At 62.7% G+C, this 121896-nt stretch overlaps 7 protein-coding genes across 13 annotated transcripts; 5 read left to right on the forward strand and 2 right to left on the reverse strand.

The window, feature by feature from the left end:
* Positions 1-17906: 17906 nt before the first annotated feature.
* LOC309617693 (uncharacterized protein) lies at positions 17907-30062 on the forward strand (the record flags this gene model as incomplete). The annotated part of the gene is made up of 4 exons (XM_082370209.1): positions 17907-17911; positions 18803-19079; positions 19381-20130; positions 29514-30062. The coding sequence occupies 3 exons, from the start codon at positions 17907-17909 to the stop codon at positions 19993-19995; spliced, it is 897 nt and encodes a 298-aa protein (XP_082226335.1). The 3' UTR covers positions 19996-20130; positions 29514-30062.
* Positions 30063-52958: 22896 nt separating this feature from the next.
* Positions 52959-72568, forward strand: CBFA2T3 (CBFA2/RUNX1 partner transcriptional co-repressor 3). Its single transcript, XM_082366562.1, is given in 12 exon segments — positions 52959-53105; positions 56148-56225; positions 60443-60684; positions 60792-60881; positions 65101-65282; positions 65958-66181; positions 68796-68881; positions 69471-69669; positions 70114-70182; positions 70455-70538; positions 70541-70650; positions 71925-72568. Coding segments are annotated over 12 exon segments (1785 nt in total). The 5' UTR covers positions 52959-52984; the 3' UTR covers positions 72225-72568.
* Positions 72569-73902: 1334 nt separating this feature from the next.
* Positions 73903-83130, forward strand: PABPN1L (PABPN1 like, cytoplasmic). Its single transcript, XM_082370210.1, has 7 exons — positions 73903-80110; positions 80183-80681; positions 80834-81026; positions 81350-81402; positions 81903-82009; positions 82106-82193; positions 82685-83130. The coding sequence occupies exons 2-7, from the start codon at positions 80226-80228 to the stop codon at positions 82994-82996; spliced, it is 1209 nt and encodes a 402-aa protein (XP_082226336.1). The 5' UTR covers positions 73903-80110; positions 80183-80225; the 3' UTR covers positions 82997-83130.
* Positions 83131-86038: 2908 nt separating this feature from the next.
* On the reverse strand, positions 86039-91728 carry TRAPPC2L (trafficking protein particle complex subunit 2L). 3 transcript variants are annotated; one of them, XM_082366570.1, is made up of 6 exons: positions 91611-91728; positions 89609-89842; positions 88807-88891; positions 88434-88529; positions 88220-88299; positions 86039-87396 (listed from the first exon to the last, which is right to left on the reverse strand). In XM_082366570.1, the coding sequence occupies exons 1-5, from the start codon at positions 91641-91643 to the stop codon at positions 88244-88246; spliced, it is 504 nt and encodes a 167-aa protein (XP_082222696.1). In that variant the 5' UTR covers positions 91644-91728; the 3' UTR covers positions 86039-87396; positions 88220-88243. The 3 variants fall into 3 exon arrangements, with proteins under 3 accessions (XP_082222696.1, XP_082222695.1, XP_082222697.1); XM_082366569.1 differs by having other exon boundaries at positions 89609-89900; positions 91611-91648; XM_082366571.1 differs by lacking the exon at positions 88807-88891 and having other exon boundaries at positions 88434-88521; positions 89670-89842; positions 91611-91727.
* Positions 91729-91824: 96 nt separating this feature from the next.
* Positions 91825-113637, forward strand: GALNS (galactosamine (N-acetyl)-6-sulfatase). Of its 4 annotated transcripts, none has more exons than XR_014237385.1 (15): positions 91843-92069; positions 98441-98564; positions 99291-99365; positions 99883-99985; positions 102456-102599; positions 103377-103443; positions 103524-103651; positions 103927-104066; positions 105773-105876; positions 106152-106288; positions 106842-106944; positions 109941-110062; positions 110583-110700; positions 112682-113101; positions 113135-113637. XR_014237385.1 is itself a non-coding variant. In XM_082366566.1 (15 exons), exons 3-15 carry the CDS (start codon positions 98441-98443, stop codon positions 110986-110988), a joined length of 1539 nt encoding a protein of 512 aa, XP_082222692.1. In that variant the 5' UTR covers positions 95112-95727; positions 97069-98258; the 3' UTR covers positions 110989-112190. The 4 variants fall into 4 exon arrangements, 3 of the variants coding, with proteins under 3 accessions (XP_082222690.1, XP_082222691.1, XP_082222692.1); XM_082366566.1 differs by lacking the exons at positions 91843-92069; positions 112682-113101; positions 113135-113637 and adding exons at positions 95112-95727; positions 97069-98258; positions 110815-112190; XM_082366564.1 differs by lacking the exons at positions 112682-113101; positions 113135-113637 and adding an exon at positions 110815-112188 and having other exon boundaries at positions 91825-92069.
* A 754-nt stretch (positions 113638-114391) lies between these two features.
* Positions 114392-116828, forward strand: APRT (adenine phosphoribosyltransferase). Of its 2 annotated transcripts, none has more exons than XM_082366568.1 (5): positions 114392-114547; positions 114683-114789; positions 115854-115987; positions 116249-116327; positions 116443-116828. In XM_082366568.1, exons 1-5 carry the CDS (start codon positions 114468-114470, stop codon positions 116583-116585), a joined length of 543 nt encoding a protein of 180 aa, XP_082222694.1. In that variant the 5' UTR covers positions 114392-114467; the 3' UTR covers positions 116586-116828. The 2 variants fall into 2 exon arrangements, with proteins under 2 accessions (XP_082222694.1, XP_082222693.1); XM_082366567.1 differs by having other exon boundaries at positions 116577-116828.
* Positions 116829-117000: 172 nt separating this feature from the next.
* Positions 117001-121686, reverse strand: CDT1 (chromatin licensing and DNA replication factor 1). Its single transcript, XM_082366563.1, has 10 exons — positions 121346-121686; positions 120749-120874; positions 120518-120669; positions 119800-119997; positions 119556-119701; positions 119298-119398; positions 118700-118888; positions 118274-118414; positions 117995-118196; positions 117001-117629 (listed from the first exon to the last, which is right to left on the reverse strand). The coding sequence occupies exons 1-10, from the start codon at positions 121574-121576 to the stop codon at positions 117466-117468; spliced, it is 1650 nt and encodes a 549-aa protein (XP_082222689.1). The 5' UTR covers positions 121577-121686; the 3' UTR covers positions 117001-117465.
* Between the last annotated feature and the right edge of the window lie 210 nt (positions 121687-121896).

A 121896-nucleotide genomic window follows, 5' to 3' on the forward strand; every position in this document is an offset into this window, starting at 1 on the left:
GAGAGGCTCTGCTTGGCCCTGGCCCCTCAACCGGGGCTTCCTAGTCGGCAGCGCGGGGGGCTGTCCCCACCTGGGGGGCTCTCCGGGCGGGGGCTGCCACCCGGAGCTGCAGGGCAGAGAGCACAGCTGGCTCGAGGGGAGACGGGAGCAGGCGGCTTCCTGTGGAAACCGAAACTGCCAGGTGCTTCCCTCCCTCCCGCGGGGACCCAGAGACAGCTGGACCCGGTCCTGCAGCCCTGCCCCGCCGAGCTGCCTCTCCTTCAGGCAAATGCCCCACGTCCAGACTGCGCTTCTCACCCGTCACCACGACGACGACTGCTTCCCTGGGCCTCAGGTCACCACCTGCCCCTCACCCTCAGTGCGCAGACGAGGCCCAGCGGCCCCAAGGCTCTGCCACCCCCTGGGGCTGCCCGTCCAGCCTGAGCCACCCTGGTGCAGGATTTCAAAGTCTTTGGGCAAAAGCAGGTGCGAAATACCTGAGTAATGTTTAACTTGAATACATGTGAAAATGATGTCGTTCCAGATAGATCAGATTTACCAGAACACAGCATTAAAGCCAATTGCCCTGGCTGCCAGAATATGAAACACTTAGCCTGCGGCTTATGTCCACTTCCTACTGGTCGGGCTGCTGAGCCCACAGGAAGCAGGAGACAGAAGAGACAGGTCTGGTCATTGCCCGCAGCTGGGCCTCGGACGCACCGCCTGCATCCCATTGTCTCCTGGCCCACCTTTCATTTAAATTGTGGAAGAATTCGCCCCGGCCAGGAAAGCCCCATCCCAAGCCAGGCGAGCAAGCTTCGCTTTGCTCCAGAGTCTGCTCCCCCATCACCACTTCTTCTTAAACAGGAATTGTTATAGATCCAGTGCCCCCCACCCCTGGAGGCTGCACCCCTGCCCGTGCTGCAGCGGCAAGACGGGATCGGAAGTCACTGAAAGCCAGGCTGCTGGGCCTGGACCCAGCTCAGGGTGCCCTGCGAGGTCCCCAAACTCGGACCCATGTCATCATCTGTAAAATGCGGACGGTGTCACACGTCAGCACTGGGAGCCGCCCACCTGTGGAACCGTCCAAAGGACTGTGTTTATCTGTGTGTGTCTTTCCCAGATACATTGCGATTTTCTGTTTTAAATTGTTACATAGGAGTATCACGTTCTGTGCATCTTTTGCAACTTTGTGTTCTCTCCACGATGATAGATAACACTGGATCCGTGCAGGTGCTGCCTGCGTTGCCCTGCGGCCCCATGAGTCCCCACGAGCCCAGGCAGTGGGAGGGTAGGGCTGCAAGGAGACCCCACCTGGCTCCCATTGAGAATGGCCTTTCGTACAGCCACGTGTCCAGCGTGATGTGGGGTGTTTCTGGAGGTCATGAAACCTCCCTATGGCTCCTGGGGAGGCCCAGTTCACCGAAACTAGTGTGGGCGGGGTCGAGGCACTGGCACCTGGGCACCAAGCATGTGCAGGCCTCAGCTCGACCTAGTCCGACCCTTTCTGAACGTGGGCTCAGCGTCATCCCGGGTGAGGCTGTGGTGGGGAGTCCAGCTGTGACGAGCAGGGGGAGAGGCCGGTCGGTGTGTGGCCCCCTCGCTGTGCACCATCCCCTCCCTGACTCTAGCCCCACTCCAGACCTTTGACGTGAGGCCTGGGTGGTGGAAAGTCCTGGCGTGTGTGGGCCAGCGGGCCGGAGGCCTCCAAGCTGGGAAACCCCGCTCCTCTCCAGAAAGCCAGAAACGGGGCTCTCAGCAGCCCCTCCACGACGCTAGAAGGAAGAGGCGGCCGAGGGGACTTTTGTGCCTGCCTGTTGGCTGCCTGAGCCTCCACCCCTGCCCCTGGTACCCCCCCCCCCCCGCACAGCACTGCACAGAGGGGGCCTCGGCCTGTCTTGGAGGGGTCGGGAGACTGAGCTGCTGAGCACACACCCCCTTCCACCCCTCAGCGAGGCCAGGAACGTGTGACAGGCGGCGCTGGCTGCAGAGGGCGGGCAGCTGGGCTGGTGCGGGCAGGACGGGGTCAGAGCAGCCGGATTGGGGCCCAGGGGGCAGTGGGGGCCTGGCAGGGGGTGCTGTAATAACAGTGGCGTGTCACCAAGCTCTCCCTGTTCCCTGGAGGGAGAGCTCCTGCAGCCCCGACACCGTGGCTGGTGGGAAGCGGGCCTGCCATGTGCTGGATGCCAGGTCCTACCCTCCAAGCCAGTGGCTCAGGGGATTTTTATTACTTTTGGCTGGCATGTCCCCTAAAATTTTTTTGAAAAATCGAACCTCCTTTAAGATGATATTTCTTACAAAGCGGCCTTACTGGGCTCAGTCACACCCGACCCTGGGCTGCTGTTTTTTGGTGGATAACAGAGGCCTGGGGCCACTAGAGAAGTTTTGGAAGGTGACAGTTAGCTGGCCACAAGAAGGGCTGACCTTAACACTCCCATGAGACATTTGGAGTGAGCAGTGCACAGAGGCACACGCCAGTTTCACAGACTCCCCACCCTGCAGGCACCCTGCCTGCTCGGTAGGAAACAGGCCTTGAGCCCCTGGTGGGCATCACACTGAGCCCCTGGTGGGCATCGCACTGCAAATGTTACTGAACTGAACTTGGGTCTGCTTGCCCATGCTCAGCAGAGCTGATCTCCTGATGCTGTGCTGTGATGAAGGAAAGTACAGCGTTTATTACAGGTGCCAAGCAAGGAGAATGGGAAGCTCATGTTCAAAAGACCCAAACTCCCCGATGGCTTTCAGGGAAGGAGTTTTAAAGGTCGTGTGAGGAAGGGGGATGCAGGGTGTCTGAGCAGCTCATGCACAATTCTTGTATTGGTTGGCATCAAGGTGAAATTTCGAGCATCACCAGCCTTCTGGTTTCAACCGGTCTGGGGTCTATGTGCTTGTGGTCATCAGTTTTCACCTCGTGGGGGTCGGCTTCCTGTAAAAACAACTTAGGAATGTGCATCAGGCCTTTATCCAAATCTCTTTATAAATTTATTTATTTATTTATTTTTATTTATGGCTGTGTTGGGTCTTCGTTTCTGTGCGAGGGCTTTCTCTAGTTGCGGCAAGCGGGGGCCACTCTTCATCGCGATGCGCGGGCCTCTCACTATCGCGGCCTCTCTTGTTGCGGAGCACAGGCTCCAGACGCGCAGGCTCAGTAGTTTTGGCTCACGGGCCCAGTTGCTCTGCGGCATGTGGGATCTTCCCAGACCAGGGCTCGAACCCGTGTCCCCTGCATTGGCAGGCAGATTCTCAACCACTGCGCCACCAGGGAAGCCCCCTATCCAAATCTTTCAGGGGACTGGGAGTTCAGTGATTCTGCTCTGTGGCTGGTTTAGAGTCTAAACTGTAACCAATTTCCTGGCCCAACAAGTATTCTTTGTTTCTACATCTTCACATTTTGTAATCATTCACTCTTTTTTAAAATTTATTTATTTATTTATTTAGTTAGTTAGTTAGTTAGTTAGTTTTGGCTGGTTGGGTCTTCGTTGCTGCACACGGGCTTTCTCTAGTTGCGGCGAGCGTGCGCTACTCTTTGTTGTGGTGCACGGGCTTCTCATTGCGGTGGTTTCTCTTGTTGTGGAGCACAGGCTCTAGGTGCGTGGGCTTCAGTAGTTGTGGCACGTGGACTTCAGTAGTTGTGGCTCTTGAGGTCCAGAGCGCAGGCTCAGCAGCCGTGGTGCACGGGCTTAGTTGCTCCGCGGCACATGGGATCCTCCCAGACCAGGGATCGAACCCGTGTCCCCTGCATTGGCAGCCGATTCTTAACCACTGCACCACCAGGGAAGTCCCTGTAATCATTCACTCTTGAGCCAGGTTTTTGAGGCTTGGGCAGGCCTGGAAAACTAAAGCAAAAGCCTTTTACTTTAATGAACAGGGACACAGGGGCCTGTATATGGGTTCACAAATATCCTTCTAAACCAATGGGGGACGTAGGACTGTGGGTGATGGTGCTGATGGGCCAGTTCAAAACATCTAAACATTGTGGTTTAAACAGTCAAAGTTCAAGTGGTCCAGCGGATCATATATTTCATGCTGCACACGTGCTTGGGACCTATTTTCATGACAACCCTGAGGCTGCAGGTTTAGCACCTTGACTAGTGGAAATGTTGCCACAAAACCAAATTGTCAGGGCCCAGACTGACATTGTCAGCTTTAATTCAAATAAGCATGTTATTAATGACTCAACTGTCTCACTTTGGAATTCCACTTCTGGTATAAATGGATGGATGGCAGATGGATGGGTGTGGGTGGGTGATGAATAGATGGACAGGGAGAAAAAAAAGAAAGCAGGAAGGCAGGAAGGTAAGTTAAAGCAAACCTCTCAAAAAGCTATAAACGTGATTCTTCTATGAAAGTGTAGTAAGCACATGTCAGAGACGTGTCTCCCTCATTGCTGAGGTAGCCAGCCAGGTGGCAAAGGCGACTCAAGGGAGGACACAGCAATTTTCCAACCCAAAAACAGAGAATGCCGCCCTGAGACCCCTAAACACAGTCATGAAGCACAGTCTTCTCTACTGAGCAGAAACGGTCTGCAACTTGTCTGTTTCCTGCAAGTTAACACCTAACTTACAGCGTCTGGGACCCAATCAGCATCAATAGAAAGACATCCAGGCATGTTCCGAAAGGCCCACTGACCTTGGCAGCCTGGCTGGACATGAGGGCATGGGTGGCCCTCTGCCTTGTCACTCATTTGGGACAGGTGTTTCCATCAGACGAAGGCAGGGGAGGCCCGGAGACTCGCTGGGTCTTTATACGCTGAGGCAAAGCACTGGGATGGGTTCAGCCTGCAGGAGAGAAGGAGGATCAGGAAAGGAGAGGAGAGAAGAACGGGCAGACCACAGGCCTCGTTTCCTGCTGGAACAATCTGGAAGTTGAGGACCCCAGGATTCCTTCAAGCTCTCTTGCCCAGGTAGCTGCAGAGTCTTGGGCACATGCCCGTTGGGAAGACCCGGCCACAGACCAGAGCAGCCTGCCCGCCGCACCGGCCAGGGCTTGGGGGGCCGGAAGGCTCTTTGTTCTCTTCCGTTGGAAGACAGAACCCCTCTTCTTTCTGCAGATACTGCTGCAAGCCAACTGCCCCCCTCACGGTGAGAGACGGGGACCTCTCCAACCTCTGTGCGGGGGCCGGGCCTCGACCCCAGTCCTGCTGCCGCCCCCGCCTCACCTCCCGCCGGCTCCCTGCCCATGGGGCCCGAGCTCTACCTTCTGGGTCATCAGGAGGCTCTTCTCTCCAGGGTCTGTGGTTCGCCTGGTCGTTCCCCCCCAGAACAGAGCACGGCACATCAGGTGCTGGAGAAACATCGCTGAGAGAGAGAATCTGGAGAACGGCTGAGTGGCTAGAAGCCTGGACGAACCCTGAAAACATACTCAGTGAAAGAAGCCGGACACAAAAGGCCATGTATTACACGACGCCACTCATACAAAAGGTCCACAAGAGGCCACTCCACAGGGATGGACAGCAGATTCGGGGTTGCCAGGGGCTGGGGCAGGGGCCGTGCTTCCTGTTGTAACACCAGGCTCTGCGGACGCCTGCACTGGGGGGTGCCAAGTGCCCCCAGGACCAAAGGAGATGCTGAGAGTAACGACGCTCCTCGGGGCCCAGTGAATGTCACCCCTGAAACGTGGGTCCTGGGAACCTGGACATGTTGCCGTCCTTTCACGTGGACCTTTGGGTGGCTGGCCCACTGGCTGGCCTAGCTGCAGGGCACCCAGGAGCCTGCGCCCCTCGCAGCTGTGGCAGGCGTGGCCAATCAATCGCTGCACCTCTCTGCCGAGCGCAGCGGGGGCCTCAGCACCCTTCACAGCACCGTGCTCCTGGGGCCAGTCCTGGCCGGTGGTCGCACGCTCTCCATGGGGAGCTGCTGTCCCCCATCCCCGGCTGGTACTTTTGTCAAATGGAATTAAAATGTCACGACGGCATCCAACTGGGGCAGAAGCTTCCACCACCGACCGTCGCTTTCTGCACGACTCTCGTCTTTGGACCACTCTTAGCTCAGATCGCTTTGTCCTGGGCAGTGTGAGTCACACGGCTTTTCTGAGTCTCCTTTGTGCATCATTACGGCAGGCTTTAGGAAGCCCTAGAGGCCCCAGAGCAGGAGGACACAGCCTGTGCTCCACCGCTTGCTCAGGACGAGACCTCGGACAAGATGTGTAACCTCTCTGGGTTCTGTTACTTCATCCGTGAAAGTTCAAATTTCAGATAAACAATATTTTAGTACATGTCCCAAATACTGCCTGGGACACACTCGTGCTGAAAATTATTCACTGCTTATCTGAAATTGAAATTTAACTGAGCATCTATATTTTTATTTCCTAAATCTGGCAACCCCATCCATGAAGGATTCGAACCCTGTCTCCAAAAGGATTGTGTTCAGCTGCAAATAGCAGAAAACCTAACAGCAGTAGAACAGGATTTGTTTGTCTTTGTCCATGTAACAAAAACTCAGAGGCAGGTCGTGGAGGCTGGTGCAGCCGTCCGGGACACAGGCTATTTTACTCTTTCTATTCTACCTCCTCTTACTTGTGGCTTCCTAGCTGCAAAGTGGCTGTGTCACTTCCAGGCATCACATCTGCCTCCCAAGCAGGAAGAAAGGGGAAAAGAGAAGGTGCAGAGGACAAAAACTGGACCAGACCCTTCTTATAAAGAAAGCAAGGCTTCTGTAGAAACCCCAGTCGGCAGACTTCTGGTTACGCCCAGGATGGGGGGTCCAGTCCCCACCTCTGAAGCTCCTTCCCAAACCAGGACTTTCTGGCTTCTAATTTCTCAACTTCTCTGCTGTTTTCAAAAAACCTCTGTGCCCAAGGTCAATCCACCCGGCCACGGCCCCATGGGGCCATTTCACAAGTGGTCATCCTCGCTGAACTTGGAGGAAGAGGGGGAGACCGCACTGTCCGAAACCCGGGCTGGGAAATCACTGCTCTCCCACCTTGTCTGCAGGGCCTCCTGAGGTCAGGCAGTGGGAGCTGGGACGGGGCCCCGAAGGGTCTGCTCTTGCATCTGCAGTCATCTATCCCTCCGAGGGGCCAATGGACTCATCTTCGCGGGAACTTGACTGGTCTTTTTATTTTATTTTATTTTATTTTTTTAAAGTCTTTATTGAATTTGTTACAATATTGCTTCTGTTTTATGATTTTTGGTTTTTTGGCCACAAAACATGTGGGATCCTAGCTCCCTGACCAGGGATCAAACCTGTACCCCCCGCAGTGGAAGGCGAAGTCTTAACCACTGAACCACCAGGGAAGTCCCTTGACTGGTCTTTTTAAACAAAGATCCAGCCTTTCCCCACCAGGGTCCTGGACACCAGCGTTTCCCTCTCCCCATTTTCTCTCCATCACTTTTCCAAGTAGCTGGAGGAAAGAGGAGACCCCGAACATCCCTGGGACCCTTCTCCCCTACTCCCCTCTCCTGCTCTGTTTCCCTCCATCTCGCTCCCCATCCAGGCCTCTGCCGGGCACGGCGTCGTGTCCACCGACTTCCGGAGCACCTCTCCTGCGCCTGAGCTAGACAGAGGTATCATGTCCACGCCCCTCCTACCTCTGTCCTCACCTTCCCTTCGAGACCTCCGGGCCCCTGGAGCTGGGTGCCGCCGTCCCATGACGACTCCCCCCCAGGGGACTGCCCCAGCCCACGAGCCTCCTCTCAGGCCCCTCCCCACAAACCCACGTCAACTGCCAGGGCGGCTCTGAGCCCGCTCCCTGAAGGGGAGGCGGCCGCACCCCTCAGAGCCCGTCAGTGGTCACAGCACCTGCTCTGTGCCCTTGACGCCCTGCACAGAGCCTCTCCCCAACCCCTTTATCAATGCGGAAGGGTGGGCCCCCCTCGTGCTCCGGTCCTCCAGGGCCTGCTGGAACTCAGGCGCTTGGAGGGCCCCGTGTCCCCAGCCCCAGCTGGTGCCGGGAGCAGCTCTCAGCTCACAAATGAGCACCTGGCGGGGCCAGGGGTGGCGGGGCTCAGAGAGGAGCCTGGTGGGCCCGGGGGTCTGCAGGGCCCCTCCAAGGGCAGCAGCGGGCGGTGGGAGACCCCCGCGCTGGGCTCTCCACCTGCCCCAGGCCTTGGTCTCTGATCTGGGGACGGAACTTCTCCCTCTGCTCTCTCGGGGTCCTTCCACAAAAGTGCGTGGCGCCTAAGGGCGTTGGAAACATGAGTGTTTCCACGTGAGAATCCTTTCTTCGCCACCTCCGCCGCCGTCCCCTGCCGCCTCACCCTGACGTCCCCCAAATAAAACTTCTCCTTTCCCTCCGCGAGCAGTTCAGTTCCCCATTCGCCGTGACCACACCACCCTCAACTTCTGCCCGGAGTTTCAGGTTCTGAGAGTTATTTTAGGTCTTCCTCCTACGTGCCTGCCTCTCCGGACAGCCCGGCCGCACTGACCTGCCTTTCCCGCACCTCCAGACCCACGGCGGCCTGCCCGAGGGGCCTCGGCCCCCGCCCTCCGCCCTCCGCCCTCCGCCCTCCGCCCTCCGCCCTCCGCCGGCCCCTGTCCCTAGGAGCCGGGGCGGTGCGTGCCGTTCGGAAGGCGCCTCAGTTCTGGGTCTGCTTTGATTTTAAAACAGCTTTCTTGAGATAACTCACAGAGCATACAATTCACTCATGTAACATGTCCAATTTCAGTGGTTTTTAGTCTGTTCACAGAGCTGTGCAACCGTCCTCACTGCCTAATTTAGAACACGTTCCTCTCCCCTAAAAGAAACCCTGTACCCCTTAGCAGTCACACCCCACCCTGCCCCGGTCTCTTCCTGTCGCCTGGATCTGCCACTTCTGGCTGGTTCACATAAATGGGATCGTATGAAACGCAGCCTTTGTGTCTGGCTTCTTACTCAGCATGATGTTTTCAAGGCTCATCCACGTTGTAGCACGAATTAAGACCTCATTTCTCTTTCTGGCGAATCCTATTCCACCGTTTGGACTGGGAGGCAGCCTGGGGGAAACCCAGCCCCGCCACGTACACGCTGTGGGTCTCAGCGAGTGACCGCCCCTCTCTGGGCCTCGGCTTGGATGAGGACAGCCACCTGGGCCGGGCGTGAGGATTCCATGGGGGATCTGGGTGAAGTGCCCTGCGCGGGCGGGAGGTGACTGTCCCCTTCTCCACCGTCCTCCCCACCGCAAGCGTCCGTGTTCCACGCACAGCACCGCGTTCAGACCCTGCCCAGATGCTCAGCACCCTCCCTGTCACCCTACCATGTCCAGACACGAGGGTGTGGGCGGGAGGGCGGCCGTTTCTGGAGCTCTGCCAACCCTGAACAGGGGTGTCAAGAGCGGGCAGTGGGTGGTGCGTCTGGGAAGGACTGGGGGGCACTGGTCAGCGCCCCACATGCTTGCTTGGGCGGCTCATCAATCCCCAGCTGGCATGGGTTTGTCTTCCGCGCAAGCCGGGGTTGCATCTCTTACACAAGAGGACGGGGTGGGGCTGACTTTGGGGGACCAGGCGTGGCCACCTTTGTCTTACGGCTGCCCAGGCAGGGCAGGGAGGAGGGGACGATGTCCCCTAGTGTGTGTCAAGAAAGCACAGCTCTCCCGTGGCACCAGGGCAGACCTGGCTCTTTCTCCATCCAGCCTCAGAGCTGCTCCCGGACCAGCCCCGAGCGGTCACACCTCTGCTGGGCGGGCTCCCTGCCCCCGAGCAAGCCGGGCCTCTTGGCAGGAAAAGGTCCCTGGGGGTCACGTCCCTCTTCGGACCCCCACAGTCCCAGAACTGAGAAGGGCCTCTTCTCTGAGGCTCCGTCCATTTCGCTGTCTGTGAAATTATTGGGCAGCCTGGTGAGCTCCGAGGTCTGTTCACCTGTATGACCCGCCTCCCACCCTCCCCTCCCAGGCAGCGAGGGCCTTCTCTGTGCCCTCTGTTGAGGGTCATGGGCTGGTGCCCCGCCTGGTGCCTCATCCTCTTTTAGTGCCCCTCGGCGCGGGGTGGGGGTGGGGAGGACGGTGTTCGAGGAATATTTGAGGCACAAATGGGGAGCAGGTGGGGGTTTCTTTGGGGGTGAGGATGGCCCTCCATCAGCCACTCATTCCAGAGCAGACACGGTAAAGCCGTCTCTGCAGAGCCTGTGTGTGGGTCCTGGACACTTGTACCCCAGGACAGGTGGGGGCAGGAAGCCATGGCCATGCATCAAGGGGCCCCCTACCTCCTGGGGCATGTGAGCAGCTGTGATGGGGCCATCATGGGGGTGCAGGAGGGCATCTCCCCCAGATTCGGGGAGGACAGTATGAGAAGGCCTCTTGACAGATTCCTGAGGCGGAGAGGAGCTTAGGGCAGGAGTTTCCAGGTAGGAGGAGCTGCATGTACCTGAGGGGCAGACTTTTTCTCAGGCGGGAGTGACAGCACCAGATCTGTCTTGCCGGGTGATCTGCAGGTCCCCTGCAGGAGAAGGCCTGGGGGCGCCCCTGCTCCAGGGATAATAAAGGGCCCGTCAGAGTGGGAGATGCATGTGGGCTTGGGCTGGTCCATCTGGGCCTGCCCTGGCTGTGGCGCCGCAGCAGGCAGGCTCTTCTCATCATTCTCACGCACAGAGCTCGGCTGCCCACAGCTGCTCCAGGCTGAGTTCCCCGTGTGCACGGTGCGGTTGCTGGGGCATGCAGTCAGGGTACTGTGCTTGCAGGTGATAGAAACCCTGCCCTGGAGCTCAGGAAGGACCCTGATGTGTTGGCTCAAGTAACAGGCTCCAGGAAGGACAGGGTGGGACTGGCTTCAGGGACCCTGGTCCAGCCAGCACATGCTCAGGGCAGGCCCTCTCTACCTCTCAGAGCAGACGGCCCCAGGCAGCTCTGGGGGTGCCTCCTGAGCAGAGCAAAAAGAAAGCTCCCCTTCTCTGGTCCAGTTCAAAAAATTCCAGGGAAGGATTGTGATTGGCCCAGCCGTGTCACATGCCCTCCTTGTGGCCCAATCAGTGCTGCCCACGGGCTTCCAAGCCGGGTGCCACCCTGGTGCCGGGGAGCAGCCTGTGACCAGAGCCGGGGCTGAGAAGCCACAGGCCTGGCACCAGAGCAGCCACCCTGATCGTGCACTGCAAGTGCACTTTATAAACTAACTGCTATCTTCCCTTACTTAAGAAAGCAAAAATAAAATGATAAATCCAAATATGCAGATAAGAGAAAGGAAGGTGAAGATAAAATAAAATGAGAATAATGACACCTCTCAGAGAGTTGCATGAAGCTTAAATGAGGTCACGCAGCCACTCAACAAATACTCATTGAGGGTGTAGGCCACGCGAGGCCCTGGGGACTCAGTGGTGAACAGACAGACATGCCCTGCCCCGGGGGAGGGAGACTAGGGAACAGGTAAACCACAGGTAAACACGCTGTATGTGCAATGACGGAAAGACAGGTGCCTCGTGAGCTCACAGGAGGACCGGGGTGTTCCCGACGGAGGGTGGGCCTGGGTACAGGCGCTGAGACGGGGCAGCAGGTGGGCTGTGACACCGGCGGCGCCCCAGTGCAGGGCGGGTGCCCCACTACAGTGACCGCCACTATCGTTTTATCATCACCAGACCCTGGGAAATGGATCTAGCGCTCAGGGGAAGTTTTGCAGGAAAACCCTGAAAGTGTAGGCAATTATTACGTGCACATATCCTTTGCCCACTTTTGTTCTGTACGTTTGTATTCTCTACTCCTTTGTGGCAATTTTCGCATATGGTGCTACAGTCCTTTGTTACACCCCCTGCTCCCACCTCCGCACCCCCGTTCTCTACTCTCCACCTGCCAACAGAGCATGAGGTACCGCACGGTCCCTTCCTTAGGTATTTAGTGTTCACCCAGCTACGGCTTTCGGGTGGGCTTTGTACCACTTCTGACGTTCACTGTCGCACTGTGATGTTTAAGAAAGAAACATGTAAGGGTGTAAGAAACATCCTCTGGTAGATAAATCTGAGTGTAGGAATTGCTGGATCTGTTCGCAGCTCTTGGCGACTATTGCTGAAACGCCCTGTGGGGAAATGTCACTCGGCCTGTGTACCAGCACCCTCACCCACACTGGACATCTTCATTTTTAAGTGTGGCCATTTCTCCAGGTGGGGAGCATATCTGGCTTTTTAGCCCACGGTCCTGTGATCACCAGTGAGGGTCCGTGTTTCCCACAGCCTTGGAGTCTAAGGCACTTGGGTGAGTGAAAGTCTGTGAAAACCTTCCTTTTCTGACTTCACCGAGAATCCCTCAGAGAACTGGGTGCAGGGAACAAACTGCTGCTGTGACCATGTCCGGTCCCCACAGGCACTGTGCGCCCACTGCCGCAGCTCTGCCACCCCGGGCCCTGAGCCACATCTGAGTCTTCCTGGGCCTCCCAGCAGCGCCCGGCCCTCGAGAGCCGCCTCCTTGGTTCCTCCCTGCAATCTGGAAGGCAGATGGGCCGCCCTTCCGCGGCCTCCTTTCCTGTGACCGTCACCCATGGCGTGGACAGGCCGCTGGATGGGTGGGCCAGGAGGTGGCAGGGTGTGACCGGCCCGATGACAGGGCAGAAGCGAGCAGCGTAGGGCTGGCAGCACAGTGCAGCCAAGAGGGGCCCGGGCTGGGGTGCTGGGAGAACCTCTGGGACCCCCGGCGCCACCACCCTCTGCGGGTTCTCGGTCTCCCTGGGCCTGGGTTTCCTTATCTGCAGGAAGGTGGATCATTACCTGCCCCGGGGTTGTTCCGGGGTTTGGATGAAAGCGTGTGTGAAGCACCTAGCACCGCCCCTGCGCAGGTGGGACGCCAGGTGTCTGCTCCCCCGCCACAGGAGAGCTCCTCTGAGAACACCTGGCCGGGGCTGCATTTGGCCCAGCCTGGAACTGGGATTTTAGCTGCCTGGCTTTGCACACAGGATATTTAATGGCTTTGCCCAGAGAACTTGACTTCACAGTTCTCACAACGTGACTGTCATCCCGATTCCTGACAAAGCTTCGGTGTAGGTAAAAACAATGACCTGGAGTCAAGGCTTGGGAGCCCCCAGAGGCATCTTGCAGGACTCCAGGATTCTGAGGAGCCCTGGGCCAGGTGGAGGGAGCCCCACGGAGGGACAGGGAGTCCAGCCTGCCGGGGTCTGTCCAGGCTCTGCCTAGCTGGCCGCTGTCCTGGCGCTCCGCCCAGATCCTCAGTCCCTACTCGGGCCGCGCCCACACCCACACCCCGTCCACTCCCAGCCCCGCCCATATTCTTAATCCCCACCCACGCCCCCAGTCCCCTCCCACTCCCATGCCGCGCCCGCATGCCGTTGCCCTCACTTCCGCGCGCACCTGCTGGCTCGCGACCACCAGCCCCCGCCACTCTCACCTGTGTTCCCCCTGCGCCACCGCCACCGCAGGGGAGGACGCAGGCGGGGAGCGAGGGTCCCTGAGGCAGCCCCCCCGGAAGGGACAGGAGCTGCTGCATAAATCCGTGTCCTCCCGCCTCTCCAGCCCTGGGTGGACGGTGGCTTTTGCTGGTTCCCTCCCTCCGGGTCTCACTCCCACTCCCCTGCCCCGCCTTCTGGCCTTGACCGAACTCTGGGGGGACCAAATAAGACAGTGCCGGCCACTTGTTCCCATCCTGCCCCAGAACAAAGCATTTCCCAGAGGCTGTTTCCCATTCCCAGAATCCAGGTAGGAAGTTCAGCCTGCCCACCTGCCGGGCTGACTCCCCCTGAAGGGCTGGCCTGAGCACCAGGGGGAGGAGCCTGCCTGTGAGTGACCTGAGTCATGCTTCGGGGTCCTGTTTCCCTCCAGGCGGTCTTACCCTCCCCAGAATCACGTGGAGGACAGGGCAGAGCGATGCTTGTGTGAGGCAGGTTCCTGGGCCTCCCAGCCCTCCTAATCCCATCTCAGGGGAAGGACCCAGGCAGTGCCCGGCTGTGCGGCCTGACCCAAGAGGAGAGATCAGTAATGGCAATCCCGCCTTTATTGAAAGTTTTGATACTTTGCTCATATGGATTTCTGTCATTTATTCTACTATTTTAAAATATTGGGTTAAAATGTGATTTATCTTGTGTACTGAAGGTTTTTTTGGTGCCCGTTAAATTCTGTACCTCAGTACTTGCCAGGTCCCCATCCCAGGAGCCTTCATTTTCACAATCGCTTCAGGTGATTCTGATGTATATTAAATTTGAGACCCTCTGCATCAAGAGTGATAATTAATAACCTGCAGCAGCCCTCAGATGGCTGAGATCAAGACCCTCTGGAAAGGAAGGCATATAGTTAGAATGCTTTTGCTTGCAAGAAACAGACTCAGCTAAAACCAGCTCGAACAAGAGGAAATGTATTATTGAACCAGCAGTTCCATAAGCATGGTGGGTTTCAGGAAGCACGGTGGGATTCAGCAGCTCAACAGTGCTCTGAGGGGCCCCCATCCCATCCTTTCCGTCCATCTCCCCCCGCCCCGCCCTGCATCAGCATCACCCTCAGGGTGCTGGCCATGGGGCAGCACCAGGAGCAAGGACACAGAAGCTTCCTCTAGGCACGTGGGAGCCAGAAAATTCTCCAGAACCCCCTCTCCGCACATCCCACTGGCTGGAGTGGGATCACATGCCCGCTTCTGAGCCAAGAACGAGCCACTTTCTGAACCTGCGGATGGACTGTGGCTGGCTGGGCAGGGCCCAGGGCTGAGCGGTACCTGGAGCAGCTCTCGTGGGGGTGGTTCAGCATGGAGACCTACACCAAGTGGGGGCTGGGCCTGTGAGGAGGAAGAGGGGTGAGTGAGGGGTGGGTGGGGGGCCAGAGGCCCAGGCAGGCAGGGTTCCCCGTGGACACACCAAGAAGGCATTTCAGAGGTGGTTGACGGGGCCCCCTTGGTGACAGGCAGAGCTGCCTCTGTGAGGACGAAGGAAGGCACTTCTGCCCCCAATGCAGCCGCACCTGCCTTCCCTGCCTGTCCGCTGGGGCAGTGTACTCCCTGCACAATCTTACTCTGCAGCCCTGAAGCCAGGTGGACGGGGTGACCTCACGGATCTCCCGCTCAGCCCTGCTGGTGCGTCTCTGCCTGGGGCTCTGGGTGGGCCTCCCCTGCTGCAGGAGGAGCCATCCCTGGATCCGGGTGGGACCAGTCTTGTGTGAGCGGCCGGGGGGAACCAAGAGATGCCCCCAGGGCTGGGGGGGCTTCACACTGGAGCCCAGGACTCTCTCTGCTCAGGCTTCTTTCCCTGCCTTCGTGGTCGACTTAAAGCCCCAGAATCTGATGCCCACACCAGCCTCAGCTGATGGCCAGGGCAGGATGCCGCCCACCTGGGCCCGGGTGCAGCCCCTTTCCCCAGCGTCCTTTGCATAGTCACCCCTCTCTCACTTACCACAAAAAGGCTGGTGTCTCCCTGCTGGGCCCCCCACGATGCCTCCTCTCCGTCTCCCCACTTGCAGCAAACACAGCTTCTTGCAGTTCGGGCCATTTCCAGTCTTTGCCACAAAACTGAAGGAGGCCTATGGACTTGTCAACTGACAGTCCTTAAAAATCGCTCTTGTGACTGGTCACCTTGGGGTTCGGGGCAGAAAACTGATGGAAGGAGGCCGCGGTGGTATCACTAGGCCATGTCAGCCTCTGATGCTGATCTATTTACTTGTGTGATTGGGGTTTCTCACACTTTCACATTAAAAACCCATGATAGGAATGGGATTAATGTGGAACTTTGTCTTTTCCTAGCAAGAAGTAATATGTACGGAAGGATACACAAACTACTCTGCAAAAATCTGCCCATCCCTCTTTTTCGGAGAGATATTTCTAATAAAAATTTACCTTTTATGTTTAATAATTCTCAAAATGTGTAATAAATTCACCTGGTTTGTATCAGCTGCATACTACCAATAATTATAATGATAACCCAATCCAGAAGACAAACTGGAACATGAGAGAATGTTTAAAATCTTGATATTCCAATGTTTTTACATAGTTCTGTGTGATAGGGGAATCTAAATACTTTCAAACCGAAAATATGTTAGGACAAAATTCTATTGGGTGGAATGGAAATACACGGTGAGGGGGGGAAGGAGCTGTGTGAAAATTCAGGTGTCAGAGAGGAGGCTTTATATACATATATATTTTTAAAGATTTATTATTTATTTATTTACTTTTGGCTGTGTTGGGTCTTAGTTGCAGCACGCGGGATCTTTGTTGAGGCATGTGGGCTCTTTCGTTGCGGTGCGTGGGCTTCTCCACGTGGGCTCTAGTTGAGGCACGCGGCCTCAGTAGTTGTGGTGCGCAGGCGCAGTTGCTCCAGGGCATGTGGGATCTTCTCTGACCAGGGATCGAACCCGCGCCCCCTGCATTGGAAGGCAGATTCTTTACCACTAGACCACCAGGGAAGTCCCTATATATTTTAGATAACAGTTCCTTATCAGGTATGTGTCTTGCAAACATCTTCTCCCATTCTGTGGCTTGTCTTTTCATTCTCTTAATAGTGTCTTTCACAGAGCAGAAGTTTTAAAATTATAATGAAGTCCACTTATCCAATTTTTCTTTCATGGGTCAGGCTTTTGGTGTTGTATCTAAAAGCTCATTGTGTCAGCTAGGGAGCTGGTGAAAATTCAGATGTTAAGAGTTCATTCGCGTATTTTTAAATGGACAATGATGCCTATCAAAACGCTCTCACTTCTAGCCCATCAGCCACCCTTTTATTTCGAAATATTCATATTTAACAATATGTCAGATTTTATACTCTTGGCAGCTAATTTAAACTTCTGCCAAAGATTTTTACATATAACAGATACATGTTTGAGGAAGTCCACCATCATTCAGAATTATTATTTTTTAATATTTATTTAGGCTGCGCCAGCTCTTAATTGCGGCATGCGGACTCTTAGTTGCAATATACGTACAGGATCTAGTTCCCTGATCAGGGATCGAACCCAGGCCCCCTGCATTGGGAGTGCAGGGTCTTACCCACTGGACCACCAGGGAAGTCCCTCAGAATTATTTTTAAAGACAAGTGGTCTGCAGTGGCTGGTGGTCTGGATGCCCAGGCCAAGTTGGCCTGGTGGGACTCCAGCTCGGCCAAAGAGCCAGGGGTTGTTCCTGGGCCATTTCCAGAGTGAGAAACCAGCCCATGGGAGGCAAAAGGGAGCCCAAAGTGTAGCGGCAGCGTGAGCATTCAGCCTCCACCCGTGTGGGTCTGTGTGGCCATGCAGCCGGTCGGAGCCTCAGTCCCTCCACCTGTAAAATGGGGGTTCCAGTAGCATGTGCCTGGCAGACGGGTGAGAACTAAGTGGGAAAATGCAGAGCTTGTGCTCAGCTCAGTGCCTGCCCCCGGCAAACCCTCCTCAATGTGACAGCTCCTGCAGTGACTCACCATGACTGTGATGTGGCCAGACTGGCCTGGCCGTCCGTCTGACCCAGTCAGCACAGGCCTCAGTCCTCCCAGGTGGGGACACGGGAGCCTTTGGGCTGGCTCAGGGCCTGAGCGTGGTCTCTAATGATTGCAGTTTTATTCTTGGTGTTTTGGGATCTGTCATGTCTCCAGTGGTGTTCAGCACCCTGCTTAAATCAGTGACAATGCAACTGAAAAATTTTTAAATATTTATCTATTTATTTATTTATTTGGCTGCGCTGGGTCTTAGTTGTGGCATGCGGAGTCTTAGTTGCAGCATGCGTGCGGGATCCAGTTCCCCGACCAGGGATCGAACCCTGGTCCCCTGCGTTGGGAGCATGGAGTCTTACCCACTGGACCACCAGGGAAGTTCCTGCAATTGCTAATTTAACACAAAGAACTGACGACGATGTGCTGTTTGTGGCGGTCAAGGTGCAGCGGACCCCAGGCTGGACCCAGCTTCTGCTAATGCTCTGTGAGAATCTGGTGCTTGTCCTTTGGTCCACCTCCCTGCCTGGCCGAAAGCCCCTGAGGCTGGCTTCAGACTGTCTGTTTGATGCTCAATGCTCCACCTAGCCCGCTGGTGGCATGTTAACATATCTGAAATCTAGAGGCATCTTAGGATTATAACGGGGAGAGTGTTCTCTTTTCTTAGTGGCACTTAAAATGATGGTGCATCTTAAAATCTGTGGTGCCTCAGCGTCCATGAAGTAGGGGAGCTGGTATGAATAAACACTGATGTATGAAGTCTGGAACACTTGCTTTTAGATCCACGTTCTTCTGTGACACGGGTTCAGGACCCTTTGCTCTTCTCCCAGGACAGGAGGGGTCCACACCTGATCACATTCTGAAAGCCAGGGGATGGGAGATGCCAGACATTTGTGTTCCAAGTAATCCTTCACCACACCCCTCATTTCCACAAGGACAGAGGCCCAGGAGGTCAAGGGACTGGTGGGGGCCACACGGCTAGTTGGTGACCCAGCTGACAGATCCCGGAGCAGTGCCCCTGGGGGTGGCCACCAGGATGGGGCAGGGGTGCCCCCCCCCAGAGCCTTGCATTGTGTTCCCACCAGCTTCCTCTGCCTAGCTCGCCCCAGTGGGCAGGGCTCAGTCAAGAAGAAGGATATTTTTTGGCACATCGCTGTATTTTTGTACTTGGGAATTGGGGACCTTGGACCTTCGCATGCAGATTTATGCCAAATGAGATGCAAATCAGGGCTGTACTGTTCTTGAAGTTCTGGCCCCTCTGTCTCCTAAGACCGTGACCTTGGGACCCCAGCTTGTCTCTAAGAAATAGTCTGTGTCTGTTGGAGGAAGAAGGAAGGGAAAAGGCACCGATTTTGCTAAAATGTACCAACCGGGCAAATGCACCAGATATGCCGCAAAGCACTTTAAGGAAAGAGGCAAAGTGGGTGCGGGTAGGGAGGTAGGGCGAGGGTTGCAGGCAGGGAGAAGCGAGGCGCACAGAGGCCAGGGCAGCGGCTTGGGCGTTCCTGCAGGGTGACATTAAACGAATGGGACGCAGATAAATGCCGAGCACACGCAAACGCCCCAGGCCAGAAGCTGTGAGCCGGGATCCTGCGCCCCCGCACTCCGCTCAGTAACTCGGTCAGCGTGGGGCAGAGGCCACCAGGGCGCGCGGTGCGGGGCGCGGCGAGAGGGCGCCCCCTGCCGGCCGAGCGTGGAGGCGGCCCCAGCCCGGCCCGGCCCACGCGGCAGGCGGCAGGCGGCGGGCGGCGGGCGGCAGGCGGCAGGCGGCAGGCGGCGGGCGGGGGGGCGCGGCGGCTGGAGGAGGGACGCCTGCCGCTCGCCTCCCGCCGGGACGCCAGACGCCGCGGCTGTAAAACTGCGAGGCGGGCGCCCGCCGACTGCTCCGAGGTGGGTGTGCGCGGCGGCGCGCTCAGCTCCAGGCCCCCACTCGCCCGCCCAGGGCGCGGCCTGCGGAGGCGGCGGCGGCGGGGGTGGGCGCGGGCGAGGGCCCCGCCGAGCGCGCCACTCGAGCTCCCTGCACGGCACCCTCACGGCTCTCCCCACGGCAGCCCGCGCTCCCGGCCCACAGCACCCACACTGCCACCCCCGCGGCACCCGCGACCCCCCCACCACGACATCCCGCGCTCCCGCACTCTCCGCGCTCCGCGGCACCCTGCGCTGCCCTCACGGGCTGCCTCTCTCTCCACAGCAGCCGCTCTCCCACCCCGGCACCCCGCGCACCCGCACTCGCCCCGCTCACACCCGCCCGCGCAGCCTCCACACTCGCACCCGCGCTCCCGGCCGCCGGCTGCGCCCTAGAGCCTCCGGTCCCCAAGGCTGGCCCGCGCCCTCGGCCGACTTCCCAGGACGCGCCCCGGGGACCGCGGCCGCCCGAGTGACTGGGACGGCGGGGGCGGCCCTCGGCGTTGGGCGGCGGCGGGCGGAGCCACTCTCCCGCGCCGGCCCCGCACGGAGCCTGGCGCCCCGGGGCGGAGCTGAGCGCGATGGGCGCCGAGCAGGAGGCAGGTGGCGCAGCGGCGGCGGCGGCGACGAGGGGCAGGAGGCGGAGGCGGGGCGCGCGGGGCGGGGGCCGCGGGGCCCCGTGAGACGCTCGGGCGAGCGCGCGGCAGCCGTAGCCGGCGCCCGCGAGCCAAAGGCGCGGCGGCTGGACCGGGCGCGGGCCGCGGAGGCCGGAGACCGCCCGGGGCGGCGTGCGCGCTTTGTTCCCGCGCGGGCGGCCGGCGGGCGGAGTGAGCGGCCCGGAGCCCGACTGGGCATGGCCCGGGCAGCCGCCCCGCGCGCCCGGGCCCCGTCTCGCGCCTGAGCGCGGCCGGCGCGAGAAGACAGCGCGCGGATTGCCCCCAAGTTACGGAGGCAGGGACCGAGTTCGAAGGAAAAGCCACTTCAGGAGCCGGGTCGCGAGAGTGCAATCGCCTCCCGTCCGCCGGACCCCCGGACCGTAAGTGTCCCGTCTGTCCGCGCGCTGCCGCGCTGTCACCCGACCCCGCCCGCGGCTGCTGTCCTAGGGCCTCCCTGCAGCCATGCACAGTGCGTGGGCCTCCCGAGGCACCCCCTCCCCACTTTGCAAAGTTGGAGCCCACAGCGGGGTGGGGCCAGCCCACTCAGCGCCCGCCCACTGACCACCCCCAAGGTGAGCGGGAGCTTGACCTGCTGGGGGTGTGGTCAGACCTAAGGTGGGACCTGCGTGCGGAAGGTGGGGAGTCCTGCGGGTTCCCCTGCGGTGCCCGCGCTTCCTGACAAAGAGGCCTCGGGCCATGTGACAGGGGACTGTTTGGGGGGCAGAGAGGGTGACCCTAGGACAGATGGAGGTGCCTGTGGCCAGGCTGGGGAGGAGGGCCAGAGCTCCCTCTAGCCCCTCCCCCTCTTGTTTTGGTTCCTGGACATGCCTCCCAGCGCAGGAGCCGTTAAACATTTTGAGGGGTGAAGTCCTGGGGGGGTGGGCCCTGCCCCCACTCCCCGTGGGTGGGGAGAAGGTCTTAAACAACAGCCGCTGGATCCTGACAGCTCCGGGGCCTCGGGCGCAGCCCCGTGGCAGCGATTCTGCTCACACGCTTTGGGAACCGTCCATCTGCATGTTGGGCAGGCTGGGAGCCAGGCTGTGGGAACGGCGGGGAGGGAGGTGTGAGCCGACGTGGAGGGACAGATGGCTGGAAATTCAGCCCTAGACGGGCTTACGTGGAGCAGGAGGCGGCGGGGCTGGTGGCAAGCCACGCTCTGAGCCACCGGGCTCTGAACACACAGCCCCAGGCTGTTCCTCCTTCCGGCCCCTGGGAGCTGCGTGTGTGCTCAGACCCCTGTAGGAGTGGAGACCCCTGCCACTCCCCCCGCCCAAAATCCCCAAAATAACTGTATTCCCCACCGTTTGGGCTGAGGCTGGCCGACCTCTGGCCTGTTCCAGAGACCAGGGAGAAACATATTTCCTTTGAGAATAGAGATCCTGTGCTCCTGTGGGGGGTGATCTGAGCAACCATCAGGCCCTGACTTTGACTGGCGGCCAGGACACCAAATCATTATGTCTAACTGGGCGTGTGTTTCCTCCCCTGGACCCAGAAACAGGAGGTTCCCAGGGCGGCCGCCCTCAGAGGACAGGGGCTGGCCGGGGACAGAGGGAGGGCAGCTATTCTGTGTCCCTCGTCGCTCTCCCAAGTTGCCGCAAGGTTTGAGAAACTTCTTGAGGTTGGGCCCCTGGGGGGGTTAGCTCTTGCCTGCCCTGGGTGCCAGGCAACCCCCGGCATCTTTTCAGGGGCAGGGACAGGGCGCACTCAGAGAGGCTGGCACTGGGACGGGCACTGGGGTCTCGCTGTGTCACCCCACCTCCCACCTTCTGTCCTCTGCATGGGGGGGGGGGGTCCCAGGGAGGCAGGGGGTTCTGTTCTCTGTTCTGTGCGGCTGACAGCCTGGTCCCTAAAGAGCCCGGCTGCGCTGCGTGGGGCTCTGTTGCCGGGCCACCCTCATACGATGCGAGGGAAGAGGAGGGTAGGGGCGCTGAGCACAGGAACAGATGTGGCGCCTGGGGCTCCCGAGAGCTAGGCGGACTCTGGGTGGGAGGGGATATCACATTAGGACCAATTTTCTGTCGGAATCCGGCGCTCTCTGGAGTTGCCTTGATCTGTGTGTGATGGGGGGAAGGGACGTGGTACCCGGTTGCTCGCAAGCCCACCCAGGGTCCCCAGGCTGGCGAGCTGGACGATGTGGGGCAGACATCTTCCTCCAGGACCCTCTGGGGCTGCTCCGGGCCACCCACCAGCCCTTCCTCTGTCACCAGGTGATCCGCATAATGAGTTACCACCTGCAGGAAATCTCTCTGATTTGGGTCCACATATTTTCATTTCTGCATAACTGGAAGAAATTAATTTTCCTTCGTACGTAAGGATCTGGAGACGCCGGCAGGCTGGGTCACTAATCCACAAGATCCAAGCCCACGAGGCTGCTGTAGGGGGGTGGCTTTGCGCGCTGGTCGCCGGGCAGCAGTGCAGGGTGGTGTTGGGGGAGGCATCTCCCTGCCACCTGGAAGTGCCCTGGCGCTCTCGGCACCCTCCCCCTTCCAGCCACTTGTCTGCCTCCTCCAGGACCTGCAGGGTGGTGGTTGAATTCAGTTCTTCTGAATTCCCTTGCCAGTCAGTGTGTGCATGTGTGTGCACACATGTGTGCTCAGAATCCAGAACGTGGGCGAGGTGAAGAGCTAGCACACAGTAGGTGCTTAATGAGTGGTGCTCTGGGGGCGGGAACTGGCGTTTCCGTGGGGCAGCTCTGTCCTGCCCATGGCCCAGCTCTCACCGCGTGTGGTCTGTCCTGCCGCCAGCACGAGTCAGCCTGGGGACCAGGCACGCGTTGCCCAGCCAGGTTCAGCGCTCACACTCACCGCCTGAGTCTGCAGGACAGCCTGTGGGGCGGTGGGACTTCGCCCGTTTCACAGACGCCCGGGGAGGTGTGGGCTGTCGATTCCATGAGGGGAGCCCGGGTGCCCCACCCCCACCCAGACAGCAGCTGCCTTGGCCTCCCTGTGTCTGTGGCCCTCGTCCCCGGCCCGCCTGTCAGGGTTCCTCCCACACCTGGGGGTGCTGGTGGTGACTGCTGGGTGCTAAGGAGGGGTTAACGCCCCAGATGTCGGAACCCTCACCTGGACACGGTCTCAGGCTCGTGGGGCACAGTTGTAACTGACACCCAGGGCACCACCTGGGGCTGGGGGCCACCTGGGATCAGGGCCGGGGACGGTGAGCACCTCTGCCCTGTCTGGGTCACAGAGGCCCAAGGCCAGCCCCCTCCCCCGTGCCACCACCCTGGGCAGGGGAGGGGTAGGAGGTGGGGGGCGTGGTCATTGTCACTCAAGGCCCTCTAGAAGCCACTGGACATTGTCTGTTAGAACACTGGCATTGCTGTTGGGCAGCTGGTGTCACCTCCCAGACCCGGGTGGGGGGGCCTGAACTCTGTAATTTGTAAATGCGGGAATGTGGCCACTGTTGCATTTACTGGACCAGACTGGCTCTGGAAGGTGCTCGTCACCCATCGCTGCATTGCTGGACAGGTGGTCATCCAGGCAGGGGGTAGAGTGATCATGACGCAGCACCAACAGCAGCTCACACCCTGATGGCAGGCTGTTTCCTCTCATTTGACCTCAGGACAACCCTGAAGGTGGGCACCCTTGCTGTCACATTCTCCAGATGGGGACACTGAGGCCGGGAGAGGTCCACCAGAGGGTGGACAGGCACCTTGAGCTTTCCGCCAAGTTCCGACTCCGGAGGGCCAGTGTGGGGCCTGCAGGCATGCTTCCTTAGAGCCCCCGACAGATTCCCATGTCCCCCCACCTGGAGCCTCTGCGTCCGAGGGAGGGGCAGGAGGAGGCTGGTAGCTCGTGATTGGTGGGTGTCTGTCTGGGGTGTGGCCTTTGAGGGCCCAGGCTCACGGGGAGCGGGGAGCTCAGAGGGGTTGGTTGGTGGAGGCTCCTTTTTTGCACGAGGTCACAGCTCCTAGAGGCGTGGGTCTCCGGGTCCAGGCCAGGCTGGGCGGGCACCACGCTGTTTATCCTGAGGGTCAGGCTCCAAGACTGTTGGACACACCTCCAAATCCTTTCTGGGCATCATGCCCCCAGACTTCTGGGCAAAAAAGGAGCAGGCGTGCTTCTGCTGCCACGGTTCTGAGGCCGGAACCCTGTTCCATGGGGGCCCAGATGAGGCAGTGCGGAGGGCAGGGCCCCTAAGCCAAGCACACAAATGCCAGCAAGGGCTTGGCATCTGTAAACAGACTCCTGGGCAGGATGTCACCCTCGTAACCTCCGTGGAAAGAGCCAGGCAGAGGCCTGGCGCTAGGGATGGAAACTCAGGATAAGGAAAGCGAGGAATAGTGGGTTCCCGGTTCCCGCGTCTGAGTTCACGGCGTACCCGGGGCACTTGGTGCATGGCTGAGTGGAGCCTCCGATGAACGCACCGTGTGCAGCAGTTTCCTGCAGCAACAAAACAGGAGTCAGGACTTCTGCTCTTTGTAATCCGGGGACTGCACCGGCAGCCAAATGTCGGTGGGAAGGAAAGCAAAGATGCTTTTGGCTGCAATGAGGAAACCTTCTCTTGGGGCCAGGGCGCCCGCAGCCCCGCCCGGCGGATCACCCACACGCTCTCGGCTTCCGGTGTCCTGCTCACCGTCCACACCCGCTTCCAGCCTCCCGGAGCCTGGGTGCTTGGACCTCCCACTGCCGCTGAGGCCAGAGCGTCGTGGATGTGGCAGGAGGAGGTTTGGGAGGACGTCCGGCGCTGGGCGCCTTCTGTTTACTTGGGCAGAGAAAAGTCCACCGCGGGGGCAGGGCAGGAGCCGCAGCTGCCGGGGCAGGTCTGGAGGGCTCCTTGTGTACCTGACCGCCCTGGGCCACGTGTGGGACCCACAAGGAGGTACTCACCCTGTGGTCCCGACCCGGGAGCACCCGAGAAAGCCAGGGTGAAGCCACGGCAGGAAAGGAAAGCCTTCCGGCTGCTGTGGCCCCTCTTACAGGCAGGCGGGGGACGTGTTGAGAGGCTGGAGAGGTGGGGGTCTTTAGGACCAGAGGAGGCCACAGCCCCCCCCCCAGCTTGGGGAGCCTCTGTCTTGTTCACCCAGGCTGTGTGGAGGGGGGGAGGCACCACCCTGGCCTCTCTGAGCCCCACTGCTGAGATGGGAATCCTGATTCCCCTCCTGGTGGCTGTGTGACCGGCAGCACATCACTCACCCTCTCTGAGTCTATTTCAATGCAAAATACAGTCGCACTGGCTCCTCTCTCTTTGGGTTGTAATGAGGGGTGAAAGGTCGGGTGTATCTGGCTGATTGGTGGCTCTAGACGTGGCTGTCACAGCCCCTCTCTGGGGGACACTCAGTGCCAGTGCCGTCACAGCTCTGCAGTCACGCCCTGTTTCTCTGATTCCCAGCTTGCGCCTGTGTCCTCCTGCCCGAACCGGGGTGATCCAGAGAGACAGGCTGCGTCCTCCAGCATAGCCCAGGCCCCCACGCCTGCTGACCCTCCTCCCCACGCTGGGGACGCAGCTAGCTCAGAGCCAGGGACCAGGGCTGCGTGCCCTGCACCCCCATGCTCCGCTCCCCTCCCAGCTCACAGAGGGAAACTGGGGCTGGCATCATGACATCCAGTAGCATCATCACATCCCACCTCGGTGGCAGAGGTGGGATTCCAACTCAGGAGCCCAGGTCATCTGAGTCCAGAGCCTCTGTGTTTCCGCCACACCTGGTTCCCCCAACAGCTGGTGCAACTTCTCCCTGGGCCTTGGGCTTCCCGAGCCCACCCAGCCCAGCCTGGACTCGTGAGCGCAGTAAACACAGGGGCCCTTTCCTCCGACCTCCCTGCCCCTGAGAAGTCAGAGTGGGGCACCGGCCACCCCTGCCCCGGGCAGAGCACAGACGGCAGCATTCCGTGTCTGAGCTGGCTGTGCACAGGGCGGAGGGAAGGGCAGGTGTTTGTGTGCTGACACTTGCACACCAGGCTGTGCTGGCAGCACGGACGTGGACGGCGGGGGTGGCCATGCTCCTGGCAGAGAGGTCCTTCTGCTGACGTAGAGAACATCTGGGCAGGAGAGTACAGGGCACGCGGTCCTATCCACTCCCTTGACGAGCAGCCGTGCTCGCCCCACCAGGTGCCTGTCTACAGGCAGGGGACAGGACGACACCGCCTTGCTGTGACCCCATCTGCCACACACCTTGGAGTACGCACTGGACAGCACTACAGGCGTCGCTTTTACCTGGGAAAGATCCCCGCTTGTGAAGGCTCAGGGTCGGGGGTCTGGCTGAGACCCTCTCCACGTGGCCCGCCAACCGTTGATCTTGTCCACTCACGTGCTCTTTGCCCAGATGACTCCCCGGGGTCCGATCGTGTGTGGACGGAGAGTCCCTGAGCCCTGAGATGGCCTCTCTACGTGCCGGTGTCTCTTTGGACTATTCGGAGCCCTCACGGAAGTTTGGAGTTTGCTCGGTTTGTGATCCGAGTAGCTGTTAGAGGGTGGGACATGCCATGTGCCCTCTGGGACCCCTGAGGCCGTGTCCCACAGGAGATGCTCTGAATGACGCTTCTCCCAGGACATGTCGGCCCCCACGGCCTGGTGAGCCCAGCCTGCGCCCAGCACCCACAAGCAGAGCAGACTGTGTCAGTTACGATTGTGGCCGCAATGAGAAAAGGGAAAAAGGAAAAGGAAACCCACATAATTTTACTGATGTATGTTATTTAACCCAATATATCCAAAATGTTGTCATTTCAACAGGCAATTGTTTTTTTTCAATTATTGAGATCTTTCTTAAAAAAGACTTTGAGAGATTTCCCTGGTGATGCAGTGGATAAAAATCCGCCTGCCAACGCAGGGGACACGGGTTCTATCCCTGGTCCGGGAAGATCCCACATGCCGCGGAGCAACTAAGCCTGTGCGCCACAACTACTGAGCCTGCGCTCTAGAGCCCGCGAGCCACGACTACTGAAGCCCATGTCTCACGACTACTGAAGCCCGCGCACCTAGAGCCTATGCTCCACAACAAGAGAGGCCACCACAATGAGAAGCCCACGCACCGCAACGAAGTGTAGCCCCCGCTCGCCACAAGTAGAGAAAGCCCGCGCGCAGCAACGAAGACCTGACACAGCCAAAGATAAATAAAATTTAAAAAAAAGAAAAAAGACTTTGAAATTCCACGTGTGTCTTACACTACTCTGAGTCTGAGTTCTGAGCAACCACGTTGGCTGGCTGGTGGCCGCCACGTCGGACAGAGCAGGGTGCGGGCACAGGGAATTCTCAAGTGGCCACAGCACTGAGGGCTGCTGTGATGGCGCTGGGGGTGCAGGTGTGTGGCATTGTGAGGCATGTGTTGGGGACGACCCTGCGGAGGTGACAGACCACACGGAGGCCAGGGGGCTGGGGCCAGGCGGGAGGACTGTGGGGCATGATGGACCCAGAGGGGACTCTGGTCTTTGTCCCTGGAGTCTCAGAGGCCCAGGAAAGCCCCCTGAGCTGAGCTGGGTGGGGTGGGGTGCTGGTTAGATTTGCATTTTGAGAAGATGGTCCTGGAGGACAGATGTGGGCAGACACAGGGCCTGGAGGACGCAGTATCCAGACACGGGCACCGAAGAGGGTGGAGCTCATCCAGGAGAACCGTGCCCCCCTCTGCGCATCGAGCCCAAGCCCCCAGCACGGGCTGGAGAGGCCCCTTCTGTCCCACAGTCAGCATGTGGGTAGAACGGTCTGAAGCCAGGGCACTTATGCCTGAAAAGGTGTGCTTCCCAGCTCACTGCCCTTCCGTCGACTTGGTGAGGAGGGGGCCGGGCTTCAGGGAGGTCCCTGGTGGAGGGGGAGCAGCTCCCTCCGGGGCCCACGGTGGACCTCACCCTGCCTCGGGAGCCCTGTGTGTGAGTGGGCACGTGGGGGGTGCACACGGGGCACGTAAGTGTGTGTGCAAGGCTGTGAAAACCAGGCAGAAGAAGGATGTGTGACCTCCCTCGACTGTCCTGAGGGCAGCAGCCCGGGGGGCACTCACAGGGGAGCTGTGCAGCCAGCCTAGACTGTCCCAGGACGCCTGTCACCACCATCTGCATGGACTGTCCCAGGACGCCTGTCACCACCATCTGCATGGACGCCTGTCACCACCATCTGCATGGACTGTCCCAGGACGCCTGTCACCACCATCTGCATGGACTGTCCCAGGACGCCTGTCACCACCATCTGCATGGACTGTCCCAGGACTCCTGTCGCTACACATAGACAAGGACTGTCCCAGGACTCCTGTCACCACCATTTTCAAGGACTGTCACAGGACGCCTGTCACCACCATCTACATGGACCACCCCAGAATGCCTGTCACTACACCTAGACAAGGACTGTCCCAGGATGCTTGTCACTACCATCTACAGGGACTGTCCCAGGACGCCTGTCACTTCACATGTGCCTGGCTTTGTTGTGGGAGAGCCTCGTTCAGGGTGTCAGGCGCCCAGTTGGAATCTCGGCCCACAGGCTCGCCCTTGGCTCCAACATGTTATGCGGTTTCTTGGAGCCTCGGTTTCCTCTCTGTTCGTGTGAAACCTTTTCAGAATCTCTGCAATCGTGATCGTTAAATCCCTGGTTAGGGACCAGCACAGTTCCTGGCCCGGGCGGAGGGGTGGAGGTGTCGGGGCTTGTACGGCCCTGGGGGCTTCGGGGTGGAGGGGAGGACAGGTCAGGGTGGTCACGCGGTCCTGGGCTTGACCTGTGCCAACGCCTCGCGTTCCGAAGGCTTTTATCTGATTCTCAAAGCGGCTGAGGTTCCTTCAGTTGCCACCCGAACCCCTTTCCGGCTGGTAATCCTCACGTCACAGGGGCCTTTAGTACAGTTAGGCCTCCTGGTTCATGAGGTTATTTAGGCAGACTGTCCTCAGGGTCCCTGCTGACTCCCGAAGGGCGTGCCTCCGGATGCGGGGCGTGTGTTGGAAGGTAGCGGGTCACTAGCCAGTGGGGCCCGGCCTCACCATCTTCCTTCCTGGGACCACCAGCCCCAGGGGAGCCTGGGTTGGGGTCAGCAAGGTAGCCACCCTCCTGCCCACTTGTAGGGCTGGGACCCCCAGGTCACCAAGAGCCTTGCGCCTGGGAAGAGGGCCATGACCCTCCCAGTTTGCGCTGCTGCGGGCCGGCCCTGGCCGCCAAGCGGGGAGGGCAGCGTGTCCCCATCACACGTGGACTCCCCATCCTGGGCTGTTAGCAACGCAGACGGGCCACGGGGGGAGGACAAGGTCGCGTCCTGCCTGCCTCCGTCTCCCCACTGGGTTTCTTTTTTATTGTAAAGTACACAGAACATAACATTTACCGCCGTAACCACTTTTAAGTGTGCGGTTCGGTGGCATTTAACACATTCACAATGTTGTACAACCATCACCACCATGAAATTCCAAACATTCTCATCACCCCAAAAAGAGGAGACCCATACCCACCAGTATTCACTCCCACCCCACCCACCGGTATTCACTCCCACCCCACCCCCGCCCCAGCCCCTGGCAACCACTGCTCGGCTTTCCGTCGCCGTGGACCTGCCCGTTCTGGGCGTTTCAGGTACACGACTGGCTCCTGCCCCTCAGCGAGGTTCGTCCGTGTTGTCACACGTGTCAGTGCTTCACTCCTTTTTAACAATGAGATTGGACTGCGCGGATCTGCACGTTTTGTGTGTGTCCATCGTCAGTTGAGGGACAGCTGGTCTGCCTCCACCTTCGGCGAGTGTGGCTAATCCGCTGTGAACCTTCGTGTGCACACTTTTGGGTGGGGGTGTGTTGTCAGCTCTCTTGGGCTCACTCCTGGGGCAGGAACCGCTGTGCCGAGTGGTCACTCGGTTTAACTCACTGTCCCCCAGGTTTCGAGGGACAAATTCACAAGAAGAGCCTCCCGCCCTGGTCGCCCGGCTTCCCAGAGTCGCCTAACCGGGTCGGCCCACTCCTTCCACAGGTGACACACCCTGGCCCGGGGCGGGGCGGGGTGGTGTTTACTGGCAGTCGGGGATGCCCTGCCAGGAGCCTGGAGGGTGGTTGGGCCGGCAGGGCTCGTCTGCCCGCAAGCTGTCCTTGTATTTGGTTCCGCAAACAGTTACCGCGTCTCCTTGGCACCTGCGTCCCGCGTCCGTGGCATGAGCAAGATTCTGCACCTGGTCTCCGGCTTCACCCTTGCCCTCCCCCCACTCACAGGGCAGGCGGTTTGGGGCCTCCACGTGGCAGCCGGAGAGGCCCCCGGAAAACTAGTCAGATGTGGCTCCTCCGGGGACAGAGCCAGATTGCCCAGATGGCTGCGGTGGCTTCAAGGCCACATAGCCCTGCCCTGCAAAACGTTCCCCTGACCCGCCTGCCTTGCTGTTTCCCCGGCACACCAGGGACTGGCGGGTCCCTCTGCCCACGTGCTCCCCCCACCCTCACACGCGGCTCCCAGTGCCCCCCTCCGTCCCGCCCAGCAGTCCTCTCTGCATGAGTGCCCACGGCCGCCCCTCCCCCTCCCCCTCCCCGCTGGGCCTCTTTGCACGGCACCACATCTCCCTCCTGGAAGGTCAGCTCTGTGAGGGCAGGACTTCCGTCTGTCTGTTCCCCGCTGCCCCAGAGCCCAGGCGGGAGCCTGACACACAGGAGGCCCAGGGGATCAGGAACGTGTGTCACCTGTGAGCGCCCCCATCTCACGGGCGGCGATGCCAGGGTCGCGGCTGTGGGGATGCCCTCGCCGGGTGCTGGGAGAGGGCTGTTTGAACAGCAGGGCCCGCCTGCCTGCAAGCTGTCGCTGTATTTGGTTCCACAAACAGTTATCTCATCTGCTCTCCAGCCCTGGAGTCGGGCCGTGAGTCCTGCCTGCGTGGGGGCCGCGGGGGGAGGCGGCCAGGGTCATGCCGTCCACCTCAACCTGACCCCGCTGGCTCCCAAACGGCGGCGTCTCGAGGGCTCACTCCAGGGGCAGCTGAGAGGCAGGAGAGGGCACGCCCCAGAAACAACTCGCTGGGACGGGCGAGCTCGCAGAGAAGTTATCCAGCTCCGCCTGCTGTGGCCAGAACACCCCTCACTCCGTGGCGTAGAACCACCAGGTGCCGGCTCTCGGATTCCTGGGTTGGGAGTTTGGATGGGGCCCGGCGGGGACACTGAGTCTCCACCTCGTGATGTCCTCAGATCCTCCCTCTGGCCACCCAGGACGGGGGACTCCTCGTGTATAAGGAGCCTGTGTGGCGTGGCCAGGAGCCCCCCTCCAGCAGGAAGAATTACGGAAGGTTTCAGGGTGGGGGGTCAGGACAGGCCCCTGGGGGTTGGGACCCTGCAGAACCTGGGCCTGGGGCGGAGGAGGGGAGGGCGGTGGAGCTCACTCCAGGTCACCTCTGCTTCAGTCTCCCCAGCCAAGACGGCCCGTCCCGGGAGCCACTGAGAGGTTAGGCATTTTCCTTCCCAGGTGCCAGGGAGCCCGGGCCCCCGGGGCCACTGCAGAGCCAGGAGCAGGCTGGCGCCTCGTGGTGTGCCTGTCCGCCATCAGCTGACACAGCTTGTCCCCCTGGGCACCCCGGCTCCCACCCCACGTGGGGGGGTCCCTGGAGAAGGACAGATGGACCCTCCCCTACCAGAGGCGCCGGCCCCTCCCCTAGCCTGTCTGGACACAGGGCAGAATCCGAATACCCAGGGCCTGGCCAGGGTGCATGAGATGATGATTTTTCATTTCTCTCCAAACTGGAAGACAGCGTAGCTCTCGAGCTGCAGCAGAGCTTGAGTTCCTCGCTCCTCTGAGCTCCCTGCATGCTGGGGGTGGGTGGGCCTGGCCAAAGCCACCGTGGCCCCAGCTTCGGGGGGGCCGGGGGTTTGCGTTCTGACTGCAGACGGTGCTTTCCCGCCCCCCGCCTCCGCTCACATCTGCTCACAGGGCTCCCCCTGCAGCGTGACCCCGCTTTCCAGCCGTTGTTTCCTTCCTGGACGAAGCCCGGGAGGCTGACCCCAGGGTGGGGGTCACTGCTACCCGGCACAGAGCTGGGTGGCATTTAGCTGAGACGAGCCGTCGATTAGAACGTAGTTGGTTCGGTGCTGCTTGCTCGTTCCTTCCACAAATAGCGCCTGAGGGCCTGCCGTGCGTCGGGCGCTGTTCCAGAATCGAGCGGACGGACCGCTGCCCTTGTGGGGCTGCTACTCTGTTTGGGGAGAGACAGACAATAAACGAAGGGGACGAGGAACATTTTCTCCACCAGGGCCCGCGGGGAGGGCCTATGGCTGGGGGGAAGTTGCTGTCCTTGCCAGGTCCAGCTTCTCTGATGAGGTGACATTGAGCTGAAGCCTGGAAGGGAGGGAGCCAGGAGGCCACCAGGGCACAGCCCCTCTGGCATAGGGAACAGCCTGTGTGAAGGCCCTGGGGCAGGAGTGTGCCTGGCACATTGGAGGACCAGCGAGGTGGCCTTGTGGCTGGAGAGACACGAGGGAGGCGGGCAGAGGACGGCCTGGGAGCCGCCGGTGGGCACTGAGGACTTTGGCTGGTGGAGGTGGTGGCATACATACTAAGGCATGGGGACTTCCCTGGCGGGGAAGTCTAGTGGCTAAGACTCCGTGCTTCCTCGGCAGGGCGTGTGGATTCGATCCCTGGTCAGGGAACTAAGATCCCACGTGCCACGTGGCCTGGCGAAAAACAGAAAAAAAAAACAAAACTAAGGCATGAAAAAGTCACGAGCTTCCTGTGCGCCAGGCTTTGCAGTGAAGCACTCGCAGGGCTGATCCGACGGGAGCCCTGGCATCGCCCGGGGTCTGCCTGCCCCCCACCCCCATGACCGCACGGCAGCGGCCAGTTTGTCCCTGAGGGAGATCCCCGCGTGGAGCTGCGCCTTCCCAGGCTTGCGGACCTCCTGGGCTGCGTTGCCCGCAGCCGAAGCCTCCGTGCGGGAGCCCAGGGTGAGGCCGCACGGGACACCTGGAACCGGTCCCGCCGGTCAGGCTGTGACCCCGTGGCTGGCAGCTTTGGCACTCACCCCGTCCTCCTGATCAAGCTGACCGCCGGCGCTCCTTCTCCGTCCACCCCGAGGCCTGCCAAGAGGGAGGAGGGGGAAGCTCGCTTGTGCCCTGAACCCTGCGCTGCTGGGAGAGGGTCGGAAGATGGGCATTTCAGAGACCAGGAGGGCCCGCGGGCATCCTCAGGGCATTGGCAGCTGAGGGGAAGGTTTGTGGAGCCGGAATAGGCCGGAACTGAGCCCAGGTTGCCCCTCGGGTCAGTGCCGCTCACTCCCCGGAAGCTTGCTGTGCTGGACGGTTGTGGGTCTGAACCACAATGAGCTCAGAGCGCCCGCACTGCCGCGGGACGTCCCCAGGTCCCAGGAAGGGCAAGCGAGCGAGTCCCGCACACCCGCACGGAGCACCGTCTGCACAGGGGCCGCCCTGCAGGCCGCGGGGGGCCGTCAGGGTGAGGCCTACGGACACAGGTTTTCCCTCCAAGGCGCCGGGGCCTCCTTAGCTGCTCTCTTGTTAAAAAAGTCACCTGGAAAGAGTCACACTACCGGGGCGGGAGGGTGTCACGTGACTGGGAGCACCCCGCGGCCTTGGCCACAATCAGGGCCCCCCACCTCTCGGCCTCGGGAAGCCCACCCTGAGGGGAGCACGGGAGATGAGGGCGCAGCCCCGGATGAAGTGCCGCCCGATTCCACACGTGCCCTGCGCTCACGACAGGCCTGGCCTAGCCTCCCAGGGTCAGAGGGGAGACCCCGGGGCCAGTGGTGGCCTCGGCTTTCCCTGCTGTCAGGTGGGGGGATGGCCTCAGAGCCCCGGCAGAGCAGGAGAACGCTCCTTCCTCCGCAGAAAACCCCTCGGCTGTTTTGACTCAGAAGGGCCCCACCCCCAGATCTCCTTGAGGTTCTGTGCGACCATTTGGTGGAATGAGTCAAAACATCCAGAAGGTTCCGCTCAGGAGGGAGGTGTGGAGCCGGCTCCCTGCTCGCCTCTCCCAGAGCAGCTGCCACTGCGGCTGCAGCAGCGCCGGCCCATCTGCCCGCCTGGTGCCGTCCAAGGCGGGAGGCGGGGCTGGAAACAGATCCTCTGCCCTCTGTGGACACCGCCTGTTCTCCGGATCAGGGGACTGAGGGCCAGCGGGTGAGGCTGCCGCTCTGTGACCCCGGGCTGGCTCCTGCCCTCCCTGTGCCCCTCGGAAGCGGCACAGTGATTCCACCTTGGGGCTGATGTAGCAGGTGGACACTCTGAACCTTGGACTTGACCAGTGAGCGCCCGCTAGCCGGCGGCTTCTCATTTCTGCAGGACCGTCCCTCTGTTATAACTGCCCACCCACGGCCTGTGTCACCTCTGAGGGGGTGGTTTCATCTAGCCACACACAGAGGAGGTCACTGGGGTTTAAACCCCGACGTATGGCCCTCCCGTGGCAGACGTGGCCTCTGGGATGCGGGGTCCCTGCTCTGACTCGGGTCATCATGAGCCCTTGCCTCAGGCCCGGGGCGTGGGGGACATGAGGGTCCCTGTGGTCCTTTCCCTGTGGCCACTGCCCATCTGAAGTCCTGACCAGCAAGTCTGGGTTCCTCCCCGCAAGCAGGCGGGCCCTCTGGACCACGTGGGGCTGCGGGCTGCCAGCAAGATATCTCTTGGCCTGAAGGACGAGCCTTGGGGACGGCTTTGCTTCCTGGCTGCTCCTCAGAGAGCCCCCCGGGCATGGAGATGTGCTCAGGGTGAGCCAGCACGGGGCTCCCCACGTCAGGCCCAGCTGCCCCAGCGCTCTGTGGGGAGCTGCTGTTAGACGCATCTTATGGCTCAAATTGGCCAAAAGGCCCCAGAGAAAGGCCCAGACCCGTGTGAGGCTGTTGGCCGGCGGGTGTTGAAGTGACAGCACGCTGCAGAAGGTCTGCAGGAGGCCCCCACCCGGCGAGGCTGAGGTGCGGGCACGCCAACAACATGCAGGCGGGCCCTGGCCCACGCTGGCCTTGGCCTCCAGCAGCTCAGGAAACTGCCCGGCCACGTGCAGGAGTTCAGCCTGGTGGCCTGCCTGGAAGAGGAGGCACGCAGGGAGGCTGGCAGGAAAGCCCCAGAATCCTCGCGCCCATGTCGCGAGGCAGGGTGAGGGTCCCCCCACTTCCCGGGGAAAATGCTGAGGCCGAGCCAAGCGAAGGGACCCACTCACAGCCTGCGGCCAGAAAGTGGACAGCCGCCCAACTCAAGCCCGAAGGCTGTGGCTCGCCGCAGCAGCCCGCTGCTTGTCTGGCAGAGGAGCAGGTTGGGTCCAGGCAGCTGTGTGCGCTCAGGCTGGGTGCGTGCGGAGCTGCATCGTTGGGTGTAGCCCCACCCCTGCGCTTCCCAGCCGTGTGCTCGGCGGTTACTGAACCTTTGTGTGTGAGTTGCACCTGTAAAATGGGGGCAGTAACATGTCTTATGTTTTGACGTTATTGTTAAAGAGCAGAAAAACCTCACGGGGCTGTTGGAAGGATTAATTAGCTAATATGTTGTTGGTCACTTAGCACTGGCTGTACACCTCCCCCTCTCCCAGGGTGGGACAGGATTCCAGGTGGGGCCTGTGAGCTGGGACCCGGTCTTGGAAGGGGTTGGCCCCTGGCCTCTGGCCTGTCCATTTGTGGACTGTTCACCACCTCTCAGAGAAGGCCTGGTGCAGGCAGCCTCCTGAGCAGGTGCCGACCGGCAGTAGGAGAGGCAGACTGTTCTAGAACACTGTGGGTGAAAGGTGGACTGAATCCTGGGTACCTCTCCATCCACTTCCTATGATGCCCATGGCAGACGTGGCTTATCATTCTCTGCCCACTCCGATGCCCACGGCAGACATCACCAATCAGTCGGACACATCTTTCCCTTTTCCCTTTTCCTCAGCAGCAGCAGTCTCGCTGAGTGGCTCTGGTGCCCACCTGCCTGATGGGCCTGGAGTGGGAGTGGAAGCCCACCGACCACTCTGGCTGGGTGGGCTCTGGGGGCCAGCCAGCTCTGACCATTTCCGCTTCTGTAAGCCCTGGGAACCTGGGAGAGATGTGGGGAGAGTGTCTGTGGGAGGCCGGGATGTGCCCCCCACCCTGGAAGGAGAGACCCGGGCGTGGAAGGAGGGGGCACCCCAGGGGCCCATCAGACGTGAGACTCGAGATCCCGCCGGCCCCAGCCCCCAGGGACAGCGTCGGCTCCCGAGCTTGGCCTCTGTGATGTACTCGGTGCTGTCAGTACACCCTGGAATCAGGGCTCCCCCGGGTTCAAATCCAGCCCTTCAGGAGGGGTGATGTGACCATGTGACACCTTGGAGGGGTTGCCGCCCTCCCGAGCCTCCTGAGTGGGAATAATGACATCTCCTGGGCGAGCCTCCCTGGATGAGGTTCACTCAGAGAGCGTGTACCGGGCGCCTCCTGCCCTGGGCCGGGCTTCGGGGAAGCAGGCAGAAGAGGGTGAGAAATTACAAACCATGGTGAAGGCTGCGGAGGAGGGGCGCAGGCGGGGGGCGGGTGAGGGGCACTCCTGAGGCGGCTCTAACCGGCCTGGGGACAGGCCGGTGCTCAGGGTGCAGCCACGATGCGATGCAGTGTCTGACCGAGCTGCATTCCCCTCCCTCCCTCCCAGGCAGGTCTTCCTGGACCAGGCACAGGCCTCCATTCCCTGGCCGCCTCCTTCCCCCAGCAAAATATGGCCAAGATGTGAGTGGGGCGCCCGCCCTTAAGGTCCCTCCTTCCTCTCCAGTGACGAGGGGGGTGGCTGGAGATGAGGGGGGGAGGGCAGAAGGGGATGCAGAAGGGGGCTCCACCCCATCCAGAGGCCCCTGGAGGAGGTGCCCACCCGGCAGCCCCAGATCAGGGAATCCCGGCTGGCACCGCGCCACCACCTCCCTGCCATCCTCATCCACCAGGAGCCAGACACAGCCCAGATCCTTGCCAAGCTGGGGGCGGGGCGCGCGCTCGGCTTCGCCTAGTCCTAGCCATCCTTTCTGCTGCCTGCGTGTAATTAACAGACTAATTAAAAGCAGGATGAGTTAATTGGTATTCATTTATGTGGCAGATGTTTTTAATTGAGGCAGGAAACAATTTACCTGTTTACATAAACAATGGCAAAGGCAGGCTTGTAAAACACATTTTTTAAACTATTTTCCTCCCCTTCCTAAAAAGAATGGAAATCACTTGGTCTCCCCGGCGCCTCTGTGAGAGCACAGGCCCCGCCCGGGAAGTTCGTGCCAAGAGGAAACATCTGTTTAAAAGGTTTGCTTCCAGAGGACTCTGTTTTCCTTAAATCCAGTGAAAGGAGGTTGTTCCCAGGTTGTGTGGACGCTGGCTCACGGGGTTGCCTCCCCAGAAGGCTTTCGTGTCCCCTTAGTGTCATCCCCAGGGCCCGCTGGGGGCTCTGGCCTCCAGGCTGGGTGGGCCAGGCTGGGGGGGGAGACCACCCAGCAGGGTGGGGGGCAGGGCTGGGAAGTGGCAGGGGACGCCGTCCTGCCAAGTTTGGGGCTCCTCTGGGTGCGGAGGGGGAGGCTTCCTTTCCACCTGCCTTTGTGGTGGCGTGGCGTCCCCCCGTCTCGCGGCAGGGCTCAGAGGAGCACCTTTGAGAAAGCAAGCGCTCAGGGTGTCTCCTGTTGTAGGTTGGCACTAATTTGGCCCTTGCTGTATGCCTGGCTGCTGCCTGTACTAGTTTTTACTCTGCGTCTTTTTCTTTTTTTTTAATTTATTTTATTTATTTATTTTTGTCTGCGTTGGGTCTTCATTGCTGCACATGGGCTTTTCTCTAGTTGCGACGAGCAGGGGCCACTCCTCGCTGCGGTGCATGGGCTTCTTATTGCGGTGGCTTCTCTTGTGGAGCACGGGCTCTAGGCATGTGGGCTTCAGTAGTTGTGGCACACGGGCTTAGTTGCTCCGCGGCATGTGGGATCTTCCCGGACCAGGGCTCGAACCCGTGTCCCCTGCATTGGCAGGCGGACTGTTAACCACTGCGCCACCAGGGAAGCCCTCTGCGTCTCCTCATGACCCTCGGGGGCGGGGCCAATCCTCCCCATCGCACAGGTGAGGAGACTGCAGCGGGACCGAGCACAGCCTCCAGGTCTCGTACACACGCACAGAGTTGTGTTTACGTAGAAGTGTCCGGAAGGATCCTGGAGACCCGTCAGCGGTGGTTACTGTGGGTGGGGGCTGGGAGGGGTGGGAGCGGGTTATAGTCACGGGTTTCCTGTGTGACTATGACCCCCACCTGGGGCCGGCTGCCACGCTCACCACGGGCACGTTGCTGACTCTCTGAAAGTAGGGAAATAGTGGGGTTCCGGGGACTGCGTGAGGTGACAGCGGGAGTGGGGGGGAGACGCATGGCCCATGGCATGCAGCAAACGTACAAGAAGCTCTCTGCACTGGAAACGGGCTGTGTGTGGCCCCTGAGGCTCCTGGCCCCACTGCGGGGGAGGGTCTGGGCCGTGACTTTTGGGTGACATGTGATTGGAATTTCTGGAACGTTTCGGCAGTTCCTAGGGAAGAAGATGGACTGTTTGGAATCCATCAGGGAGAAGGGCCCTGGGAAGATGGCGCCCAGGATGCAAAGAGGCTGGGGCCCGGTCCCTCCCTCCAAGAGGTGGTGTGAGGCCACACTGCCCCCAGGCCTCTCCCGCGTTGCTGGTGTTAAATTGTAAAATTAACCACAGGTATCTGAGGAGGTGAGCAGTAGACAGAGCTGCTGGGGCCAGAGGTGCCTGTTGTGTCCTTGGGAGCGCCCAGCCTGCACCAGTGCTGTGTGACCTCAGGTGCAGACCTGGACCTCTCTGAGCATATCGGAAGGGAGGCAGTAATGGCCACCCCGGTGCTATGAGCTTTGACCGCGATAGAATGCTGTAGCTGTAAGGCCCCCAGGGTACCTCGCCTCCTGTCTTTACTGAGTTCTCTGCCAGAGGAAGTGTGAGCTTTTCCAGTGGCCCCCAGCCTCCCCCGTGAAGGCAGAGGCAGGAGGACGGGAGGGCCTCGGGCCCAGGGCTGCTGCCCCCGCAGTGGTGGGGTCTCTCGTGGGCCCGGCTTCGTCCCTGGGTGTGCGGGTCAGGGAGGGGCCTGGGCAGGGCCTTCCACGTCCAGGAAGCGAGAGGGCACAGAGAGGGGTTGGTTGTCTCTGGGTGGGGCGAGAGACCACAGGCCTGCCCCCGCCCCAGTCCCGGTCCACAGGGGCTCCCGCAGCAGGCACGGGGGCAGCGCCATGTCGGGCTGACACCCGCCGCAGCTCAGCCAAACCAGCTCTCGGGTCATCCTTAACGAAAGTGGGGCGTGAGAGCTGGAGACGCCCCGGCCCTTGGAGCAAAGCCAGCCCAGACCACCTCCTCAGCCCCCGCCTCTGCGGGCGGTGACTTCTAAACCTGCTTGAGCGGGTGCACGTCACCACCTGGGATCCCTCAGCCCTCGCGGGCAGCATCCTGGGGGCCACACCCCCTCGTCCGCATCGGTGGCTCCCGTCACGGGTGACCGGGGTCCTCACGGGCCACGTGTGCCAAGGGCGGCCGTTCTGTGTCCTGGGGCTGGCGGGAGAATCATGTGGCACTCTGGAGAGACGCCCTCGACGGGCCATGCGTGCAGGGTAAACCGCCAGCCCCTAATTATTATTTAGCATTCACGGGAGCAGCATTATTATTTTATATTTTGGCAACATTCCTCTGGGGAGTTCAAGGTGCTGTGCAGCCAATCTGCATGTTTTTTAAGCAACAAAAATGCCTTGGGAATCGGCTAAGCCTTCGGTGGTGCCCCGTTGCTGGCAGGGGAGCATCCCAACCGCGTGGCCTAGGTTTCCAGACCCTCCGGCCCCCCCGCCCTGCTGCCCACCTTCGTGCACAGGCGGTACTAGATTGTTCCTGGAGTTCCGACTGCACTGCTTTTGCCAAGCTGCGCCCTCCACCGGGACGCCCTCCCGGCTTCAGCTGTGCAAGTCGCACAGCTGCAGCTGCACCTCTTCAAGGCTACCCTGCCTCTTCCAGCGACGCACTCAGCCCAGGTGCGCCTGCGCAGATGCAGGACTTCCCACTTCACCGAAACCTGAGCACGGACCATCCTCAGAGGGTGTCGTGGCCAATGAGTTGCTTGCGTTTTGTCAATTCCTTTTTTAAAATAAGGAATCTGGACTAAGGCATCTGTTTATTCGCTAAGTGGCACTTTGTAATTGTCTCTCCGTTGCTCACGTTACTGTCACTTTCCTTCAGAGCTGGGGAGGGGCACAATGCTGGTGCGCGGCAGGCAGTTTAAAAATAAATCAGGAGGTGGTTTAAAAGCGGGGCTGGTCCAGGAGGGAGGCAGAGAGGAGGGGGCCTTGCTGCCTTTGCCCAGGGGCAGCTTTTGTTTCCTTCTAGAGGTTCTCCGTGTACATATCAGATCCTCTTTTATTCCAGGGTGTCCTGCAGTCTTCCCTGGGGTCACAGCCCTTCCCCCCAGGAAACGCACACACGTGCACACTCTGCCCGGCTGCTTCTACCAGGTGCTGCCGCAGCCCTCGGGGGACACATCTTTTGTTCAGGCCTCAGTGTAGATGTCCTGGGCTCCAGGAGGACTTCCCCCACCAGGCGAGGCAGCTCCTGGGGTGCCAGGGTCCCCCGCCCCATCACATCCCCGCCAGGTGCGTGTGTGAGCAAAGCAGGGTGTTGGGCTTAATAGGCGCGCACCTAATCCTCGCAGGGACATCGGCCCGAGTGTGCAGTTGAGGAAACCAAGGCTCAGAGGAGGAGGCCCAGCCAAGGCCACCCCGGTGACGAGGCCATGGCTGGACTCCGGCCTGCCCGCCCCCAAGGCTGGGCTTTTCCCCCCTACCGCGCAACCTCGTGTGGTGGCCTGTGTGTCCGTTGCCTCCCCCACCGTGAGCTGCAGGAGGGGACTCTCTCCATCGTGCTTGGGTCACAGCGCCATCCCCCCGCCTCCTGCGCACCCACTCACGTCTCTCTATCCACGTGCCCACACCCCTCGTGCCTGCCCAGGCACCACCACGTTTATCATCACAGCCTGTTCACACTAACTAGGTGTGCCAGCCTGCAGCTGAGCCACTCCCCCTTGGGGGGCAGGTGTGCATGGGTGGACGGGAGGGGACTCCCAGAGTGCCAGGACCGGTGCTGGGAGAGGAGGGCGCCCTTCCTCCCACTGCTCCCCCCAACACACACACACACACACACACACACGCACACACACACGGCGGGCGGCCCAGATGGCGGGCGCCTCCCCCTCAGCTCTCAGGAGCTGCTCTTGGCTGCGCGGCCCGGGCAGCTGGGCGAGGAATGTGCTTGCTCTGTGCGCCAGCCGCGGGGCGAGCAGGGGGACATCTGGGTCACGTTTGCGGCCGGCGGAGAGCGGGGAGGCTTTCCATTCCAGCTGCTGTGAGCTCTCCGCCCTCCCCGCCTCACAACCCTGCTCAGCGCTGGGGCGCCGTGGGCTTGGCTCTGTGACCACCCAGGCTTGGTCCAAGAAGGAAGTCTCGCCCCCCTCCTTGTTTGGGGCATCTGCGCTCGGCTGAAGCTCTGGGCTCCTTGGTCCAACCAAACCCCCAGACCCCTCTTGAAAACACAGACACGGGCATAATGGCTCTGACCAGCCTTCTACCAGGAACCACGGTCACCTTTTGTTTCTCGTCATTTTTCTGCACGTATGTTTATTTACAAGATGGAGTTTCATGTGTTTCCACCTCTTTTGATTTTCCTTATTATTAGGTGATATTCCGGGGCACCATTTTTGCTAGTAATTGGCTATTCGAAGTACAGCACACACATAGAAAAGTGTACGTGGGAGTGTTCACAGGGTGTGCAGATACCAGGCAACGTTCCCTGACCTGCCCCAGGCCCCGAGCCCTTCCCCGTCACTGCCTGTCACAGGACTACCACCCTGACCCTAATGCCAGCTTCTGAACTCCATGTAAAGTAGAATCACGTGGCCCGTCCTCTTTGGGGTCTGGTGTCATTTACTCAGCCCTATGTTGGTGACATTTGTCCGTGTTGGTGCATGGAGTTATGTGTGTCCTTTTTCCTTGCTGCATAGTATTCTGCCGTGTGGATCTGCCCCTTGACCTATTGATGGGCCTCTGTGACAGTGGCCAGTGAGTATTCTTGTCCTTTGCTGCCGATGCCCGGCTGTTTGCACTTCCGTTGATTCCCTGCCTCAGAGCAAACCGCTGTGCCTTGGGTGTGCAGTGCTTCAGGCTTGTGGGCACGGAAAAGCGGTTTCCAAAGTGAAAGTACCCACCGCGTGATTTCAGGCTCCGTAGGATCCCCCTGGCCGGAGGATGTATTTGACCTGTCCTCTGTGGGCTCATCCCCCTCACGAGCAATGCCGGGCGAGCTTCCTTGCAGGTCACTGTCTGGGCCGGATGATGTCCTCAGACATGGTCCCTTGGGTGGCCTGCTCATCTGAGCCCAGACGTCTCCACGAGAACAGGGAGCAGAGTGGCAGGAGCCCTGGTTCAGCTGGAACCTGCCCCTGTAACATCTGATCCTTGGGTCTCTAAGGGCCCTCCCAGCTCCAAAATGTTGTGGTTCTAAGTACCAGCGTGTACCTGTTAGTTACTGCTGGGTAACAAACTGCCCAAAACTTAGTGACTTAAAACAACCACCTTCATCTTGCTTACAGTCTTCGGGCGGCTCACGTGTGAGATCCCGGTCCTGGCTGGCCTTGCTCCTGGCTCTGCTGAGGGTGGCTGGGCCCCTCATGTGCCTGGACCCCCAACTGGGGCAACTGGGCTGACCCTGCCCCATGTGAGCCTTCCCCTCCAGCAGGCTCAACAGGACAGCAAGTGGAGCTGACCGCCTGGTGTCCGGCTCAGAGCTGGCTGACATCACTTCTGCCGCATCCTAGTGGCTAGAGCGAGTCCCAGGGACAGCACGGATCCAAGGGCAGGGAAATCGACTCCATCTCTGGGTGGAAAGAGCTGCAGTCACATTGCAAGGGGTGTGCGTGGGCGGGGGGGGGCGCGAGAACTGAGGCCGTTTTGCAATCCGTCCACCCCCCCAGGTGGCGGGTGTCTGAGGCAGCCATGACCGAGCTTTACCGCTGTGGGGCAGGCTCAGAACAGCTCCGCGGTCCCCACCCGCACACACAGGGGCACTCCCTGCTGGGGCCGTTGGGCAGGGGCAGGTCCCAAGCCAAGCTCCGCCCAGGCTCTCCTGCCACAGCCACCAAGCTCTCCAGCGTGACCGTGAACGGGCTGGGCCGGGGGCCGAGGCAGCACAAGGGCAGGCGGGGCCGCTCTGGGTTTCTCACAGGTCAGTCGGCACACCTTTGTGGAACATCTGACTGACCACCAGGCGTCGGTGCTGGTCTGGGGTTAGCAGCGCACAGAAAGACGAGGCCCGTGTCCTTGGGGCGAGGGGTGGTGAACGCGAGGACCTGCCCGGGCCACCATCGCGGGTGCTGACAAGCGCTCCACAGGAGATAAAGTGGGTGATGCAGCAGGAAGGGCAGGGGTGGGGGCTAGGAGGGCTCCTTTAAGGGGGAACATTGGGACCGAATCCTGAGTGAGGAGGAGGAGACAGCCTTGTGTGGACGTGGGGGGCATCCCAGCAGGTGCGGAGGCCCTGCGGCCGCACAGGAGTATCTGGGACGGGGTCTCCCAGCCTGGGGGCGTGCAGCCAGAACAAAGGGGAGAGTGGACTGCTCCAGAGGCGACCCCTGGGCTGGAGCACAGTGGTGAGAGTGTGTCTGGCCCCGTTTCACAGCATCTCGGTGGCATCTCGGTGGTAGAAGGGAACTTCCCGTCCAGGCAGACGGCTTCCTCTCAGCACCCGCGGGATTCGTGAGCCCCTGCTGATGCGGGGGGCTGCCTGGCCACCGCAGCGCCCCCTCTGAGGCTGTGAGGGGCTGCCCTGAGCAGCAGGACATTCCCCGGGGACCCCCCCACCCCACCCCCAGACAGAGGCTCACCGCCACCCCTCTGGGCAGGCTCTGAGGGTCCAGAGTGAGGGACCCTTCCTGCGACCAGCAGGGTCGTCAGCCAGAGGGCTGCTCATGTGTGGGATCTGCCGCATTATGGCCGTGTGACCCCGGGCACGCGCCCTGTGCCTCGGTTTCCCCATCTGTAACTCGGGTCTTACACGTCCGGGCTTTGTCAGGATGAGGCGGTCTCGACACCCAGGCGCATACGCAGCTCCCAGCAAAAGGGAGCCTGTTTAAAATCAGAGCTGTGCCCCCACCTGGTGCCCAGGCCTGTGGGCCTTTAGAAGGAGCCTCTGGCTGAGCATGTCCCGTCCCTCCGCGCCTCTACGGGGCGGCTCTGCTCTCATCCCCATCTCACAGGTGAGAAAACCGAGGCCTCAGGTAGAAAAGCCACTGACACACCGGCCGAGAGGCTGAGACGGGTGGAGGGAGGCCAGCTGGAACCTCCCCGACACAGGAGCCACAGTGGCCTTGCTCCTTACGGTTCCTTTTCTGAGACCACCCCCGACCCGAGAAGAGGGAGTTACGGGCCCATTTTACCGATGGGTATACCGAGGCTCAGAGCCATGCTGGGGTGATTTTATGGATTCACAGTTAGTCGGTCACAGAGCAGGATGGGGGACCCAGGTTTCCTGGCTCCTGGCCCAGTGTTGTTGCCATGGCAACGGGTGACCTTGTTGTCACCCACAGGCCTGGCGGTCACAGGGTCCTTGGAGGCAGGCTGGCCGGGGTGGCTAAGCGCTCTGCAGCGGGAAGGGCGGCAGCGGCAGTGGGAAGGGCGGCGGCGGCGGCGGCAGCGGCAATGGACAGAGGAACAGCCCTCCCGGTCAGACCCCAGGACCGGGAAGGGCCACGCGGGACGATCCAAGGGACGTGGCTGGAGCGCCAGCGGGGGCGGGAGGGCCGCCCAGACCAAGGGAGGGAAGATACTAATCCTTGTGTATATTATTACTGATTCGTCGGTCGGCGGAGACCTTGATTGAAACCAGATGTGGGAAGCGGCCCAAGTTCCAGCTCCTGGGACTCATTAGGGCTGCCCGCCCCCCAGAATTCTCGTTGCTTTGCAGAGCATTGGGGATCAAAGACAAGCCGTCCCCTGACCTTGGCCTTGGAGGGGGTGGGGAGGGGTCAGCCTCCTGGTCAAACCCTCCCATCTCGATGTGAGGGGTCACCCCATGTCCTTGGAGCCCCCCGAGTCCCTCCGCCTCTGCCTGAGAGCCCCGTCCGGCGGGGTCACAGGCCCCTCTGAGACGCGGCTGCTTCCTGGGGTGCATGCCTAGTTTTTCCCTTGTTTGTCCCACACGCACCCACTGGGAGGCTCTGGGAGGGTCCATATGCCCCTCTTCCTGCTCCAGGAAGTTGGCCCTCAGGCGATTGCCCGGCTTGCTCGAGACCCCCAGGGTCCAGGAGCTGTGAGTGGATCACAGGGTCCAGGAGAGAAACCTCCCACCCACCCTCCGGGAAGCCTTGAGGGGAGGGGAGGGCATTCTGGGGGCAGGAGCTACCTAAGCAGAGGTGTCTGCCCCCGCGGTCCCGCCGCCCCCTCTGCGAGCTGGCAGTGGGTCTGTCCCACCTTGCCCAGGCCCCACGGCAGCCAGTGTGCAGTGGTCAGTGGCCTCGAAGGAGGTGAATCTGTCCCCAGGGGGTGCTCGGGGCTGACCGGGTGATGGGGGCGGGGCCAGCCCTCAGGAAGGACTTGCCTGCACCGCCAGCATCGCCTGCATCTCTCACGGCTTCCGAGGTCCTGCCTGACGGTCATAAGGCCAGAAGCCTGCCTGGGACCGTGTGAGCAGAACAACGTCCACCCCTCGTGTGGACGCAGAGGGACCCCGTGGGCGCCCGGCACGCAGGAGGGCCGCTCGTGGGCCGAGGCACCTTGCTCTCACCTCCACGAGCTGTCACTGCTGGGGGACGGTGCCCGTGCTCGGCCACGCTGCACTGGGGTCCGAGGGCCCCCACGGTGTCCATGTCTGACACACGGGCACGTCTTTGAGCGGGTGCTGCCCACGAGGGATGCCCTGAAGCCGTGGACGTCACCGTGCGCTGCCTGAGTTCCCCACAGACATACCCGCTTCTGTCTCCTCTACGCTTGTGGGGGGTCGGGGGCTGTTTGTAGTTAGAAGGGGCTTTGGGGCTCAGAGCGGTGTTGTAATAGGGGGTGTAAGAAGAAAGGAAGGGAAGGAGGGAGGAAGGGAAGGAGGGAGGAAGGGAAGGAGGGAGGGAAGTCCTGGCCGGGACCCAGTGGTGCCAGAGTCAGGACTCTGCAGCCTCGCTGGGCTGTGGTCTTGCGTGAACCCCGACCTCCAACCCCTCAATTTCCTCATCGCTTCAGCGGGCAGCGACGTCCACCTGGACGAGGGCTCTGCCACGCGGAGGAGGAGCCTGAGAGAGCGTTGGCACTCGGCAGCCGTCGGGGCCTTGGAGGACACGGAGATGAAGCCGTGCGGGGCCCCGAATGTCACAGGCAGAGTTTGGACCTGATGGGAAAGGAAATAGGGGGCCTGGACCCTGGAGGCACCTCGCTTACTGTGACTCTGGGCCCCGCTGTCCCCATCCATAAGCGGGGTGATAGCGGCGTCTTCCTCGAGGGCTGGTGTGGGATGAAGGGTCCCGGGAGCCCAGGCTGGGCCCGGATGGATGGGGTGCCCCGCCCTGGGCAGGATGTCTGTGGGGATGGGACACTGCGATCCTCCCGGGAGAGTCTGGCCTGAGCAGGACAGAGTGTGCCGGGAGGCGCCGGGGACGGGTGGCTGTGTGCCCTCGCTTGGGACACCTCGGGCTCTTCCCGGGACACCTGACACCAGCCAGCTGCTGCCCTGCCCGCAGGCCTTCCGAGGACGGAGGACGGGGCTCCAGAGGACACCTGACTGGGGAGGTTCCCCTCCAGTCTCTGGCCGAGGCTCTGGGCTGGGGGTCAGGACTGGCGTCTGCCGAAAGGGGGCCTGGGGAGGCTATGACCGCCCCGCTGTCCGTGGACCATCTCCCCGCTCTCTCGGTCCCGACTCCGCAGCGTTTGTGGAGCACCTTCTGTGTGCTTGGCCCTACTTTGGGCACTTGGCTTCACTGAGAAAGATGTTCGCATTCGGGCAAAGACGTGGAGGAGAGTGTGGGAGGTGCGGGCAGAGAGGGGACGGCCAGTCACAAAGGGTCCTGCGGGCACTCTCAGGATGCCGGCCGAGGGGCAGGGGGCTGGTAATGCTCTTAGGAAACGTGTCTCAGGGACCAGCTCGCCCCTCTGCCTCCAAGAAAGCCCAGCGTCCGGTCCACCTTGGCAGGAGCTTCAGAACCTCGGCCGGCTGCCCGGCCCAGGGCGGAGGCCAGCACTTCAGAGCCGGGCCCAGTGGGGCTCCCTCCTCGCCCCCTACCTACAGCTGCAGAGGCTGAGGCCGGGCAGTGTGCCCAGGGGCCACCCGCTCGCAGGGGAGGGGCCGAGGCACAGGGCTCCTCCTCCGGGTGCAGGCCTCCTGCCGAGCCTCCCACGGGCCTGGGGGACCCTGCCTGCCTGCGGGTCAGTGCCAGGAACTGGGTGTGGGTGCGCCACAGGTCACATCCCGAGACCCCACAGAGAGAGTGGCCTCTGGGCCCTGGGCCTCGGTCTCCTCATCTGCCACCTCCCAGGCCGGGGGACCCGTGTGGCCTGCTCGGCTCAGGCCTGGCTCGCAGTCCGGACTCTGTCACCGTAGCTGTGTTACCTGTCGGTACCGGCCCACCTTCCCACTTCCTGAGGCTTCTGTGAGGGTCAGATGAGGTCACGGCAGAATCAGACCGCAAAAGATCAAAGCGGGGCCCGCTGTTTCTGCGGCAGCACGGGTGGGGAGTGGGCTGTGCTGATGCTAATGGCCCCCCTCCCGTGGAGGGCTCTAGAACCCCAGGGCTGGGAGCGCTGGGCTGTGGCCAGTTCCCAGACGGGCAGGGCGGGCTGGGAACACAGGAGGGCAAGGACAGTGATGGATGGGGTGGCTTGTTCCGCACGTTCCATATTCTTTCCCACCGGCTCCGCCCGGCCTCAGAGAGCAGCTTCCTCTGTCAACGGATTAGTGACGTGTAGTGGGAACTGGAGCCGCGGTCTGGGAAAGACGCAGGGTCTCCCAGGGGCCCTGGGGAGCGCCGCAGGGGTCTGGGAATGTTCTCGAGGGCTGGGAGTGCAGGGCAGTGGGTGGGGCTGCGACAGAGGCCAGAGGAGGAAGTCCAGCTCCGAGGGGGGCCGCTCACATCTCACCCTCTAGCTCACTGGGTATCACCAGCGGGGACCACCCCCAGCCCTACAGGATCGGAATGGGACGGTGGGGAGGGGGGGACGGACAGTTAGAAGAAGAATGGATGGGGGGCACCTCCAGCGGCAGCCCTTGGGGCAGGTGGTAAGACGCTGGGGCCACCTCCAGCCCTTTCTCAGCTGTGTGAACCGAGCAGGTCGCCTAGCCTCTCTGTGCCTCGGTTCCCTGTCCGTAGGATGGAGCGGAGCACCGTCTGCCTCCGAGGGCTGTGAGAGGGTCACGAGTCACTGGCTGGGCCCCTCGCCCCTGTCTGCCTACCTCTGAGCCAGGACCGTGGGTGAGGGGTCTGGCACCCCTAGAGATGTCTCCCGCCCGCCAGCACAAGGGCCGCCGTTCCGGCTAAGGCACTGTGCGGGACTCCAGGAGAGCTGGCAGGGAGCCCCGGTTGGGGATAAGCCCAGACGTGTCTTCAGATTCCGCCCCATTTCCTGCTTCATGTCTGTGCGGGGTTCTGGGGCTGCTGACGGGGCTGGGGAAGGGACAGGGATGCTGTGGCCGGCCCGCTTCCTCCTCCCTGGAGCTCTAACGTCTGGAAAGAGCCCGAGGAGCTGGGAAGGTGGTCCTTGTGCTCCCCTGCCCCAGAGTCAGGTCGCCCGGGGCGTCACCCACCGACTCAGAGCAATGAACCCGGCCTGACCTCAAACCCCAGGCAGCTGCCCTTTCCGTGTTCTGGTCGGCCCATGCAGGGAGCCCTGGCTTGGCTTCAGAACTTTCTAATCTCCCAAGCGATTGCAGGGCCTGGGGGCTTGAGGCTCCGACGGAGAGTCCCCAGGCTCGGGCCCTGCTGCCCTCAGGCTCTGAGACCCTGAGCAAGTCACTTGTCCTCCCCGAGCCTCAGTTTCCCCATCTATAAAATGGGCGCGATGGCAGGACCTGCCTCCTGGGGCTGCTATTGAGGTGCAGTGCGTCCTCGAGCAGGGGTATGGAATTCTTAGTCAAAGTCGGTCCCTGGGGTCCTGAGGGGCGGGCAGGCTGATGCATGAGGGGCACGTGCTAAGCCCTCATGGGGGAAGCTGTTATTTATATATTAATCTCATAAGAAAAAAGGAACTTAAAACTTGACATACATTCAGCTGCCTGGGCCCCATAACCGACCTGCTAAATCAGAGCTCCCTAAAAGGGGGCTTGTGTAGGAGGACCCCTGATGTTGGGTGGAGGATCTCTGGGGCTGAGGGCCCCCAATGACCCTAGAATCAGGAGTGGGGGAAACGCAGACCTGGAGTGGGTGCAGGGGGACCGTTCGAGCCTGGGGTCCCACGGATGGGGTCAGTGCCTCTCATAGGCGGGGCACAGGATGCCACGGTACAGGGGCCCTGACAGCGCCTTCCGGGGAGGCCACGAGGATCCAACAAGATGCTGTGTGGATGTGCAGCACATGGGGCCTGGCTCCGCCCAGGGCTGAGGTCCCCTGGGAGTGGACGCTGGGGACAGAGGTACCTGCGAATGGGGGAGGGGGGAAGAACTGCCCCACAACGCCGGCCCAGGTTTTCTGGGCGGAGTCTGGACCTTGCCGGGACGTGCCCCCTGCCAGCTGAGCTGACCACGCTGGCACCCTCGGCAGCCTTGGCGGGAGTGGGAGCTGCCCCCTCACCGGCCCCCAGCACTCAGCACCCGACAGCGGGCCGCTCCCCAGGCCCCCACGCCCTGGTCATCCCCTGCTCGTGCTGGCTTGTGGGTGCAGGGTCCTGCCTACGTGGCCCCACGCAGGCTGCCAGATGGGCAGTAAGGTTGTGCCATAGCCCTCGGGGGTCCGGGCCTCGCAGTGGGTCTTAGGGGGTGAGGGAGCAGCCTTTGGCTGGCGCGGGCCCTTGAAAGGGGCTGGGCAGGAAGCCGGCTCCTGGGAGAGTGAGGCTGCCTGTCTGGCAGCTCGTTAGCCGTGTGCCCTCAGGCCACGCAGGCCAGCAGGCGGGCAGGCTTGGCTCCAGCACAGGCTGGTCAGGGCTCCGCACGCAGCTCGGGGGTGCACAGGTGGCGAGAGGGCGGTGTAACAGCTGCCACCACGCGTGGCGTGACCACGGTGGGTGCCCGGCCCCCCACTGAGAGCGCTTCTCCTCCTCCTTTGATCCGCGCTGCACCCCAGGGAGGCGAGGAGCCCGGCTCAGACGCAGCCACTCGCCAGGAGGCTGGGACTCAGCTCCCTCTCGCCCTGCTGTCCTCGCGCGGCCAGCCCCGAGGAAGGCAAGCGTGCAGGGCGAGCTGTGGGTGCGTCCACAGCCCCTCAGCAGCCCCCGTGTCGGCCCGCCTTGGAGCCAGGGCAGCCAGGACCCCCCGACCTGCCCCCTCCAGCCCCTGAGCAGGGAGACCCCTCCTCTAGGAGGGCTGCCGGTGGTGACCTCATTCTCGTGTCCTGCCCTGGTGTCCAGCACATGCGTGGCCGGCCTTCCAGAAGTGCCAGCCCAGCCAGAAACCCTGCGACAGGTGAGCCAGGAAACAAGGTCATCTCAGGGGATCACGTTCCAGGCGAGCTAGAGAGCCTCATGTCTCACGTGGGGGCACCTCTCCTGAGGACATGAGGTCGGAGCTGAACCCCCAGGAGGGAAGGGGGAGTGGCCCGGGGGGTGTGCGAGGGCTCGGAGCTGGGGCTCTGGGTGTCGTGGGAGCGGGCCGGGGGGTAGGACCCTGGGAAGCCCCACGTGCGGTGGAAGCTGCTGGAGGGTTTCAGGCGGGAGAGGCGGCGTCTCTGGATGCCGTGCAGGACGTTCACGGGCTCCCTGCCGCCCGCCAGCCCGGCCCAGCCAACCTCCTCTCGGTCCCCTGCACAGCTAGAGGCCCTGCACGCCCCCTCCCGCCTTTGCGCTCTCTGTTCCTTGACCACAAATGCCTTGCTCACCGTCTCCGCACCACCTCTGCTCTTCCCCGAGGTGCTCTGTCACTTTCCGCTTTCTGGGTTGGGGTGTGTGCCGAGGGCAGCCGCAAGAGCGGGGTCCTGGCACGCAAGTTGCTCCATAAACCATGACCGAATTTCACTGAGAGCTTGCCGTCGGCCATTACAGAGTCACCTCAGAGAGGTGAGGTGACTTGCCCGAGGTCACACAGCCAGGAGGCAATAGAGCCAGACTCAAACAAGATTCAAGACTTGTGGGGTTTCTGGCACCTGTGGCCCTACTGTGCACATACGTTGGGGACCCAGGACCCAGGGCTGGAGGTGGGACCTGGGAGAGCCGCAGGGGTGCCCCCACCCACCCACCCAGCCCAGAACCTCCATCCACCTGGGTTGGATTCCCGGAACTGCTGCCTCTCCTGCAAGGGGGAGAGTTCGCGTTGATGACAACCAGGCCTTGGAACCCTGCAGACCCACCCAAACCATACGTGCTGTGTGCCCTTGGTGGATTGCTGCACCTCTCTGCGCCTGTAAAACAGGGCTGGCAGCAGCGTCCCCCTCACAGGGTTTCCTGGGAATAACAGGAGCCATGACTGTCATGTGCCAGGAGCGCGTGTGTGTCTCCTTTGTGAGTGGACGGCCTCGGGCCTGCTTGCCGGGCACCAGCAGGGCAGTGCCCGCTCCGTCCACGGGCCCGGCAGACACCGTGGGGTGGGCGCGAGACTCCTTGCGATGCGGCACCCTCGTCATCGCGGGCACACTCGGTCCACCCTCCCGCCTGGAGCGGCTTCTCTCCATCCGCTTCTCTGGCCTGCTCCGCCCGTGATGTTCCAGCGACGCCCCAGCGTGGAAGGGCTTTGGAAGGTCCGACCAGGCCCCACATCCCCAGCGTCCCAGCCTGGCATCCTAAGCGCCCTCCCTGGCCTGATGGCGGGACTGCCTGCCCCAGGGTGGCCTGGTCAGATGAAGGGCTGGCCAGGATGGGGCTGCACCCCACAGAGGTGGCCTGGAGCCCACGGCGCTGGCCACGTTTTCCTTCTTTGGTTGTCACTGGGGACTGGCCGCCAGCCCTGTAGCCAGGCGTGGCGTTGACGGGTCCCCACAGCTGTGGCGCACGTGTGCCAGGCCATCAGCCTCCTGACAGGCGGGCTGGTGGGGGGCAGGGCGCCCGGCGAGAGGGAGGCCAGCTGAGTGGACAGCAGGTGCCGCGAGGCCGGGTGGCTGCTGGTGACCGGCTGCTTCCCCCTTCCGTGGGGCCCAGTGGGGAGGGGGCTTCTCCGCTCTCACCCCCTGGGCCCTGGAGTGCCGAGGGCATCTCCTCTGTGTGAAGGAGGACGTGGGAGCGACGCGGGGAGGTCTGCACGGTCTGGGGCACAGGTGGCGGTAAATGCCGTTCGTTAGCATCCTGGCTGTCCACGGAGGTGGCTGCCCGGGTCTGTGTGTGTCTCCAGCTCCGCCCAGGTCGTGCGGGACCCCGGGAGGGGAGGGTGGGGAGAGGCAGAGGGACAGAGTGGCAGTCCTGGTGACGGCTGGCAGGTGTCAAGCCTGGCCCCATCGTCCCCCTGGCCCCCCGGGAGACTCCGTCAGTGTCAGCAGGACGAGCAGTGGCTGGGGCACTGTGGGCTGCGCCTGTCTGTTACAGGCGGGGACGCCCACCCACAATCCCAGCCGCTGCTCGCAGGTCTCTGCGGCCGGCCCCGGTGCTGGCTGACCCTGAGCTAAGATGGAGGGGGAGGCCCAGAGGCTCACCCCCCTCCACCTGCAAAGAACACCTGGGCAGCTGCCGCCCCGGGGGCCTCCCTGGCAGCCTGTTACAAGTGCAGAGTCTCAGGCCCACTCCGGACCTGCTGAGTTCAGAAATGCGGGTGGCGAGGCTGTCTGCGCATGCCCTCTAGGAGGGGCTGATGCAAGCGGAGTGGGGTACCGCAGGCTTGGGGGATGCCGCCCGACTCCCCGGTCTTCAGGAGAGGCAATCCAGGCTCCCCCAGGGCCACTCCCACAGTGAGAACTCCAGCCCGGTTCTGGCTGGCCAGAGTTCTGAAAGCTACACCCTCCAGCCCACATGAAATGGGCTGACCCAAGCCTGCTCTCTGGTCCTAGGTGGGTGGGATGTCAGCCACCTGTGAGCACACCTGGGGCTTATCTGGGGCAGGCTGGGGCCTGGGACGGGCTCTGTAGGCAGAGCCAGAAGCCACCTGGGGGCCACCTGGGACTCGCCCACCTGGGCCCCCAGCAACATAGGCCCACGTCCAGCTGCTGGGGGCCTTAGCCGGGAACCAGGTGGGGCTGGGCGGCGCCGACCCCTGTGCCCCTCGGCCTGCTTCACCCGTGCTCTGTCTCTCTGTCTCTCTCTCCTTTCCCCCACCCCGGTGGCCATGGCGCCCACAGCGGACAGGAAGGAGAAGGCCTCCGCGATGCCTGGCTCTCCAGCCGAGGTGAAGACGCAGCCCCGGGCCACGCCCCCCAGCATGCCGCCCCCGCCGCCTGCCGCGTCCCAGGGGGCCACACGACACCCCTCCTTCACGCCCCACACAAGTGAGTAACCCCAGGGCCGGGCCCCGAGGGGCGCAGCGGGGAGAGGCAACTCTGGGGGTCCCTTGAGCCCGTGAAGGTCCAAGCTTACACCCTGGACCTGTAAACGCCCCTGTTGGGCCTTTAAGAGGGAGGATCTCATCATGGGTCAGGGCCCAAGCTTTGAGGTTTGGATCCCAGCTCTTCTGCTTGGTAGCTGTGTGGCTTTGGGCAAACTTCTTAACCTCTCTGGGCCTGGTGTTCCTCATCTGTAAAGCCAGGCTGGTCATGGCCCCTGCCTCACGGAGCTGCTGTGAGGGCGAGTGAGTTAATAGAAGTTCATAGCATGGTGGGCACACGGTGAGCATTCCATCAAGGTTAGCTGTTATACTGGAGCTCAGAGAGGGATGGGGGGCTTCCCCATGGTCACACAGCAGGTCACTTGCATGTGGGTGAATCCTATTGGGCCTGCACGCCCTGGAGGGCCCATCGGAGGCAGCTCTGGCCTTGAAGGAGCTCTGCGGCCAGGCCTGAGCCGGGTGTGTGGGTGGGCCAGGAGTTGGGGTCAGGGGGCCCTCTGACAACGTGGTGGGCAGACCTGACCCCCAGGTGGTATCTCGCTGGCCCTGGGCCTTGGGTTGAGCATCTCGGCACACACAGAGGGTCTGGGTGGGCTTCGGAATTCACAGCCACCACCTGAGCCCCAGTCCTTTGAGTCAGAGCAGTTGGGAAGGAGACCCCCGGCTTGGGCTGGTGTGGGGGACAGTGTTCCCTGTTCCCTCGACCAGGGGCTCAGCCGTGTGTCCTAGGTGTTTCTGGCGGGCAATCCACGTGCCTCCCCCACCCACATGTTCAGAAGCCAGAAAGCCCCACACCAGGGGACCCTTCCCCAGGCTTTGAAACCCAAATGAAGCCCGTTTCTGGGGCAGGAGCCTCAAATGCCTTGGCCTGGTGGCCCCTGGTTCCCAGCGGGTTCATCGGGCTCCACTCCGCCCACCCAGGGTCCTTGGCTCTGCCCAGAGCCCAGGGTGGGCCACAGGGCCTGGCCTGCTCCTTTTATTCCTGGGTGTGAAGGGTACTGGTTCTGCCCTCCCGAGGCCAGGCAGCGGCCCCCACCTGGAGAAGGAGGTCGGGCTGGGCCCCTTGTTGTAGGATGTTGGCTGTGAGCTGGTCTCTGTTGGTAGATAGGGCAACACCACCTGCTCCCGGGCGCAGCCGCTGGAAAGCAGGGCGACCCCTGCACAGCAGGAGCTTAATGGCCAAGTACCCCTCCCCACACATCGCTTGGCACAGAATGTTCCAGCTTCTGTCCCCCCGGGGTCGGCCTGAGTGAGGGTCCCCACGTGTGACGGAGACTGGGGTGGGCCCGGCCCTGCCTCCTGCCCCGGGATGGGACCCAGAGCAGCGGGGCCCTGCCCTCCGCCATCCTGGGCGCGCAGCCTGCGCTGGCCGCACGGGAGTGGCCAGAGGTGGCCGCGCTTTGTCTCATTCACTCTTCTCGCCCGGGGACTGTGGCCGGCCAGTCACCCCTCCCTCTTTTCCAGAAGAGTCAGTCCTCACCTCGGGCTGAGCCGCAGACCGGTCTGTCTCCGTCCACCGACCGTTGCCGCCCCGTGCGGCCTCGTGGGTGGGGAGGGGAGGCTCCAGCCGCGTACGCTCAGCCCAGGCGGGAAAGGGAATTCTTCCTGACGGGGCGACAGCAGCTCCCCCTGGGAAGAGGACCCGCCCCGCAACTGTTGTCCGGTTCCAAGCAGGAGAGACCAGCCGACCATCTGAGGGTCTGGTCGAGGGCTCTGACCCGGGGACCCCGACCCTCGTGGGCGCGACTCCCTGGCCTGCTTTTCTTCCCGGTCCAGGAGCCCGTGTTCCAGAAAGTGCTGGTCTGGGAACCAGATGTTCCAGGCTGCGGACTGGGCCGGGGTCAGCTGACACCACCAGCTCGCCTTCACGAGGCATGCGAACAGACGTGCGGGTGGCAGCCTGCGTGTGGCTCAGGGTCCGTCCCCTCTCGTTGGGGTCCCGGCTCCGTTTAGAGCATGGAGGTTATGAGAGACAAGAGGGTCTTTCTTTGCTAAGCTGACGCCTAGTGCTATCTGGCTGCTGGGGGCTTTTGTCTTAAGTGTCAGGCTGCCTCCAAGGTGGCCTCAGATTTGCTCCCTAACCCACGAATTCCCTGAAAGCAGGGTGCTTAACTGCATCTGTGCACCTGGCTGATAACAGCCAGAGTAGACGGAGCCTCTGTGTTCCCTGTGGATTCCTGCCAAGAACCTCCCCAGATTCCCCAGGACCGGCCTGCGAGCCAAGCTGACCAGAGACTGACCTTGAGCCATGGCTTGAGGGCTGTGGTTCTTCTTGCCTGGTGACTGCCCTGGGCACGAATTCATTTTAGAGTTGGAGCTGTGGTGTGGCTCGGGAGGGGGGCAGAGGGCTGAGAGAACTCTGGGGAGGGATGTAAGGAGCTACTCGGCATCTGGGAGGACCCTTAAGGGGCTAAGCACTCCATCCTGCCCTTGATTACCCCCTGTGACGGGGGCTCAGTCTCTGTTTACAGTGGTACAGCTTGTCTCCTTGTGGCTTTTGCCCACTAACTCCAGCTCAGACGAATCAAATCTCTCTTCCTCTTTGGTGCTTCTGCCCTTCACGGCAGCTCAGACCTGGGCTTCGTTTCGGAACCACCATTGGTTTGTCTGTCAACCTCAAGCCCATCACCTGGGCTCCGGGTCCCTGAGGATGGTGCCGAGTGGGGTCACCAGGCGCCTTCCAGAAACACAGCTGTTTAAGAGCCAGGGTGTCCCACCCATATCCAGGGAGGTGCCAAAATTCTTGTGGAGCCCCAGAAGTTCCCACCAGAAATGGCCCTAAGAGATCCCCTGATCCAGCCCATTTTACAGAGAAGGAAGCCGAGGCCCAGAGAAGGTTGTGGACTGGCCCAAGGTGGTGACAGAGTCCCAATCCCCAAAACGCTGTCGAGAGGCAGGGGAGGGGCCGACTGTAGACACCCCCCCAGGGCAGAGTCCGGTGCCCGGCCTCCTTCCTCACAGCGTGTTTTTCTTATTTTGCTTACAGATCGAGAGGACGGGCCTGCGATGTCTCTGCCCCACGGCCGTTTTCATGGCTGCTTAAAATGGTCTATGGTCTGTCTTTGTAAGTAAAATAACAAAAACCACGGCCTCCGGGGGGTCCTCACCCGGTGCCCACTGCTCTGCCTGCACCTCTGCATCTGCCGGGCTAAGCCTCTCTTAGGGGACGGGGCCCAGGGGACAGACCCAGGAGAGCAGAGCAGCCGGGATCCCCAAGTCACAGACTGAGTTCACACCCAGCCCTGCCGCTCACACGCTCTGTGACCTCGGGCAGGAGGATGGCCTCGCTCAGCTTCCTTTTCCTCAACGCAAAACTGGGCGAATCGGGCAGGTCCCAGAGTTGCAAGAAGGTCAAGTGTCAGTGGCCAGTCCGCAGCCCTTCTCAAGGGCGGACCCCAGCCTGGGGCAGACCCCATTCTTACCCTTCCAGGCACAATGTCCAACAGGCAGGGACCACCACCTGTAGAAAGAAAGTTATGGAGCCAGTGCCAAGGGTGATCACACGGAGCCCTGGGTCACGTCAGCGTGAAGTCTGGCCCACGCGGGGTGCTCAGCGGATGTTGGTCACTAGTGGTCATTCCCGTCCAAGTGCCCAAGCCGCAGCTGATGCCCTCAGGCGAGGCTCTCATCGGGCGATGCTGGCAGTGTGTGTCAGCCAGCAAGTGCAGCGGGCTCGCCCATCTGGACCGGCCCGATGTAAGCCCAGGTGTGGCATCATCTAGGGCCTGGCGTGTCCACGGGGCTGCGGTGCTGTGAGGCCTGTGAGCTTTGTGTGGACAGGAGGATGGTGATTCCCGGCACCAAGGCCGGGAGGGGGGCTGGCGGGAGGGGCTGTTTTCGGTGCCTCGTCCTAGCCCCCCCGGCCCAGGCCCCGGGACTGGGGGAGCCGTGGGGTGCTGCGCTGTGCCCCCAAACCTCGGCCGGGACACGTGTGGTCTATCTTAGTAACACACCTGTTGTGGGAACGAAAGCACTTGTGGCCGAGGGTTATTTTCGGCGTCTCTTTAGCAAGCTGCTGAGACCGCCCGGCAGCCCGGGAGGGAGTGCAGCGAGCGAGGGCAGGCCGGCCGCCGGGAGGACCGGGCGCCGAGGGCAAGCGGGTAAGGGCGCCACAGGGAGGCCAGGCCAGGGGCTGGCGGGCGGGGTCCCAGGAGGCATGGATAGCCGCCCGTCTTCGAAGCCCCTGAAGATCCAGACCCCGAGCGACGGCCCAGCTCTGCCGTGAGTGACCAGAAGCCCCCGCTGCGGTGAGGTCCCCATGCAGCAGGCCACCTCCCGGCCTGGCTGGGGTGACCGCCAGCGGCTGTCATCAGTCTCGACCAGGGTGTGTGTGTGTGTGTGTGTGTGTGTGTGTGTCGGCATCCACCGAGGGGTCAGCTGGAGCTCCACAATGACAGAGAAAATTAGCACAACAGCAGGGTCTTCTGGTCCAAGGGTCCCCTGAACACACCTCGGAGAGGGTGAGGGACAGGGCCCTTCGTGTTCTGTGTCTGGAGCTCCTTCCATCCCAGAGCGAGAGGAAGTCCCCGGAGCGACTGTCCTGCAGGATTACCCCCGAGCCGGAGTGTCACCTATGGGTCCTGGAAGGAGCTCCTAAGGTCGCCCAGACCAGGGGGGCAAACAGGTTTCAACCTGCACTGTGTCTCCAGGGAGGGAGAAGCGGCACCAAGGGCCGAGTGAAGGGCACGGGCCCCGGGAGCGGAGCAGGGCGCCACGCCTGCAGCCCGCCCCCTCTCGGGACACAGAGGCAGCACGTCTGTTTTGGCGCCAACGCTGGCTTTCAACCAGTGCTTTCCAAACTTCTGTTACGTGGGGCCGGTTATTGATGAGCCATCACCCAACACGTAAAAGCAATCAGGTCAGGCGTTTCCGGCGCCTTCCGGTGGGAGAAGGATGCGCTGGGTCCTGCAAGGGGAGCAGCCGGCCCTCCGGGCCCAGAAGCCCCGCCTCTGGTCTGGCCCGAGGGCGGCTTGCTGATGAGGAAGCGGAGGCCAGGCCCGCGTCTCACCTGCACGGCACGTGTGAGCTGGTCCAGGACGTCCACTCCCAACCAGGGTGCTTGTCTTGCGCCCGCAAGGCCTGGGCCACGTTAGTCTGCCTCTGAGGGTCTGCGGAGTGCCGGGGCAACGGGGGACGGGAGGCGACCTTGAGCACCGTGTGCGCTGTTCGGGGTCTGCGAGGCCCGTCGCCTGCGGCTTAGGTGGCCGTCCCTGGCCCACAGCTCGGGGCGGGGGGGGGAGCGTTCGCAGGTGTCGCCGGCAGGCGGGTCATGGAAGCTGAAGGTGCAAGCAGAGCCGACCAGATAGCAGGCTCGGGGTTAACGGGGGTGGGCCAGTTCCAGCTCCCAGGGTTATGGCGCAGGCCTAGGGCTGGAGCAGGAGCTGCATCCCCCAGGCCTGCAGGGGCGGGTGGAGCCGGCAGCCGGGACCTGGAGAACCAAGCCCTGGGAGAGCCGAGGCCCAGGGAGGAGGGACGGGCATGCGGCCACCTCACGTGCTCCCGCCCTTGCAGGCTGGGCGAGGCCAAGGCGGCAGAGGTCACCCCCCAGAGCCAGGTCAGGATAGCCGGGCTGGCGTGGTCTGGAGGGGCAGAGCGACACGCCTGCCGTCCGTGCTGTGGCTGTTCAGAAGGGGCCGCTTCCCAGAGCCGAGCCCAGCAGCATCCCCACCCCGGAGAAAGGGGCTCCTGCTCCCCCGTCTCCACACACGCGGGCCCCGGCAGATGCTGGAGCCCTGGAGAAACCCGGCCCTGAGGAAGCAGCAGCTCTGAGCTGTCCTGCATCCCCAGATCCCTAGCCCGGCGAGGCGTGAGCGCACAGCCTCTGCACAGACCCAGCCAGACAAGGCGGGAGGGCCAGGGCACGGGCCTCGGGGACCACAGTTGAGTGAGTGAGAAGTGTGCCTGCACGTGTGTGTGTGCTAGTGTGCACGTCTATGTGTGCTGTGTGGGTGTGCACATGGGTGCGCAGTGGGGCTACACTGCATCGTGCCCGTGTGTGCATGTGGGGTGTGCTTGTGGGCGTGTGTGTGCACGTGTGAGTGTGTACATAGGTCTTTGTGCGCGTAGGGTGTGCACTGGGTCCGTGTGCACATACGTGTGTGCATGCATGCAGTGCATATAGGCCTGTGTGCAAGCACGCGTGTGAGGTGCGTGCACGTGTGTGCACATTTATGTATCTGCATGCACGTATACACGTGTATGCAAGCATGAGTGCACGTGTGTTTGGCATGTTGCGTGAGGTGCGTGCAAGGCTGCTGAGGGAGGGAAGGCGCGGGGAATGAAGGGCGTGGGCGAGGGGCTGGGCTCTGGGACGGTCGTGTAGGGAGCACACACATGTGCAGGAGCCGGAGTCGGGTGTGCGAACAGGAGTGTGAAGGAGCAGGTCCCGTGCAGCCTGCGGAGGCGTGAGCGGCCGCAGGTCGGCCGCGGAGTCTGTGGGCTGCGCCTTGGGACCCCCAGAGGCGTCCAGTCCACCGTCCCGTGTCCAGACCCCCTCCACCATCACCAGGGGCCCTGGGAGCCCACGACCTCTGACCTCTGTGCAGGCCCTGGTGCCGGGCAGTGTGGTGCAGGTGGTCGGGCTCTGGAGGGCTCCCCGGCCCTGGGGGCAGACTCAGCTGATTACGGTCCTGCCCTTGGACCACTTCACAGCAGTTCCAGTGTCTGTCACCACAGGGACCCACACTGCTGCTCCCGGGGCCCCTGCATGAGCTCATTGCAGGCCCCTCAGGTCACCTACCTGTCCTCCGCACGCAGCTGGGGCCCGTGTGCGCACACGTCCACCCGTGCAGCAGCCCCAGTGTCCCCGCTGCCAGCATCCAACCCCGCTTGTCCCGGGGGTCCAGGCTCCCCTGCCCCACCTTGAGCCCCGTCAGCCTGGCACGGGGGCCCTCAGGCGGGCGATGGCACCTGCGTAGGCACTGGGGCGTGGCTTGGGGCCGTGGTGGGGGGTGGGTGGCCACTGCCCTTTTGGGGGGATGAGAGACCTCTCCCTGGAAGAGGAGGGTGGGCCCGCAGATCCCGGTTGTGGGGAAGCCCCTCTACCTGCTCACAGGAGATGCGCGTCTGCCAGGCAGCGTGGGGCCGTGGCGTCCCCCGGGTGTGGAGGGCCCGACTGTGTGGCCCAGAGCAAAGCCGCAGGGCCGCTGAGCCCGGGCCACACCTGGATCCCATCCGTACTCGCTGCCCCACCCTGCCGGGGCCCCGGTTTGTGCGTCTGTAAAGGGTGTCCGTGGGGCCCGGCTGCCCTGCCGCGTCCTCACCCCGCCTCTCCCCGCGCAGTGATGAACGGCAGCAGCCCCTCGCCCACGGCCGTCAGCGGCACCCCGTCCACGCCCAGCGGCTTCAGCAATGGCCCAGCCACCTCGTGCACCGCCTCTCTGGCCACACAGCAGCTGCCCCCGGCCTGCGGGGCGCGGCAGCTCAGCAAGCTCAAGCGCTTCCTGGCCACCCTGCAGCAGTTCGGCAGCGACATCTCCCCGGAGATCGGGGAGCGCGTGCGCACGCTGGTGCTGGGGCTCGTGGTGAGTCGGGTGGGGGCGCGGTGACCCCGGGCCGGGCCAGCCCTCGGGCTCTGCCCTCCTCTCCCCGGGCTGAAGCGAGGTGTTTTCTCCCCCCCTCCCCACCGCAGAACTCCACCCTGACCATCGAGGAGTTCCATTCCAAGCTCCAGGAGGCCACCAACTTCCCGCTGCGGCCGTTCGTCATCCCCTTCCTGAAGGTAGGGACAAACCCACTTCCCCTGCGCTGGGGCCGCAGGAGCCCCGAGTCTTTTCTCTGCCAGCTCAGATCAGCCACTGTTCTCGAGACTCTGACACCCCTGTCCCCCGGGGGGAACAGGGCTGACCCGTCGCGGCCGACTCCTGCAAGCTCGCTGCCAGGCCGGACTAGTCAGCCACCCAACCCTGTGCTCTGAGACCGAGCTCCCAGGCTCAACCCTGTTATTAGTGGCCAATACACTCAGCCGCTCGACAGCTGTTTTTTGAGCACCTGCTATGTGCCAGTAGACTCTGGAGCTGCAGAGTGGGTGCATTCTGATGAGGGGGGAGGAGGGCGAGGGAGGAGAGCGGGGAACAGAGCCAGGCAGCGGGGACGGCACATGCAAAGGCCCTGAGGCAGGGGTGTGCCTGCTGTGTTTGAGGAGCAGCGAGGTGGCCGTGTACCTGGAACGGAGTGAGGGGAGAGGGACAGTGGACAGACGGTGGTCATGTGGGTGAGCAGACAGATGGGTGAGTGGGTGTCAGTTGGAAGGCAGCCGTGTGGTCATCACGGAAGATCAACAGTGGACAAGGGCCTCTTCGGTAGTTGGTGTTGGATGGGCGGCAGCAACACCAGGGTGTGTGAGCAATGCAGGTTCCCGGGCCCCAGCCCAGACCCACTGAGTCAGAATCTGCATCTTAACAAGGTGCTGGGCAACGTGTGTGCACAAAACCGGGACAAGCGTTAGACCCATGTCTCCCCTGCAGTACTTCCCAGGGCCTTCACTCCCCTATGAGGGTCGCACATCTCCCAGAGGGGGTGGAGATGAAACGCTTCCCGAATGTATTTGACCCCGGGTGCCCCCGCTGGCGCGCATCTCCTCAGGTCAGGTTCCACAGAGCTCGCTTGGGAGATGCCCGCCCTGCAGCGCCTGGCGGGCTCTCGTTTCCCAGGCCCAGGTGGTGCTCCCAGCCGTGGGCCATGCTCGCCTGCACAGCTGCACCCTGGTGGGGCCTGCCTTTCAGAGGGTCTTGAAGACAGGCCAGACCAGACGTGCCCCGATGCGAGCCCTGACCCTGCCGCTTAGCCCCCGCTGTCCTGGGCCAAGCTAGTTCGCCCCTCTGTGCCTCGGTTTCTGCAGCTGTGAAGTGGGAGCCATTCTCAGGCTATTGGGAAGGTTGTGGGGAGAGACGCAGGTAAAGACTTTGGGACGTGCTCGACGGACACTGCGCGTCGTCATCTGGGGATTTCAAGTGTTCTGCAGACGACGTCCTTTGCAGCTGCCCCTGCTGAGCCCCCAGCAGCCCTCGGGGCGGGAGGGGGGGTGGCACAGACACTGCCACTGTTCCCGGTTAACAGGCGGGGAAACTGAGGCCCCGAGGTCCCCTCTGGTGGAGGGGTGGAGCAAGGCTGGAACCCGGATCCCTCCAGCTCCAAGCCTCCCAGCCTGCCCGGGGTGTGCCCCAGGCCCGCACCTCGTTCCAAGGGGACCCCACATCCGCTCCCTCCTCCCGCCTTCCCGCCCACACCCCGCTGAGCTCACTCTGAGCTGGGCTGAGGGTTCGCCCATCTGGCAGTCATTTGCAATTCATCAGGAGCCCTTCCCGCTCCTCCCTGCTTTCAACTTACTGCTGACTCCACGCTCCCCATCGTGGGGGACGCAGTGCCTGCTATTCTGTCAGATTAGATATTTACAGCAGATGTCCCACCCGCCCGTGTCAGCTGCCCTTGTTTATCAGAGGGGCAGGAGCAGGGAAAACACTCCGCATCCCCGCGCCCGCCCCGGCCAGGCCCACTCGCCCTGGCATCCCAGCACCCTCCCAGGCACACCCCAGTGAGGCGCCAGACAGGACGCGCCGGCCTGGCAGTGCCTGCCTCGGTGTGCCCCCTGCCCACAGCGCTGTCACGGGGCTCTCAGAGCTGTGGCGCCCCGATTGCTCTCCTGGTGATGGGGCAGCTGGGTGAGGGCCCTGGGCCGGCGGGCTGTCGGGGACAGAGTCCATTCGTCTGCCTGACGGTGGGGCTCCTGGGCGTGGCCAGTCCTGTCGCCGCGGCCCTGCCTGGGGAGTGCCCCGCCCCTGCCCCCCCACTCACTGTGGGACCCTGGCCTCTTGAGCACGCAGAGTGCCGCAGGGAGCCTGGGGGGGCGTGCCGGCCTGCTGGGCGGCCTCGGTTTCCCCACCTGTGACCTGGGAGCGGCGGGGGCAGCGCCTTCCTGGGGATTGACGGTCTCCCAGGCCCAACCGCGGTGCACCCACGTGGTGGCCCTTGGCGCCATCTCCTATAGCAGAGGCGGGAGCAGCGGCCAGCCCAGCCGGCTCAAACCCAGCTCTGCCCTTGGGCAACTGAAACTCCCACTTCCCAGTCCCCTCCCGGGTCCCTGGGGTGTGACAGCCCACCACCTCAGGTGGGACTGGGAGAGTTAACTCATGAGAAGCTCGTGGGAGCTTCACACCCAGGATGGGAGGAGCCAGAGCTTCTTGCAGCTCCAGCTGCAGGTGAGGCAGAAGTCAGAGAAGTTAAGTGACTTGCCCACGGTCACACAGCACAGCCACGGTGGGCAGACACAGGGCCTGCAGTGGAGTGTGGGGCAGTGGAGGAGGTCCTCGGGAAAGCAGTGGAAATGTCATGAACCCTCACCGAATGGGAGACACCTGCTCCAGTAACACCGTGACTGCGGGTGTTTTTGGAAACACTGATTTCCCTCTGGCCGGAGTTCCCGTCTGTGGAGAGGACAGCATGGAACCTTCTTTCAGGTGGCAGAGCTGGGATTCACCAGCTCGGTCCGTCCAGCATCTCAGCGGCAAGGCCTCCCAGGCCCTGGAGACAGAACTGGGACTGCTGCCCAGGAAGGAGAGGACCACTGCCCCCCATAGTCTCTATGCATTTCTTCTGGGCCCTGGTCCCCATTCCCCCGGCCAAAGGCCCCAGGTCCCCTGCACCCTCTCCTGAGCCTGACGCTGTGCGTGGCTGAGTGGTGGGGCTTTCCGGAAGCTGGGAGATGCCGCCCCGCCCAGCCAGCCCTCCACCCGTGGCCCCGGCTCCCAGCTGGGCCCAGCCGGCCAGGAATCCAGATGTTTCCATGGCCCTAACAGCAACCAGCCAGTGCCCGTGCTGTCCCCCGCCCTGCTGCACCGGGAGAGGAGGGGCTGGCGAGGGGGAGGGAGGATGTTTGGCGTCCTCGGACCTCCCGGGACCTCCTTTCCCAGCTCATGCTCCTAACGTGTTCGACAGATGGCGGGCTGGCCCCTGTTCAGCTATCCAAGTAGAAAAAAAACAGGCCTGGCAGCCGGCACTGCTTGACAAAAACGCATTGGCTGCTTGATCGGGTCCGGGTGGATGCGCTAGTGGGGGCTGGTGGTGCAGAGGCGGGAGAGGCTGCTGAGGTGGCTTGGAAACACCATGAGAAAGTTGGGGAATTGCATTTATTTACAAATACTTAGAACTCTGGCCCTCCCAAGCGGCCTGCTGCCGGGCCCCCATCCAGCCGGCATCCCCCCACGGTGGCTCTGGGGAGACTGCCGAGCCCCCGGGGCCCTGCTGTGCTCGCTGGGAGGCCTAGAGCAGGGCGGAGGCAGGAGGGCACAGCAGTTACGCACGGTGGTCACAGGCAGGATCTGCGTTCGAATCCTGTGCCCACCCCCACGTGCCATTCTGCTCCCTGTGCTGTGGTATCCTTACCCACAAACGTGGAACCCAGTGGTCGTGTCCGACCCCGGGAGGTGGCACGCGTGACGGCCCAGAGTGGTGTGGGTACACTGATGCCTTTATTCAAGGCTGGGCTGGGAACCCGCAGAAAGTGGGCAGGCAGGACCAGCCGGCACACGTTGGGGTCTGTGGCAGGTGTGCTGGGGTCCTGCTCGTCCCCTGCGGTGAGCTGTGTGCAGGGCTGCCCCGCCCCCCTGAGCCTCAGTCTCCTCCGTGCGGGCGGTCGTCTGGGGCCTGTTTCCTCAGGCGCAGGCAGCGGGTCCTGGTGAGGACCCCTCCTCGGTTTCTCCAGATGCCAACGCAGGAGGGAGCTTGGTGAAGGGGAAAAACCCCAAACCACTGGGTCTTCTGAGGGGCATGGTCCCGCCCTCATCCCCAGGCTGTAGCAGAGGAACTCGAGGCCCAGAGCGGTCGTGCAGCTTGCCCAAAGTCACACAGCAAGGCTGGCCGTTGGCATCCCTGCCTCACCTCCAAGCACCTGGCGCCCTGACCTCAGTCGGCAGCCAGTCCAAGCCCCTCCCCGTCCCCCGCAGGCTAACCTGCCCCTGCTGCAGCGGGAGCTCCTGCACTGCGCCCGCCTGGCCAAGCAGACCCCCGCCCAGTACCTGGCCCAGCACGAGCAGCTCCTGCTGGATGCCAACGCCTCTTCCCCCACCGACCCCTCGGAGCTCCTCCCGGAGGTCAACGAGAACGGCAAGAGGAGAACACCTGACAGGTACCTGGGGGGACGGTGGAGGCCCGGCTCTCTCCCTACCTGACTCCTGAGAGCTGCGCTGGCGCCGAGGCTTAGCGGGCGCCCCAGTGCCGGGGCTGAGAGAACGCAGGCCGACACCACGTCGCGTTCTGTGGCAGCCGCTGCTGGGTTGGTCACGTTCAGCCTGAAGTGCAAGGCCACTGAACAGGCTGAAGCACCGGGAGGCCGCCCTGTCTGGCTGTGGCGGGTTCTCCTGAGGACTCGGATGCCCCGGGAGGACAGGGGCGGAGGCAGGACAGACACTGCCTGGCCGGCATGCCCTGGCTATTCCCTTCGTGCTGGACGTGCACCCCGAGTGTCCAGCAGCCCGAGGTGCCCAGGTGCCTGGGCTGGCCCTCACTGCTGGGTCATGTGTGGGTACCTGTCCTGCTGATGGGGGAGGGTGCCTCCCCCACTCTCTCCAAGGAGGCCCAGGCTTCCTGACCACCTCACCCCAGGAGCCCCAGAGGAGGAGGAAGAGGGGAGCACGGGGCCGGGCCCCTAGCGGCCGGGTCTGATCTCTCCCGTTGCTCACCTCGGTCTGTCTCCTCCTCGCTCGCTCGCTCGCTCTCTGCCCGCGCCCCGACCTTCCCCTCACCCCTCTGTCCACGGATCTTGGCCCCGTGACCACTGTCCCCTGCCTGCTCTTGGGACCAGGACCAAAGAGAACGGGTCAGACCGTGACCCTCTGCACCCGGACCACCTCAGCAAACGGCCGTGCACCCTGAGCCCCGCCCAGCGCTGCAGCCCCAGCAACGGGCTGCCCCAGCCCACGCCGCCTCCGCACTACCGCCTGGAGGACATGGCCGTGGCCCACCACTTCCGGGACTCCTACCGCCACCTTGACCCCCGGGAGCTGCGAGAGCGCCATCGGCAGCTGGGTGAGCGGCGCGCTGCGGGGGTGGGTGCACGCGTGCGCCGAGTGGAGGTGGGGGGCGGGTGGAGCATCCGGGGCTGCCGTGTGCACGTGAACGCTGGCGCTGCCCGGCCACGTCTGTCCGGGGAGAATGGACACTGAGGACGTGGGTGCAGAGGAGGGATTTGCGCCCAGAAGCCTGAGGGCAGGCTTTCCCGGGGGGGCAGCCCGACACCGCCACCCTCAGGACCAGGAGGGCCCCTCCCCATGGCACGTGGGCGCCGTGGCTGCAGAGGTGCCTGTCCTGGGGGCTCTGCAGGGCCAGGTATGGCATCTAGAGCCGCTCGGGATGCACTGGCAGCCGGGAGAGATCCGGCACGTGGGGGGTCCCCAAGTCGTGGGAGTTGCAGCCCCTGCCTCCAAGGCCCAGGCGCCCCGAGGGAAAGCAGAGGCACCACTGAGCACACACGGCCGGTCCTGCTACACCAAAACACCAAATCCGTAGAGGGTGGTCCGTGCAAGAACGAAGGAGATGAGGGGGGCTGGGCGCTGGGGCGACACCCCCCGGGGGCAGGACTGCCTGGTCCTCCGAGCTCCCCCAGGTGTGCCCTTGGGCAGGTCACGTGCCCTGCATGCCTGCTTCCTCCCTGTTGGCTGGGTCTAAGAGCAGCCCCGCCTTCACGGGGTGAGAGGGGGTTAAGACCCAGCTGTTACTGGTGGCGGTGTGGCAGGTCCCAGTGGTCCTCTTGTTGGCATTGTATGTTTTGCTGGGTCCTAGAAGGCAGCACCCCGATGTGTTCTGACACACCTGTGTGATGTATTAGCATGCCCACATCACAGATGGGGAGACTGAGGCCCAAAGGGGTAACGGACAGGCCCAAAGTCATCTAGCTACCACGACTGACCTTCTGACCTTCCTCTGTGCTGGGTCAAAGGGATGAATAGGATTAGCCTCCACCCCAGGGACCCCCCCCCCCAGCGTTTTGGTGCAGGAAACCTGGAAACAGCTGCCCCTGAGGCAGAGGCCCAGGGCACCGATGGTGGGCCCAGAGGAAGGGTCAGCAGAGGCCTTGCCCCTGCCTCCTCCCCCCGGAAGCTTCCAGGGCCCGGGCCCAGGCCCGGGCAGCAGGTGACAGCGTCTGGCTCCCTGCAGCCGGGTCAGGCAGGTGCTAATTCCCACCCGCTTCTGCTAACGCAAAAATAAACGCCAGCTGTCAGGCAGATCTCAGCCACTATTTTGGTTGGGGCGTTGGTGCAGGCCCCAGCTCCTTGGGCAGCAGGGCAGGGTGGTGGACGGCGGGCTGTGGCTACTACCTCCCACCTCTGCTGCAGTTTGGGTAGGCATTTCAGGTTTGGGGGCTAAAAAAGGCCTAAGTAGACCCCAGCCCAGGAAGCATGGGCCGTGCTGGGTCACAGTGGGCGTGAGCATATTCGGTATTTCAAAAAGTGTAGGAGGAGCTGCTGTGAGGAAGCCAGACGCTGTCCCGCTGGTGTGAATTTCTCAGCTAGCAGTTGTTTGTTTTGTTTCGGATTACGGGGTGTGGGTACCCCATTGTTTCAGTCTCTGGAGCTATACCAGCCAGCAGCTAAGGGCACAGCCCCAGCTCCAGCTGACCTTTGCTTTACTTTACCTTGCTTTGCTTTGCTTTACTTTAACATGTCCCTGTAACCAGCCTCAGTTTCCTCATCTATAAAATGGAAATAACGGCAGAACTCCTCCCCCCCCACACACAGTTGGAGGTTGAGGCAGGGATGAACCCGTAAAGCCCTTAGCACAGCACCCAGGGCTCTCCCCTCCATCTCGTCTCCCGGGAGTCTTATCACACCTCCGGGAGGCAGGCAGGGTGGGGAAACTGAGGCCACAGGCAAGACAAGGGGCCCAGGTCCCATGGGGAATGAGTGTCAGGGCTCTGGCTTTTCCCGACCCCACTGTTTCCCAGGAGACCACACTTAGACCCGCTCACCTGAGACCCAGCAGATAAGCCGGATCACTCCTCTTACCAGGCTGGAGCTCGGCCCAGGGGATACAGAGGTGAACAGGCCACACTGGCCCTGCCCTGGGGACTGACACAGTCTGTTGGCAGGACTGAGAATAAGCAAAGAAGCACCTATAATTACTACACAACCAGAGATACATGGGGCTTAAGGAAGCCTGAGAGCCCAAGGCTGCTGAGGAGGAAGGAGCCTGTGACCTGTGCTTTGAAGGATGCACAGGAGTCCAGATAGCTCAGGGGAAGCAGTAAAGTACGGGTGAAGCCAGGCAGCCACAAGGAGGCCCTGAGCAGTGGGGAAGTCCCTTGACTGAGGTCTGAGGCCACTATGCCAGCAGCAGGGGGCAGAAAGAGAGTGGCTGGATTTGGAGGTGGGGGAGGGGTGGCCAAAGCGCGGGATGGGGACACGGCTCTCTTCCTCCGAAGCATGAGTAGAGGCCAGGCCCGTTCCTGAGCCCCCAGGGCAGTGGGCAGACGGTCAGTGCCCAGGGTTCTCTTCCTCACCTCTCCACGGGAAGACACAGCCCGTGGGCGGGGCCTGCGGCAGGGGCGTGAGTGGGGGCGGGGCCTGCGGCAGGGGGCGGGGCTTGATGAGCGGGGCGGGGCCTGGGAGCGGGGGCGGGGCCTGAGCATCAGCTCCCTCCGCAGCCGTGCACGGGTCCCGGCCTGAGGAAGTGATTGACCACAGGCTCACGGAGCGCGAGTGGTCGGAGGAGTGGAAGCACCTCAACAACGTGAGTGTCCAGGTTCGGGCCACGGGGCGTTGCAGCAACTCCCGGGCGCTCTGCCCAACCTGCGGGCGCTGCGGGGCCAGGGCTCGTGTGCGCCCCCTTGGCCCTGCGCCTGCCTGTCTAGGCTCGCCCGTGCGCTCCTGGTCGGCCCCTCAGCACCTTCCCTTCTAGGGCCCTGCGAACCGTCTCCTGGAGAAAGGTCCCCTGGCCGCGGGGGTGGGACCCCTTTAACACCATTTTCAGGGTCATCCCTGCCCCGCGTCCTTTTGGGGAGGGGACCCCAAGAGAAGGGTGGTCCCCGGAGCGGAGCTAGCCCGTCTACTTCGCGGGGCAGATCGCACCTCGAGGGCTGCAGGGAGAGCCCCAGCCCTGGGTCTGGCCAAGCCTCCCCGCTAGTGTGGTGCCCCGGGCGCCTCCCCAGCCCCGCCCAGCTGCTCAGGTGTTTTTCCGGGCAGTGGAGGTGGGTTTTCAGGCCGCAGCCTTCAGCCCCCTTGGGCAGGCCTGGCGGGCGGGCTGGCCGGGCCCGGAGTGTGGGACAGTGTCCCGGCTGTCCTCGTCATCGAGTGGCTCACCCGGCCCCGCGTGCCCGCAGCTCCTGAACTGCATCATGGACATGGCCGAGAAGACGCGGCGGTCGCTCACCGTGCTGCGCCGCTGCCAGGAGGCCGACCGCGAGGAGCTCAACCACTGGATCCGGCGCTACAGTGACGCCGCCGAGGACAGCAAGAAGGGCCCCGCGCCCGCCGCCCGGCCCCTCGGCAGCTCCGTGGGCGCTGAGGGCTCTCAGCTAGGTGTGCTCTGTGGGCGCGCGCCGGGCACCGGGGCCGAGGCCATCATTCGCCACGGCAGCGCCCTCACACGGCCCTGCAGTGAAATAACACCCAACACCGTGTAACCTGGAAAAGAGGGGCCGCCTGCTGCCCAGACACTGCCTGACCCGCTGGGAGGCCCAGCTCTCGGTTCCGATAGGCCAGGGGCCCGGCGCTGGGAGGCTCCTGAATGATGACCGTGGAGACGCAGAGGGGCCAGGCTCGGCCCAGCTCCCCGCCGAATCCAAAGCCCATCGGCTCCCGAGGGTCTCCTTTCCTGACATCACCCTGCTCCCCCCACCAGCAACTGATAACAGGGTTTCCGCCATGGGTACCTTGGGGGCCCCCAAGATCACACACCCTGCCCCCATGGCCCAGTCGGGTGGGCCCTGTCCTGTGTGTGATAATGGCCTTCCTGTGTTTCAGATGTCCACCGGGAGTCCGTGCCTCGGACCCTGTCCAGCTACATGCCCGAGGAGATCTGGAGAAAGGCTGGTGAGTGGGGGTGGCCCGGGGCCCCAGACCCTCTCGCCCTCCCCGTCTGCGTCTGCGTCTGCGTGGGGGTCCCCGCGGGCGCTCCCAGGCCTGCTGACTCAGAATGTGGGCGTGGGCCCAGTCCCCGCCCTCCAGGAGATGGTTCTCTACACTACAGTAGAGGGCGGGCTTTGCAGGTTTCCCGCGCGACCATTCGCGCCCCCGGGGCGGTGGGCAGGGGAGACCCGTCTGGGCCGGTCCAGGTGCCGACCAGCCGGGGGCGTCCTTTGCAGAGGAAGCGGTGAACGAGGTGAAGCGGCAGGCCATGTCAATGTCAGAGCTGCAGAAAGCCGTGTCTGACGCTGAGCGCAAGGCCCACGGCTCATCAGCATGGAGCGAGCCAAGATGGAGCGGGCCCTGGCCGAGGCGCGGCGGCAGGCCTCCGAGGACGCCCTCACCGTGGTCAACCAGCAGGAGGACTCCAGCGAGGTAGGGCCGCCCGCCCCGCCCCCGCCCCCGCCCCCGCCCCCGCCCCCGCCCCCGCCCCCACAGTCCAGGGCCGGAACCCCACTCTACTGCCTCCCGGTCACGTGCTTCCCAGCCACGTGACCTTGGGCAGCCCCGGGGCCCCTTGACCCCGCACGGCCTGGTGAGGCAGGTCCTGTGGGTGTCCCCATTGTACAGGTGTGGAGACTGAGGGCTCCAGAGGGTAGATGGCTCACCCCAGGTCACTCTCTAGGAGGTGGTGGGGCCGTTGTTTGAACGCTGGCAGGCTGGCAGACACCAAGGCCCCCTCTAAGCTGTGAGAGCAGAGGCAAGCAGTGGGGCGTGAGAGTCACCGTGCTGGTACCTGCGCGTCCACTGCATCCTCTCCTTGTCTGAGAAGGGCTTGGACGGCAGAGAGGTCAGGAGGAGGGAGAGGCCCTCTCCAGGGATCCTGGGACTGTCCTCGGGGAGGGCACTTCTCCAAACCCCCTGGATTCGTCTGTGCTGAGCTGGCCCCGAGGAGGCAAGGGGAGCAGGGACACAGAAGGACAGCCTGTGGTGCTTCAGGCCGTGGACGTGCGTAGGGAGGACGGTGGGTGTCAGGGAAGCCCGCTAGTGGTACCGTCCGTCCGAGCAGTCCTTGAGGGAGTGAGCCGGCAGGAATCTGGGGAGCAGCAAGGGTGGGGCGGGGGGCCTGCCTGCGGAGCGTGGCCAGCAGGAGGCTGTGGGGGCTAAATGGGCGCTTGGGCCTTTCTCCAGGGCGGTTTGGCTTCCCCACCCCACAGCCTGGGCTGCTGCCTCTGGCCTTTCGCTGGAATCCCCGCCCACCTTCTGCTCATGTGGGCAGCTGGGGTCGTCGCTTGTTACAGAAAAAGGGACCAGAGGCCCAGTGGTAGGGAAGGACGGGACCGCGGCAGCTGTGGCTGAGCAGCCCACCTCTTTACTCCGCCAGGGCTGCCACGTTCTGGTATCGGAGCCCTGGCGAGGCCAGGAGGGCTTCCCGGAAGAGAGGGAAGGGGCTGTGGCCCACCATGCACCTGTCCGGGGTGGGCTGGAGTTGTGGGAGCCCGTCCCCTCAAAATGGCCCAGCTGAGGGGCCGTGTCTGCAGAGGGTCATCGCAAGCTGGGGTTTTTCTCTTCTTGCTCGGTGATGTCGCGGCTGGGTCTGAGCAGGTGTGTTTGGAGTGTGTGCTTCCCTGGTCTGCAGCCAGGATGGGTACTCTGGGGAACTGGGGGGCCAGCCCGGGCCACCTCTGACCATGCCCCCTCACATCCAGAGCTGCTGGAACTGCGGGCGCAAGGCCAGCGAGACGTGCAGCGGCTGCAACGCGGCCCGCTACTGCGGCTCCTTCTGCCAGCACAAGGACTGGGAGAAGCACCACCACGTGTGCGGCCAGAGCCTGCAGGGCCCCTCGGCCGCAGTGGTTGAGCCAGTGCCCGGACAGTCCGATGCCACCCCAGGCCTGGGCCCCTGCCTGCCCCCGGCCGCCGCCAGCCCCAGCGAGGCGGGCTCCACGGGGCCCTCCCGCCCCGGCTCCCCCGGCCCGCCCGGCCCGCTGGATGCTGCGCCCCGCTGACCCGCCCGGACCCGGTGCCCATCCACCCACCCGGCCCCGCCTGGCCCGCTAGACGCGCGCCCAGCCCTGGGAGCCGACCTGGGAGTCACTGCTGCTACTGCTTCTCTCCAAAAGAAAACACAGAACCAACAAGACTGCATCAATGCAACTTCCTCAGCTACCTGACGATCACGCCTCAGCCTCTTCGTGCATCCTCAGAAACCACCCGACGAGCTTTAGGCAGCCGGACGGACGCCGGCCAGAGGTGACCGGCTCGTCCACACCCGCCTCTCCCTCTTTCTCTCTCATTTTTCTCTCTTTATGACTTTCACACACTTTCTCTTCAATGAAAAAATCTAATTGTTTGGTGGCTTATATTTTCATTGAAGAATTCTGGGGGGCTGTTTGGCAAAAGAGCTACTCAGAAATGGACAAAGAAAACTGTGGGATTTTTTCCCCCTTCCTGATTCAAAAGGGAAAAAGAAAACTGTTCTTTTATAGCCGGAGATCTGAGCCGCTGTGTCACTGAAACCACCCCCGGGGTGTGTGGCCGGTGCAGTGAGGACGGTTAGAAAGATGTCAATTTCAGACTCAAGAAGTAATTTTTGGTTTCAGGATTTTTTTTTTTCCTTTAATGTCAAACTGTTTGGCTTTAAGTAGAAATCCAAAAAGTTTTTTTAAAAAAAGGTAAAGGAAGCATACCTGTAAACTACCTTGCCAGCTAGCCAGCCAAGGACGCCGGACACACCTCTGCTCCAAAGGAAATCCAAAAAGCAAACACAAGAAGTCAAAATCCAAAATTTTTTTGTCACTGCCAAAGTATTTATTTCACTGTTTTACTCTACGCCTGGGCTTGTTCAGATGTCGGTCTTTTGCTTTGATTCTGTTCGGGGGGGTTGGGATATTGGGGTTTGAAATGTTTTGTCCAACAAGAAGCGACTTCTTTCTCTTCAACTCGACAGCAGCACCTCCGCCGGGGCCGGGTGGGGTGGGCAGCTCGGCCCTCGGCACCCACGCATGCATGCCCGTGTGCGTGTGCACCCGGGGCACGCCCAGCGTGCGTCTGCACACGTGCAGGGAGGGTACCTCGTCTGTCCTCACTCCGTCTGTGAATTCCCATCACATTTCATTCTTTCCATTTGTGAAAAAGAAGTGCTCACATGTCCTTCCCAGAGGGAACATAATTCTGAGACAAAACTGTGACAATCTTTTGGGTTGATTCTTGACTGCTTTTCAAAGCACGAGGAGACAGCAACTGCGCCTTCATCTGCTGCTTCTCGTCGTCCGCCTCTACCTCTGCTGCCCGCTCCGAGAAGCTCCCGCCCACCTCGTCGTTCCGTCCCAGCCCCCGTGTCTCCTGCAGCTCCACACTTTTGCAGAAAAAGGAAAAAAACGACAAAGAAAAGCAATCCGCCCTCCCCGCACTTTCTGGAGACTTGATCAGCTGTATATAACCCTGCATTTTTGTCCAGCTGTTCCTCAGGGGATGTTCTCTCCGAAATCCCCCCGCCAAGCCTAGCCCTGTCCCCCCACCCCACTCAACTCCCCCAGCGATCTCAAGGAGGAAATAAAGGAATAAGGAAGTTCTGATCTGTACCCAGTGGGAGAACAAACAGCAAACACGGTCTCCGATCTGTGTTTTCTTGCATGGCTGTAAGGAGTTCCCTGGACTGGAGTGCAATAGTGACCAGCTACTGAAACCGGGTGCCCAGGGCCCCCACCGAGAGGCAAGAAATCAATAGTCTGCGATAATGTGAATGTATATAGTCCTTGCAGAGGTCCAAATGATGATATTCATGATGATGATAATAAAGAAGAGATGTTTGCCAAATAAAAAAAAATTAAGAGAAACCATGGAAGTATGTAAAGTTCAGGAACTAGGTTTTCAAAGAAAGCTGAACTGCGGTCCTACGGGGAGCAATGGGTTTGTTGATCGCTGTTACTTTTCAGAGTGGTAAGAATTCACCCTTTGAGTATTGCCAGGAAGGACTCCATCGGTACACAGACCAGGTGCCATCCGAGCCCCACCTGGCAGGAGCCCTAACTCTGACCGTCGAGCTAGACCTGTCTCACCCTCCAGAAAGCTCCCGGGTTGCCTGGGGCCGCAGGGCTGCCCGCCTCTCGGAGGCTCACTTCTGTGGGTTTCAGAAGACCAGGGGCCGGGTGGGATTTGGGCTCTCGTGAGGCGGCGGGTGCCCACCCGTCATGTTTCCAGTCTGCTTTCTCTCTCGCAAGACTTGAACCTGTCAGAAGGGCAGTTGTGCACGTGCTGTGACATAGCCCCGCCTCTCCCCTCGGACTCCGTTCCCACGAGGTTGTGCTGGTGGAGGGTGGTGCCCTGGGCGCGCTGGGGTGTGGGTGCGGAGGTCTGAGGCCCTGAGGTCAGGACTGCGGGGTGAGTCCTGGCTGGGAGGAGCCCGCCACCTGCAGCCCCGCGGGTGTGCTTTGCCAGCCTCTGTTCCTCTTCCGCTCGCAGGGTCCCCTTTGAGGACAGGCAGGCGCGCCAGGGCTGGCCAGCTGATGGCATCGGGCCAGACAAGCCCGCAGGGCCGGACCACAGGCTGAAGGTCCGAGGTGGGGACGGCCCGTCCCACCCCAGCTGCTGGGAAGAGGTCCCTCAAGCCAGCTAGGAAAGGCCATCTTCCCTGTGTGGCCCCCATACCTGTATCTCATATACCAAGACCTGCCGCTGGCCGGGGCTGCAGAAGCCTGGCACGAGGGGCCGGCCAGAGGCCGACAGACGTAGCCCCTGCCGGCAGAGAGCGTCCGCAGGGTCAGAGGGTGGCAGCCAGGTGGGCTGGGCGGCTGGCAGCGAGGAGGCTGAGGCCCAGGGCGGGTGGGAGGGGTGTCCCCGTGGGCGCCAAGTCAGCGGATGCCGGGTGTGGGCTGGGTCACACGAAGCAGGCGGCTCCTTCCGTCCAGGGCCCCTTCCCTGCTTTGGGAGCCGGCATGTCTGTTGGTCACTGTGCGCAGGCCCTGTTTGGCCAGAGAGCTCACAGAGAAGGCAAACTCCCAATGAGTAGCTCTGGTCAGGCAGTAGGGGGGCAGCCGGAGCTGGAGTTGGCTGGTGGTCTGTGTTCCCCCTGCCTTTCTTATGCAAAGAGGGCGTCTGGACAAAAGGGGTCCAGTTCAGAGGCCGGCCTGCCCTGCTACCTCCTGAGCTTATGGGCCGTCGATGTGCGCGTGAGGGTCTCCTCCCCAGGGGCTGAGATCGGACACGCTGGTGAGCCCAAAGCTCTGTGAGATGTGGCTGCTCGCAGACCCTCCCTCCCCCCCAAGTCAAACCGAAACAGCAGCATTACCCCGTTCTGAGGCCAAAGCGCCAGCGGGAGGGCAGAGTGAGGCGGGCGGCGGCCGGAGCTCCCGGCCCACAGGGCCGAGTCAGGAAGGATTCACAGGCTGGGACAGCGGATGCTGGCGCCTGGGCCCCCTCACCCCCGGTGGAAAGCCCCCTGACGTGGGACCCTTCGACCTTTCCCACCCCCTCCTGTCTCTGGCCTTTCTCTTAGGACGTGTCATTGTCGGCAGGTGGTGGTGTCTGGGGGTGTTCTGTTGGCAAAGACCAGTGCCTACCATTCCCCATGTGGAAGGCTGGCACACCCCAGACCCCGTCTGAATCACGAGGGCTCCCATCCCCAGGACCAAAGGAAAGCCTTGGGTGCTACCGGCGAAGAGAGGAGAGCTGGAGAAAGCCTTGGGGCCAGGAGAGTAAGGGCCGTAGTACAAGAGGAGCCGGCCTCCCGGGAAGGGGCCGCCCTGTGGGGTCGCTCATCAGGGCCCAAGAGGTCCAGTGGTGGAGGGACACAGGTGGGAGGGGGCGTTGCTTCTGGTTTCATCCCAGTGACACTGTGGAGAGGGATCAGGACAGGCCCTAACTTCTTCCTATTTGCCAGTTTTTCCAAATACATCCTCAAAATGACACCAAAGTCCAGTCCCTGGCACCACCCACCTTGCCCGTCCCAGCTCACTGTAGCGTGTTTGGCCATGATTCTGCCCATCCCTTCAGCCTACCCACAAGTACTTATTGATTCTTTTATCAGTTCACCCTTCTGACCAATCCTGTCATCTCTCTGGCCGTTCATCCATCCACCCATCCATCTATCTATCCATCCACCCATCCATCTGTCCATCTCTCCATCCATCTGTCCATCCACCCATCCGTCCATTACTCTATCCCAGCTATCATTTGGTCCCCCGTTCATCCTTTCACCATCCACCCGTCTGCACACCACGCATGTGTCTCCCATCTAACCCACACGACCACGCCTCAGTCCATCCCCAGCCAGAACCCAGTGTAGCGTCACCTACTCCCTCAGGGATCCAAAGCCGTGGGGGTGCTTTGGGTCCCCTGTGGCCTCGGCCACCCCCTCCCAGTGCCCCTCCCATTGGTCCAGGCCTGCTCCGGGGACAGATAAGGTTCTGCTGCAGACGTGGGCAGATTGGACCAATGTCCTAGCAACAGCTCTGGCCAGTCTGGGCCCGCCTAGCAAGTGTGGTGGCTGTGGGCCAGGAGAGACGCTGGTGGTGGCCCGCACAGCTGCTCAGGGGCCCTGTGACCGGGACCACCAGTCGGGGAGAGCACATTCCCTGGCAAGTCCCAGACATTGCGGGGTGGCGCCAGCCACTCGTCTCCTTGTCACCAGGGGTCACTGCCTGGAGAAGGTGTCCCCAGGAAGGGAGGGGCACGACAGAGCCCCGTGCTGGCCTCCCTAAGACACCAGTGCTCCTGGAGCCCCTGCTCCCAGGTGCTCGTGCTTGGCTCTGCCTCACGCCTATGCCCGTCTTCCATCCAGGGGTCCCAGATGCTGGAAATTACCCCTCAGAGCTGGAGAGCTGTAGAAAGAGCCCCTGGCCAGGTTGGTGGGGTGGGTGTCCCTGTGGCCCTAGAGGCCCAGCACACTCTCCCCAGCCCCAGCTCTCCCTGGGCCCCTCAGCCCCACACCTGCCTGCGGGCTCCCGCGCCCTATGGGGTTCTTCCAGCGCCCCCCGCGGGATCACCTCCTGCTGGCAGGAGAGGAGGAAGAGGAGGATGCAAGGAGCCTGGATGCCGGCTGTCTGGGCAGCAACCTGCACAGCCCCCGGCGTTCCAGAAAACTCTGGAATCTGCCCGCTTCCTGTTGCTTTTGCTTCAATTCAGCCGGACCCTGGAGTGCCTCCCCAGAGACCCCTTACAGCAGTAACTCGACGTCGGGACTCAAGGGGAGCCTGGCTTTAAACGTTAGAATGAAGGACAAGGGGGGGCCTAGCCAGGCCAGCCTCCGGGCCGAGGGGCTCGGGCAGCGGGAGCTGGGGCCCGGCTACACGCAGCCTCGTGGGCAATGGATTGACTGTCCACTTCTTCTTTTTATGTGATTTTATTTTTTAATTCCCCCAAAGGGGTTGGACCGAGAGTGCTGGGTCATATTCCTCGGTGCCGGGCAGGGTCCTGGTGGCCGCCCTCCCCTGTCCCCCCATCTCTCTGTTCGCGGCCGCGTGGGTTCTGTGTTGTGGAATAAAGCCGCCGTTCGCCGTCACGGGCTCCGCCTCTCCTTGGGTCCCCGGCGACTCCGCCTAATCCCGTTTCACACATTGATTCACCAGATTTGTGTTGGGGGGCTTTCTCGGTGCCAGGCAAGAGGGACAAGACCCTGCGCCACGGGGGTGGACGAACGTGTGGTGCAGGGTCGGGGCGTGAGCGGGACGTGGCAGATGACCTCTGCCTCCTGAGTTCCGGCCAAGTGGGGTGAACTCTCAAAGGTTGTGTCCTCGAGGTGGTCGGGATGACCTCGGACCCCAGATGACACACTCGTGGCTTCAAGGGCCCGAGCCCCCCCCTGCCTGTGGCCATGTGGGCACCTCCCACAAGACCCTGAGGGTGGACACCTTGGCCCTGAGGAGCCAGGGTGTCCCAGACGTGGTGTCCCGGCTCACAGGGCAGGTCCCGCCCCCAGCGGGTGTGCAGGGCTAGGGCTCTGGGCTCACGGGCGGCCCCTGGGAGGAAAGGGGTGTTATTAATACTCGGGCCCAGCCTGGAACATGGTGTATTTTGAAAGGCGTCACTGGAAAGGCCAGCATGGGGGCAAGCCTGTCTGCACGCCAGGCAGCTGGCCGGAGCCCCAGCCGGGCCTGGTGTGTCAGCAGTCCCGGCACAGAGGGGATGACGGCGATTTTCCATTGCAGAGGTCTGAGCTCAGAGGGAGGCTGACCAGGCCAGTCCCGAGTCCAGCCGGCCCTTGGCTTGGACGCAGCCACCCTGGTGTCCTGCCTCCCACCTGGAGGTAGAGGGAAGGGCCTGGGCCAGGGGCCTTCCATGGGGTCTCGGCCCACAGGAGAGGGGGCCTGACTGCCCCGAACCGTGGGAGAAAGACCTGTGGCAGCTGTACTTCTGTCCTCATCCAGCCAGCCTTGGGCTGGGGCCCTGTCCTCAGTGCTGCCCTTGAGGCACTCTGGCCGGCCGGGGCGGGGGGGACCTGGGGACGTGTAACTTACACAGGTCAGACAGAGGGCGAGGCCCGGGCGCCGTGGCCACAAGAGGGAGATGGAGCAATCGGGAAGGCTTCCTGGAAGCAGCAGCACAGTGAGAATAGTGCCCCCTGGAGCCTCACACATGCAAGTGCATGAAACTGTGTGCAGCCTGGGGAAAAGGGGGTGTTGCAGGCAAGGAGGGCCGGGAGCTGGGAGGCCAGGCCTGCAGGCTCACAGCCAACTCAGGCCGGCTCCTTTCCCTGCAGGGCCCGGGGTGGGGTTCAGCCTCCACAGAGGTGAGAACAGAGCCGAGAGGAGAAAGGCAGCCACGGCGTCCCCCACTTCCTTCCAGGGCGCACGCCTCGTCCCCCCATCCACGGCCCCCGGGGTTTGTTCACAGGCTGCAACTCTCCCTTCCCCCAACTCCACATTCCCAGGGAAGAGGCCCTACCAGCAGTGGTCTGGAGGGTGGGATGTGGGCTGGGTGGGCAAATGCGCCCAGAGGGGCCCCCCATAAACACGTCAGGAGGATGGAAAAGGAATGGCAGGAGCTCCCCCAAGACGACGCCAGGGCGAGAAGAGGCCAGAGCAGCTGCTAGGGAGGACGGACGGAGGATACCAGGGCACCCAGGGACACAGGCCTGCAGCTGCCCTCAGGGAGAGAGAGGAACTGGGCGGGACTTGACAAACTGCCTTCAGGCCCCCAGTATCCAGGCCTGATCTGCACAGAATTCACCATCGTGCCCTGCGGCCCGGGCAGGGATCCAGCTTCATTAAGTGGTTCCCACCTAAGAGCTGGCCCAGAATTGGGGTGGGGAGGGGAGGGACCGCAGGGAATCCAGGAGGGGTCAGGAGGAGGGACGGGACGTCTCCTTCTGGCCCAGGACCCTGCCCTGGCCTGGCCCGAGAAGCCGCTGACCTCGTGGCACCCCCCTACCCCCCACCCCCAGACCTTTGTTCAAGTTGTTCCCTCCGCCCAGGCCACCCTCGCCTCGGCTCTGCCTGACCCTCCTTGAAGGCCGGCTCAAATGCCACCCCTTCCAGGAAGCCTGCTCTGACCCCCTGTGCCCCCTCCCTGCTCTGCACACTCGGGTAACTTGCTCACGTCTGCGTCATCCTAACTGTGGCCGGCCACTGGAGGCGTGACACAGGGAGGTGGGGGGACCTGCGACCCCTTAGCTTCCTGGCTCCTGCATCGTGGCGGGTGAGGCCGAGCTGTCGCCAGGAGGCCCTCCCGGCTCTGCCTCAGCTGCACCCTCTCCACCTGGAGTGTCCCAGAGGGGCCGGCCAGTGAGGAAGAAGGGCACCAGGGCAGGGATCCGGCTTCTGACCCCTCAGGGCCCAGAAGCCAGGATGGAGGCTCGGCCCCAGCCGGGAGGCCTCTGAAGCCTCTAGTGGGAACACCTGGCCTGGGGGAGGGCTTAAAGCCCGGGAGGGTGCAGGCAGGGGCCGGCAGCGCGGAGGCGAGCGCGGAGGCGAGCGCGGAGGCGAGCGCGGAGGCGAGCGCGGAGGCGAGCGCGGAGGCGAGCGCGGAGGCGAGCGCGGAGGCTCTGCCTGCCACCTCCTGCCCCATCCGCCATGTGGCCCTTCCTCAGCCGAGCTCTCTTCCCGCCCCCCACTGAGGCCTGGCTCAGCAGGGCTTCCTCAGACCCCGAGGCCCAGGGCTGGGGGGCCTGGAGCCGGGCCGAGAAGACCCCTCTGGGCCCGGGGGCTGGGGACAGGGAGGAGGAGGAGACGGGGGAAGCGGAAGAGCACGAGGAAGACGCAGGCTTCCTGCTGCCTCTCCTGGAGAGGGGGCACCTGGCCGAGTGCCCGTTACCTGACCAGGTAACAGCGGCGCGGAGCACCTGGTGGAGGCCGGCTGGGATCTCGGGAACCTGGGGAACCCCGTGCATGGGGGCAGGGGGACAGACGGCTGCAGCTCTGACCCCAGGGGTGAGAGGGCCAAGAGGGCCACTGTCCCCATGCCTGGAAGAGGGTGTAGGGACGCCCACCTGTGCACAGGCTGGAAAGGGCAGGGTGGCCTCTCCGCCCTGAAGGGGACTTTGTGTGTTGGGGGTGGATTACAGGGGCTTCTCTCCAGGCCCGAGTCCGTGTGGCCTTCCCTTTCCCCACCCCGGGGAGCCCCCAGCATGACCCTGAGAACAGGCAGGGTCAGGCCCCCTTCCCCTCTGCCCTCCCTCCAGGGGAGCCTGGGGGCTGTCCCGCCTCCGGGCTCAGCCTGGGCCGTGTGCTGGCAGGAGCTGGAAGCCATCAAACTGAAGCTGTGGGCCATGGAGCAGGCCCAGCGACCGAAGCCGCCCGGGGAGCAGGGCCCAGAGGGGGAAGAGGAAGACGCCACGGCCCTGCTGGCCGGGCAGCTGCTGAGCCCCGAGACAGGTAGGAACCAGCGGGCCGGGCCGACCCCTTCCCTGGGCCGTGGCCCCCAAGTCCTCGGGCGCGAGGGTAAGTGGGGATGAGCTGCGAGCTGCTGCAGGAAAAGTGTGGGCTCCCGGGGAAAGGCCAGGGTTTCCACGAGGTCTGGCCTGGCAGTGGGTCCTTCTAGATAGGCCCCAAGGGGTACTCTTCCCCAAGAACCCAGGTGCCCCTCTTCCCCGAGGAGCGAGGACTGAGCCACCAACGTGAGGTGCCTGCCCTTAGCAGCTGCCGGGAGCCCCCTGCCCAGGGCAAGCCCCCTGGTCCTGAAACCCCTCTCTCCACAGACAGCCCCACGGAGGCGGTGGAGGCCGATCACAGATCCGTCTACGTGGGCAACGTGAGTGGGGGGAGGGGGGCGGGATGGGGTCGGCCCAGCAGCACCGGGTCTGCAGCCGCCTCCTGGCTGTGAGGATTAAAGGAAGAGACAGTATGGGTAGCAAACTCAAAAGCCACATAGGCCTGGAAGGGAGAAGCAGGAGGGGGGCTCTGACGAGGGGGCTGTCCCCATGAGGGAGCGTGGACCCTCTGTGGTCAGGCCTGATTTCCCACTGTGGGCTGGGATTCGGGATTTCCACGTGAGATCTCCCAGTGGGCAGATTATTGGCAACGAGTCCCACTTGAAAAAGCCAGGCGCCCTTCGCACAGGCCAGTCAACCTGGGGAGCGTCCTCTGGATAGTCAGTCCACTCCCCCGGCAGGGGTGGGGGGTAGAGGTCTAGGCTACCACCCTCACCCTGGGGCCCAATCAACCCCTCTCTACCAAGAAAACGTGCTGCAGGAGACCCTGGGAGGCGGAGGCCCCTGCAGAAGGCCCCCCACCAGGGTCCATGCCTGTCAGGTGGACTACGGGGGCACAGCCCAGGAGCTGGAGGCCTATTTCAACCACTGCGGGGAGATCCAGCGGGTCACCATCCTGTGCGACAAGTTCTCCGGACACCCCAAGGGGTCAGTTGGGGCTTCGGGGAGGGGCCGGGTGCCCGGGGGGCGGGCACAGCTCTGCGTGGGTGAGCGTGGCCCTCACCTGCCCCCGCCCTGCCCCAGCTATGCATACATAGAGTTTGCCACCGAGAGCTCGGCCCAGGCCGCTGTGGAGCTGGACAAGAGCGTCTTCCGAGGCCGGGTCATCAAGGTGTGTGTCCCCCACCAGTCACTGCGGGGGCGGGGGGGGGCAGGGCTCTGCTCTGAGCTTCTCTACGTTAACCCATTAATCCCCGAGGGGACAGGAAAAGCAGGCACGGAGAGGCTGAGGCACCTGCCCGAGGACACGCAGCTGCCCCAGCCTGACCCTTCTCCAGTGTCCGGTGTTTGCGCACATCCGCTGGGTGGTGTCGGGGTACCTCAGACCCCAGTGGGTTTGGCCTGGGTGTAGCCCTGGGGAGGCTTCCTTCCTGACCCCCCCTGCAGGGGTAGATGTTGGCTTGACAGGGGCTGGGAACAGGTTAAGATCTGATGCCTCAGGGGCCTGGTGGGTGCTGGGGCCTGTGTTCACCTGCCTGTGAGCCTTCAGCAGGGAAACCCAGGAAGGCTTCCTGGAGGTAGCTTTAGCCCTGGTCTCGGCCCTGGGCTGGGGAGGAGGGTGTGAGAACAGAGGTCTCAGGCGGACTCGGCCTTTGATTCCAGGTGCTGCCCAAAAGAACCAATTTACCAGGGATCAGCTCCACGGACCGCGGGGGCCTTCGGGGACACCCAGGCGCCAGGGGGGGACCCTTCCCTCACAGCAACTTCCAGGGCGGGGCCCGTTTCAGACCACGGGGGTGGAACCGGTGGGCTGGGCCCTGGGAGGGCGGAATCCTATTGGAGCGGGGCCCGGTGGGCGGGGCTCTGTTGGACCTGGCTGGGTCCGGTGGGCGGAGCCCTGGAAGCCGCTCGCCCCCCGGTCTCTCTCCGGGCAGGGGGCGCGGAAGGTTCTCACCGTGGTATTCACCGTATTGAAGGGAGGGCCCGATTTTGAGAGTGGGGCTGCGGCTGGGTCAGGAGTAGACAGCCGTGCTCCTCGTGGGACCATTTACTCCGCGCAGAATAACTATCCGTCCCCCTTCCCTCGGCGGGAGGACGGCCCAGACCCCACGGCCGAAGCCACCGGTCACGAAGCAGGGCACGGGGTGGGCCTGGCACGCGGGCTGGTCGGGGCTTTGGAGGGCACCGGGCAAAGCTGCGGGCAGGTGAGGCCCAGACAGCGTTGGGTCAGCTTCGGGTCGGCATACTCAGGACTGTTCCATTAACGCCTTTTACAGAAAAGTAGAAACGTGTGTCTTACTGGTAAAGCATAAATTATTAAACTTGAATATTTTTTAAAAGCACATGGCAACAGACCGCCCCGCTTTATTCGCCTCACCTGGACGCTGTTTCCTCGGTGCACGCTGTGCAGAGAAGGCGGGGGATGGGATGCGGCTGTGGATCCCAGGCCCAGCTCTACCCCCTTCACTCCTGGCAGCCAAGCGGCAGCTTTGGGCTTTCCGGCGTCACCGCCAGCCCCCGCGCCTCACCTCGGGTCTGGTGGCCTCCGGGGCACACACTCCCCCATGACGAGTGACACAGACGCCGCCTTGTGGGCCCTCACCTGGGAGGCCCTGCAGAAGGGTGCGCCCGGGGCACCTGGCGCAAACCTGGGCCTCATCACAAAGGGACGCAGAGGGGCTTCCATGGCGGGCGCCCTGCCTGCGCTCCTCTCTGCGGCAGACGCCCCGCTCTCTCCCTCCCTGAGGGTGCAGCGTGCTCTCTGCCCTCTGACTGCATTTGGAGTGGGGAAAGGAAGCTCTGGGGCCCAGCTGCAGACACACCCGGTCCTGGCCTTAAATAACCACTAAAAAAATCTCAGCCTGGGCTTTTCTAAAGCAACCCTCTTTGCCTTGTACTTTTTTGATTATCAGGTTCTTAAGCTACCCACAGGTGGACGGTCCCCAGTCCCCAGTGTCCCCTCTCCAGCACCAGTGAAGTGTTTTCTCGGAAGGGTGCACCTCTGCTCTCCATCCATGTGTCCATCTGGCCAGGTTCACACTCTCCTTGTGATCTGGGGTCAGCACTGGCCCTTGTAGTGGGGTGAATGACAATCCCCCCAAAAAATATGTCCACATCCTAATCTCCAGTACCTGTGGATGTGACCTTATTTGGAAAAGGGGTTTTTGCACACGTGATTAAGCTAACGATCTGGAGATCAGATCTCCCTGGATCACCTGGGTGGCCCTAAACCCAGTGACACACACTGGGTACGAGACACACCGACACACGGAGAAGGTGACGTGGAGACAGAGGCAGAGACTGCAGTGATGTGTCCATAAGCCAAGGAACCCCAACAGTCGCTGGCAGCCATCAGAAGCTGGAGAGGCTGAAAAGACCCTCCTTCAGAGCCTGCAGAAGGAACGAACCAGTCCTGCCGACACCTTGATTTCTGACTCTGGCCTCCAGAAATGTGAGAGAATAGATTTGTTTTCACGTGCACACGCGCACGCGTGCGCACACACGCACCACCACCCGCCCCTGGAGAATGTGGGTAGGAGGGGCTGAGTGGCAGGGACCTTGCCAAGGCTGCTGGGTGGCTCAGGGCGGAGCCAGGCCTGGATCACGTGCAGTTGGGGGCTGCAGGAGAGGGAGGCCGTCCAGACGTAGTTCCTGGAGCTGAACTTTATGAAGCACCAGCTCCTGCCGCTCTGTACCTTGTGCCAGTCCCCTCCTTGGCAAGGATGTGCATTGGTCTTGACGCATTCATTGTGCAGTTTGCTTTTGTGTAAGGACCTGCAGACAGGCTTCTACCCCAAGGAACTGGTCCCTTTTCAGAAGTATCTTCTTAATCCCTTCTGTGTGGCCACTATGAGGAGAGTGGGCCCTTGAGTCCCTCCTTTCCTGTGGATTTCAGGCCCAAGCAGCCCACGTGGGCAGCCAGGGCTCCGACCCACACCTTCTCAGCTGTGCCCAGAGAAAGCCAAGACACGCAGGATCCTCTTGCCCGTCTGGCCCGGGGAAGAAGGGAGGAGAAGGAATGCTGATGGGGAGGGAGGACAGAACTTCAGCAGAAGCACCTGGAGCAACAGCCAAGGGCTGAGTAGGGGCTGCATCTGATGGGGCTCAGCCCTGGGGGGCGGATGAGCCTGGGGTGGCAGGGGATGGGCAGGCAGGTGGCCCTCAATGAGGCTAGCCTCACAGTACAGAGATGCAAAAAGTTCAGATGAAACTGCCATCTCACAGTTCTGTTGGCAAAGCAAAGGCTAGGAGATTACGTCTAACCCTTGATTTTCTCAGACTTAAAATGGAAATGCTACCCAACAATGCATGTGAAAAACCTCAAATGTAAAACCATTATGGGTTGCTCTGGCTCCATCTACAGAAAAACCCAAATAGCAGTAGCTTCAACTAGATAGGGGTTTCATTTTCTCATTTAAAAAAAATGCTGAACATAAGTAGTCCAGGGCTGGTATGTCAGCAAAGACCCAGCCTCCTTCTAGCTTTCTGTTCCCCATCCTTAGGGGATGAATCTTGCCTGCATGCTCTCAAGATAGCTGCCTGAGCTCCAACCATCACATCCAAGTTCCAGGAAGGAAGAAGGGTAAAGATGAAGGTACTGCCAGCTGAATCCCCCTTTTAAGTATCCTTGCTGCAAGTGCGTCCCAACACCATCCACTTACATGCCATAACTACCTACCCTTGCGAGGGCAGGAAGTATATTTTGTCTAGCCAATTGTCCCCAATAACACTAGCGTTCTGTTAGTAAGCAAGCAAGGGAGAATGGATGTTGGCTTGGCAACCTGTAGTCCCTGCCTCAGCCATTACTCAGGCAGGAGAGATTACTAAGTAAAAGCTCAACCAGAGAGCTGAGGATGGACTGTGGGGAGAAAGCGCGTGTGAGGGTGGCCTGCATCAGACCAACACCTGCTGGTCGCACTTCTCAGCCCTCTTCTAGGTCTTGCAATTCCACCTGTGGCAGGCGAGGCAGGGCCGGGGGGGAGCCCGGGACGCGTGTCTTTAACACACACTCTGAGCTGTTTTTTGTTCGTTTGTTTACTTCTGTAATCCTGTGCCCGTAGGAAAGGAAGGAAACCCGAAGACAAGCAGAGCAGAGTGCATCCCGATTCCAGCCCTGGGCCGACGACGCTCACAGCTCACAGCCTGCCCGTTCCTGGCGGGTCTGAGCCACCCTCCCACCTTCCTCCTGGTCAGAGACCCTCTCCACAGTGACTGAGGGGGCAGGAGGGGCTCGTGGTGTCTTGGGGTGCCTGATCAAGGAAGCCAGCCACGCTGAGACCACACAGAGCAGACTGTGGAGGTGGCTCAGGCCCAGGAGGACCTCTTCCACTTCAGAGACGCCGTCACCAAATGACAAAGTGCACTAGAACCTGGGTCACCTGATCCCAGAAGGGGCTGTGGCCTCAGTCACGGTCAGTTACTTAGAACTGTGATCAACCTTGACCGAGCAGGCTTCTGGGGAAGCAGCCCCTCCTCACGTGTAAGCGCCCCTTCCACAGCCTGCCCAGGGGCCCGGGGGTCAGCAGGGAAGGGGGCTCATCTCCCAACACCCGCCTGGCCCTCGGGCCATCCGGAACCTCAGGGCACTAACAGGCAGGAGGGGACCCTTGGCGTTTGCTCGTTCGATGCCCAGCAGCAGCTGACGAAGACGCTGTAGTTACACGGTCTCGGGAGGGTGGCCTCCCAGGGCCGGGCAAGACCAGGAGGAGGAAGGCCCCTCGCCCCGGGGGCAGGTGTGCAGGCCGTCCCATGTGCCCCTCTAATCCGGCTCTGGGCACAGAAGGCCGACCCCTCCAGATCTGCCCACCTGCTGAGCCACTGGAGGGGGCGGCCGGCCCACGGGTCCTCTGCCCCTCCCTTCGCAGCCCCTTCTGGGCTCCGAGAGCTCCTGCCACCCTGCTCCCCCTGCCCCTTCGTGCCTCGTGGGGACAACAGCTCCTGCTCTACCTGGTCCCTGATCTGCTCTGTCCCTGAAAAGTCCACATCAACTTTTTCCTTTTTTTTTTGGCCATGCCGTGCGGCATGCAGGATTTTAGTTCCCTGACCGGGGATTGAACCTGCGGCCCCTACAGTGGAAGCGTGGAGTCCTAACCACTGGACCGCCAGGTAAGTCCCTAAACTGTCTTTAGTTAAACCTTCTGCTGACGCAGAAGGAAAAAGCCAAACCTGATCTCACAAGACCTTTAGTCAACAGGCACTGTGCATGAGGCCCTGCCCCCAGCGGCACGTCCATGACACCCAAGAGGAGACAAGTGGAAATAAAGATACATCTGAACAACACGGTTATGCACAGAACGATTCCTTCCAGCCACAGGCTGCAGAGCTCTCCTCAACAGACCTGTATCATCATGGACGTCACCATGCCATCGAAGGCCCTGCAAAGAGAAACAGACAATGAGAGAAGCAGACCCAGGCCCTCCATCCCGGGCTGGCAGAGATGTCAGTCTCTGAGGTCCAGGTGAGTAAGATTGGCTGAGGCCAGGACGCGCATGCCGCCACGTCGGGCGGCGAGAATCTGAGTCTCCCACCTCACTCCCGTGCGGTTTCCCACGGTGCTGCCCTTGCTGGGTCTCCAGGCCGGGGTGGGACCCAGGATGACCCAAGACACATTGTCACCACTGAGGGAAGGCGCCATAGGAAGGGGTCATCTCCCCTGGCTGGGGTCACCTGCCGGCTACAAGGAACCCCTCGGGAACCGTGTCTGGGACGCAGGGAACTCCCAGGGCAGGCCTGGAGCACGTGCTCGTGAATGCGTCTTCGGGAAGCATCACTGTGACATCCAGAGGTCAGGTCTGTGCTTACCTGAAGGCTATTTGGAAGACACCTGCAACCTAACTTCCTAATCGTCTTAGTTCAACGTCAAAGTCAAAATCGGGCGGCGACAGGAGGACGTTTTCTCCCGGGAGGCTCCTGTCCATATGCCTGGGCCCTCGCTGGGATCTGGGGAGGCGCCCCAGGACCTGCTGAGCAGACCTGGGAGACCAGATGGGCAAGTTCTGCACCCCCCGCTCCCCAACTCCCCTTCTGTTGATCTGGAGATCCAAGGAAGAGTTTGTTTGGAAAAACAGGGTTCTGCCTCTTCAGAATGGCTGCCTTAGAGGGACAGTGCCCGTCGCTTAAAAAGACCTTCCCTCCCTGCCTCGCAGAATCGCTGCCTCTCAGCAAGGCGGGGGCTACCTGAGAAGGCGCCACGCCCACCTGGACTGAATGCGGTCCCCCGGGTTATAGAAGGGGTTGCACATCACGTCTGTGTAGGAGTTGTGCAGCTTCCGGAACATCTGAAACAAGAACCAACGTGTTTAATTCACATGTGCAAGTACACACAGCTGCTGCCACGCTCGGGCTTCTCAGCATTTCTGAACAAAGACGGAAAACCGAGCGGCCAGGCGCACCCACCGGCCCCCACACTCACGCTGCGAATCTCGTTGTCTCTGAGCGCCGTGTTGGAGGAATCCACCACCATGACAAACTTCACCTTGGAGTTGGTCACGTAGCCGTATCTGCACAGCTGGTTAGGGAACACGCTCTTAGCACGGGGACTCTGTGACAGCCCCAAGCACGGCATCACCGTGCAGAGCCTGCGAGAGGAAGGCCATCTGTGCACGTCCCCCGGCTGCTCAGCTGCTCTGGAGAAGCATGACAACCTGCATCACAACAAGTGCCCCAGGCTGGGCCAGCCCCACAGTGCCAGGAGGGCACGGGACTGTACCAGGTGTGGCTGGACACTTCCTTCGACAGCTTCTGGTGTTTACCGCGGGAGCAAAGGGCAGGGAGCTTAGCCTTACCATGATTCAAGCCCCAGGGCAACCTGCCCAAACCCTGGGCCACCTCGCCTTCTCTCTGCATCAGTTCCCAGCTGGGAAGGGTTAACTGCAAGACCAGAGGTTGCACAAATGAAGCGAATCCTGCCTAAGGTACCTACACCTCTAAAGGCCACTCTATCCTGCGGAACAGTGGCTCCGGGCAGTGACACTGGGCAAGCTCGTTACTGCTTGTGGGAATGTCTTTGAACTCCATGGGTTTCGAGCCATTTGTCCCAAGGACTGGTCAAGATCTTACAGTGACTGGTGAGGCTGGGCCTGGCAAAGAGATGAGTGGGGACTTCCCTGGTGGTCCAGTGGCTAAGACTCCACGCTCCCAATGCAGGGGGCCCGGGTTCGATCCCCGCTCGGGGAACTAGATCCCACATACTGCAACTAAGAGTCCACATGCCGCAACAAAAGATCCTGCACGCTGCAAGGAATATCCCACATGCCGCAACTAAGACCCTGTGCAGCCTAAATAAATAAATACTAAAAAAAAAAAAAAGTGTGAACAATGACCCCTTGCTCAGGAGGTGGCGGCCCCGCTGAGACGGCATGAAGCCAGAGAGTCCCCAGTTCCTCCACAAACCCAAGGGACAGGTGGGGACTGTCACAAGGCAATTCAAGCCTGCTGTTCTCACATTATCCTCCTAATTAAAGAAAAAAGGGTGTGAGGTCCTAATTGTCCTCAAGCTGCTCTAAAACCCCACTGGCCAAAAGCCCGCATCTTTTTTCCTTTTCAAGTGATGTTACGAGATGCTTTTCAAGGGGACCTAACGCCTACAGTGCGCCCTGCGACTGCAGGCAATCCCCAGACTCGAAGCCGCTGCCAGGCGCGAGGATACACCTTGTAGTCCTCTGTGGGGTACAGCAGGCCCAGGTAGAGCTCCCTCTGATCCACCAGGGCCTTCCCCATTGCTGAGATCTTCTCGTCCACCACGTCCAGGGACGTGTGCACCATGTAGTGAAACTTGAGCTCATTCTCCGTGGGGACACTGCGGATGTAAAGAGGGTAATTCTGCAAGAAAAAGATGACGGCGGCTGAAGTGACAAGGATCCACCCCATGTGCGCTGGCCTGGAAAACAAGGCCACGGGGCACTCAGGAGGGCAGATCGGCCAAGTGCCAATTATCCATGGAATACGCTCTCACTCCCCAAAATCCACTGCTTAATCCTCCAAACTGGGACTTCCCTGGTGGCGCAGTGGTTAAGAATCCACCTGCCAATGCAGGGGACACGGGTTCGAGCCCTGATCCAGGAAGATACCACATGCCGCGGAGCAACTAAGCCCGTGGACCACAACTACTGAGCCTGCGCTCTAGAGCCCGCGAGCCACAACTACTGAGCCCACGCACCACAACTACTGAAGCCCGTGCACCTAGAGCCCGTGCTCCCCAACAAGAGAAGCCACCACGATGAGAAGCCCATGCACCACAACAAAGAGTAGCCCCCGCTCGCTGCAACTAGAGAAAGCCCACGCACAGCAACAAAGGCCCAACGACGAAGACCCAACGCAGCCGAAAATAAATAAATAAATAAATTAATTAATTTTAAAAAAATCCTTCAAACTGCCGTGGGCATTGCCTTCAGGGCACCCAATCTAATCTGAGGAGGTTTTCATACTGTCTGCAAAGGGGCATGGGTAGGATGGGCAGAAAAGAGAAGACGGCTCTGAGAAGTGCGTCTGAGCGCAGCCTGTCACTCACCTTCTGAGCAGGGCCCCATCCTAGCACGTGCCCTCCTCCTGGCCCCATCATACTGGCTGTTTCCCAACACTGCAGCTCCTGCAGTCTCAGAGGCACTGGCAGGTTCCCTCTAAACCCGTCAAGGCTCGTCTCAGACCTCCTTCATCTCTGCAGAGCCATTTCCGAGCAACCTAACCCCGGAGTTACCAGCGTCTTCCCAGGCTCCCACAGGCCTGGCACTGCACAGATATAGCGTACACAACCCTGTCCCTACCCTGATGGAGATGACAGGTGAAGCAGACAGTCCACAAACCCACCAACAAATAACGCAGCAAGTGCTAAGGCGGAAGCCAGCATAACAAGAGCTTCACGGGAAAACCGCCTCAGAAGCCTTGTCTTTCAAAAGGCCGGGGCGGACACCACGGCTCCGTGCAGTAGGAGCGCGTGGATGGCCACGCAGCTCAATCTCAGGATTCAGAAAGAGCTTTCTAGAGAAAGTGAAATCGATGGTGGCCAGTGGAGGGGACGGGAGTGGGGGAGAGGGAGGAAGGGGTTCCAGGTGCAAAGGCCCAGAGGTGAGAGAGCAGAGCCTGCCGGGGGGGGGGGGGGAGCTGCAGGTAAGTCCGTCAGCTGCAGTGGAGGGTGTCTGTGGTACGGGGAGGGGATTATTCAGACGTGATCCTAAGGCAATGAGAAGCCACCGTTGAGGTTTCTAGGCAGAGGTGTGCAACGGTCTGACTTGTGGCTACTGAGCGGAGAGGAAACAGTCACTCGTTCGGGCGTCGACGGCCTGGCCGTTGGGAGCGCGCGGCCGAGCAGGATGGACAGAAGTGGACGTGTAGACTCGGGAGCAGGAAACCACAAAGCCCGCGGACGGATGGCTGGGCGGAGCGGGGGCCCGGACGGAAGAGGAAGACCCGGCCTGTGACGCTTCGGCAGCGGCAGGTGCAGGTCTGGGCGGCGCCTCCCCCGGGCCCGCCCCTGGCCACCTACGCTGGGCAAAGCCCCCGAGCCCACCCTCCGGAGCCCTTGGGGCAGGGAAGGAGGGTAACCGGAGAGCCAGGCTGACGCTGGAGCGGACCTGCCCGCCGGAGTACGCACCTCCTTGGCGATCACCGCTACGCACACCGCCATCTTGGGAGCCCGACGGGCCGCCTCACGTGACGACAACGACGGTCACGCGGCCAGCCAGGCCCCGCCCCACCCGCCTGTCATTCGGCTGGCCCTGACCCCGCCTCTCCTGTCAGTCAGCCGGCCTTGCCCCGCATCCCTGTCACTCAGCCGGTCTGACCCCGCCCCACCTCTCATTCTGTCGGTCAGGGCCCCGCTTCTCCTGTCACTCAGCCGGCATGGCCCCGCCCCGTCGCCCGGCCGGAAGGATCGCCCGCTTCGCCAGGCCCGTTCCCGCCGCTCCGGGGCTCGGTGTCGCTCGGCGTGGTTGCCATGGCGGCGGTTGCTGCGGCGACGAGGTGGCGGCTGCTTCTGGTGCTGAGTGCCGCGGGGCTGAGGGTCACAGGCGCCCCGCAGCCCCCCAACATCCTGCTCCTGCTCATGGACGACGTGAGTGCGGGTGTGGGCCGGGCTCCCGGGAGGGCCGCACTCCCGCGGGGTTGGGGGCGGCCGGCGGTGTGGGGGTCGCGCCTGGCCCTGCAGGACGCAGCGTGGCCCGTGGGTGAGGGTGAAGTGAGGTGTGGTGTCCAGGCCGGGCCAGGAGAAGACCTTCCTGCCCTGTTCCCTCCCCCGTCCCTTCCGCTGCCCCCGAGGCGTGCTGCGATGCTGGCCGGTGAGGACCAGCTCCCCAGGATCCCTGCTCTCGCCTGCCGCCCCCCACTGCTGGGGGTGTGGGTGGCAGGGAGGCGGTGCAGAGCTGACTAAGACCCCGGCCTGCCTGCCCGCCCTGGCAGTCGCCTCCCGCTGCCTTTGGCCTGCTGGACCTGCCCTGCCCCTGGGCTGCCGCCGCCTGCTTGGTCTGGCTGCTCCCACCCTGCTGAGATTTCTGACCAAAGGTCAGGTCTTTGTGGGGCGGGGAAGAACTGAACCGGAGGAATGTCCCCCGATGGGTGTGTGTTTAGCCCCAGGCCACCCTGGTCACACCGGTGGGCCAACCCTTCCCGCAGAGCCGAGCTGTTTGCGCCTTCTTTGCGACTTGGTCCCGGTGCTCCTTCCCAAGGAAGCGGGACTGTATTTGGGGGGCACTTTTGGGGGAGTGAAATGGAGGTTCTGAAATTAGTCCACGTGAGGCGTTGGGGTAAAGTGGGGACGCAGACAAACCTGGGTTCAGGTGCCTGCTCCTCTGAGCTGTGCGGAGACCGCGGCCTTTTGGGCATCCCCTCCGCCTCGTCCTGAGGGCTGAGGCAGTGCAGAGGGTCCTGCCCATGGCTCCTAAACCCTCGAATCCGGAGTGATACCAGTGTCTGTAGTGGGGGGGGGCCCTGGCTTCAGGATGGGGTTGCCAGGAAGGCCAAGGCGTGACTGGAGGGTTAGAGCTTCCAGCACAGCCTTGACCTCTGGGGGGCGACGGGGGTGCTGGAGCTTGAGTGCCATCACCAATGGCAGCGATTTAATCAACTGTGCCTGTGTGACGAAACTTCCATCAAAATCCTAAGTAACTGGGTTCAAGGGGCTCCAGGTCGGTGTACACGTGGAATTGCTCAGAGAGGGCAGGCAAGTCCCCCCGACACCTCACCCGAGGCATCTCTTCCACCTGTTGTCCCTGAGTTGTATCCTTGATAGTAAACAGGTGATAGTAAACACAGCGCCACCCTGAGTTCTGTGAGCCGTTCTAGCAAATTATCCAACTTTGGGGGCAGTGGGGGTGGGTTGTGGGAGCCTTGACTTACAGGAGGCCCAGGATGTGGGCCTGGCATGTGAAGTGGGGGCAGTCTTGCGGGGCTGAGCCCTTGACCTGTGGGGTCAGATGCCAGGTCCGGGTAGGTAGTGTCAGATGGAGCTGAATTGTTGCACTCCCAGCCGGTGCCCAGAGGCCAGAGAAGTAGTGGTGTGGTCACCCCGCCACACACACATTTGGTGTCAGAAGTGTTGTGAGTAAAAATAGCTCAAAGTTCCCCAAAAGACCAGCAGAGACACTCCCAGGAGCCTTTGGACCAAGGCCACGGGCCTCACGTGGCTGCTGGGCTGTCCTGGCTGGTCGGAATTGCGAGGTGCTGTGTGTGTAAAAAACACGCTCGGATTTCAAAGACCTAGTACAAGAAAAAGACATAAAGTATATCTCATGTAATTTTTTTATTATGAAAATAATTCTTTATTACAAAAAGTTAACATTCAAATAAGCCGGAAAAGATCGCAGAAACCCGTCTATAGTGGCACCACCCAGAGGTGACACAGACCGTGCTTCTCTTTACTCATAACTGTTCAGACACGACGGCTTCCGTAGGGACCCCGAAGCTCCTCTCCTCCGGAGCCCGCCCCGATGGCTGGTACGGAAACTATGCTTCATGACGAACACGTGGGTCTTGGAGATGCTCGCTGTGTCAGCGGGTCAGCCTTCTCAAAGCTGAGGTTCCTGGGCAGGAAGGCTGTTTAAGTACATAAATTATTGGGGCAAGGCTTAGCTGAGCACTTAGCCTCTCCGATTTCTGCCCCTCCCCTTCTCTCCAAGGTGATGGTTCATCAGTGAAGGTTGATGCTGCAGGCTGGTTGAGATGGTCGTTTTCTGGGTTTATGGGGCTCCATAAAGTACAACCTGTGCCCGCACCCACCTGTTTCCCTTTGCCCGTTAGCGGGGCCGCTGGGCTGCAGGCCCAGCCAGTGGCTCCCTGGTCCCTGTCGGAGGCCCTGAGTGGCGGAGCGGGACCGGCACTGGGCACATCTTATTCGAGGGGGGCTGACCCGGGGGCCCGTCTGCCTGGGTGCCCGGGGTGGGTCCAGGAAACGGGAACAGTGGGCCAGGAGGCCCCGATGCCCTGCCTCTCCTCTGCAGGTTCCTCCTGTGACTTCGGGGCTCTTTGGCAGCTGAAACCCGGAGAAGTCGGGGAGACCTCTGTCCTGGTCAGCGAATGACAGGAAACACACTCAAAGCGACTTTAGCAGAAGTGGGGGCCGAGGCTCTCCCGACTAGACAGGCTTCAGGCCCCCCAGCTTTGTGTCCTCACCCGTGCGGTCATCAGGCGTGGCAGGAGGCGCAGGCCCTGGTAGGCATCAACTTGTGGAATAATTTAGAAGAGGCTGAGAAGCTCCGTTCTCTAAGGCTGATGGGTGATGGGGCCGGGGGCACAGGGACAGAGCTCCCTCCTGCCCGGCTGGGCCCGAGCGCCGTGTGTCTCAGTTCTTTACTTGTAAAACAGGACTAAGAAGGACGCCCTGTGACTAGCGGGAAGGGTAAGGCCAGGCTTCACAGGGGCCAGCCCCTGTGTCCCCACGATGGGCCCATTCAGCCAGTGCCCCCGTCCTGACCCTCCAGGGCCTCGCACACGTGTCAATGTGGACACACGCACGGGTAATAATCCCTTGTAGCCATGTGTGGCCCCTGCACTGCCCAGAAGTCTTTTTTTTTTTTTACTATTATTTTTTTAATATAAATTTATTTATTTATTTATTTTTGGCTGTGTTGGGTCTTCGTTTCTGTGCGCGGGCTTTCTCTAGTTGCAGCGAGTGGGGGCCACCCTTCATCGCGGTGCGCGGGCCTCTCACTGTTGCAGCCTCTCTTGTTGCGGAGCACAGGCTCCAGACGCGCAGGCTCAGCAGTTGTGGCTCACGGGCCCAGTTGCTCCGCGGCATGTGGGATCTTCCCAGACCAGGGCTCGAACCCGTGTCCCCTGCATTAGCAGGCAGATTCTCAACCACTGCGCCACCAGGGAAGCCCCTAGAAGTCTTTTTTTTTTTTTTTTTTAATTTTTATTGGAGTGTAGTTGCTTTACAGTGTTGTGTTAGTTTCTACTGTACAGCAAAGTGAATCAGGTATACGTATACATATATCCCCTCATTTTTGGATTTCTTTCCCATTTAGGTCACCAGGGAGTACTGAGTAGAGTTCCCTGTGCTATGTTCTCATTAGTTATGCCCAGAAGTCTTGAAGTTCCCACTGAGTAAAGGAAAGGCCGAGGCCAGGAAGAGGACCGTGGGCCCGGGTTCCCGGCTGCCTTGGCAGCGCGGGTGGGCGATCACGTGGGAGAGGGGAGACATCCTTCACACTCTGTGGGAGACCCTGCCCAGGGTGCCGTGGAGGATGGTCTCATCGAACCCGTGATAGCCGTGCAAGGTGGGTGTTAACATCCCTATTTTTATAGCCAAGAAAGCCTACCGATAAGTAATAATAGAATTTGATTCAGCAGGAAAGAGCTAACACAGCAGGCCAACGACTGCGGGCCTCAGAGAGCCTCACCTGTAAATAGGTGGGCCCTTGGCCGCCATCTGGAAACTTGGATTTGGGGAGTATCCCAGCATTCCCTGTGCCTAAACTGTTTATGCAGACGTAAGATTTGTGCTGATCCCCACCTCCCTCCTGGGAGGCTGGGATTTGGGTGGTGCCAGCGGACCCAGCCCCTCTGCCTCTCTCTGCTCCTCCCACCTGGCCTGTGGGTGAGGGTCGGCAGCCCGCCTGTGCCCCGTGGAGGCGCGGGGAGAGGGGGGCAGCAGGGAGAGGCCTGGAGCCTGCAGCCTCGTGCCTTTCACTCCACTTCCTGCCCCTGTCGGCCACACCTCCCTCCAGGGGCAACTTTCATTCCAGCTCCTGTTGTTGGCGAACGGAAAAGCCTTTTCAGTAACTTAAAAATAAACCACCTCCAAAGGGACTCTATGGCTGGAAGGGTCTTTGAGAACAGACAGCACGGTCCAAAGGCAAAAGCCCCGAGGCAGCTCTGGGACCCGAGTGTCAGGATGGGCCTAAGGCTGGGAGACGAGGGGACGTGTCCCGCTCCTGGCTCTCCCTGATGGAGAGGGCGCCGTGTGAGCTACTGCCCAGTGCAGGGGACATGAATGATTACAGCCAGACCACACACCTACCTGTGACCATCCTGGGCAAACCTGCATGCTCGGCCCCCACGTGTGACCCAAGGCTCCCCGAGCTTTGTGCACGCCGGCCCAGCTCTCCCCAGCGTCTCCGTGCAGACCTGCCGAGCCTGCTGTGGGCTGGCAGGCCGTGGCCCATGAGTCCGGAGAGCTTTAAGGGGCCCCGGAGAGACAGGCACGGCCAGGCCTCTGCAGCACCAGGTGCCTGCGCTTTTCCAGTGGCTCTCTACGGAGACGTAGTTTCCATCACGCGCAGTTCACCGGGTAAAGGGCACAATTCCGCGGTTTCTAGCACCTTCACAGCGTCGTGCAGCTGTCATCACGGTCAGCTGTAGGTCATCTTCATAACCCTGGGAAGAAGCCCCGTCCCCGCCCTTCCCCCCACTCCGCCCCTCCAGGAGGGGCGGCCGGTGAAGGAGAGCCAGCTTGGAGGGGGCTGGCGCGGCTAGAGAATCCAGAGGGGAAGCAGGGCCGTGCCTGCCATCAGCGCCGAAGGGAATCAATTTGTCGGGGTCACTCCTGCCCCACGCCACTGGCCGCAGGAGGATGCGTTGGGTTGTAGAGCGAAGTCACGTCTCGTTGCCCTTTTCAGGTATTTCTTTAGCGCTTTATGATGAAAGTTGTCAAACACCCCGTGCAGCGGGAGGGGCGTCGCAGTGCACACCTGTCGCCCCACCTGGACTCTGCCTGCTCCGTCTCACATCTGTCCATCGTCCGCCCCTGTGCACGTGCTAACCCGCCTCACCACCTGGCTGGTTTTATTTTGGCTCAACGCACGTAACACGAATTCACCCTTTTAACATTTTAAAGCGTGCAGTTCGGTGGTGTTTAGCACATTCACCGGCTTGTGCAGCGCCCCCGTCCAGTAGCTGAGAACATCCCACCCCTCGAAGAGAAACCCCTTTCTCACTGGCAGTCACTCTCCTCCCCCTCCCCCAGCTCCCGGCAACCACCCATCTGCCTTGTCCCCGGGGACTTGCCTGTTCTGGACGTTTCACAACCATCGTACGCCCCGCGGCCTTTTCTGACCGGCTTCTCAGCAGCCTGTTTTCGCGAGTGTCAGCACCTCGTTCCTCTTCACGGCCGAGTACTGGTCCGTAGTGCGTGTATCAGGTCCCTCGTGCCTAACAGATGATCACAGACTTGGTGCTTTGGAATAGGAATCTATTCCCTCCAGTCGTGGAGGCCAGAGTCTGAAATCAAGGGGTCGCAGGGCCAGTCTCTCCGGAGGCCCCGAGGGAGGGTCCTCCCTCCCCTCCATCTCCTGGGGGCTCCTGTGCTCCTTGGCTTGTGGCCGCAACCCTCCAGTCTCTGCCTCCGTGGTGGAGGCCTGGCCTCTCCTCGTGTGTCTGTCTTGTCTCTGTGTCCCCTCTTCTCACACGGACCCCAGTCACTGGATTTAGGGCTACCCTAGTCCAGTGTGATCTCATCTCGGCTAATTACATCCGTGTTTCCGAATATGGTTACGTTCTCCGGTTCTGAGTGGACATAAACTGGGGAGGCTGCTGTTCACCCTGGTCCTGGATGGATAGACCACACTCTGTCTACTGTTGATCAGCGATGGACACAGGCTGTTTCTTCTGAGCAGTCGGGAGTCCTGCTGCTGTGGACATTCGTGCGGCGCCTGGGTGCCGGCGGCCCAGTTCTCGGGGCAGCGAGCTCGGGAGGAACCGCGGGTCTCGGGGCCTCGCCGGGTTAGCTTCACGAGGCCTGGCCGCTGTTTTTAAATGTGAATTCACACCGCAGAGTAGGACGGCCTCCTCGTCTGTGCGGAAGGCAGAGGTGTGTGTCTTGGTGCCGGTGCCCCGTGAGCACGTGGGGCCGGCCTCGGAGCCGGGAGGGGGTGGGCGCTGGGCATCTGCACCGGGGAGCGGCTGACCGCGTGCCGGGCCGCACTCGGGGTGCGCCGGGGGCCGCAGCTCCGGCTACGTTCTCATCCCACCTCCACACGCTCTTTCCTGCAGATGGGGTGGGGCGACCTCGGGGTGTACGGAGAACCTTCCAGAGAGACCCCGAATTTGGACCGGATGGCTGCGGAAGGGATGCTCTTCCCGGACTTCTACGCGGCCAACCCCCTGTGCTCCCCTTGTAAGTCAGGGCCTGCTGAGGCCACCAGGGAGTGGGGCCGGGCGTAGGGCTTGCTGGGCGGGGGGACACAAGGGGGGCGGGCACGGAGCGCCGAGACTGAAGCGCGGTGGGGAGGTGGGGAACGCGTAGACCAGAAAGTGGGGCACAGGGTGCGGGCACGGAGCGCGGGGGCGGCAGCCCTGACTTGGGTGTCGGCTCCACCGGCGTTTCCTGCAAGGGGCAGAGGGCTGGCGGGCGGGCTGCGGCCTCTTCTGTCGGATCCTGGCGCCTGGGAGCGCCTGGGCTCCGTGCTGTGGGGAACGCGGGGCCATCAGGAGCCATCAGAGGCCACCAAGGGCTCGGAGCCTCTGCGGGTGTTTGAGGCCCAAGTGGCTGCCTCGGCGGCGGCGGCTGTTCATTCACGGAGCTGAGTGCCGCGGCTGGTTCGGGGGAGGTGCTCGGCCGGGGAAGGGATCCTCAGCTGGGGGTGTAGGGGCCTCGCAGGTGGGGAGAACCCCTGATCTGGAGGATGAGAGGTGACCCCGGAAGGGGCGGCGCATGAGGAGGCCTGCGGGCTGTCCCGGGAGCCGGAGAGAGCGAGGGGGAGCTGCAGCCGGCCCCGCTGCTGGTCTTTGCGGGGCCGTGCTCCCACCCGGCTCTCAAGTGGCTGCCGGGGACTCAGGTACCACAGGGCTGGCCTTGGGCTGCACGCGTGACCCGTGTTTCTGTCGTGTCCCCTCCGTGTAGCCAGGGCGGCTCTGCTTACCGGACGCCTGCCCATCCGCAGTGGCTTCTACACCACCAATGGGCACGCCAGGAACGGTAGGCTGTGCCCTGGGGCAGAGGGAGGGGGCGTCTGTTACCTGTCCTCTCCGGTGACCTGGCTTCTCCTGGGCGCACTCGTCACCCAGGGTCGAGGGTTCTGTCTGGGTTGTAACTCACTTTAAAGCAGAATGCAGAGCTTCCATCAGAAACAACGTGTTTTCTCGAGTGGGGAGGACAGTGAGGGTGGGGCCGGCTCCCGCCCTGTCCCGGGGGCGGGGGCAGCCCGGCTCTAGGGTGGGCTCCCCGACCAGGTGGGGCTTCAAGCGGCCCTTGGAGGAAGGTGTGGTCTCAGAGCCCGAGTTCTGGAGACCCCGGGGGTGGGCCCTCCCCTGACCCCTGACCCCTGACCCCTGACGTCCGGACCCCCCTTGGGGGCACGTTTGCCTGTTCGCTGCGGTAATGGTGCTGGCTGTGAGGAGCGGCCGGAAGACCTGAAAAGTGCCCCGGCAGTGCCGCCCCGACCAGGGCTCTGCCGCTCGACCCTGCCGGCTCACACGGTGCGTTGCTCCACCAGCCTACACGCCACAGGAGATAGTGGGCGGCATCCCGGACTCGGAGCTCCTGCTGCCGGAGCTGCTGAAGGAGGCCGGCTACACCAGCAAGATCGTGGGCAAGTGGTGAGTCCCACGCCTGCCTGCTGGGCGCGCCCCACGGGCTCCTTACTAACGTTGCCCAGTGGGAGCCCCTCGGGTGGGAGTAGAGTCCTTGAATTCCAGGTCCGCTAAGATGCCCAAAGCGTCCCTTTAAAAGCTGCCGTGGCCGCGCCCCTGGGACCTCCCGTGGCGAGGCTGGGGAGGTGGCTGCCACCGCAGCACCGAAGGAGCCATGTTACTGCACACGCGTGCCGTCACGGTGACACGCCAGCGAGCAAAGGGACTCTGTCTGGTGGTGAAACCAGGAAGCAAGCAGGGGATAGAGGAGCGTCGTGTGGTGTGGAGTCATCGGGATCAAGTGATCGTAGAAGATCACGTTGTCACACTCGGTGTCGCGCCTGTTAAGTGGCTTCTCTCCTACTCCCTGGGGATGCCTAAGTACGCAGTCCTAGAGGTTGTTATGAAGGTCGGATGTCCTCTCTTTCCTCCCCCGAGTGTTGGAGCCCTTGGAGACCAAGCCTGCTTCCTACAGGAAGCCTTCCCTGACTGTCCAGCCCTGATCATCTCTCCTCGGCTGCTGCTGTGCTTTGGAGCCTCTCCCCTTGACCCCTCTGGCACTCACCACCTCGAGGGCAAGCACCTCATCTGCGCCCCTTGGGGACCACTGCTCCACGCCGTTGACAGTCCTAGTGATGGGGGATCTGCAGAAACTGGGAGAGGAGTCCTCAGGGAACCCGGGGACCTGGAGGCTGCTTCCTCACCCCGAGACGGGCTGGCAGCTCTCCTGCCGGCCGAGCGGTCGAGCCTGGAGACGGTGGGGGCTGCAGAGCAGAGGTGGCGAGGGTGCGGGATGTGGGAGCCTGCGAGGCCCAGCCGTGCCGGCAAGGCCCGGGAGACCGTGGTGGGGCGGCCACGAGGCCCGCCGGGGCCGTGCCAGGGCTGCGCCCACAGAAGGAGGAGCCCTCGCGATGACCGGCGCTCTCTGCCCAGCCTGGCGGCTCTGCCCCGGTCCAGGGGCCTCCCACTCGTGGCCACTGACACGGGGCAGCCAGAGCTGGAGTGGGAGCCTGTCCCCACGAGCTCCCGAGATGGGTGGACTCAGGAACAGGAAGGGACGCGGCAGGGCCTGGAGAAGCAGCTGGCACGGACTCAGGGAGGTGGACGCAGTGCTGGTGGACCAGCTGGGATCAGGGCGTCCATGGCCAATGGGATGACGGGCTCTGGGAGGCCCGGGGCAGGGGGCTCGGCCCCTCCTCTGCCAGGTGGGTGTCCTGGCCTCAGCAGGGTCCCGTTAGAGCCGCAGGGGGTGTTGGTGGCCGTGGCCGTGGCCACCTGACAGCCAGCCTCAGGCCCCAGCACCACGGATCCGGATTTCCTCGGCCTAACCAAGGCCTGGGGTGGATGGAGCCTGGGCTCCCGTGAGGGGCTGCCCCGAGTCCCAGGGGCTCGACGTGCTGCCACTCAGCTCGCCGGCGGGCAGTGCTGACCCCACAGCTGCCCTGGGACCAGCACTTTGAATCGATAGCTTCACACGAGCCAGACTTTCATGGGTGTTTCTGCTTCATGAAGGCCGTTGGGGCTGAAGGACGCAGGCCCAGGAGTGTCCCACCCAGCAGTGTCCAGCATGGAGGGGGCGTCATAGCTGCGGGCCCAGAGAGGAAGCACGGGGCGCAGCTGGCTCTCCTTTGCGGAGACAGCGCTCAGGGTAGAGCCGGTGCAGGTGCCCCCGGTACAGGGGCTCCAGAAGCCGGGCAGCCATCGGCAGAGGCAGAGTGTTTCAGGACCAGCAGGGGGTACCGAGAGGTTCACTTACCGGCGCCCAGACTCCGCTGCCGGCCAGCTCAGTTCCGGCCCCATCCTGCCCTGCTGCCTCGTGCCGCATCCACCTGACCAAGTGACCGAGCTGCGCGGCAAGCTCACGGTGACGTGGCGTCGGCCTGGCCCGGTGCAGCCCCCCAGCGCTGTGCCGGCGATGCTGGCTGCGAGAGGCTTTCTGCACACGTGACCCCAGGAAACCTGTCTGCTTCCCAGGGAGGAGGAACCTCACCCCGAAACCCCTTCCCGAAGCTGCGCCTTCTCAAGAGAGACCCTCCCGCTGGCGAGAGGACCCGACGTGACGCACCCGCGGGGAAGGGGCTCCTGGGTGGGAGCAGGGGGCGGGTCCGAGCCCGGGTCTCGGGAACAGCTGGGCCGTTGCCTGCAGACACCTTGCCGTGTTCTCCTCTCATCTCGTCCGGCTCCTGCCCAGGGCGCCGGGGCAGTGAGCCGCACTCATGGGACCTGGTCACCGTCCCCGTGTGCGCCCGTCGGCTGTCGCCTGGGTGGACCGTGCGGGCAGGGGGGCCAGGCCGCGGGGCAGCCGGGCTCAGCACACCCTGGGGCTGGCTGGAGCCTTGTCTCCTGAGCTGCTCTCTGAAGGCGAGGGCGTTTGCTTCCCGGAGCTCCGGGGCGCCCGTGCGGGGGTCCCTGAAGTGCCCCGGGTTCCTGTCTCTAGGCATCTGGGCCACAGGCCTCAGTTCCACCCCCTGAAGCACGGATTCGATGAGTGGTTTGGATCCCCCAACTGTCACTTTGGACCTTACGACAACAAGGCCAGGCCCAACATCCCTGTGTACCGGGACCGGGAGATGGTTGGCAGGTAACAGGCCCTGCCCACTGCTGCTGCCCACCGCCAGCTCCTCGTCCTGCCCAGACCTCGTCCTGTGACCTCTGACTTACAAGAGCCCCGCCTCCGGGGGCTTCTAACCGTCTCAGGAAATGTGCCGGGAGCCCCAGACGCTCCCCGGAGCGAGGCGCTCCCCCCGGCTTCCGGGGTTTGGGCCCCGTGCCCGGAGGCGGCGAGGGGGCTACGCCCTGGACGGTCAGCCTCACTCCGAGTCACCGTCTGGGGGGCTGTCGGCTGCAGGACCGACCTGGTCTGGCCATCGGGTGGCTGCAGGCAGGCCCTGGTCTTTCCTGTTTGGCCTAACTTCCCTTTCTTTCTTCCTTTTTTAATTATTTTTGTTCTGGTGGAAGCGCGGTACACGTCACTGGACCGCAGAGCTGGGCCAGCATTGCTGGGGTGTAGCTCACCCAGCATCCCCATCCCAGACCGCCTCCGTCACCCCAGAGAGATGCCCACACCTGTTAGCCGTGCCCTCCGTGGCCGTGGACTGGCCGCTTCCTCTCGCGCCGTCCTGCCTGTCCTTTGGCGGGGCTCCCTTCCTTCTCCCAGATGGTGGGGTCACCGGGGCACCAGACTCAACCCCAGTGGGTCCCTGACGGGCCTGGGAGCTTCCAGGCTCCGGTTTTGTTCCTGACGTGAATGTTTCCATCTCTCTTTTAAACGAGGCCCCTGACTGTGCCCAGGAAGTCGGGGAGGAGGGGCTTTCCTGCCCTGAAGGCCAATTTCTGTCTGGATCTGTACTGTTTTCAGATTTTATGAGGAATTTCCAATTAACCTGAAGACTGGAGAAGCCAACCTCACCCAGATCTACCTGCAGGTGACCACAGCAGGGGCTGGCCCGGCTCTGGGGTGGGAGGTGGGCCTGGGGCAGGGAAGACGGTGCGCGCTTCTCCTCAGGAAGCACTGGATTTCATTAAGAGGCAGCAGGCAGCTCACCGCCCCTTCTTTCTATACTGGGCCATCGACGCTACACACGCGCCTGTTTACGCCTCCAGGCCTTTCCTGGGCACCAGCCAGCGAGGGCGGTGAGTCCTCGGTCACATAGATCTGGACCCCGGGGCAGGGGGGTCAGCTGTGCTTGACTACCACCAGAGGCTGGGCCCTTGGTACCATTGTCAGCTGTGGACAGAGTGAAGCATCTGTGCCTCTGCGGTGGTGGAGGGAGGGGTCGGCTCTGCCCCGATTCCGTCTGAAACTTGCCTGGAACGCCCCCTCCTCGTCCCTCCCTGAGGTTCGGCTCCGGCCGCCCTCTGGTCCCGGAGGCCGCCAGCCCCTGCTGACCGCTCCCTCCTTCCCGCAGTTATGGGGACGCCGTCCGGGAGATTGACGACAGCGTCGGGAGGATCCTGCACCTCCTCCGGGACCTGAGCATCGCAGAGAACACCTTTGTTTTCTTCACGTCGGACAACGGCGCTGCCCTCATTTCTGCGCCCAGACAAGGCAGGTGACTTGAGCAGACGGGGCTCCACCCGGGGCCCCTCAGCAGCCCCCCCCCCACCCGGGCCGGGTGTGAAGGGCTCAACCTTGGGGAGGGAGGGACACCGGCAAGCGCCCCCCAGGCGCAGTGCCCCTCTTCCCCACCGCCTGGCAGGTGCCTGGTCAGGAGGGAGAGCCCGGTGGGACCGGCGGAGGCTGAGGCTGCGGCCCTCACCGCGTCCTGCCTCTGCGCTGGCCAGCCCTGGGGCCAGTCACGTCCAGACTTCCTTCTCTGAAGCCGCAACGTCCCCTGTCAGTGTTTCTGTCCTGATCTCAGCTGTAACACGGTGGCTGTTGTCATGTGACTGGACACGTCTGCCCCTTTTTCTGTGTTTGGGAGCCTCCCTTCCCACGGGGGCGATGACCCTGCAGCAGCCAGGCCCAGGCTCGGCGCTACCCCCCCTCGGAAGTGCCCTCCCAGGCCTCGCGGTGGGTGGTGTCCAGGAGGGAAGGGACCGAGCCCCCCTCCCCTGCAGTGCTGGAGCCCCTGGCGCAGCGCGGTGGGGCTGCTCACTCCCCCAGACCCTCCCTTTGTGTCCCTGCCGGGCCTGCAGTCCTCCTGAGGACCCTGACCTCTAGGCCTCTCAGGTCTGAGGCTTTTTCACCTTGTGGAGCTGGAGCGAGGTTGTTAGACCCGGCGTTTCACAGTCCTGTGAGGGTTTCACACCCCCGTGGTGATGTGTCTCTTCTTCCCTTTCTTCTTAAAAAAGCTGGGCCCCAGGAGGGCCCTGAGTCACTCAGACAGCTCTGGAAGGAAGGCCACAGACAGCAGGAAACCCCACAGGGCCGGGCCTGTGTGGGGAGGCACTGGGGGACCTTACAGCCACGTGTCCTGGGGGCAGAGGGGCCCAGGGGTCTCCAGGGACAGGAACAGCGCGACTGGCTCCGGCCGAGAAGGAGCTGCAGGGGCAGAACAAGACGATGAAAATCCATGTACCCACCCGCAGCTGGAGAGACCGGAGCAGGAAAGAAGTAGGCCCTCATTGATCTCTGGCCTGTGACCCTTGCTGGCCCTGTGCTGACCGGCGAGGTGGGCTTCGGGTTGCAGTGCGGGGACGAACCACAGGGTCGTTGCTGGAAAATGCTGTGCTGTTGTGTCCATCTCCCCATCCTCAGGGGTCCTGAGGTTGTGGGACCCTCCCTCCGTCATGGCAGCGAGCCGGGGATGTGCGATTAGCCAGGACCGGGCTGTCTGCCCTCAGCACCGCCCACAGCTGGGTTCAGGGACCACCTGCTCAGAGCAGGGCCTGTCAGAAACACGGGATCTGCACCCCCAAACCCCAGGCACACAGGAGCTGCTTGTGCACAGTGACATTTAGGGAACCTGGCACCTGCCAGGCCCGAGGTCGGGACTGTGTCTTAACGTTTCCACGTCTTTCACTGACATGTCCACGTGCTGTGTGTGTGCGCGGTTGCGGTCTATGGGGGCGTGACCTTACAACCACAGCTCTAGGTCAGAGCCATCTCCAGGTGTTCTGACCTTGAACTTGAGGCCTGAACCCCAGGACTGGTCCTTTGTCTCCACGACGGCCTCAGTGCCTCAGCAATGTCACCTCCAAAGGGCCGGGCGGGGAGCCAGGTGGACAGACGTGTCCCGAGGGTGAGTGCCCAGCAGGGCGTGTGTGGCCCTGGGGACTCAGGCACGTGGTCTGATGGGCGACTGTCCCCAGGTGGCAGCAACGGGCCCTTTCTGTGTGGGAAGCAGACCACGTTTGAAGGTGGGATGAGGGAGCCTGCGATCGCCTGGTGGCCCGGGCACATCCCTGCCGGCCAGGTGAGTCAGAGCCGGCCTTGTGCCAGACCTGCGGTCACCCTGGGGCGTGAAGCCTTGGTCCCCTCTCTGGCCTGCTCCCTGCGCTCATTCTGCCACGCACACGTGTCATCAGGCAGGGAAGGCCTCTGTTCTGCGTGTGTGGACGTGCTGCGGGGTGTGACCGCGCGTGTGTGCGCGTGTGCGTCAGCGAGCACGCCTGGGGACCTGGCCCCTGGCCGCCATCTGGGCAGGGCAGGGCGGGCATCCTCAGCGCGTCTGGGCCACGTCCATCGCAGGTGAGCCACCAGCTGGGCAACATCATGGACCTCTTCACCACCAGCCTGTCCCTCGCAGGCCTGGCGCCACCCAGGGACAGGGCCATCGACGGCCTGGACCTCCTCCCCACCGTGCTCCAGGGCCGCCTGACAGACAGGTAGGTTCCCGCCGGGCACGCGCCCCGCCTGGCGCCCCGCACCTGGTGCCGGAGCCTGGCTGACAAAGCAGGTGTCCTCGCCCAGAGGGAGGTGAGACCCGGGCATTTTGGCATGAGACGCTTGGTGGGGTGGAGAGGCCTTGTTCCCCCTGCGGTGTCCCTCACCCTCTGCCCGGCCCCAGCCTACACCCAGCTCCACGCCGGGACGCTCCAGCTCAAGACCTGCTACTGTTTTGCTCAAACAAAATGAGTTTCCCAGGCTGCCGTGAAGGGGCGCGGATTCTGAAGTGTGTATAGCGTAGCCAGAGCGGGCTTACGGCCAGGAGTGGACGGCTCACTCTCTCTTTTCTGTCTTGAAACCTGGCATGAGAGCTTGCTACCCCTGGCGGGGGTGCCAGCCGCCACGCTCGTCCCCACAGGCCCGCCTGCCGTGCCCGGGTGCTACCCCCTTCCTCCACCGCCAGCCTCCCCAGCACCGAGGAGGAGGGGCGGCCGTGGGGGCTCCTCCACAGCCCGGGGACCCTTTCAATTGACTCTGCCTGTCCCCCAACAGGCCGATATTCTATTACCGTGGCAACACGCTGATGGCGGTCACCCTCGGCCAGTACAAGGCCCACTTGTGGACCTGGACCAATTCCTGGGAGGAGTTCAGACAGGTGAGGGGGTCCCGGCTCCGCGGACTCCTCGTCGCTCGCGTCCCACCTTGGGGAGGCCTCTGTGCCCCCGGCTCGCGTGCTGACCTGCTGTCAGGGACTTGGGGGTGACGAGGTGTAGCCACGAGGACAGCGCCCACCCTGGCCCGGGCCGCCAGGCTCAGGAGAGCAGGCCTCGGGCAGCTCAGCCCCAAAGCCGGGGCAGATGCCTCAGGGGCCCAGGCGGACCCGGCACCTCCCCGGCCTCCCCTCCCGTCCACCCGCCGGCCCGGCCAGGCGCTCGGCGGCCCCCCGAGAGGCTGTCGCGGTGTTTGCTCCCCCGTGTCCGCCCCCAGTCCTGACGGTGAAGTGCCCCTGCCAGGCCCGGAGCCCCACTCGGCCCTCCCAGCTCGTGGCCGCCCACCACCTCCTCTCTGCGTGCCCGGGCACCCCCCGCTCGCCCTCCCCCAGCCAAGCCTGTGCTTCCCCAGGTCCCATCACTGCCCCGGGCTGAGCTGTCCTGAGCACCCCGCCGCCCAGCGGGCAGGGCCGTGGCTGGCTGGCCCCTGAACATGCTAAGGGGCCGAGAGGCCTAGGAGCGCCGCCTGAGAGCGCCCTGAGGCAGGCGGTGTGGCGACCCCTGGGGACAGCGCGCGGCCTCCCTCGTCCCCCCCCCCGGCCCCTCCCCACCCCGTAGGGTCCCTGTCGCGTCCAGCTGCATTCTGGAAGCCACCGCTCACCCGCTGTGGGCTGTTGGGCCTCTTGAGGGCAGGTCTGGTCAGCCCAGCCTGCACCCAAGCCGGACCCACGGGCTGGGGAGCCTCTTCTAGCCCAGGGTGTCTGCAGGCAGCGAGCAGCCAGCTGCACGGCCTGTCCTCACTCGGCCACGTTCACGGTGGGGTTGGAAGGTGTCGGGAGAGGCCCCCTCGGAGTGGCCGGGTGACGCCCGTGCACAGGGCTCAGCGGGTGGCGCTGCTTCCATTTTCCGAGGGTTGTTTGTGGGGCTTCTGGTTGGTTTGGTCTGCACGGCCGCTGTCCTCTTGGGAGACGAAACCCGCAAAACCCCCGTCTCTTCTCCAAGGCGCACAGGCGTGCAGGCACTGGGGGGTCCCTCCTGCGGCGGGTTGCACGGTTGCGGTTCCAGTCAGATGCCTGGGGGGGGTGGGGGCACCCACACGCTGCTTTGATGGCCCTTCTCCCTGCAGGGAGCAGTAAGGCTGAGGGGGGGTGTGCAGTCGGGAGGGGCCCCAGAAGCTATGACAGCGGCCTTGTGGCCATCCACAGCTCCCTGAGCTCCACGGAGGCTTGGATCCGCCTCTGGCATCCCTTCCAGGCGATCAACACGCGAGGGGCAGCCCTGTCCGCAGGCTGGGGGCGTGGCTTAGCTGAGGACACAGGTCTGGGGTCCCCAGGTGCAGGGTTCGCCTGAGGGGACCTTGTTAACTTCCCACTGTACTCTTGTCTGGGGCATCTCCCACCCCCCCTCGACCCCCCCACCCCCCAGTGCCTGTGGGCCCACCTGCCCGCGTCCTGATCAGGCCTGGTGCCACCGTCACCAACAGGCCCGTGACCTCCCCTCGTGAGGTGTCTGAGGCCCGGGGGCCGAGGCAGGAGGGAGGGCCCGTGTGTCCACGGGACCTTCTGCATTTCTGGACTAAATCCACGAGCGTCGGCTCAAGGGCACGGCTCGCCTCCCTCCTCCTTCCCATCCTCCCAAAGCCAGTGTTGTGCTGGGGCAGGGCTCCCCGCGCCCCCTCTGCCTGGCTGGGCTGCGTGGGGCTCAGCTGCGGTGCCCCTGGGGCGAGTCCTCCCTCCCGGGAGTGGTTGTGAGAGAAAACGCCTGTGCTAATTAGCGGGATCTTAATTAAATAGTTTATTTGATTTGCATCCAAATTATAATTTGTGTTTTCTGTCTAGACTTGGATTCTTCTGCATTAACTGCTCAGCTTTTTTGTGCTAAACGTGGTTGTTTCTCCCACCGTTAAGTCCACTTTTGTTCTCCAGCTGGTCTGCTCCCAGAAGGTCAGAGGTCACTCACTTGGGACCCACCTGGGCGTCCGTTCTCGGCAGCCCTTGACAGCTTAGATTCCAGCCGCTGACTCAGGGGCTACAGCTCAGGGCAGACAACTGGAATTTCTGTAGCTCCTCACCTCCCTGCTTTACTGAGAAGCAGAATATTCACTGCTCCGCTGCCTGGCCGTCCAGGACAGACACACGGGTGTTGGGAGGATTGCCGTCAGACCGCACTGGGGCCTGCAGGAGAAGCAGGAGGCACGTCTCTGTCCCCAGCCCCGTTTTAGGGTTAACGTGCCCCGCCACGGCCCTGCTCCAGACCCTGTAAACAGTGTCCCACGTTGCCTGGAGACCAGTGCCCAGCTGCTTATGGGGCCCTGAGGTCCCCAGTGCTTCTGGGGTGGCAACCCTTGGCCTCGCCCGACTCTGCCCAGATGGCAGCAGGCCTCTCCCTAAACCAAGTCAGGGAGCCCCGCGGGGCAGCCTTCAAGCCTGGGGGACACGCTGGCATGGGAACCCCATCTCACACGCGCGTCAAAGGCTGAACCCCGAGGGCAGAGGCCGCCTGGGGGGCGCGGAGCAGGGCTGCACACCTGAGCCTTGGTGGAGAAGATGCTGCATCTCCTGTGAAGGGTGGGGGCGGTGCGTCCGGGTCCCCTGCGTCTCCTCTGGCTTTCAGGCCTGCGGTCCCTCCTCCTCAGCTGGCCAAGGAGTCTTGGAGGAATGCCGACCGCTGTGCACCTCATCTGCTACGAGGCAGATAGGGTGGACGTGAAAAGCTTTGCTCAAGAAATTAGATAGAAGATGGACTGAAATATTTTAGAGATTCACCACCCCCTCCCCCAAGAAAGCACTGAAGCCCTAGGGGATGGTGCACAGGGCAGATGGCATGCAGCCCGGGTCTGGGTGGCAAGAAGGCTCCGTCCCGCAGCGCGGCGTCCGCGGTCCTGCTGTGCTTGGCTGTGAGCCCCGCACGCATCACCTGCACTCTCGGCCTCTCGTTTCAGGGCGTGGATTTCTGCCCCGGGCAGAACGTGTCAGGGGTCACCACCCACTCGCAGGAGGAGCACACTAAGCTCCCGCTGGTCTTCCACCTGGGACGAGACCCCGGGGAGAGGTACCCCCTCAGGTGAGCCGGGGGTTACGGGGCCCCAGGCCCCCTCGTGGGGCGAGTGCAGCCGACCGAGCAGGGCGCCGAGGGCCCGGGAGCCACGCGGTCTGAGGGCGTTTGGGGCAGGACCAGCCGCTCGAGAGAAACGAACCGGGGCCAGAGGATTAAGAGGGACCCTGAGAGAGGAGAGATCGGGCGCTGCGAAGCCCGTGCAGCTCGGGGCACCTGCGATGCCGGGGGGTGCCCCGTGGTTCCTGCTGAGCAGCTGGCTGGAGGGTCACAGCTGCTGTCCCGGGCACGACGTGGCTCTGCCTGAACCCTCATGTGCTGGGTGGTTCCTGGGGTGCACGCCTCTCAGGGAGGGCGGGCGGGACAAGGTGGGGGCCCCAGCCGCTCTTTCCGGGAGGCTGCTGGATGGTGACGCCGGGATGGGGGCTTGTCCCTCAGTCTCCCCGCCAACCCTGGCCTACCTGGGTGGGCTGCCCCACTTGCCCTGTCCCTCCCTCCACCTCGGTGACCTGGTGCCCCTCGCCTGCAGCATTGCCAGCACCGAGTACCTGGACGCACTTCGCTGGATCACCCCGGTCGTCCGGCAGCACCAGGAGGCCTTGGTCCCCGGCCAGCCCCAGCTTAATGTGTGCAACCGGGCGGTCATGGTAAGTGGTTCGTACATGGGCTGTGGGGGCATCCCAGGGCCATGTGAGTGCTGACCAGTCTGCTGCAGGCACGAACCCCACTTCCCTCCTGCTTCTCTGTCTCCGACCTCACAGGAGTGGCAAGGGGGTTGCTTGGCACCTCTGCAGGTGCAGGACGAGCCAAACCCATGTGGGATGTGGGTGTTGAAAGGCTGGGCAGATGGCCTGGGGTGCAGCAAGCCCACTGGCCACCTCCGAGCACAGCCTCCTCCAACTCCATGGGGGCTCACCCACAAGTCCGTCCCATAACTGGGGTGTCTGTGTGGCTCCCTGCTCCACAAAGATGGGCGATCTTCTGTCCCCGCGGCAGAAGCTCCGGCAGCACCCCAAAACCCGCAGAGCAAAGCCAGTAGCTTAGCCTGGCTTCCAGCCGTGAGTGCCCCCGCCCCGCACACCCCATTCCCCAGACCCGCCTGGCGGTTGTGAGCATGGCTAAGCACCTTGAGGCTGCAGGCGCGGCCGGGCCAGCGGAGCCGCTGCCTCGAGCCAGGAAGTGACTGTGAGCACTGCGGGGTGCGTGTGATGGGTGCGTGTGACGACAGACGAGGCTCGGATGTTGGAAGCATTCCCTAGGGGTGAGGAGTGTCAGAGGGCGGGTGGCCTTGGGGGCGGCTGAGGGTCGTTGGCCAGGGCCAGCGGGGCAGCCTGGTCGCGGTCGTCCACATCTGGGGCTCACAGGGGAAGACGTTTGGGGCGGGGGCCAGCAGGGCCTCCCCCTTCCCATGGAAGGACGCCAGGCTGGCATTCCGGCCTCTGGACTCAGCAGTGGAGCAGGAGGGCCCCCCTGGCTCAGGACCACTGCGGTCCCTCGGGTCCCAGGAGCCTGAGAGACCCCCGCCTGGGGAGGAGCCCCTGGTGCCCCCTGCAAACCCGTCTTGTCCTCTGCGACATGGTGCTGTCCGCACCCCAACACGCCATCTCCTGTCACACCTGCCCTGTGGGCCGAGTCTCCAGGTAGCAGCCGTTGCCTGGTGGCTCAGAGACCAAAGGGGTCTTAGTGACAGTAGGGGAGATGGGGAGGGACTGACTTGACCGGGGTGCTGCCGCCACCTCCTGGTCGCGGCAGGAATTGCCATGGCCCGGCCGACCCTGGAACAGGAGAAAGCAGGGACCCCCCGCCCCAAGTGAGCTGAGGACCCCGGAACAGCGTGGGTTGGCCTAAGACTCTGAAGCGAGCACTGCCACCAGAGAGGTGCACGGACTTAACAGTGTGTGGATGCGTGTGGGCATTTGTGTGTGTGTGCACACGCAAGCATGCAAAGCCCTCCTCGGTCCCCGCACTCGGCCCGGGCCCCGCTCGTCCAGGCCCCGCTCGTCCAGGCCAGCGGGTGAGGGCTCTGGGTAGCGACCTCTGCTCTTGGGACAAGAGCAGCCCAGGCAGCCCACCTCCCTAGAGCTTCATCAGACACCCTCCCTGACCCCCCAGGCTCACAGGTTGGGTGCAGAATCTGCTTTCTGCGTGCACCTGGCCCACTTGAACGCATGTTCCCTGCATTGGCAGGCGGATTCCCAACAACTGCACCGCCAGGGAAATCCCAGTGTCCTGTTCTGTTGCCAGGAAATCATTGCCACACAAAGCAAGTCTGCCCACGAAGATGCAGCCAGGAGAGCCTGTGCTGAAGCAGGCCAGCTTTCCCTGGGGCATCAAGGCCGCCACCTCTAGAGCTTACCGGGAGGCCAAGGTTGTGGGCAGTTAGCGGACTGTCCCCTTCGGTGACAGGCAGGCCCTGTTACTACCAGGCTGCTGTGGGGCAGTGTCTCCTGTGCCGGCCTCAGGCACTGAGTCGCCTCCGAGCCAGGTGGAGACAGGTGATTCCACACTGCAGCCGCCCACTGGGGTGGGGCAGGTCACAGGCCTGGGCAGGGCAGGAGTCTGGAAAGTGCTGAGTCCACAAGTGCTTGGAATAACTGCATGTCCGCTTTCTGAACTTTCATTACCCAGAACTGGGCGCCCCCAGGCTGCGAGAAGTTAGGGAAGTGCCTGACGCCCCCGGAGTCTGTGCCAGAGAAGTGTTCCTGGCCCCACTAGCACCGGCCTGGGCTCAAGACAGGCCTGGGCGTAGGAAGGCTCTGGCCTCAGGGCTCCTGTGCTGGAAGAGCTCCAACTCCCTCTGCCCTGCCTGCTGCCAGACGGAAGTCACCTGTAGCCAGCAGCAGGACCTGCAAGACTACGCCTGCTGCAACCCGGCCCTGGAGTCAGTTCCCAGCCCACCGGGCCTGTCTGACTCTGCGGCCGCAGGCTCACATCAGCCCCTGAACCGGAGGCTGCCCGCCTCGTGTCCTCCCACTCTGCTCCAGCTACCTCCCGGCTGCCCCTTCCAGGGCCTGAGCGCTGCCCCAGGACCCAGAGGCCTGACTCGCTGTGGCTGCCCCTGCAGTTCCCTCAGGACTTCAGCCCTGGTGTCGAGGGTGGCCGTGCCAATCCTGTGTTGCCCCCTGGCGCTGTGCCCAGGGGATACCCCAGCGCCTCTCCCCCGCATACCCCCCCATGGTAGGGGGGTGTGAACATGAAGGGGGAGGAGGCCAAGGGCCTCCCTGTCCTGGAGCCTCGACAGCCAAGGCCTCCCCAGTCCAGTGGGGACAGCTGAAGCCACCAGCTTCCTTGGAGATCAGGACTCCCGACCCCAGCACACTGTGGGGCCTGCCTGTGCTTCAGAGGTGCCCCGCCCGCCCTCGAGCCCAGGGTGGCAAAGCTTGAGCATGAGCCCATTCACCAGCGAAATCAGGAGAGCCTGAGCAGGGCTGTGAACGGCCTCCAGGGACTCCCCCTTAAGGCCCGTGGGCCGTTTCCATTGTGTGGAGTTTCCACTCTGCAGACTGTCACACCAAATCTGTACTGTTGTAAGACTTGGCAAATTATGAAGAGACCAGGTTTAGAATAAAGTAACAAGCATTTTAGCCTTTTGTTTTTAAATGAAATTCTATTTGGGGGAAGTTGTCCCCCCTGGGTACCACGGTGGGGGCTGGAGTGGGCCAGGCCAAGCATTCCATCCCTCCCTCCTCTGCTGCCCTCCCCCTGCAAGCCCCGGAGAAGCCAGGCACCAAATGCCTGGGCTTCCGCCTCTGGCTCGCCCCGCCCCCGGCCGTTGGTCCTCTGAACTCCCTTCCAGGCCTCTGCACCGCACTCCTGCTCGGAACCCCTCCTTGCTCCGGTCCTCAGGCACCGGCGCGCTCCTGGGGAAAGGGCCGGGCCGTGTGTGTGCGCCGTGCGCCCCGTGCGCGCGCCGGCCCCCTCGCACCGCGCTGCAGGAGCTCAGCCGAGACCCGCCGGGGAGGGAAGAAGAGCGAGCGAGGCAGTGCGCACCGCCCGAGGCCTGGGGTCCCGGCCACAGCTGCGCCGAAGACCTCCGGGCGCTCTCGGCTTGGCCGAACCGGGCGAGGATTTCCCCGAAAGTCCGGCCGGGGCTGCGTAGACGACGTACTCCATCAACCCTGACTCGCACCTGGGCCCCGCGCGAACGTCCTTGAGGCGGGGACGCTAGTGTTCAGGGCACAAGAAATAAGCACGTGTCTTAAGACCGACCGCAATTAAGATTCGATGAAATACGGTACCTCCTACGGGAGATGGTGGGCCCCGCCCACCCGAACCCAGACCCGCCCCCTCGTTCCACGCAGGCGCGGAGCCGCCTTGGGCGCCCGGCCCCGCCCCCTGGGGGGCTCCTCCCCCACCCCGCGCAGGCGCGGAGCCTACTAGCCCGCTCGTGCCCAGGAGACGCGCGGACGCTGCGATGGCGGATTCCGAGCTGCAGCTGGTGGCGCAGCGGATCCGCAGCTTCCCCGACTTCCCCGTCCCCGGCGTGCTGTTCAGGTACGGGCAGCCGGGCCACGTGGGGCGCGCGGGCGGAGGAACGGAGGGACGGACCGGGCCGCGCGACCCGGGATGTCGGGGCGCGGTGGGCTCTTCGTGGGCCCGAGAGTCACCAGGCCTGTCCTTGCGTGCCAGGGACATCTCACCCGTCCTGAAGGACCCCGACTCCTTCCGCGCTTCCATCAGCCTCCTGGCTAATCACCTGAAAAAGGCCCACGGCGGCAGGATCGACTACATCGCGGGCAAGTGGAGCGTCAGGGGTCCGCCGGGTCCCCGGACTCTCCCTGGTGCTGCTCGCGTCTGCTATGAGGGCGCAGGGTCGGGAGTCCTTTACCCTGGGCAGGGTGGCTTTGGGGGTCTTCTAGGGGACCCGCCAGATGCCCCAACGGTGCTTGGGTTGTAAGAACAGACCCGTTGCCGCATCCCGACTTTGCAGCCGTGAGAGGGGCGACAGGCCTCTCCAGCGGCCGGGGAACGCCTCTGCTGGGTGGGTGCCGGCGGCGGGCTGAGGGCAGGCACGACAGATGGGGCCCCAGAGCTGAATTTCCCCAGGGGGTGTCTGACCAGAATCCACTGGGCCAAGCATGCTTTCTTGTTTTACCAGCGGGCATTGAGCGCCTGCCGTGTGCCGGGTCCTGTACCCAGTGGTGGGTTTTAGGAAAACCCAGGAGATCGTGGAAGATCCTGGCAGGTCCTATTTCTCTTTGAGAGCCCCACCCCTGATCCTTCCTGGTTCTTGGATACCCTGAGGGGCCACAGCACTGCCCTGTAGGCTGGAGGGCTCCAATTTGTTGAGTCCTGCAGAGGATTCTTCCCTTCAGAAGCTGTCCCTCCCTAACCACACTCCCACGTGGGGAAGAGGCCCTGAGCTCCCCCATCACAGCTCAGTCCACCCCCGGAGGTGGCCGGCACAGTCACTGCCTCTCCTTCTGGACTAGAAGCTCCTGGGGCAGACGCTGAACCGCCTGCTAAGGGTGTTTCAGGTACCACCAGCCACTGGTGAGCAGCTGAGCTTTGGAGAGAGGTTAGGTGACTTACCCAAGGCCATACGGCTATTTACACTGCCGTGTACGGAGTGGCTCCTGCCCAGCTCCTGACCTCTCCAGCACCCAGCAGTCCCTGTGTGGTAGGTGATCTGTCAATGTTCCCAAAGTGGATGGATGTCATTGGTCTTTCATCTGGAGGCAACAAGGCTGTGTGTCCTGGGTTGTGATGGCTACTTGTCACTGTTCAGCCCTGACCCATGGGGACCCCAATGCTGCTGTACCACGCAGCTGCCCCCCAACACCCCAGGTCTCGCCGACAGGCCTAGACTCCCGTGGCTTCCTGTTTGGTCCCTCCCTGGCCCAGGAGCTGGGCTTGGGCTGCATTCTCATCCGGAAGCGAGGGAAGCTGCCAGGCCCCACTGTGTGTGTCTCATACGCACTGGAATACGGGAAGGTGAGAAGGCTGGGGGCTGCCTCTGTGGACCCTCCATTCCCAAAAGGAGAGTCGTGGACTCCAGTGGAGCTGCCGTGGTTGGTTGGAGTGGACATGGGAACTCAGAGAGGCTGAGAAGTTGGGCCAGGCTGGCAGAGCCAGGAGACAGGGTGGGTTGGAACAACTGCGGCCCAGGGGGTGGCCCCTTGTCAGTTGCCGAGCTCTGCACACCAAGGCCGTTTTGGGGAAGCTCGTAGATCACGTGCCCGCTTTCATCTGCAGGCTGAGCTGGAGATCCAGAGGGACGCCCTGGAGCCAGGGCAGAAGGTGGTGGTTGTGGATGATCTGCTCGCCACTGGCGGTGAGGATCTTCCCCCAGCGAAGGGGCCTGGCGTCAGGGTCTGGCGGGGGTGGAGGATGGGTCTCAGCACTCTAGTTTCCCAGGGCCCGTCTCGACACCACCCCTCCCTCCCCAGGAACCATGCGTGCAGCCTGTGAGCTGCTGGGTCAGCTGCAGGCCCAGGTGCTGGAGTGCGTGAGCCTGGTGGAGCTGACCTCTCTGAAGGGCAGGGAGAAGCTGGGGCCTGTGCCCTTCTTCTCTCTCCTGCAGTACGAGTGACCCCGGCCCCAACCCCGCACCAACTGGAAAAGAGGATCAGCCTGGGCGGCTGCAGCGACCCCCGCTGGCCACCAGGGGGACCAGAAGTCCAGCGGGGGGGACTTATGCGTCTGTGGCTAAGTGGTTTTCTCCTGAGCGGGGCTGCTGCCTGCGGGGGCCTGCTGGGGCTTCTGGAAGCCCCAAGGCCTGGAGCTGCAGGCTCGTTGACAGTGGAATGAGAATGAGAATAAATGACTTTCTAGAGCGGAGTCTCCTCCCCAGTGTCAGTGTGGGAAGGTGCGGGGGCCCACCAGGCAGGCTGGGCGCTTTCTGACATTCGCATCTGGTGGTTCCCAAGCGCCGTGAGCCGCCGCCTGCACACACACGGCAGCCCGCGCTGGCCTCCCCTGCTGCTGTAACTCATCACGCACGCGCGTGGACTTCAAACAACTTTATCTTACAATTCTGGAGGCCAAGTACAAAAATCAGAGTGTGGGTAGGCAGGGCTGGCTCCTTCTGTGGGCCCTAGGGAGAACCTGCTCCTTGGTTCTCAGCTCTTGCTGGCATCTTCCAATCTCAGATTCACCATCTGCCTGCCTCCCTCTTACGAGGGCCCTGTGTGACACCCAGCCCACCCAGATACTCCCGGACCACCTCAGGATCCCACGTGGACACCTGGGAGGGTTATCCGCCAGCCACACCACCCTCCCCGCGCCCCCCACTTCCCTGCACCGTGTGTGAGGGGGGCCTCCACCACACTGGCCAGAAGCCCTCGAGCCCAGCAGCCAGAGCCCTGACCCTCACGGGGACTCGGGACAGGGAAAGCAAAGTGCGTCGTGTTCCTAGTGGAAGTAAGACACAGGCCCAGCGGCCCGGCAGTGTTGGCACCTGTGCGCCGGGCTCACAGCACCTCCTCGGCACGGGCAAGGCAGGCCAGCTGTGCCATGACACCTGCCAGGTCAGCGGCCTTGTCCAGCTTGACGTAGGTGTCCGTGCGGATGTGGTGGAGGCTGAGCCAGTCGGGCAGCAGCTCAGAGAGGAGCTGCACGTGCTTCTCCATCTCCCCTGCGGAGGGGGGGGCGGCACGTGAGGCTGGGTGTCAGGGCCCTGTGAGGCCTCCCGGGACAAGATCGGGAAGGACTCCAGTAGTGACCACACAGCCTTGCCGAGGAGCTGGCCCTCCCGCGGAAACCCCGCAGTGGGAGGCGCCCAGCAGCTGAGGGACCAGAGACCTTGGAGGCAACAGGCAAGTCCTACGGGGCCTGGGGGCCGATGGAGGGACCGCAGGGGAAACAAGGTTGGTTGGGTTGAGAGGGTGGGAACAGCCCCTCAAGGCTGCAGGAGCCGAGGGGGCCAGACAGCCTCGGGAGGTGAGCCCAAGGGTACGGTGCCCGCCCTCATCTGGGACGTGGGGAGGGCCCTGCACGTACCGGGGCTCATGGCCGCGCGGTAGCTGCCCGCCATCCTGGCGCAGGCCACCTCCATGGTGAGCGCTGGCTTGCGCTCCGACACGAAGACGCTGCGCAGCACGCGGGCCAGTTCGGGCAGCCGCTCGAGCCGCTGCAGCCGCTGCTCGTGCTCCGGGCGCCGCGTCATCCGCGCCAGCTGTTGCTGCGCCTCCTTGGCCCGGACCTGCCGTGGGCATGGACGGTCAGGGGGCGTCGTTTCTCACCCCTCACCACCACCCCACGGGGACGCCCAACACTCACCCGCTCCAGCAGGGCCTGGGACACCCCCTTCAGAGCGGCAGGCGGCGTGGCCGGGGGGGTGGCTGGCAGTGCCGGGCTGGGGGGCTGGGGGCTGCTAGGCTGGGCCGTGCGCTGGGCCAGGTCACTCAGAGCCTTCTCCATCTGGAGCAGGTCAGAGGGGAGAGGTCAGGAGACGCCTCCCCCCGGTTCAGCCACAGGGGAGGCTCCTCACACCCCGTCTGTGTGGACACCCCCAAGAGTCCTTTGTCCAGCCCAGGGTCACCCCGGCACATCAAGGGCCTGTGCTCACCGCCCCAGGGCAGAGCCTGCTGGTGGGCGGTGCTCTGCTTGTGGGGAGGGCATGTCCAGCTACCCTGAGGCCCATGGCCAAGGATGGAGCCTGTCAGGCACCAACGTGGGGGTCAGGCCGCCCTGCACCAGCCTTACCCTGGGTGACATCAGGCTGCGGGCACGGGCCAGCACCTCCTGGGCGGAGGCCAGCTTCTCCACAGCGGGCGGCTGAGGCAGCTCGGCCGGCTCGACGTCAGGCACTTCGTCCACATTGAAGCGGGGGTGCCAGCGTGTCAGCTGGTCCTCAGGCACCTCCATGGGGGGGTTCAGGGAGGCCAGGAAGGCCTGTGTGGGAAGGGGGGGCACCAGGTGACCCTTGGCACATCTGCCTGTGGGTGTGCAGAGCTGTCCGGGTTCCTGTCCCAGCTGGGCAACCTCGGGCAAGTTACTTCACTTCTCTGAGCCCCAGGCGCTCAGCTGGGCTGAGGGTACAGCACAGGGCACCCAGCAGCACCCGCTGGGCTGTCCCCAAGCTTCCCGGGGCCAGAGGCTAGCAGCCTCGAGCTCCCTGCGTGTCTGCTCAGGGCCAGGGCCCCCGCCCAGCCCCGCGCCTGCCCACGAGTAGAAGACAGCCGTGGAGAGCGGTTAAGAGAACTCTAGAACTCAGCCTCGGGAGGAGCCCATTTCCTGCGGCGGCAGATGGGGCCGCGACAGCAGGGACAACGTGAGGACCTGAGCCGGGGCACCCGCTCACCCTGTGATGCTCCCGGACTCGGGCTACCAGCTTCTGGCTGAAGACCTGGCGCCGCTGCAGCAGGTGCGACGCCGTGAGCTGGGGGGCCGCACTGCCAGGCTCTGTGGGGAGAGTCCAGGCCTGAGCCCCAGGGCCGGGCCTCCCCAGTCACCCAGCCCACCCCCACGGGTCTCAGACAAGGCCCAGTGCCCGAGGCCTTACGCCCACGCTGAAACCGTGCAGCGTCCTGGGCAAGAACCCGAGGCCCAACACACTCACGCTGGTCCAGCAGCGGCTCGATGGTGAGCTGGTAATCAGACCTCCTGACGCCATCCTTGAAGGTGGGGATGTAGCGCTCCTGGCGGAAGCGGTAGGAGCCGGGGTACACGGTTTTGATCTGACCCACGTTGCGCTCCTCAAAGCGCCTACGGCACAAGGGTGCGGGGGGTCAGAGAGCCGAGGTCGGAGGGTACACAGACTCCAAGGGCAGGATGAGGCCCTGACCCCCCAACCCCCGGCTCACTTGCGCATCATGTCCTGGACGCCCTGCTTGACCTTGGTGAAGGTCACAGTCTCAGAGCGGTTGTAGAGCATGCTCACGATGGTGTCCATGCTGCGGAACATCTCGGCCAGCACCTGGTACTTGTAGGGCAGCACGAGGCCCGGGGGCCCCGGCTGGGCCAGGGCGTGGAAGCGCTGGTAGGCAGGCATCTGCTCACCACTGCCAGGGAGGGAGCGGGGCCATGAGAGAAGCCCCAGACCCACCCCCTCCAGCACCCGACGGCAGGCAAAGTGGTGGGGGAAGACCCCAGAGCCGGGGGTTCCACCCCCAGGGCACACTGCGCACCAGTTTACAAAGCCCCTACACGCCCACTGTCTCCCGGTCACGAGCACTACCAGGGACGGAGACAAAAGCCTGGCCTCAGACCCAGCTGTCACGCAGGGCGGTCCCCGACCATCCCCAGCCCTGGCTTCCTCGTCTGTAAGAGGCCTGTGGTAACTATGTGACCTGGAAGGACAGACACGGTGCCAGGCAGCAGGTCCCGGTAACTGCTGGCTGTCCAGGTGGTCTGAAATTCGCAGGAGCTGGCCCTCTCACAGACGGAGGCCGACACAACTGCACCGCGCCGACTCCTTGGAGGGCACGGCCCTCCCCCACCCGCACCACCACAGCCCAGCCCCGCCAGGCCTCCCGCCAGGCCACCCCTTCCTGGGTGCCTAGCCGCCCTCCCAAGACTCACCACAGCCGGGCTGGGTGCCCCCTGGCCTCCGGCGCGCTGGCTCCCCCTGCACTCTTCTGCGCACGCGCCCCCAGCTCCCGGACCCGCGCCCCCAGCTCCTGTGCCCGCTGCAGGCACGACCTGAGCTCAGAGACAGTGGCTTTGGAAGGCACCTGCGGACACAGAGTGCTGTCAGCCCGCCTGTCACCCCAGGCCGGTCCACCTCCCCTGCCCTCAGTGCGGCCTCCTCACCTTGTCCTCCTGGGCTGCCAGCCAAGGCCGCTGACCGGCTGAGAGGGCGGCCTTCTTCGTCCCCGTGCTTTGGGGAGGAGAGTGCTCTGGGGAGCCAGCGGCAGCTGGGGAACTGGGGCCAGCGACCTGGTGGGAAGGACCCCGAAGGCGATGAAACCACAAGACTCCGGGGTGCACCATCTCGCAGAAAGCAGCTCTCCCGCCCCCTTGGTTAACTAGGCCACGCCCCACTCACAGCCAGGTCCAGAGTCACCCAGCCCTGACCCCTCGCCCAGTCTCGCAGACGAACCTGGCGTTTACCAGTCCGCTGGGCTCTGGCCCTCCCCCAGCATCTGTCAGATCAGGCACCCCCCCCCCCCCATCACTGGAAGTCCTCTAGAAGGGAGGCCCCGCGAGGCTACGGGACGTCGCCTGCCAGGTGCGCGTGAGCTGGCCCTGGCCCGTCCTCCCGCGGGGGGCCTGGGTTCGACCCGGGTCGGTGCCCTCCTCCTGGGCAGGTCTCTCCAGAAGCCCCGCACCCTCCCCACCGCTCCACCAGTTCCCTCCCGTCTGTCCCCCTCCCCGGCCTCAGTTTCCTCCTCCCCTCCGCGCTCTCACCGCGTTGGCCGGCAGCCGCAGCCTCCTGCGCGCGGGCGGCGCAGGCTCGTCGCGCGTGGGTTCGGCGGGCGAGCGGGCGCGCTTGCGGCTGCTGCCGGGGCCGGGGGCCGGGGCGCGGGGCGCGGGCTTGGCGGGACTCGGGGTGCGCCAGGCCGGCTTGGTGCGCGTCGGCTTGTCCCGGAGCCCAGGACGGCGGCGCGCGAAGAAGTCGGTGAGGCGGCACTGCGCCATGGCGGGAGCGGCGGGACCGGCACTGCAGGACCGCGACTGCAGGACCGCAGGCGGAAGTGGAGCCGCTTTTCCCGCGGATTTTCGCGCCGCGCCCTGGCCCCGCCCCGGCCGTGGGCGGAACCATCGGCGCCTCGGCCAAGGGGGTTGGCGCAATATGGACGGGCCCGGGCGCGTGCGCGCTGGCCCTCTCGCTCTGCGCCTACCGCGCATGCGCCGCAGCGAGGGTCTGGGGTTGTTTGGCGATCCGTGTGCCGTTTCCCGAGTCCTGGGTGGGTGTGCGCTGGGCGGCACGGTTCCGGGTGGGCGCCGAGCCAGTGCTG

The sequence above is a fragment of the Balaenoptera borealis genome (genome assembly GCF_965194805.1).
Source record: "Balaenoptera borealis genome assembly, chromosome: 19".
Taxonomy (NCBI): Eukaryota; Metazoa; Chordata; class Mammalia; order Artiodactyla; family Balaenopteridae; genus Balaenoptera; species Balaenoptera borealis.

Coding starts and splice junctions, on each gene's coding strand:
- PABPN1L (XM_082370210.1), top strand. CDS start 80,226: ATGTGGCCCTTCCTCAGCCGAGCTCTCTTCCCGCCCCCCACTGAGGCC. Junction 80,682..80,833: donor GCAGGGTGGCCTCTCCGCCC/TGAAGGGGACTT, acceptor CCCTCCCTCCAG/GGGAGCCTGGGGGCTGTCCC. Junction 81,403..81,902: donor GATCCGTCTACGTGGGCAAC/GTGAGTGGGGGG, acceptor CATGCCTGTCAG/GTGGACTACGGGGGCACAGC.
- TRAPPC2L (XM_082366569.1), bottom strand. CDS start 89,890: ATGGGGTGGATCCTTGTCACTTCAGCCGCCGTCATCTTTTTCTTGCAG. Junction 88,892..89,608: donor CTGCAGTCGCAGGGCGCACT/GTAGGCGTTAGG, acceptor CTGGTCTTGCAG/TTAACCCTTCCCAGCTGGGA. Junction 88,300..88,433: donor GAGACAACGAGATTCGCAGC/GTGAGTGTGGGG, acceptor TTCTTGTTTCAG/ATGTTCCGGAAGCTGCACAA.
- GALNS (XM_082366564.1), top strand. CDS start 91,953: ATGGCGGCGGTTGCTGCGGCGACGAGGTGGCGGCTGCTTCTGGTGCTG. Junction 98,565..99,290: donor CAACCCCCTGTGCTCCCCTT/GTAAGTCAGGGC, acceptor CCCTCCGTGTAG/CCAGGGCGGCTCTGCTTACC. Junction 103,652..103,926: donor GGCACCAGCCAGCGAGGGCG/GTGAGTCCTCGG, acceptor TCCTTCCCGCAG/TTATGGGGACGCCGTCCGGG.
- APRT (XM_082366567.1), top strand. CDS start 114,468: ATGGCGGATTCCGAGCTGCAGCTGGTGGCGCAGCGGATCCGCAGCTTC. Junction 114,548..114,682: donor GTCCCCGGCGTGCTGTTCAG/GTACGGGCAGCC, acceptor CTTGCGTGCCAG/GGACATCTCACCCGTCCTGA. Junction 116,328..116,576: donor TGATCTGCTCGCCACTGGCG/GTGAGGATCTTC, acceptor TCTCTCCTGCAG/TACGAGTGACCCCGGCCCCA.
- CDT1 (XM_082366563.1), bottom strand. CDS start 121,576: ATGGCGCAGTGCCGCCTCACCGACTTCTTCGCGCGCCGCCGTCCTGGG. Junction 120,670..120,748: donor TGGCAGCCCAGGAGGACAAG/GTGAGGAGGCCG, acceptor CTGTGTCCGCAG/GTGCCTTCCAAAGCCACTGT. Junction 118,889..119,297: donor GAGTCCGGGAGCATCACAGG/GTGAGCGGGTGC, acceptor CTTCCCACACAG/GCCTTCCTGGCCTCCCTGAA.